This window comes from Emys orbicularis, chromosome 8, assembly GCF_028017835.1.
Source record: "Emys orbicularis isolate rEmyOrb1 chromosome 8, rEmyOrb1.hap1, whole genome shotgun sequence".
NCBI classification, from domain to species: domain Eukaryota; kingdom Metazoa; phylum Chordata; order Testudines; family Emydidae; genus Emys; species Emys orbicularis.
Window position 1 is genome coordinate 33507980 of NC_088690.1, and position 144179 is coordinate 33652158.

Genomic DNA, 144179 nt, shown 5'->3' on the forward strand with positions numbered 1-144179 from the left:
ACTCAAAAGCAAACTTCACCTGCCCCCACTAGAGGTGTCAGCAACACCTTATGGGAAAATAATGTTTGCAGCTGATGGGTTTAATTGGGAGCATTTGCCACTGAAAGAGGAAGAGTTCTGGCAGCCAGGCAAGGTGCTTGGCAATGGAGTATGGAATTTGGTAGGATTCTGCACACTGAAAAGTGATTGGGCTCTGGGAGTCTTATGGGGGGATATATGTGAGGGGCTTGTCACTGAGGTGAGGGCTTCTCAGAGAATTGCAGGAGAGGTGTCATTGAGGATGCACCTTCCAGTTTCTTCTCCTTTTCTCTCTGCCAAACACCACCTTTGACTGCAATGGGAGTTTTGCTTTAGTAATATTGCAGGATTAAGCCCTACATAGTCATAACCAATATATTTTAATCCTGAGATATGCTATATCACCTGTAAAATTTTAATAAATATGTACTATATAGGGTATATCAGATAAATCATATGCTGCATGGTAGGACTACATCAGTTCATAAACGAGTCTTTGCCACAGTATCTCAATAAAGCATTAAAAAGTAGGATGTCAATCCATGGAGTTCTAATCTTAATCTAAATACAACTGGTAAACTACATTTTAAAATTTTATTTCACAAATATCCACATTTTTAAATATTGGTAACTTAGCAATAATAATTATATTTTTATACCAGAAATGGCCTACACCATAGTGACAAATATTGGCCCCCACAATTGCAATTGGAGTGAAACCTCCCCCAACCCTTTTTTAGTGAAAGTGCACAAAACTGAACAAAATACTATTTACTTCTTCTGCAAATAAAAAGTAAATGATTTTATAAAAACGGTGTAAAATGCCTACAGCCAGAAGATTTGTAATTTGAGTTTCTGTTATTGCGGATATTATTTTTTGTATATAGCTACATAAAACTGATTGGTGCTTTACAGGCAAATAAAAACTGAAGTCCCTGCCCTGAAGATCTTACAATCTAGGTAAGGATCATCTCTTTTCAGCCTGACTTGTGTAATTGGAGAGGTATTTATGTACCTGGGCAATTGTTGTCACTTATTTACCTGACAGATGGTAAAAGCCCTTTTGAACCAGGTGTTAATACAAATAATGAAGTTAGTGCAGATTTTATCTGAGTAAGAAATTCAAGAGTGGACCATACTATGGATTGCTTCTGTGTGCCATGTCAGAGATCCTCCTATCTGTGCTTCCATTTATGTGCTGAGGATTGAGGGGAGATTCTGAGCACACTATGAACTCAATCCTGTAGTTTTCACTCAGGCAAAATTCTCACGATGGGAGGCAAACTCCCATTGGTGCAAAGACGGCAGGATCAGGCCCTTTGATCTTTGAAAGAGCTTTACTTAGAAGCAATTTTGAGGGAAGACGGAGGAGAGAAGAGTCTTTCAGCGCGCCCTTTTTCTTCTTCTTATTTTTTTTAATCAAATCATTTCATTAGGCCAGAGCAAACCGGGGAGAGAAATTCCCCTGCATCCTCACTGTGTATGAAACAGTCTCGTTCTAATATGTGGTCGAGCACGGAACATCGAATGTAACGTAATAAAGAAATGATGTATAAAATACAAATGGATAGACTTCAGCCTCTCTTACTGACAAGAGTCCCCACTTCACTCATGAGCCTGCCAGAACCGCTCAATTTCGCTCTTGATCAGCCCTGACCTGCTATAGTCTACCTCACCTATAGATGTAGGGGTACTTGAGGGGATTGAAAAGAGTAGGTGAATTCTGGTACCATAAATACTGCAATATGCAGATAGTGATTTACGAAGATAATTAAGAGATCTTGAATTTCTGGGCTACTATGGGTTTAACTCAGATTATTCACGGATTTTAGTGAAGTATTTTGTCTATTACCAGTTAGTTTATAGCATGTTTTCTGCAACCCATAATTTATTAAAGGGCAAAAACTACAGAGAATAAAGGATACATATACATGTAATGATACAAATAGTATCTGTAAGCATTTCCTGTGGGTATTTGATCGTGAATTTCAATACTTTAGTCCCTTCTTTTTTCCTTATTAGTTTCCCTGCATTTGTGGTAATTTGAATCTTTGGTTTTAGGTCATAAACTGATTAGTGTATCTTTTATTAATTTACAGCGGGGAGGGAGAGAAAAGACTGGAAGGGAAGAAATAAAACCAGTTTTTATCGAATAGTTTACGGTAGCCCAATGATAAGATCCACACACCCACTCTTTTGATCAGACAATAAAGCTGTAATTCATAATGGGAGGGGAAAATCATGATCGTTCTCAAAAGTCTATGGCAAATATGCGTCCCTTTTAACTCTCGCTAACCTGGATGGTAGTAAAGGATATTCGGTACTTACTCTCTTGTAAATCCAACTGGCCTTCTCCAAATGATTCAAAGCCTTTTAATTGTGAGGTTTCTGATTCAAACCTTCTTACTCTTTGGCTGGGGTAGGCAGACCACGCGCCTAATCGTGGTAGAAGTATGCAAATAGAGCGGCCTCTAGTGTTCATTCTCAGATTTGCATTTCTGACATGGAAACAGCTAGTAATAACAAAACAACAACACATGGGGTAATGCAGCTATTGGGCAAAAGACGAACAAGAAGTGACACAGAAACCATTCTACCAAAATGAACTGTGATATCCTTTTGATGGCTATAATTTATTCCGCATAGTCCCTGGACTGAAACGATCAATTAGCAGCCTGAAATGCACTGTGAAGTAAATTGTCACACTCCCTATTACAGGGTGGTTATCATATATTTATAAGGTGGGTTTTCTGCAATCAGAGCCAACAAGGTGTTGAGTGATCAGTCATAAACGTAATTCTTCAAAAAAAGAAAAGCCCAAGTATTGTGTACTGAAAAGAGAAATCTTTGTGACGGATATTACACCTTTCCTCCAGGAGTGTTAGATTTTATCTGGGGAATGCAACAATGCACTAAAAATGGGAACCGTGCTATTGCTAAAGAGGGAGAGATTTCTATACATTTATTTAAAGGGCAGCCTACTCTGGCCGCTAGTCGGGAAAATCCGCTGTCTTCTCTAGGTTCATGCGAAGGAACACCGAAATGGAGAGTTTAATCTGCTGACGTGCCTCTAGCTCGCCCAAACCGGGTGTGACAGCTCTCTCTCTCCCATGACATGTTCTGTGCTCGCCTTCTCCACTGGCTCCCCTTTCCAAGCAACTCCTTGGTAATTTGTGCTTTTAATGAATTAGGCCACAGATTTTGCTCCTATTGTTTGTTTCCCAGTAGCATGATATTCATTTGAAAATAAATAAGCTTTTAATTGGAGTTGACATCTCACATTGTGAGAGCCAGGGGCAGGAGTGAATGAGCTACCACTGCCATTTAGGGACATTTTTCTTATTTGAAATAAGCTTCATAGAAACCAAAGGGACCACTCTGAACCAGGCGCTGGGTGTCCTTTGGAGCTACCCTCCCAGGAGATGGAATGCAGGCCTCTTTGCAGGGGGTTCTCTGGGCCGGGCCTCACCGGTGTGACGGGTTCAGTATAGCAGGAGTCAGTCATTCGAATCTGGGATATAGCCTGGCTACAGCGTCCCCTTCTCTCCTGAGAGCTACAGGCCGGGTTCTTTCCCCCCTCCACTTCCCCATAATGCACCTTTCCTGGTGCTGCTGACCGCCCTGCGGTGCAGGAGGGCCTGAGAAAGGAGGTCAGATTGCGCCTGGAGGGATGAGGGGCAGATGCTTGGTGACCAGCTCTCTGTCACACCTAGAGCTTTTTTTCTGAAGACGTTCTTAAGCGAGTAATCAGTGGGAAATAATGGCCTAGCCAGAGGAGCCGCGAGCAGCCTCACCCAGTGCTCTCCGACTGGAGACCTGCCCCTCATTAGCATATGTATACTTTTAAATAGCACTTCAGCCAGGGGACGTGGCTGCCGCCCACACCAGCGCCGGCTCCCAGGCTGAGGGGGCAGGTGGCTGGGACCACTGGAGGGCAGAAGCAGTGGATACAGGAGGGGCTGGGTGGCAAAGGAGGAGGCCGCCCTCAAAAACGGCAGGCACGTGGGAAAGCAGCTTCCCATGTTCAGTACAGCCCCACTCCCTTGCCGTGCCTCCCTGGTGCAGAGCTGGAGAATAGGGCACATCCCGCGGATCTCCCAAGTCTAAGCCAGGCGGCGGCGGTGCAGACACGGAGGCAGAGGCCGTCTCAGCCCAGTGTGGCTCACCGGAGGTGGAATTTAGCTTCTTAATGGACTTCAAATTACCAGCATCGCTAAACTCTCCCCTAATAGACTCGTAAAGATCCTCGCGCTACCTTTTCCCCTTGTATCTGGAATTCGTAATCAAGAGCCCAATTTTGTCATTTGGAAATACTAATTATCTAATCACGCCACGCGACAGAACGCACTTGTCTGCCCAATTAGCTAGGACAATTATTAAAATTCGGAGGCCTAATTATGTCTCAATTTAATGCTGGCAAACTCGTGTATGGAGCAGTAATTAAAATCCGCTCTTTGCCTCTGCCTTTAGGGCAGTGGCTGATTAGGACCTGTCAGAGGCTGTACTGAACCAAACCAGTCAAGCGTATTGTGCAACATGACCCTGCATTGTTAAGTGTGTCAACATATTAACCTGAATTCCCTTCAGCCCCCATAATCACATTTGGTAAGAGGAAGAAAGGAGGCTACAACATGAAGCATTTTATTAAAAACACAGACATTCTTTTTAATTAATGCTACAAGAGATCTGACGCGTTTTGAGCTACCAAGTGCTGCAAGTCATAAGACCGGTTCTTCTAATTACCGGTAAAGGAGGGTTTATTCTTTTCCCTTCCAAACCCTCCCTTCTGGTCTCGTTTAAAGAAAATGATCCGTCTGGTGGATAGTGTATTTTTTTAAACCCAGCTAGTTGGCTCGCAGTGATAAAGTTGATTGCCAGTTTTTCTGTTTGATGAGGGGAACGTAAGTGACTCTGGGCTTCTGCGCGAATCAAACGGAGGGCTGGAGGCACAAAGAAAGAGGCCAGCGTTTAAGACTTGAAAGTAGTTAATGGAGGTTGGAAATTAAAAATCCTAATATTGGGTTAATTGCTAGCTATTGATTTTCGTTCCGCTTCCCAGTTCGGTGTCTGACCGGAATTCCGCCGGAACCCACCCCGAGACCGGCAAGAGCTGGGCTGAGCCCAGAGGCAGGCCAGGGACTCGCTCCGCTGGCGCGGCTGGGGTTACACTGCGGCCGCGCTCCGGCAGGGAATCCGCATAGACAGGTTGGGAGCGCGGCTGCGCTCCACGGAGCCAGTGGCGGGGGAAGGCCCTGCAATAGCGAGGCACCCTCTGATCCAGGAAGTTGTCCTTCATCTCCGGGCTGTGTCTGTGCGCACAGGGCCCTGAACGTCCAAGGCCGCCCAGCTGAGGGAGCGGGGGCAGGGCCCAGCCCTGCTTTGCCATGGCGTTTGCCCTACATCTGGGAACAGGCCTTCCTTCGAGCCTCTCTGGACGGCAAGCCGAAGTGCAAAGCTGTGTTTCGACTTGTTCTAGTGGCTGTCAGCATGTTTGCCTCTTGTCAGCAGCAATTGACTGGTCAGGTTCACCCTTGCACAGCAATTGTCACAGCTCATTGACAGACCAGTGACCCAGCCGCACCCGATAATGGAAAACTATTGATTTTTGTGGGCTCCGCAAATCTAAAGCGAACAAGCCCTGTAAACTCATCAATTGCCTTGGATCCTGGTAAAGAGACAAAGTTCCAAAGATCTGCTGCACATCCTGACAATTCGCTTGTAAAAATCAGTGAATACAACAATGAAGTGGACCTTTATCAGCTTGTTTCCCAAATAAACAATGATCAATCAATCCCTCTTTAAACCCTAAGGCTGCACTAGTACATGTGCCTGTAGGCCAGCTGCAGTGGGGATTCCAGCTACCTTTTAACTGAAGAGATCTGTGTCTGTCTCTTCTGCTGTTAACACTTGCAAAGGAAGAACAAGCATAAGGAGAATGATAATAAAAACCGCACCAACCCACTCTAGAACAGAGACCAAGCAATGCCAGGGGAATGAACAAAGACAGCACAGTATCACCTCTGTAGCCAATACTATCAACTTATAGTTGAAATCAAGCAGAAAGCTAGAATAACCAGACCCAGCTGTGCAGACCACATCTAGCTACGGAGTCTGGTAAGGCAATGTGAAACTTTTACTAATTAGGGAATTGATTCAAATGTGACCCACCTCAATTGCCCCCAGCCAGGTAAGACTTGGTTTTCAGAAGAGATGAGCACCCACAAGTGCACCTGAAGTCAATGGGATATGTCTACACAGGGATAAAAGACCCTGACAAAGCCGCTGGCCGGAGTTTGCCTTGGGAGTGTTTTCTGACAATTAGGCCCTCGCTGTCCATCTGCTCTTTAATGAATTCTTGCTCTCACTCCCTACTGGACAAATACAGACAATACAAAACCCAGGAGCAGAGCTGACAGAAGTGAACAGTCAGGAACAAATTGCGGGGGTCTGGCAAAATTGTGCTAGCACATAGAACATGGCGTGATTACATTATATCCTGCAGAGGTGGGGAAGTGGAAGACATAGATCTATGAAAAGTCTGGGGGGAAGGCAACTGCACCCCCATCCCATAACAAATGGCATCCCTGCTTGTAGCCAGTCTCAGCAGAGAAGTCAAGGATTGACCTGGCATGGCAAATGAGCTAGTCTCTCACTTGTTCAGGGGTCCATCCCTCTTCCAGGTGACAGGGGAGACACCAGTAGGGAAGCTCACACTGCTGTGGGACTGGAGCTTTGCTTTGACTGCTAGGTTCCATCCTGTAAGGCATTGACTAAATCAGTGGTCTCCAAACTTTTTTGATCGCGCACCCCTATCAGTAAAAATATTTTGAGCACGCACCCCCTGCCGCGCCGCAGAGCCGGCTCTACCATTTCTGCTGCCCCAAGCAAAAATAAATAAATAAATAAAGCGGCGCTGCTCCGGCGGCACTCCTCCTGCCATGCACCCCGAAGGATCCTCTTGCGCATCCCACTGTGGAGACCACTGGACTAAATGACAGTTAAGGGTACTCAGCAGCTCGCAGAATTAAGCCATTAGGATCTGATCCTGCAAAACCGTACTCATGTGAGTGCTCCTCCCTCAGAGGCAGGGAATATGTCTCAGTCCTGCAAGCACTTAAGAACAGGTGTAACTTTACTCAGGTGAGTAGCCCTATTGAATAAATTAAGTGCTTCCTTAAGGGAATAGTGTCATATATAGCTATTAATAACAAAGGATTTCATTCATCAGTATTGTCCATCTAGCATCTTTCTTAAGAAATCATTATTTGGGGAAAAACTGATAGTTAAACAATTATCTGGTTTAAGCTTACCTTATTTTAAAATCACAGAAATCATAGTCTATTCCTTTATAAACGTTGAGTAAATCATTCCTTTTATGAAGAAATATAGAGTAATGAATCACCTTTAGTTTCTTGTAGGCAATTGGCTGAACACAGATCTTGCATACACTTGCATAAATCAGGAGTAAGTTAGTGGAGTTACAACAGTGTAATACATAGGGGAGATCGGAATCAGGCAGGTTCTGGCTGGGGGCTACCAAGTACATTTTTGCAGAAAGTGTTTAAAAGGCCCTTGAAAGGGCCATGGAGATAGCCAGAACTTTACTTGTTTCTGCTAAATGAAGCTTCCTTTAAAGAGCGAGAGAAGGAAACAAATATTTATCTTGCAGATGACATGATAAACTTAATTCAACACCTAATAACAGTTGAGACTTAAATAGCTTTGTAATCCTGGTAAAATGTTAAATTATCTTTGCAGGAAGGAAGTTTATTTTACATCTTAACCATTGACCAGCCCCTATCAACAAAACACAAATCCATTCTGCAATAATTTTTCACTCATCTACTGTAATTTCTCCTTGCTGGCCTCTCACTCTCCTGCCTTTTTTCCATCCATGCAAAGGCTGCTCCCAATGTCACCTTTATCTCCCACCTTTGTGACAATGGGCCTAACCCAGCAATCTTCTAAGGACTGTCAGTCAAGCAGAGTAATTCAGCATCTTGCAGGAAGCACTCAGCCCCTCACAAGATAATGACTGTCTTGCCCCACTTTTGAATTCTTTCTTATCTTCTTTATATATTATTAAAACTTCTTCTCACCTTCAGGCAACTCCATAACACCGGTTCTGACAACACCTGAGCCCTGACTTCCCCCTTCATCTCCATCCTCTCCCTACATTCCTCTCAACCCTCTCTCCTTAGTGTTCCCTTTTGGGCCTGATACTGTGAGGTTAGGTATGCAGCACCTGAGAACTGCCAAGTGCCATCAACTCCCAATAAAGTCATTGAGAGTAGAGGGCATCCAGCCCCGCACATAACGGTGCTCAGGACCACACCTTTTGTCATAGTCTCTTACTATGAATTCTGTCATACTGGCCCCCTAATCTTGCAACACCTCCCAATTAAATATTCAATGCCTCTTCCTTCTCCTCACTTCTATTAAGCCAACCAGGGATCACATCTATTCACTGCTCTCTGTTTGACTGCAGTGTACCCACACAGGCCTTTAGATAGTAAGCTTGCGGGCCATGAATATTGCTCATTATTACTGTTGTCATATTTTCCCTGCTGTAATGTTTAATGTACAATTATGATATCTCAAAAATATAATAGACATGTTGGAACACACATGGAAGCAGAAGAGAAAAATAAAAGCGGAGCAACCATCTAGGTTTGTTATCTAAAACTATGAGGGCTCTGATGACATGTTGCCAACCACCAGATCTGAAAAAGAAATGAACTACAATTCTGAACATTTTAAAATACAGCAAACTACAAGGAGCCCAGGCCATGATTCACCTTCACTTAAATGGTGCATTCATTATGGTCTTCAGTAGTTCTTTGTCCCCTGGCTTTGATCATCTCCTTCCTCAAAACACTTTTTCCTCATTCAAATGATTCAGTTTAATTTAGGCAGTAGTTTTACTGCCACGTGACAAATCCAGCAACAATGAAAGCAACTAACCACAGTAATTATAAGAAGGAAAACATTGTTTATTCCTGTGTCCCTTGTGTGTTCTTGTAGCATTTGACTTTTCCACGATGAAGCAAATCTTAACTCAAACAGTAATCTTTTTTCTAGTCACCTCACACACACTTCGGAGATAGAGAGAGGGAATTTAAAACGGCTCAGTTCAGAAACTGGCTGTAGCTGTCCCTCTGCAAACACATGCTAAAATTAACCAGTAAAAGGTTTGCTTCAAATCACCAGAACTTCTAAAGGCAAATCTGACTTGCAACTAAATCCCTCTCTGCAAAAGTTTTCAGTATGAAATCAGTCACCTCCATCTTTTCCATAAGAAAGAAATTAATATAATACAGTCATTCATTTGGTTTTAAATGAGTTTAAATAGATATCATACAGAATCCAGTGTCTTGGGCAGTGGCTTGTCAAATCCAACATGACCTACACATTTAATAGACGTAGGTCCCCATCCTGCAACTTCTCCCACACAGGAAGACTCCTGCGCCCATGGAGAGCCCTACTGGAGTCAATGGGGATCCTTCCATTGGATGCAATTGCAGGACTGAGGCCTAATTTGGGCTGTGATTTTTGTAGGGCTCTTACAAAGCCTAGAATTTTTCTTTGCAAGTGGCTACGAATACTACAAACCCAAATCCCACTCTATCTTTATAAGCACATTTTGCTGTTAATCTCAATTACTCCTCTGGCTAGTTGTTGTCTGTCTAAACTTCCCAGAACTTTTAGTAGAATTTCCTAATGCTTAATAATTACTTTATCTTTTCTATAACTTTTAACTATGATATGCTACAAAAGACTAATTTACTTCATGACCAATTTATGTTAGATTTGGGAATAGCCTATTAATCTTAAATTATACAGTGTTAAATACTAAGCTAATATGATCTAATTCTATACTTTCTTTTTCAGTGGAAGGTAAACATGGTTTTCATTCCTGAATAGTAGAAGATCCAGAGGAAGGCCAGCTCATGTTGTTTTGACTTCATAAATAGCTCTCTGTGCCTATAAAAGCTCATAAGTGTAAACACAGATTTAACAAAATCAGGTTTATTCAGGTTCCTGTGAATCCAAATGCACAGGTTTAGTTTACACAAAGGCACAGTGGCTCAGAGGGGTTACGTGATTTATACACAGTCATCACAACTCAGTGGAACAGCAAGAACCAAACCTAGAGAGACCCAAACCTCCCAACACTATGGCTTTTTTTGCGCTACTTAGGCTGTGCAAAGCCCTATGAAGCTGGCTAAATCAGCCCCTTCAAGATTCCTCTTGAGCAAGGAGAAAACCCACATGATGAACAATCACTGTAGCAGCTCTGTACCAACACCCTTCTCAGTCCCTGGCATAGGTAGCATGGCTGGTGTGCCCCTGTCCTTTGGTAATTTCCAATTGCACAGCCCTTTGGTGCTGTTGGGCTCTGGACATAATTTAAAATAGCCTTGAGGCTGCTTTAAGTTGCACCAGAGAACAAGCCTGGATGAGAAGGAAAGAGAAGGGTGTAAAACTGACTTATTTTCCCCACCCAGAAATGTTCTGAATGCAGCTCTGGCATGGCTCAGGATCAGGGTCTAGGAGTCTAACTTCAAAACGTGCCACAATGAGTTAGTGTGATCCGACTGGCATCCTTCCTTGAAGTGAAGTATAAAATATAAAAGCTTTCATTGGTTAGTTCAAATCCCTGCTAAGAACTCTCCTATTTCTGACCCCATATGGAGCACTCTTAATTTAGTCTCACTGGGAGCACCAGATGCTCTAATTACATCATCCTTGTCTTTTATAAGTTCTATTAGACAACAAATGGGAACATTTTAAATTTAACATTGACAAATATTTTTTAATCAGATCAGCAACATTTTTTATATCACAGCTCAAGAATCCTCTTCAGCGGGACTATTTTATGTTTTAACACTACCCAAGAGCGTTAGTGAGGTATTCTTAGGATGCACACGCTTGTATCTGTATTGAAAAGACTCAGGCACATAAGGCCATGAATATATCTTGCCCATCTGCTCCATAAATTTTTCTGTAAGGCTTATTTGTAGAACATGGTAAATGAGTTATACTTGGTCAGCTGTTGCTTTCCATTTTTGTTGCAGTCACTTAATATGTTGCAGATAAAGCCCATTTCTGCATCAGCCTGTTTGATTTCATTTAAATCTAAATTAAATGGTTAGATGGGGCATCTGAAGTACTGTTATCTGTATCATCTCTTAATTAGTCATTTATTTTAGTAATATTAACAGCTGCATGGAAAGGACCCATGAAGCCTTTACATGTTATTTTCTTATAACATTATACGAAAGTGAAGTTTTCCCCCAATCAGTCTCAAATACAGTATGGCAAACTTAAAAATCACAAGCAGTGTAGAATGATCATTGCATTCTTAGCCAGAGTTTTCATCACTTATTGAAGCTGCCCTTCTTTTGTCTTCATGATTGAAAGATGTTCCTTTTCTATTCCCTTCTACACCCTCTGAAGGTATGTGAGCAACTTTTGAAAGTTAGTCTTAAATAAGAATTTGGAGTAAGTGCCATCAGGAATAGCAGACAACAGGGTGCATGGCTGTTGTGATATAAGCATACATCTCAGGTGTGTGCTGAAGTGTAAGACTGAATGCCATGTGCCTTCAGCATCTGAGAAGTGCAGTTTTCTCACAACCATTGCAAATCCTGGAATGTGTTTTTTAGGTATGTAAAGGAATAAGTGTGTGTGTGTGGGGGGGGGGGGGAAGTGCTAAGCCCTAGTTCCAAGAAGTGTGGCTGTTGTCCCATATCATGTGGGCTAAGAGCTTAACTAGCCAACCTAATCTCTCTCTTGCTCCTGCCCATTTTATAGTGTTCATTATGCAGGGGAAGGGAATGAAAAACAATGAAATACGCTGGGAGAACGGTGATAGTATAACCTAAAGTCCAGGGAGCTAACTCGGGTTTCAGAGTGGAGTCACCACTTCCAGCCATCCACTCACCATCATACACGCAGACCCCTACCCTGAACAAAACATTTTATAAACTGGATTTGGGCAAATAAAAGGAAGAAGAAGAAGGTTGTATGCCTTCTGCTCTACAAACATTGCCAGCCTCTGAGGACTAGGCCGTGCTTTGAGTGCTAAGTTAGAACACCCTTCCTATTATAGCATGGTAAGGATAGAAGAGGATCCCCTAGTACTCTCTTCCCCCACTAATTCATTTGCACAGCAGAAGCTCTAGCTCTTACTGTATTTCTCTCAGACTTTCTGCTAGGGATTTTTTTTTTGTTAATTTAAATGATTAATTTACTCTGAGTATCTTGCTCTGACCATCACTTGTAACCAACGCTCACCATTGTCATCAGGAAATTCATATGGTAAATCCTTTGCCCAACTGGGATCAGAAACATCTCTTTGTGCTAGGAGTAAGTGAAGGAAAACTCGTATGTTAAAAAATACTTGGCTTGTGCAAGCACTCTGAATTTTGGCTAGTATACGGGGGAAGGATCATGTAAGTCTACTCTGTTGTCATGTTTTGGCATTTATCTTTCTGTTTAATTATTTCTGAAATGTTAATTTTCTATAACTCACTTGTTTTACTCTTCGTAAATTCTCCTTTCACTTCACTCCTGCAACAATGGTCAATCAGTGCGATCTTCCTTATTGAAAACAAGGCTGCCAGAATCTAGCTATTTCTTTAATAATTTTCAAAAAATATGTAGGGTTAAAGGGTCCAATTATTCACAGAATGGCTTTGTTTACGGCATTTTGCAACTACTAAAAACGGTATGACAAAATGAGTAATGAAAAGAAGTCCAGATCTTGGGAGACTGGAGTTCAAGTCCCGGTTTTGCCACAGATATTCTACGTCAATGATTCTCAATCAGTATGTGTACCCCTAGGGGTATACAGAGGTCTTCCAGGGGGTACATCAACTCATCTAGATATTTGCCTAGTTTTACAACAGGCGACAGAAAGAGCACTAGCAAAGTCAGTGCGAACTAAAATTTCATACAATGACTTGTTTAGACTGGTCTATATACTATACACTGAAATATAAGTACAATATTTATATTCCAATTGGTTTATTTTATAATTATATGGTAAATATGAGAAAGTAAAGCAATTTTTCAGTACTATTGTGCTGTGACACTTTTGTATTTTTATGTCTGATTTTGTAAGCAAGTTTTTAAGTGATGTGAAACTTGGGGGTACGCAAGACAAATCAGACTCCTGAAAGAGTTACCATAGTCCGGAAAGGTTGAGTCACTGTCCTATGTTACCTTGAATAAGTCATTTAGTCTCTCTATGCCTTAGTTCCCCAGCTGTAAAATGGGGATGTTTCCTTACCTCACAGGGGTGATGTGAGGATAAATACATTAAAGATTGTGAAGCACTCAGATACTACAGTAATGGGGCCAGATTAGGATCTTAGAAAGATACCAAGAAAAGAATGTGTCAATTACAGGCTTGATCCAGACAACTGTGGCACACTCACTTTCTTGGAATTAAGCATTGGTAGTTGGGGTGAGATTTCTGAGAGAGGACATTGCTGTTTGGGACCATCTCTGTTCAAGTACCAGTGTATAGTATGTAAATAAACCCATTGTACACACACACACAAAATACCCAGACTCCGCATTTGAAAGGCATTCAGATGGATGGTGGGTGAGGTTAAGATTGAACATAACTAAAACACCTCTGCAATCCATTAATTAATTAATAGTTTGGGTAGTGGGGATGGTCAGAACCTGAGGAATTATCCTTAATTTGATTTTATTCAAGATGTGGAGTACAGGGAAATCTTGAGTTTATGAAGCTATTGATATCTTTTAAAAAACCTAGACTGGAAGTTACCTTTCTAAAAGAAATCAGTGCAGAAATAGAACATTTGATCTATGCACTCTTTTTGTGTTTAAGCCCTATGAAGCCTGAATTCATAACATACCTTTACCAACTTCCTCATAAGGGTGAAACCCTTTTATGCAATCTACATAATCTAGTAAATGTGATGTTCTCAATTATACCTGTAAACAAGTGAGTGCAATGAACGGAAGTTTTAAAAAGCATGCATCCAAGATACTTTCTGACTTTTGTTTTTATTATTTTTTTCTTGACGTGCTCCCACATAATATAAAATTAGGGCCATATTCAAGCTTTTGTTATGAGAAGATGATGAGCCTATGTTTAAGCAAATTTGGTACGTCCCCTTGGGTTATGTGTCATTCACCGAGCTGTGCTTACAGTCTGAGCCAGATGGCTGATGCAGAAGTCTTTTGGAAGAACACATCTCTACAGCGGATGATGTCGCACTGTACGTGGTGGCCAGGCTGTCACTGAATGCAACTCCGTCACGGTATTTAAATCACATTAAAGCTTTCTTTTATTTATGTACCCCCTTGTGATTTTGTCTGGCTACATTCTAATTGCTAGCCTGACTGCAGTGCACTGATGAGCCACAACTAGCTCTCTCTTTTTATTCTAGGGACTATGACCTCCAGCTCCTGCATAGAGTGTTCACAATCCTGTTGAAAATACTGTGATGAAGTAACTCACTCTTTTCTTATTTTACATTTTCCATTCCACAGCACAAGTTTTATTATGAGACCTGCCTTGATATTTACTCTGCATTTTTTAGGTGCTGTAGATAGACCTGCTAAAGTTGGGGCAGGTTTCAAAAAGTACTATTTTATTACTTTGTTGTGTTTCAAATTTATTGATAGATAAAAATAATTCAGTAACTGAGGTTCTGTAGAGAGGTCAAGGAAGTCAGTTTCCATTGCTTTCAAAAACATATGCATATTTCTATTATGTTTTAAATTATCTATTCCCCCTCAGCAATGGAAAATATAATGTATTAACTAGAAGAATTGTTGAAAATAAGATGTGTTTCACTGACTTCTGATGACTGATTTTATAAGAAAAAAAGTCCAGCAAAAGTTAAAGGTGATAAGTAGCATAGTGCTATTCCATCTATTACCCACTCGCCTGCAGTCTGGATAGGGAAGGGCTCACTGGAGTTTAAAAGAAAAGTGGAGAATGTAATGATCATGAAAGCAAAGGATGTGAATCAGTAGTCCAGTCCTTCATACATCTCTGCCATTGGTCTTCAATCATAGCCTGGAACAACTCTTGCCATTCCAGTCTCAGCTCTCTCTTGAGTAATACGTCAACCATACTAAACTGTGTGTCAGTTCCATAATCTGTCCACCATTCCATAGCTGCCTATTCGAATGATACCAAACTCATTTGGACTGGTAACCAAAGCAAAACTCCAGTGTGGTGAAAGGTCAAGTGTGTACTTACTTTCTCCCGGGTTTTCCCCCTAAGAATCAAATTGTGGACAATGAGAATGAACCACAGCATGGGGCAATTTCAGTCTAGAAAGTGAAAAGTTCAGACCTACTTAGAGAAAAAGAGGAGCACGTGTAGAGATCTCAGCTACACAGTTATATCTGCACCAAACCTAGACCTTTCATGAGAACCATCTTCATTAAAATCCACACAACTAATAGTTTCATAGTGGTGGCAAATTGAGATCTTTGTGAGATCGTAATCAATACAAGGCATTGACTGTATACAGACAGCACATGCCAATGTTCCCAGGCAGCTGCCATATGGAACAGTTGAAGCTCTGAATACACCTGCTTTAATGTTCACTAAGTACACAATTTCATTTTGATTCTGGGGAGCTCAAACTATTCGATCTATGCATAGTAATAACAGTAACATCACTGGAGGTTTGTAAAATTAGGCCAAATTATTCAGAGGTTGGGAGTCTGAAATGAGACACCTAAATAAGTTGCCTGATTTTCAGAGATGCTGAGCCCTCACAGGCCATTAACGGGTTTCTGAGAAATCAGGACACTTTTGAGGTGGCTAACATTAGACATCCAAGTTTGAAAATTTTGGTCCAAGAATTTGTGTAGAAGTAAAATAAGTTGTAGATAAACTTGTGAAATCTGAGACAGCAATGTAAGAAAACTTACTGCTTCAAATTGAAACAAGTAAAGAATCTGCCTGTTGTAGGCATAGCTGCTGTGGCAGTAGATACTCTGTACATTTATCTAGAGATATAAATACCCTTCCTTCACAATATGCTAACTACTTTACATTTCTAAGGCAACACAAAGTGCATTTCCTTCACATCTTATCTCACCATTCATAAACCAATCCAATGCCCAACACATGTTACAGCAAGTGTAGACTTCAAGCCAGTGCCCCCCCACACCCTTTATTAAATTATGTGCCAGCTGTTATGTACTGCAAAGAAATTATGTTAAACTGCAGGTTGCTGATTTTGTTTGCTGCTAGCAGTGGGGAGTTCGGGTACTTCTGGCATATTTCCAGATAAAATCTGAAATCACAGTTTAATTTTGTATGGAGATTTTCATGACATCTATTGTATTCATTTTTAATAGGTATACGTGCCATGATTCAGGCTCTTCAATATATTTGTACACAACATATTTTCATTTAAATCTCCCTGTGAAGTTATCAGTACTACCTTGCTTAAAAAGCTAGCCAGCTGCTTGCTCACAAAAAATCATTCAAGTCAAATACTTCATTTCCCAGTTTTCCCCATTTTAAATTCAACTTGTCAGCAAAGCATTTTGCTGTTACATTAGGAAACCAGAAACATGGCACAGGGAAAAGAGAGTATTCCATTCATGTGGACTCAGCTCATTCTATGTAACATAATTCAGCAGAAAAGATATTTCAATCACGAAACCAAATAGAAACACAAGTGCATTTTGACCATCAAGATTTGGGAGGAATTGTTACAGCTCTGGCCTTACTATTCCTAGTTTCTCTCATCTGCTCAAAAACATATTTAAACATTAGCAAAGATACCTAGGGTCTATTTATAAGGGAGACACCAACAAAAGACAGTTACCTTTTCCGTAACCGGTGTTCTTCGAGATGTGTTGCTCATGTCTATTCCACAATAGGTGTGCATGCTCGCCATGTGCACCAGTGCCGGAAGTTTTTCCCCTAGCGGAGGGGTTCTCAAACTGGGGGTCGGGACCCCTCAGTGGGTCACAAGGTTATTACATAGGGGGTTGCGAGCTGTCAACCTCCACCCCAAATCCTGCTTTGCCTCCAGCATTTATAATGGTGTTAAATATATTAAAAAATGTTTTTAATTTATAAGGGGGGGTGCACTCAGAGGCTTGCTATGTGAAAGGGGTCACCAGTAAAAAAGTTTGAGAGCCACTGCCCTAGCAGTACCCATGGGGGGAGCGCCCCCCGCAACCCCTGGAGTGGCGACTCCATGGCGCAGTATAAGGGGAGCTACGGCGCTCCCCCCACTCTCAGTTCCTTCTTGCCAGACAACTCCGACAGAGGGGAAGGAGGGTGGGATATGGAATAGACATGAGCAACACATCTCGAAAAACACCAGTTATGGAAAAGGTAACTGTCTTTTCTTCTTCGAGTGATTGCTCATGTGTATTCCACAGTAGGTGATTCCAAACTATATCTGCTGGAGGTGGGAAAGAGTTCACAAACTCTCAGGACGGAGAATGGCCCTGCCGAACCCGGCGTCTTCCCTGGTCTGAGAGACAATCGCATAATGCATGGTGAACGTGTGAACTGAAGACCACGTGGCAGCCCTACAAATGTCCTGAATGGGGACATGGGCCAAAAAGGCAGCCGACGAGGCCTGCGCCCTAGTCGAGTGCGCCTTCACAATAGGTGGCGGAGGGATTCCCGCCAGGTCATAACAGGTACGGATGCACAAGGTGATCCAGTTGGAGAGCTGCTGAGTGGAGATTGGCTGACCTTTCACGCGCTCGGCCGAGGCAATGAACAGTTGCGAGGACTTTCTGAATGGCTTAGTCCGCTCCAGGTAAAAAGCCAGAGCCCGTCTCACATCCTGCTCCTCACTGGACGCATGGGGCTTGGGGCAGAGGACCGGCAGAAAAATGTCCTGACCCATGTGATAGGCGGAGACCACCTTCGGGAGGAACAAAGGGAGTGGGCGGAGCTGGACCTTATCTTTAAGAAACACCGTGTACGGGGGCTCGGAGGTTAGGGCCCTGAGTTCCGAGACCCACCTAGCTGACATGATCGCAACCAGGAAGGCCACCTTCCACGAGAGGTGTGACCAGGAGCACGTGGCTAGCGGCTCAAACGGGGGCCCCGTGAGATGGGTCAACACCAGGTTTAGGTCCCACTGCGGGACTGGGGGCCTAACATACGGGAAGAGACGATCCAACCCCTTAAGGAATCAGCCAGTCATAGCATGGGAGAATATCGTGTGGCCCTGCACTAGCAGATGGAAGGCTGATATGGCTGCCAGGTGCACCTTGACTGAAAAGGGCACCAGGCCCTGGGCTCTAAGGTGAAGAAGGTAGTCCCGAATGAACTGGATCGGGGCGGAAACACCCCGCTCGTCCGCCCATCTGGAAAACCGAGACCACTTTGCCAAGTAGGCTCAGTGTGTGGAGGGCCATCTGCTTTCTAAGAGGATGCGCTGAACCCCCTCCGAGCACGTCCTTTCCTCCCTACCTAACCATTGAGCAGCCACGCCGTGAGGTGGAGTGCCGCTAGGTTGGGGTGGAGAAGGTGGCCCTGGTCCTGGGAAAGCAGGTCTGGGCGGGACGGCAACGGCCATGGCAGGGCGACCACCAGGCCTGTGAGGGTCCTGTACCAATGCTGCCAGGGCCATGCCGGGGCAATCAGAAGGACCCGGGCTTTGTCCGTCTTTATCTTTTCCAGGACCTTGCCGATCAGCAGGAACGGGGGAAAGGCATAGATAAACTGGCTTGCCCAGGATAGGAGGAAGGCATCGGAGATAGCGCCCCGTCCCAGCCCCCTCGGAGCAGAACTGGGGACAGCGACGGTCCTGCTGAGTCGCAAACAGGTCCACCTGGGGAGTTCCCCACACTTGGAAAAGTCTGTGCACCACCTCTGGGTGGAGAGACCACTCGTGCTGAGAGGAGAAGTCCCTGCTCAAGCGATCCGCCCGCGTGTTCCGGGCGCCCGGCAGATGGAAGGCCTGTAGGCAGATGTCATGGGCTATACAAAAGTCCCACAGCCTGAAGGTTTTGTGGCAGAGGATTGGGCCCCGCCTTGCCTGTTGATGTAGAACATCGAGGCCATGTTGTCCGTGAGGACCCTGATCATCCAGCCCCCCAGCTGCGAGTGGAAGGCCATGCACGCCAACTGTACCACCCTGAGCTCCTTGACGTTTATGTGGAGGGTCAGATCCTTGGGTCTGAACGTTTCCCACATGGGCCCCCCATCCCAGGTCTGACGCGTCAGACACCAGTTCCAGTGATGGGGCCCTGCCCCTGAACGGGACCCCTTGGAGCATGTTTCTCGGGGAGGACCATCACCATAGGGAGGTGATCACTGGCTCGGGCACTGTGAGGGCTTTGTCCATCCTGTCCCTGGCCTGGGAGAACTCTGAGGCCAACCAGAGCTGGAGGGGCCTCATTCTGAGTCTGGTGTGATGGACCACATACGTGCACACCGACATGTGACCCAAGAGCTGGAGGCACACTCTGGCTGTTGTCACCGGAAACCTTGTGACTGTCGATGAGTCCCTTCAGGGTCTCGAACCTGTCCAGTGGGAGGGAGGCTCTGGCTGATGAGGCGTCCAGGACCACCCCGATAAACTCTATGCGTTGTACCGGGACTAACGTGGACTTGGTGTTGTTTACCAACAGGCCCAAAGTGGTGCACGTGGACAGAAGGAGTGCCACATGATCCTGCACCTGCGACCAGGAGCTGCCCTTGACCAACCAGTCATCCAGATAGGGGAAGATCTGGACCCCACGGCGCCTGAGGTAGGCCGCCACCACTGACATACATTTCGTGAATACCCTGGGGGTAGTGGACAGGCCAAACGGGAGGACCGTAAATTGGTAGAGTTCCTGCCCCACCGTGAAATGGAGGAAGCGTCTGTGCCCCTCGAATATATGAATGTGGAAGTACGCATCCTGCAGATCGAGGGCGGCATACCAGTCCCCGGGATCCAGGGAGGGGATGATGGAGACCAGGGAGACCATGCGGAACTTGAGCTTCACCATGTACTGGTTCAGGCCTCGCAGGTCCAAGATGGGCCTGAGCCCCCCTTTGGCCTTCGGGATAAGGAAATAGCAGGAGTAGTACCCCTTGCCTTTGAACTCCCCCGGTACCGCTTCCACCACTCCTAGGCCCAGGAGCCATCCCACCTCCTGCTCGAGCAGAGCCTCGTGCGAGGGGTCCCCCAGGAGGTACAGGGCCGGGGGGTGGTTGGGCGGGGAGGAAGTAAACTGGAGGGTGTAGCCCCGGGAGATCAGTCTGAGGTCAGCCGCGACCACTCTGGGAGGAAAGCACACAACCAATTGGAGAAGGGAAGCTTTATTGAGGGTGGATCCCTGATGAGAACTGGCAGGGCGCCCCCGGGCGTCCCGTCAAAACCGCCTTCTCCCCGCTTGCTTGCCCTTGGAGGACCCAGGCTGGGGAGCAGGCCGAGACTGCCTCTGTGGGTGCCTCTTACAGTCCCGCAACTTCTTATAAGCGGTCTCATATTTTGAATGGGTGGCCTGAGCGGGAGTCTGCTGCGGCTTGAACTTAGGTTTAGCCAGAGCCGGAACATAGAGACCCAGAGTCTGGAGAGTCATGCAGGAGACTTTCAGGCCATGCATCTTTGTATCCATTTGTTCCGCAAACAGAGCTTTGCCATCAAATGAGAGGTCCTGCAGGGAGGTCTTAGAGGAGGGGGCCAATGAGGCCAGGGTTTGCCACAGGGCATTTGAAATTTTCGCCACCATTTCGTGGAGAGGCAAGGCCACCCTGCCCGGTGCCAAGGAGGACAGTACATTAAACAGGGAGTCCGAGGGCTCCTCCATCTCCTCTGCTTGGCGGTGGAGGCTTGATGCCCCCTTTATAAAAGAGTTCTTGGTGGGCCCTAAAGTCCTCCTGCGGGATGGAGGGAGGAGGGGTTGTAATTGCCTCATCCGGGGAGGGTGTGGAGGCCGGTGCAGTACTTTGTATGTCCACCGGCACCAGAGGGTCCACCACCTGGTTGGTTTCCGGGCACGGTGCCGAGGATGCATGTCCGACCGACTCCTTCCTTGGAGGTCTGGAGAGAGAGGCTGATGGTCCTTCTGAGGCTCTGGCCACCGAGCAAGCCCCCACTGGGGGCTGCATCACGGGCCTCAGTGCCCACTGGTACCATTGGGCCGGCCACGGGGCCCGGTGCCACTGCACCTGCTGTGGCACTGGCAGAGCCGGCTGTTCAGCCTGGCTGGCCTTGCCCATTGATAGATGACTACGAAGGGAGGCCGGGCTGACATACAACCTGCTGCTGTCCTTGGACCGGGAGGAGCGGCAGCACCAGGCGCAATGCCGACATGGAGGACTGGTACCATCGGTAACAGCTGCTCTGTGATCGGCTCCGGCAGGCGGACCCACGGCAGTGATGATGCCCGGGGCTGCAGAGGCGGTGCCGTGGCAGGATCCTGGAGCGGGACGACGAACGGGGACGACGTCGATGTTCATGCCGTGACCAGCTGCGATAGCCCTGCCAAGTCGAGGACCTTTTATGTCGACTGCCTCGGTCCCGTCGGTGTTCGCTCCTCGAGGCAGAGTGGTGCTGAGAGTCTTGTTCAGACAGAACCCAACCAGACAGCCTGGTGGGCGTCGAGGGCAATCCACGTGGACTTTGCCCTGAACTGTCTCTGGGTGGCGAACAGCGTCAGGAACGTTCCCTCAACTGAGACTGGTACTGAGCCAGGGGTGACTGCGGAGATCCCACCGGTGGCTTGCCTCTGGAGTGCGGGGCCGACATCGACGGTGCTCCTGGTACCGGCATGGACATAACATCCCGGGCTGCCTGCAGGGCCTCTGGTGTGGAGGGCACCCGGACATCCAGGGAGGCCTGCTCCGAATGGGCCGGGCTACTCTGCTCGACTTGAGTCGGAGGCCTAGCAGCTGGTGGGGATCGAGGACTGCCCAACATGGGTCTAGCCTCTGTCCCGGGTTTACTCCGGTGCCGCGGCGAAGAAGGCCTCTTCCTAGTCTTCTTGGAGTGCTCTGTGGATGGGGAGCTGTGCCAAGTAGTCAATGGTGCCGAAGGGTCGCCGCGCACCGACACTGCGGTGCCAACTCAGAGCAGCGCGCCGGAGCCGGGGTCAGCGCCGACTCCATCAGAATAGCTCGGAGCCTAATGTCCCTTTCTCTCTTGGTCCGAGGTTTAAACAACTTGTAAATCTTGCAGCGATCGCTGAGATGGGTTTCCCCTAAACAGTCTGCATGCGAATCACTCACTGGCATAAATCGTCTACAAGTGTCGCATGACTTAAAACCCAGGGCACGGGGCATGCCCCGGCCTGGGCGTTCTAGCTAAACTAAACTAACTAACTACAGGTACCATACAAAACGAACAAGCAGTTTTGGGGATGAGCTACAGCAAAGCTGGAGCAGAGCAGTTCCGAAGCACCTTCACTGGCGGCAAGAAGGAATGAAGGTGGGGGGTGCGCGCAGCGCCCCTTATACCGTGCCATGGAGGCGCCACTCCAGGGGTCGCTAGGAGCGCTCCCCTACGGGTACTGCTAGGGGGAATACTTCCGGCACCGGTGCACGTGGCGAGCATGCACACCTACTGTGGAATACACATGAGCAAGCACTCGAAGAACTTTGGCTTTTAGCAACAAAGCACAGACCATGAGATAGTGAAAATAGGTACTTACTATTAAGTTACAGGTGTTCACAGTACATATATCCTGTCAGCCCTTTTCAATACAATTAGGAAGCAAACCTTTAGCTCTGAGGTGGCAGAGGCAAAACAAGACACAACAGGACAGGAAGAGAAGAGCACCAGGCCCCCCACTAACCCCCCAGGCCTCTCTGGACCCAGAGCCATCCCATCGGGGCAACCGCCCCAGGCCCCATGCTTTGTGGGTCCCCACGCTTCAGGGGGATGTGGGGTCCAGGGCAGCCTGGGGGAGTAGCAGGGGGGCCTGGCACTGGCAGCAGCAAGGGACCTGGCCCCCAGTGTGCCCCTGCTCCGCCCCCTCCCTGCCCCCATTCCACCCCTTCCCCCAAGCCCCTGCCCCGCCTCTTTCTGGCTTCCGGTCCCTCCACCAAGCGACGCCGGGGCAGGGCAAAGAGGGGCAGGCTGGGGCCGGGTCGCTCGCTGCTGCTGCTGGCACCAGACCCCCCTCTAGCTCCCTAGGCCACCCGGGACCCTATGTCCCCCCGAAGCACAAGAAGCTGAAACATTGGTAGAACCAGGCCCACGTTCCTAAATATTGGTGGAGCACGGGCATCATGGGCCCATATAACTTGCCGCCTATACCACCTTGCCTTTTGTAGAGAGGACTGCTTCCTACCGTTTCAGTTGGAGAAAAAGACACAAAATGGCAGATGTGTAAGAGAGAGACCTTTAAGAAGGAAAAAATACACCCAATAGGAAGAGGAGTTGGAAAGTTATCAGTAACAGGTTTGTGATTTAGGCTAAATACTGTGAAGAGCTCACGTTAATTTGTTATGTGACTAATCATTCATGTCTGCAGATTGAACCATCATTTTAAAAATTTACAGTAAAATTAATTCAGGTGGCAAAATGGAACAATAGCTTTTCATCTATGGTAATTTGGATTCAAAGCCCGTATTTGTTCCTGGCACAAGCCTATTTCCTTTATATATTTTAAGTGGACAATCAGACAGGGGCCACATTAGTGATCCTTGCCCTGTAAAGGCACTTGGAGAAGAATTGAAGAGTCTGGGAAATTCAGCAATCAGATTTCATGGAACACAACAAAATAAGCAGCAACTTTAGGCTAACTTTATCTTCTGCGGTTTCTCTCTCAGAAGCTGGGGAAAACCTAACAAAAATTGTCTATGTCCAAATAAGGACATTAAGTTATTTTACATTCTGTAATTGGCTTTTTTAGAAAAGAGGTAGATGAAAGTCTTATTTCTAGTAAGCAGGGTTTATACATGGTTGACATGCACTTCCTCATTCAGTTAAAATGTAGCTTAATCTTGTTAACTCGCACTCTCTTTGTCAGTCATATCTCTTACACTGAACAAGTGCAAGAAATCATGACTTCGGCATTCATTACTGCAGTGACTTAAGTTATTAAGTTGAATTTGAATATGTTTCATAAAGACATACATGAACATGATTTGTATTTGTAGCTGTCTAAAGGATCCATCATCAATACTACCTTGTGTAGATAACCCAAACATCTGAAGAACAATCACACTGGCAATGAAATTCCAAAAAGCACAGATCATTACAATAATATACAAGTACAAAGATCAGTATACAGCACTTTCCCTAAAAAGTCATTGGGCGGGGGGGAGGGGGAGAGAGGATGTTGCAGGTCTCTCCAATACAAAATGCTGCATTCAATAAGTAAAGATACAATTGTCAGTTAACTTTTGTTAAAAGACCCAGTTTTGAGAGGTTAAAAACTTAGCTTTTTACTGGGATACAGGATGCTAAAATACACAATGCTACACATGCTATGGGATTGGTTCAAACATTTTTGGAAGTGTAAGGGAGGGGGTCCAGCATTTTGCTATCCCTTCAAGTCTCACTCACAACAAAGCTGTTCATATAGGGGCAATTCCAAGGTGGGTCAATCTCATAACTACCAGGAATACTTGTTTCTGTGACGTCGTATATATTAGGGAAATTTACCATGACCCTGTGTGTGGGTCTCCCTAGCACACCTGCACCCTTGCCTCCATACTAGCGCTCCCAGTGATGTGTATCCATACCAAACATCTTTTGAATTGGACACGTTTCCAGCCAGGTTAACCACTGTGTCAGTCTCCACTGCCACTGTGGACACAGTCTGCTGCTGTAACACCTCAAATGGTGCAAATAGTCCTCTTCCATCCCAGAGCATTTTGGTGGCCTGTCTGGTCTAGATTCTGTGCTCCACTGACTAGAAGTCAAGATGGTCAGACACCACTTACCTGTACAAAGTTGCACACACATGGGCTGCAGATGCAAACTACTAAGACTGCAAGTATCTTCTGCTTCAAGCACTTGAATATTACCTGCATGTCATAGAGGAAGCCTTCTCATAAATGGGCTGCCAGCTGGCAGGCCCTGGTCTCAAGTCTGGGGAAAGGTGGAGATGCAAGGTAAGCTAGGCAACATAATTAGAAATAATCTGTTTTATGGCCAGGTGGTGGCAGAGTTTAGGATAACCAAGACTAGCAACCAATGCCAGGGGATTAAGGGCCTTAAACTACAATATAACAAGGCCAAGAGAAAATAGCAGTTAGTGAAAAACATGCTCATTTTATGATGAACTTGATTGGCTCCTGGGCATTTGCTCCCCCAGTGAGCCTTAAGTGCTGTGAGTCCACAATGAATCACTTTGTGGTGTGGTTGTGAGGGCTCAGGACTGCCAGCAGGGAGGATCAGGAGGCTAAGGAGATGCACTGAGAGATACCTGATATACTGCTAGGATCACAGGATCTTTTTGAGGTGGACTCAGGATCCAAACGTGACTGGTGACCCAATGGGCAAGCCAGTTCTGTGGAGGAGGATCTGGGGGATCTGGGACCCTTTACGGGAGATAGGTAGCTCCTTATGATAAAGGTACCAATGAGGGTGGATTTGGCAGGCACAGTGGAAAAGTTCTCCAGATTCTTATGAATAGTGCCATTATTATTTGTGAAAGGATGGATATAGCCTCATACCAGGGCAGAAGCGTCCACACTCTCTCTCTGCTCCACCAGTCTCCATTCTCCACCTGCACCACTGTAGCACAAGTAACAGCTGGCTAGACCCTTCCTAGCTCCCCCAATTCAAGCCCCTCAGAATTTCCTAGGTCTTGTAATTCTCTTGGCCCCCATTTTAGCTGCATAGAGCATTATTCCAGATGGAAGCAGAAGGGCCTGGTTTGGCATATATGGCAGCTCACTGAACCAAGTCAGGTGGCTGAACTTGGAAAGAAGGACCAGTTGGGAAAAAAATTCAAGAAGTCACACAAACTGCAGTGTTTAAAAGGCAAAACATAGGAACATTTTATTGCAAGAAGTTACATATTGGGCACTATGGCCAAAATGTTTCCATTACATTGACTCTGCTAGCCCACGTGCCAGGCAATGGCATCCACATCGCATGCTGAGCTTATACACCTGAAAGCACATGAAATTAGTCTGACTTTCTATGAAACACTTTCCTAAGCAGATTTTTTCTAGCTGTTTAGGTAATACCTTTAAAACTGTATAAAGCACAATTCTGGAATGTAACCAATGTGCAAGTAACAGTCCACTGACTAGTGGGGTACAAACTACAGTCTAGTAGAGAGTTCTGTTAACTATAGCCCTTATTTCATCCCAATCCCTAATTACTGTTTCCAAAAACCATTCATAAGAGCAAACACTTGCTATTCATCACCATTCTGCTCAGTGTATAGCTGAATTTTCTTCTATATATGTTTGCATACTCAGGAAAAGGCTTAATCTATGAACAAGCCTTGGAAGATAACACCATTAATGTCAAAATAGTTTGGTGGATTCCACACTGCTCACTCTTCTGAAGTTCTAAGTTTTGAAAATCCTGGAATTATGCATGTTTCAAGGCTCCAAAGGCTTCATGAACTTTTCATAAAGATCCAAGAAGGCCTGCACCACCATGGAGAAGCAGCCCTTCCAGTTAAATGTATTCCTGAGCTTGTTTGGGAAGATGGTGGGACACAGAATGGATATATGGATTCTTCCATCAACAACTCACAAAACCCAACTGTTTAAATACCTTGATAAACTTAGGCACATTAGCAGCTTGATCACACACTCCTGCAATACACTAGGTTTTGTCGTGCACACTTTCACCAGAACAGCAACTACCATGGACTTCCTGATTCCAGACTGACTCTCTCCAGATGACTGGTAATGAATCTGGGGTGGCCAAATTCAACAGGATGACGACTACTCTTTTCCACAGAAGTCTAGCACTGCAGTATTGGGCCCTGGTTAGCATAAGAGTTCCAGAACAGTTTCTTTTTTCATCCCAGGGTTCTGTAGGTAGAGCTGGCCATCCCAAGTCACCAGAACAACTCTATCCCACAAGCTTGTAGTCGTGCTTCACCAGGTGCAATTCATTCAAGAGTTAAAACACACAGCTATGCATGTGTCAAGCAGCAGTAAGTGCCTGATGTGTGTTTGTGTCTCTAGCTCTCTGCAGGTATTGTCTGAACCATTTCGCCACTCTGCAGCAGCTCACTCAGATGCCTCCTAACGGCTTGTCAAAAATTTGACTTTTCCCTTAATTCTCCTGTGCTTCCCAGGATATTCTAGAAGTCCTTCCACAATCTGCCAGAAGCAACAGCTTGCGAGAGCTGTACCAGAAACTAGGATAGTTATTGGGAGGTCAGTGCAACTACACTGCTGTAGAAGAGCATAATATAAGGAGACAGAGCAAAACTGCAACAGTCTTTAGCCTGAAACATGGCTAGTGTGGACACACTGTACCACTGGTGCTTACATGAGTGCAATTCGAATGGTTCAACTCCCTAGTGAAGACTCTGCCTAAAGCCTCCTAAGCACAGCAAACATGCAAAGATTCAACATCCCTATGCTTAGAGGACTGGACTTATGAATTTTGTCATTTGGCAGGGTGGGTGGCTAACAAAAGACTGAAACATTTTGGAAAATGCGTGTGGCCTGATTTTCAGAGGTTTTGAGTACCTGTAACTCCCATGGAAGTCCATGAAATCTAAAAGGTGGCACCTCTGAAAAATCAGACCAATCATCCTTATTGCTTGACATCCATGCTAAAATGATCCACTGTAAAACTGTCTTGCACTTCACCAAACACCCTATGCATCACCCCTCCCTTTGCTTTTCCTGTCAGTTCTTTCCAACTTTTTGGAAAGCTGTAATCCCTCTTCTACGAATTATATATTTTACCTAAGAAATCTAATAAATGCTTTTAACTGAAAAAAAAATCAGCCTTATCAGTTCAGGCTGAACATGGTCATTTGAACTGGCCACAAAGCAACATGTATAAACTAGTCAGAATGATTTATGTTAATTCAGTCGTCATCTCCATTCAGTTCCTAGTGGAAAAGTGTCTGCAGCACAAAAACAATCCATCACAATTGGCACCCTTTCTGGTGATCTCATCGGAGAGACAAGGCATGGGAACTCAGCTGGTTACCAATAAATATATTAAAGTACAATAACCAGTAATTGCTATAAACAAAAGAAAAGGCCAAACACTAGACCAAATTTTTCAAATTGGATGCCCAGCACGAAGTGTGAAAATCCATATTCTGAAACCTACATAATGTGGGCTGAGATGTACTGAGCAACTTACTGAGTCAATGGAAGCACTGAAGTCAGTGGGAGCTAAATGGGCTGTGAATGCTAAGCACTTCTGAAAGTCAGACCACTTATTCAGATGCCTAAATATGGAATTAGGTGCACAAGTTTGAAAATTTTAGACTTCTCTGTGAAATGAAAAAGGATGAGCGATTTAACTAAACCTGTTCTATCAGATTTTTCATTACCTCCATAGTACCGGAAATTGGGATTTATGGAATCTGACAGCAAATACTGATGGGGATCAAGACTCCCAGCAACAGTTACACTTGGAGAGTAGAGAAATCCTAACATCTTGGGTCAACAGGGTTATTTGAAAAAGACCTACGGATAATTTAATAAGCCGCTTTTATATAATTCATTTCAAATCCAATGTAGGTCCCAAGGGCAATGAATTTAACTATTCAGAGTGCTAAGATTTGCCTATATTTAAAAAAAAAATATTGGTAGGAGTCCAAGACAAGCACAGCAGGATGCCGCATTTTGAGACAGATCTGGATTAGCAGTGAGGGTATATCTGAAGAATTGTGCAGCTCTGGCTCACACTACGCAAAATTCTAGCCATTACAAACAGACCATTTTCTCAAAATTTAAGGGTCTGATCCTGGAAGTTGCAGAGCTCCTCATTCAAGGATTATAGGACTAGACCCATATGCTTTTCAAACTTAACTTTAAAAGTGAAGATGTTACATAAAATGATTCACTCAGTGGTATTAAACACTGCCTGGTTTGAATGAACTAAATAAAATTCAAGTTATTTATCTTGTTGAAAACCTAGTTAGATTTTCTACTACTGCTAAATTGTGCATGGTACGGTTTTACTCTATCAGCATATTTAGCAATGTTAGATAATGATCAGTGTAGCTTCACCGAATTTTTCATAAGTTAACCAGCCACAGAATATGCTTAACATCTTTTTGTGAAAAGAATAAACAAATATTCTAATAAAACATTCTGAACTTTCAAGGCAATTTCATTGTTCTTATCTAATTTACATCCATTTCTTATGAATATTTTTTCTAATCCTCCACCTTCACCTTACAAAGCAAATTTTCCACCACAAGAGCTCAAAATCCCACAGGTTGCTTGCAAACACCTACTTATTTTTCAGTATCCACAACTAAAGCAGCTCCCATGCAGACAGAGAATAAGGCTGTTCCCTGATCCCACATTGTCTAGTGTGTGGGTGTACTGCTGCACTCAAGCAAAGCCCAACTGATGTAGATGGAGCTTTGCATGGGCACAGCAGTCCACCTGTGCGCTACACAATGTAGGATCGGTTCCTAAATGATAACAGACACTCAGTTTTACGATCAGATATTAAAAAAAAATCAAGATTAAATGCAGTTTTAGTATATCAAACCAACCACATGTAAGGAAATGCTCAGGAGTATTGCTATGAGATTCTCCTCTCATCCTAAAAATATCAGGAGGCAGCACTCTTTTTAAATAACAAGAGAAGCCCTACAACATTATAGTAGGGTGTTTTTGTACTATACATCGACATATTTCAGTTATCCTATTTTTAAAATTTTTCCCACAGCCAAAAACCCTTTGAATATTTTGAGGTATATTTTTGATTCAGAAAGGTAACAATATAATGGACATGTTAAAGCTTCAAGTTATCCACAGGGAGTTACACTAAGACAGTGGCTCTCAAACTTTTTTACTGGTGACTCCTTTCACATAGGAAGCCTCTGAGTGCGACCCCCCGCCCCTTATAAATTAAAAACACTTTTTAATATATTTAACACCATTATAAATGCTGGAGGCAAAGCGGGATTTGGGGTGGAGGTTGACAGCTCGCAACCCTCTATGTAATAACCTTGTGACCCCCTGAGGGGTCCCGACCCCCAGTTTGAGAACCCCTGCACTAAGAATACCTTACAATACCACTCTAATGACATTAGCCTAGACATATAGAGAGCTTCTTTTGCAAGATATTAGCAAGTCCTAGTAGGGAGATTATTTCAACTTTATACAAAAAAACCATCATCCTGACATTTACACCAATCAAATATAATGCATCTGTGAACGGATCATATTATGTTGTGAGTAAATGTATTCTACTCTGGATCACTAATGAGGAGATTCTAATCTCAAGCAAGACAAATCAATTTCTCATGAACTGTTATTTCATACATAACACAAATAAGAAATGCTTCACATTATAGACATTTAGATTTTGTTTAAACCTTTTTATTTAGAGATTTTTCTGGTAAGGAGATATACCATAGGAAAGCAATTTCACTGGCAGTGAGGTATGTATATACTCTACCAAAATACTCCTTGTTTTAACTGCTTTTAACTTTATTTACATATAAAGAAAATATCAATGCATATTCTTGATTTAACTACAGTTTTAGTTACCCTACATGAATAAAATGAAATGTTACTTGCATACAAAACTGATTTGTAGAGGAATCTGATTTACTGATTAAAAAATTAAATCACGTTTTGATGACAATTTAAATGAACAAACACAATTTATCATGACCAAGACACCTGCACCATATTGTCCATCCTCACAGCACATTTATTTCAGTAATTCCGTAAGTAGGTCCTTAGCATGAGCATAGTGTTACACAGTTTTCATACATAGAATCACATCCAAAACAAGTTCTAAAATTTAAATTGTAAACATTCTCTTCATATGTAGAAACATTTCAATGTGTTCAAATTTGTTAAAATGATCAAAAAAATTTAAACAGAATTATAAATGAAAAGTCTAGTCCTAAACCGTGTAGTGAGCAGTTCTCATTAGTACATTTCTACAGTGTTAAATAAAGTAGTAGAGAGGCAAACTGTTCTGTAAGCAAGTCAGACTTTAAGTAAAACATCATAAGGAAACAAACTTTAACAAAAAAAATGCTTTGCAATAAAGAAAGTTAGATTTGAATCTACTATGATACAAAAATGTAAAGGGTAAATAACATCTTTGTTGACAAAGTAGGAGGTAGCATGGATGCACCACTTTATTGTCAGTGAGAAATGCAACTGAAGTAAAGAATACTTCCTTACCACAAATAATTTCCAGTACTATGTACATATTTCTCTTAGAAATATTTGTTTAAACAAGTTTCCCTCCACTTTTTAGTACAAAAAAGCCTCATATGATTTTAAAAAAACACTTACACACCTAGATAGAATAGTACTAATTGCCCTATTTGAATGAAACAGTCTCTTGAACTATGAAGTACATGATATTTAATGCCCTAAGTTGAGTAAGTTGTATTAGCGGTTCTTGGTATTATACAAAACACTACATACATACAAACAAAATATAATATCTTATTTTACTATGCAAGTGGGTGTGTGTGTGTGTGTGTGTGTGTGTGTGTGTGTGTGTGTGTGTGTGTGTGTGTGTGTGTGTGTGTGTGTGTGTTGAATAAACAGAGCCTTGATTCTGGTAACACTGCAGAGGGCATGGTTTGTTTTTAATAAAATCTGTCTATAAGTACCCATGTGCAACAATTTAAAAATGGCTGCTTACATGTAATGATCTTGTATTGATAGTGAACACAGTAACTGACAAAAACATAGTAAACCTTAAAAACACATCTGCCACCCTATATAAAATATAAAGACTACTTACTGTAACTGTTAAGTACTCAATTTGTTTTGATGTTACTGTAATTCACTTTCCCTACTTCTCTGGCTTTAGGATTTATAAACATAATTTAGTGTAGCAATATTTTTTAAAAAATGACAAAGTATTTCAAATTTACATCCAATTCAAATTTAAAAGGTTTCCTTGTTCTATGATGCTGCTTCTGCCATCAGTAAAGAAAACGAAGTTTCAGTAATTGAAGCAGGCTTTTTAAGTAGCGATGTGACCTCAACCATGCCAGCCCCAGTCCGTGGAAGATTTGCATTGACGATGTGTCTCTGCAAGTGCTTTATCCAGTCTTCCTGAACAGACAATGGTCCTCGAAAGACCAGACCACAAAACCTGTGCAAATTTTAAAATCATTCCATCAAGAAGATATATTAGCATTAAACAAAGTACAGGTCAGCAGACATTGCTAAGGATTAAGAATTATACAGAAAGTAAACTTTTCTCCTAAAAGCTCATTTTAATATATTTTTTAGATGAAAACCCTAATGGTTTCATGGTTAATTCAACAATACTTGATAATTGTTTCAAATGACTACGAAGATATAAACACAAGATTGAAGTTTATACTACAAATTATACCTTCACATTTGTAATGCTATAGTTAATGGCCCATTTCCATTAATAGGCTTTTTGTTTGTTTTGTGCAGGGGAAGAACACTGCCCAAATATGAAATATGGAAAACACATTTTCAGCCAGGAGAGGGGAAAAAATCTATTCCAAAATGTAAGACTGTTTCAGGTTCTTTTTTGTTTAGGTTACTGTAATATTAAACTTAGTTGTTTGTTTTGCTCAATATTGACTTTTTAAATCAAATGCAGTTACAATAGATACTTCTGAATATTCTTATGTAAAAGCAACAATATATAACCTCTTTTTTTTAAAAAAAAACCCAGATACTGTAATTTCAGTTAACCAATTATAAAAATCCTGCATATACCTGCATCGGAGTATGTAAACTTCATCAGCACTATGAGGTAATGGCAGCATTTTTTTCTTGCTTCCAGATCTTGATCTTGACTTTTTTTGCTTACAATCTAAGGCTAAGAAGGAAGGAGAACATTTTCCATATATAAAAGTGAACAATTAAAAAGTTAGTCCTAAACCAAATAGAAATATTCAACAAACCTTCATTTATAACCATGCTGAAAAACTCATTTATTTTCTCTTACTGTGCCATGTTAAATTACCATCTAAATTCCAAAACTTTCAATTACCTTTCAAACTCTAAAGAATGATTCACAAAGAAGCAAAGATAGTCTTTTCCTATCTTTGTTTATCATAGAGTTTGTTCTCCTCTAAAAACCATCGGACAATCATTAAGCTAGATACATTTTAGTTCCAGCAAGCACTAGTAACTGTTATTGTGGAATTACCCAATGACAGTTTGAAATTCCCTTTCATTCTTAAAACTTTTTCGGTCTTGGAAGATCTGTTGATAACTATAGTTCAAATTATGTCATAAAAATACAGTTACAGCTTCAAAATGTTGACGCATTCAAGCTAATTTGATTTAAATCCAAAACATGAATGAGAACTATCTGCAAGGAAGTCTTGTCTACATCTGCTACAACAGTGAGGAATGCACAATCATCTGCTCACATCATACAAGCCGCAAACAGAAGCAAAAGTTTTGGTCCTGTCCTGTCTCTGGGACTCTTAGCTGAAGCTTTCTTACCATTTGTCTATTCGATGGTTAAAAGGAATAATAAGAAAACAATGATTATGAACCTCTTGTAATAGGTTGACAGACTTTTTGACAATGCATAGAGATGCAGAGCCACTTGCTGAATCACTGTCTTATCAGGTGTTTGAACTATGCATGAAAGTACAGCGCAATTACTGCTGAAGCATACTAGCATGTGGATTTAGGATTAAGAGGGGCTGAGCCCTCTAGGGGCAGAGGAAATTGAAGTTTGCAACAGAGGCCTTGCAGGGAAAAACTCTACATCAGCCATGGTTGGGAAATAACTTTAAACTGTACTTTACATTGTGTAATGATTTACACTTACCATGAAGCTAAACTCGAGGGAGAGTCTGGAGGCATGTGGAAACTTTACCTATTCCTAAACATGAACACGAAACACTAATGACATAGAACTATCAAAGTAACAATAATGGAAAGGGCATCAGCAGCACCAGGGAGGGTCACTCTAGGCCAGAGGTTCTCAAACAATGAGGCACAGGCACCAGTTGCCTGCCTTTTGGCCAGCGGTTAAGTGCTCCCAGAGTAGACCCAGAGCTCTGTCCTGCCTGGGGGCAGGGCAGAAGGAGCCACAGCTCTGTCCAGAGGACAGTGCTGGGACAGGGGCCAGCCAGGGGTCTGTGGGGGAAGCAGCTTGCAGGGGCTCCCCTGCTCTAGCCCCCAACTTATCTCTGCCTACAGCAGCACAGGGATTCTCCTGATTCCCCATCTTTTCTCCAGTAACACAAGGCCTCCCATCCCTGCCATCTTCCTCCTGTGCTCTGCTCACCAGCTCAGCTGGGGCTCCTCCATCTCCTGGGGTTCTCCTCTTTGGCTGAAGCACCCCCGCAATATCCCAGGGGCTCCCTTCCATCCAGCCCAGCCACATAAGTGGGGCTCCCCTCCACTCCTGTCTCAGCCCTGCCCTGCAATATCCCCTCCATTTGCTACTGAGCTGCTGTTCATCCCTGGGCTGCAGGGCTGGATGAATTGGGCTTAGCAGAAGGATTCTGCTGCAGCTGTTCATTTCCAGCTGGTGCCCCTATCATGGCAGCAGCCCTTATGCAAAGCCGGCACTTAGCTCTGCAGAATCTATTGGCACTGCCTTCCTCTCCATCCCTGGTGCTGGAGCTTGGCTGCTTGCGACAGGGAGAAGCCACCATGGGGGTCCCTGTGGCAGTGGGGAGCCATGAACCCTGCATGGTTCCTGCTCAGCCTGACCCACCATCTCCCCTATGGCACCAGTACAGCTAGACAGTAACCAGCTGGTCCTGGCCAGCAGCAGCCCAGCTCAGTCCCGGATACCAGCTTAGTACCCTGATGGACTTCCTGCTGCACCAGACCTATGCGGAACTCAAAGTGCTGGCGAACCTCCGACTGCCATGCTCTGACCTGCCCCGCCCCCACCTGCCGGGCCATCTGCACTAAATGGGGGGCCCTGTTCCCTGCCCGTAAGCCCAGGACAGCTGGGGCGGTGTCACACAGTCAATGGTGTTATGATTTCCTAAAATGTTTGTGCAGTTTTATTTTAGTTGCTACAGTTTGTATTTTTTGGAACACAACTGTGAGATAGCATGAAAAATAATTTATGCAATAAAATTAGTACTTTTGATACTCATACCCTTATTTTAATTATATTGATCATACACTGCTACATTATTATTTGTATTCTTGCAAAGTATAGGATTTTCAGTTTTGTGTTGTCACTGTAAACAATGGGGGGCTGGGAGGTGCAATTTTTTCTCTCTCTAAGCTTAGAGAAGCTCATTGTGACAAAGTTTGAGAATCCCTGTTTTACGCTGGTGTTTCTCAGCTGCAGAAACATTAAGATGTAAAATCCTAATGTTTGCGTTCTCTGATATACCAGTCAAGGATCTGTCTACTCTAACACAAGGATAATGACACAAAGATAATTGCTCTCAACACTCAACGCCTCCTCTGCTTATGCATTTATACCAATTAAGAGAAAAGAGAGAGCATCGCACTGCACCTTTGCATTTTTTTTCTACCGTGGGTGAATATTCTGGGGAGCAGGGGATCCCTTTAGATGAACACTTGATCTAGAGGTTTTAATCCAGTGGGCCAAACTTATTTTTAGAGGCCTTGTCTTCATCCCTGATTCTGTCCAATAGAATAACTATTTAAAGATTTCTGTTCCTCTAATTCTTTCCAGATAGAACCTCAAGGCCATAGTGTTCAGAGGCTGCCACAGAAACTAACTTCTGACTGAGTACCAAGATGTTCCCTCTCCCTCTATCATCTTATTGTTGTGGAAAGAGAGTAAGGGAGAGGAGATAAAGAGACAGCTGCCAACTTGCTGATCCCTTTTCTGGAAACAATATTATCTAGAAAAATGACTAAAAAGCCAATAGAAAACTCACGGACACTTCCGAGTCTTGAAGGTAGGAGAGAACTAAATTCAGACTCCAAATGAGTCCAAAACAGGTATCCAGATAGGCTTATTTACACAAAGTTGAAGGAAGCCTTCTATTAGCAGATGAGGCCCAATGGTGTTCTCTTTGACAGCAGCGAGCGAAGGGATCTGGACACAAAAGGTGCTGACAGCAAGGACTTTGTCAAGACCCTCTTGGAGAAAGTGATGGATGTGATCAGGGGAACAGGAATTGGCCCTAATGCTTTATGGCAACATACAAAGAACATGTTCCATTTTCTATAATGGAGAGAAGACCATATCTTCCAAGCTTTAGGAAAGTATGAATTACACAGGAGTAGAAACCATTAAATTGGCCTTTCCCACACCACTGGCACCTTATCTTTGGGGAGGATCATAGGACTGGAAGGGACCTTGTGGGTCATTAAGTACAGTCCTTGGCTATTGCAGGCAACCCCATTATGTAATCCCATTCACAAATTTAAAACTAGTTGGGATGTTCATCCTCACTGCTCCGCTAAGGAGTATTGAGATCCTCAAGTGAAAGGTGCTTTAAGTACAAGGTACTAATTTTAATCACTTTGTGTCCTCTCATAGGTATCAAAGATCCTTTTCAGCCTCATCTATATACACATAGGTTTTTATGTAACCCTCATAAATGCAGCATCTGAGCACCTTCCACAAGAGATATAATCACCTGCACAGAGATATAATCTCTCCTCCCAGTCAGGAGGAACTGGGCTTAATTCATTTTGTATTTTTCCACCTTTTAAATCTAGTATTACTAATGGATATCTTGCTCAAAAAAGCGGGGTTTGCATTTTGCCTGGAAGGTACTGAAATGTATGGCCATCCTTCTCTCTGAGAGAGGAGACAGGGTACCTGAAGCCTGGATACCAGTGTGCCAGTGGAGAACTATTAGCATAAAAGGAGATCCATCTGGCCAGGTGGAAATGATTCTACAACAATGGCTTTGCCTCTGTGGATTTTGCAGAACACCCCATAGAGGAAAATTGGAGGAAACAGAGACCACAGCTCCATTAGATTGCCAAGGCATTGATGTGAGATCCTTCTGAGGTCAGTTAGCAGTTACAAAATCAATGACATTAAAGAACGTGAAAAAGGTCTACAAAGTGGCAGCCCTATATGTGTAGCAGGCTCCAAAAACCAGAAGGATGTCACTCTTGTGAGATAAATGCTTTGTGGCTCAGAGTCTCTTAGATCGGATTTCTCTGGATACAGATGGACTTCAAGGCTAGATTCCCCTCATCCCCATCAAAAAATTGGACTCTTCTCACTCAGGCAATACTCCAGTGTTTCAGGGAGGCTATACCATCACTTATGTCCTAACCCTAGCTTTTCTAACAAAGGGTTCCTGAAGGCTAGCAATTCTAGGACATGGATGTGCAATCTTCTGAGAAATAAACCTCCCTGACCATCCCACACTTAATTGGGCCCTAACACAGGAAAATGGAGTCTGGCATAATGCACCAAGAGAGGTGGCTTTGCAATAGCCAGACAGGGATTTTACAGAGTGTAGAGGGAAGGAAGGAGAGAATGGGCAAGTAATTTTCTGCTGTGTCTAGTACACAGGCTCTAGACAGAACAACTGTAAAACACAGGACTGAAGAACTCAGCGAAGACTTCCAGCCCCTCTCACATAGGGTAACAGGACTAAGGCTGGAACACAAGGATCAGTCCACATGAAGCAATAGTAACAATAGACTCAGAAAACAAATTTGCAAGCAATTCAAATGTTAAAACTGGCCATGAGTTGAAGTAGCATTCCACACAACACATTTGTCCCCATTTCTTGTGGTTTTTGACTTTCTGAGTACATTTCTTTACTTTTAAAGACACAAACCAGCATGAATGTGCTTTCGGGTCACTGTAGGAGAGAAGGTAAGACCAAAACTTTTGGTAAAATTTGACTGATGCTTCTGATCAACATTCAGATGATTCATTCACCAAACAGACTGGTATATGAGTAACTGCAAAACTGTCATCAAATTGCTAAAACTCAGGAGTAGTAAACTCACTTAAATTAAAGCCATGTGTGCACAAACACTTTTGATGCTCACATACTGTTCTGATAGGATACTAAAACAAGCAGCACCAACTTAAGAATAACACAGTCTCACCCCTAGGTCACCTGTTCCAACCCAGCCCATGTTATGACCAAAACCGGTTATTTAACAACATCTGTCTGGTGGTTTCAATCCTAGTTCCTAGTGGACAGTTTCCACATGACAAAGTAAAACTCCCACAAACAGCAGGCTCACTAACACTCAGCAAAGAGATCAAGAAAACTGAACCCCAACCAGCCTCATGGAAATTCCTTAAGATTAGGGTGAGGCACATTGTCAAAGTGTATAGAAGCTCCGACTGCCACTACCTATGCCCATGTTGTGGATCGAGGGTATCAGTCTCCACAGCTGTCAACTACCACCTTTCATGAGCACTATATTCAGTACAAAAGTCTCTCTGAAAGAAGGCTTTTCCCTTCAACTTTGACTACCCGCTGTCTGCTTAGTTGCTGCTTCTGAAAGCTATGTGTGACTGACTGGATTCACTGCTCATCAAAAGCTCTGATTCAGCATGGCAGAGTAGAGGAACAACCAATTTAAAATAGAAGATAACTGAAAATCTTTGGAAAGATCACTTGGAGGAGCTCAAGTTCCGTTGAGAACACACTATTTAAAAAAGCATACACACATTAGGTAAACAGGCTGCATATACTCAATTCCACAGCACAGTGTCAGCATGGCAGGAAAGACCCCAGTCTCACGGAGGGGGCAAATTAAAATGTATGCCCAATATGAGTGGGCCGCAGCATGGATTATGTTGGAAATTGTAACTAGTGGTTCTTTGTTGCACATCTTTAGGTCCAATGAAATTCTCAGGCTGTGAAATAAGTGTGCAACTACACAACGACTTAAATTTGTGCTTTCTACTAATCCACAGTCCCCAAAACGGGAACACTCTTTACTTCAAGTGCTGAAGCAAGGTCTGTTCTTACTAGGACTTCATTATTTTTGCTACAGAACATTTACTAGTATACTAAACACAGGCAACACTACAATTAAGTGATATATGTTATCATTTAATTGTATTTGTTTGCTTACTTGCTAATTGGCCACATTCAAATCATTTGCGATGTCTCTCCCAGTCATTAGGGCAAATTTGTAGGGTTTAACTATACAACAAAATATTTTTATCTACAGTAATTTTTATGCCAGGGAACTTTATTGTGAATTCCTGAAGATATTAATACATTTTCTTAAGTACTGCTTGATCAATTATGGATGTAAGACTGCAGAATAAAGACTTCCAGGCTATATTTCTTGCTCCTCCTCCTAGCTCCAAGGCCACTTCCCTTGTTATGTGCCTCACTGCAGCAGCACAGCCGGGAGCAGTAGCAGAGGAAAGCATACGTTATTTTCAGGGGAGCCAAAGGAAGGGTAGGACGGTAAAGACAAAAGAAGGGTGGAAATGCCAGGGTGCAAGAGAGATCAAAGAATCTTAGGGGACAAAGAGAAAGTTGGGGAGGTCAAGGAGAGAGAAATGGGGGACTCTGGAATACAAGACCTTAATAGGGAAAAACCAAGTGGAGAAAGATGTATTTTGAAGATGGTGAAGAGGTCTGTCCTTAAAGTGACAGGGTGAAAGAGAAAACCTCTCAGCTGCTCTGCAAAACATCAGAAGTGGACAGCAGTCCACTAACCCTTTCACCAAAATAGGTAGGAGGAAGAAAACTTGCATCTGTTGGGCATGGGGGATTAAACCAATCGTGCAAACCTGTGTTGTACAGCCTGAAAACTTGCACTAACTTCTGGAACCCAGACTTCCAAAGTTAGATGTGGAATTTCACAAGCAAATTGGGTAACTGGGCAAACAAATGCACCTAGGTCATTTATGCATATAATTACAGTGAACAGTGGACCCATATTGCATAAATTAAGTTTGCAATTACACACTAAACTTAGCATAGCCAATGGTCTAACAAATCTTGGCCTTGCTTGAAGATTTGTTCCTTGAACTATTTTTCAAATATTGGCAGCTATATTTCATTTTTTTCTTGTTAAATCATAACATGTGGCGGCATAATACTCCTGTATTTTCTCAGCATGCAAAATTTGGTTACGTACCCTGTAAGTTACTGGTTGTGAAACAGCATGGAATCTACTAGAAAAGTGATGTTGTAATAGTTAATATTGAAAATACTCATAGTCAATGTAGTGGGAAAAACATTAATTGCCTAAAAGAAGGGTACTTAAGCTAATGCAGCCCTGGGAAAGCTTTCATTTCTGCTTCAATGACTTGCAAAGATGACTCTATTTCTTTTATTGAATAGCAAAGTATAAACAGTTCCCATAATAATTGCCACATCACATAAGAATTACAGCAATCATGTATGCATACAATTATGTAATTAGAGCAAGGACCTGGGACAAGTACTGAACTAATAAAGAATTTCTCTGACTAATATTTCTTTACAAAGATGTAAGGAAGTAAAAGAGTAAGTTCAGGGCTTTTTTTAAATAGGAAAAATTACTAGATACTCAATGCCTCTACACAGTTTAGAAGCTGAGGTCAATGAATTTCAGGGCTGAAGACCCCATATAATAATTTCTCTAAAACACAGTCATCTTCATCTAACAAGACAAGAAGAACTGGGATCTTCCCAATATAGGAGATGCTCAGTAATACCTGCACTCACACAGAGCCATCTCTTCTCACTTCTCAGAAAAATAGAGCACAGTGCTTGTAGTGTGGTATTATATCACTAAGACCTCATCCTACACAATGTACAACAGTGTAGTAGATTTACTGGTACACTATGAATTATCAAATAATTAAAACCACAATTTTCAAAGTACATTTTGTGATCCATTATCCTTGCTTTGTTTATTTGCTTGCCAATTGACAAAACTCCCTAATTTCCAAAGAGTCTCCCAGTCACTAGTGATAACTAATAGCATTTTAGTATCAGTTACTGGGGATAAATGAATTCTAACATAATTTAATCTTCTATACATCATTTTTGAGACACCCAACCCATGGATTTCCTCTAGCTGGTTTAATGTATTTATCTCCTCTCTGTGACCAGATTCAAATTCTGCAGTTAAAAATTAAGTTTCTAGCTCTTCCAGATGAGAAGAAAAACTTCCAAATGGGCAAATATAAATGAAGAACTACTCATACAGAATTATCACTATAAGTTTGCAGACAGCCTGAAACTGCTCTAAAAAACATGAACTGCCCTCAATCTCAGAGGTGTGTTATATAATAAATAATAAGATTAATACCACCTAGCTTTTATATAGCACTTTTCATAAGTAATCTCAAAGGACTTTATTAAGTTAGTATCATCTCTGTTTTATAGATTGGGAAACTGAGGCACAGAATGACCTGCTCAGTGTTACCAAATTTAGGTCTCCTGAGCCGCAGACCAGTGCTCTATACACTAGGTCACAGTGCCTCCTCTGTTAACTTTTAAGTCTAATGAAAATATTTTAAAAGCAATAATTTCCAATAACTTACATATGCAATTGTGCACCTATCTTGCACAATTATCATAACTGTGTGCATAAACTGAATAAAAGCACTAGCAAAGAGTCCAAAACCTCAAAAACAGCAGTGATGGTAACAAAGCCCTGTGCATCATCTTTTCCCCACTGAGTGACACTGCAAACAGTAACCTTAACAACAAAATTAATTACACCTCTACCTCGATATAACGCTGTCCTCGGGAGCCAAAAAATCTTACTGCGTTATACGTGAAACCGCGTTATATTGAACTTGCTTTGATCCACCGGAGTACGCAGCCCCGCCCCCCCCGGAGCACTGCTTTACCGCATTATATTCGAATTCATGTTATATCGGATCGCGTTATATCGAGGTAGCGGTGTATTATGTAAGGGCCAGATTCTATCATGCAGTCTTTGTTCAAACCTCCCATTGTTATCAGTGGGAGAGCCACTGTGAATCAAGGGTAGCACACAACCCAACCTTCATAGACTCTGCCTACAGACTAGAAATAAAAACATATCTTGGCCCTCTTCATAGAAAGTTTGACATCCCTGCTTTACATATGACTTGTACTTCATATAACTAGCAAGATCTATGGCTAAGAAAATGGAACACTACTTTTACCAAAGTTTACTTTTCCCTGTGCTTGTTTCTTCTTTATGGAGTGACAGACAGCTGCCTTCCCCAGTTACCTAGTATTTCTATTTCAGGCTCTCCACCTCCCTATTTCCTTGATATCTTCCCCTGCTGCTGACCTCAGTGATACTTCTTGTGGCCACAAGGGGTTGCCTGCAGAGAGCCAGCTGCAGAATCAGGCCCTCAGATATTATTCCAGATCACAACATAAAATGGTAAGGGACACCAACCTGAAATCTAGTTTATTTTAATATGAATGAGTTAAAAGTAGTGTCAGGACAGTACTACATTCACCTCATAGTACCACTACCAAATTATTTTCGCTTTGTGAACCACCAACACGAACAGAGAAAACCGTGAAACTGACTATACACAAAGTGCTGTCAGATGCATAGACTGAAAAATTAGTTATTTTTCGCTCATCTATTTCAACTGTAGTACTCTTAAGGGCTATTTGTAATAGTAAGTAGGTAAAAAGTGTTTGGACAGGCATGATTTTTTAAAGCTGTCATATCCCTTTCATAAAAAACAAATAGCTATTTTGATTTTGGGGTGAAGAATGAAAGTTGCTCAGCTTGCAGCTTTGTTTACATACCTGAAATGCTGGACCAAAATGAGTGAGTAAGAATGAAAAACAAACATGAAAAATGGACAACAGCAACACCTATATGTTTACAAGTTGCTGAAGTTCAATCTCTTAATTCAACTTGTTTACCAGAGAAAGCGTCAAAATTCATTTGGATTAACATATAAGTTTGTGCAGTCTGATGAGGAAAATGCATCATACACAAACTTGCTTTTACATCTGTAACAAAACATACCTGTCCCAGTCAAAAGTCCAGCACTCTTCTTTCGTGCATAAGCGCGTAAGTGGTTGGACAGACTAACAGCACTTGTAAACGTCGTATTGCAATGCACACACGTTCTAAGCTTCACAGGCATACCTATCATTCAAAAGAAAACTATAATCCAGTTCTCTCTTCAAAAAATGAAATTCTCAAAGCGTTGTAAAAAGTTTTCTGTAATAAAGATGTTTAAAATATATTCACTGCATTGATGCAATCGTTTAGTATATTAGAAGGATCCAAATTAACCATTATTAGTTTTGCATGTAGCGTTTAGAGCCAAACCATGTTATTTTGAAAGAAAAGGGGGGTAAACCTTGAACCCCCAAGCTTCTCTGGATTTAACACCTATTATCACTTTCCTGCAAATCTCCACAGTATGCAGATCATTTCCTAACCCCAAAATACAATCCTGTGATTTGAATAGCACAATTCTGTTGAGAAGTTTCAAAGCCTGCAACATTCCCAATAAAGAGAATTAAAAAGTCTAGTTGACGAAGTGGTAATTAAAGTGTTTTACCCACAAGACTGTAAAAGGCTCACTACTAAATTAGGCTGCTGATGAAGGCTGGGAGAAAAGGTGGTAAAACACACCACTGAACAGCTGTTAGACAAAACATTTTATTCAGTGCATTTTATGTTCATTACTTTGGATGCGCAATCAATAATGAAAGTTAATGATTTGAAGTTTTTTGCTAAAATCTTTGTGCTAAATAAATGATCAACAAACTAACATCTTATTTATCACAGGAAAGAAAACATAGTGAAACAATACTAAACTCCTCACTTACCAGACAAAGAAACCATTATAATTGGTTTCTTCTCAAATTTACTGTGATACCACATCAAAGTGCTTCCCTTCCCTTTGTCAAAAATACATTATCTTGGTCAATGATGTCAACTAATATTATAGAAAACTTAAAATATGTTAGTTTAAAAATGTCTAGAGCTATTATGTTGGAAAACTTCTGTTTGCAGGATAGAAAGAATCCTATAATCCAGCAGCCCAAAGAAGAAAGACTGCTTTTCAGGCAAATTACAGAACGAGAATACCTGGTTGGTAGACAATTTTTTAAATTTAAATTGTATTAAAGATATTTGGAATAACTTAATTTTTGCATGATAAGCAATTTATGGTTACAGAGATTTTATTTTAACTCAACAGTCGTAGTGAGTTAGTTGTCAAATTCTATTATCTTAGCCACAGCTAGCTTTAGGGCTTTGTTTATAACTATTAGTATTATGCAAGTGTATATTCATTTTCACTTAATTTTTCAGTACAGCCAAATAGATACCATCTAACATTCAGAAGTAAATGTATTAAATTTGGCAAGCTATACTTCAGTATGTTTTTCTAAATATAGTGAAATCTGTCGAAGAGACAATTCCCTTATTAGGCAACATCCTGTTTGAAGGGACCACCAAAAATACCCAAATGTACTGAATATAATTCTGTTCCACCTTTGTTAGGCCAAATTAGAAAGTCACCTTTGTTAAGAAACTGATTTTTGTCAGACAATTGTGTGGTCACTTAAGACAGATTTTACTGCACAGGCAAGTTATTTTTTAAAAAGGCAAACATTCAGGTGAACAAGCATTGAGCACTGCCAGATATGCTATACTGCACTGGAATATTGGCAAGAGAACCAGCAAAATAAAAAACTGTTAAGGGAATAAAATAAGAACCTATACTTCAGTATCTAGGATACTGCAGTACCAGAAAGCGGTGTCCAAACTAGGAGCAGAAACATACTAGCTATAAATTCTGTTTACACAAAGGTGTTATCAAAGGATACTAGTAGAGTTTCCCTAACCAATGGAAACAGATTTTATTGCAAGAGCTGCGTTAAGAACATCGTTCTAAAACGGGGCTAGAGACTATCTAGCAAGTAGTCAAAAATTACAGAATTGTTTTATTAGCACAGTTCTCAGGGAAAAAAAATCTTTGCCCGCAAAAGTCAGGGATTGTGCGTTAGAACCCTGCTGGCAACCACTGTGTTCAAACAGAGCTGTAACTAGCACAGTTCTTCTCCCAGGGTAGACAGGGCTAAAAGGAGAACAGCAGTTTCCCACATCAGCCACAATTATACAACAAACATGCATTAATTTATGCTGAAGAAGCATGTTTGCCTAAAATGTTGAAATTATTCAATAGTTGTTCATAGTTTTGAAATATTCTGCCTTTGTAACATTGAGAATAGTTCTGTCAGCTTGGGTAAATGCTGCTTCTGCACAAGTTAGATTACTCTCTGGGAGGTCTAAGGGTTGCACTCAGCTACTTCAACTATTTTTGTTGAGGAGCAGCATATTTTGCTACCAAAGGTTTGTCTAACCTTTTGCTTATTTTCTGGCTCCTTTTAAATCACACCCCAACCACATGCCGAAAAAGAACTATTTTTTGTGCAAGAAAATTCACTAATGTTGGGCAAGTTACACTAGAAGTTTATTGCACTCTCTTTCCCCACTCAGTACTTTGTAAAGGAAACAAGAGTTAAATGAACTGTGTTCTAGGAAAAATATTCTACACTGCAATACCTTTTCTAATAAATAAAAGAACTCTTTGGAAGCATAGTTAGACAGCTATAAACAGCCTCTTACCTGACTGCATTGTCAAGTCCATTCTTTGCGGCTGATACATCAATGGACTGTCTTCATTTAATGGAAGAACACATTTCTGAACAAACCTCTTCCTTGCAGTTTGATTATGGATCTTTTGAGGAGAGATATCAGGATTCCTTTCTTCTCCTAACCTTTTATTTTTCAGAAGTTCTATCAGTGTAAGTGACTGATTTTTTTTTTCATCATGTAGTACTGTTTTTGTTTCATCACATTCATTTAGGAAACTCAGACCTTCTTCCTCGGATGCAGACACTGAAATATCTTCAGTCTTTAGGCCATTACGGTATGCTTCAAGAGGTATAACATTTTGAGATAAAAAGTCATCATTTGAAGCAAGTTTCTGAGCGACAAATGGTCTGGGAATAATACGGCGACTGTTCAATGCCTTTAGGATTTTTTCATATTTTTCTTCATTTTGCATCATCTCATTTAGAACGCAGATTGGAGACTTGTGTGCATCCCACTTGGTTTTGCCAAGCCTTTTCAGGTGTCCTCGCACATGATTAGACAATCCAATTTTCGTATCAAACCAACCTCCACAGAGCTGGCATGTGTGTTCAGAAGAAGTTTCAGATTTCTCAATAGCTAAAAAGAAAAAATAATGATTTATCAATTTTTCCAAACATTTTTGAACAACTTAACTGTACTTAACACTATAAACTTTTAATCATGAGTACAAAAAACCACCTTTTTTAAAGGAAAGAAAACATAATTCATCCTCTTTTATGATTAACAGACCATTATATCCTCCTCTACCCCCCGCTGCACACCCAAATTAAAAAATCGTACCTTTTCTAACTCGTTTAACAGGGGTTCCTGTTCCAGTTCTTTTGAAATGCTGCATTTTGTCACTTGTCGCTATCTGCTCCGGTGAAACAACATGGCGGGCTTCATAGCTTAATCCAGCTCTGTGAAGATGCCCACGGACATGATTAGACAATCCAACTCCTGTTTCAAATGTTGCTGGACAGTATGGACAGGACTTCTTCTCAAGTGATAAATCAGTCCAATGGAAAACTGAGTTATGCTTTGGCAATGCTGTTCCTACGTTTTCTAAATTTTGAGGATCATGTAATTCATGCAGAAAGTTACTACTCTCTGCATCTTCATAATACTCAAAATAAAAACCATCATTCTGCTCATAATGAAGAGAGGATTTATCACCAGCTTCTTGATCCTCCATTTTACCTTTGAATAAAGGGAATAGGTTTACATGATCCTGATTAATATCACTGTAAGATTCATCCTCCATAGACTGTGCAGTGTAATCACATAGTTCAACATTATCCCATGAACTTTCATCCTCCGTTTCATAGCTGTCTTTTTTTTCAGCAGAGTTAAGTTTCTGTAAAACAACAACAGTCATTTTATGTAGAAAATCTGGATAGCAATCCAAATCATCTCCTGTAACAGAGCCTTCCCTCTTAGACTCTTTAACCACTCTTTTTACAGCTACACGCCTACGGTCTTTATAGCCTTCTGGGCTTTTGGAATCAAGATTATGAGAATCCATCATAAAACAATTATTATGGGGACTATTTGATGATGAAAATAAATGTAAAGAACTAACAGAGCTGGACTCTTCCTTTTTAAAATGTAAAGGATAAGGATCACTAGATTTTTTAATCATCCTGTAGTTTTCATATTTGTGCCTATATAAATAATTACTGCTTGTTTTGACACTAGCTTTTTGTTTTGCTGCTTGATGGAAATATTTAGGTTTTTGGTCAATGCTATTTTTAATCAAAATAGTCTTGTTTGTAGAGTTTTGATTGCACACACTTACAGCTGACTGTGAAACGCTTTTCCGAGCCTTCTGTATCCTGCGGGGTCTCTTGTGAAGTTTCGCAAAGTTACTGGATTGTGAAGCTGAGCCAAATGATCTTTTTACATCTTGCTTTAGAACAGAATTCTTTGGAAATGTAGATGATTGTTTGATCAATTGTTTAGTTCTGCTACCAAAATCTAAAGGTTCTTCAATTATGCTACTTTTCCTTTTTTCTAATCTAAGATGGCTACCAAATGGATCAATGCACGATGTTGGATGCAAGTATTCCATGTGTTTTTTTAAAATGCTTCTGGCTGATGTAGTAAATGGACACATTTTGCACATATATGTGGTTGACTTTTTTGATGAGCCTATATATGGATCTTTCACTGAAGTCTTTTTCTGTGTTTTTCTCTGGGACATATCACTACTGATAATTGAACACTTCACTACTGCTCCATGAGCAATCCCTCTATGGCATTCCAGTTCATTTTCTGTCACAGCCATGAAATTGCATTCTTCACAACAGTAATATCTTTTATCCTTTTCATGGGTTTTAGCATGTTGCACAAATGTTTTGGGACAATTGGTACCAAATACACATTGTGGACACTGTAATCGTGCACTTCTACCCTCATCCTGAAGTTCTTTCAACTCCCGGATTTCTTCCATCAGTTTCTGCCTTCTTTCCTGGTGAATTATCATGTGCTTAAGAAGTGAATTACGATCTCGAAATGTCCGTCCACATTCCCTACATGCATAGGGCCTTGGAACATTGAGATGACGGAAGTGACTGTTCCCATCCAAATGATACATCATATGCCTATGCAGGTGTTTCTTCTCCCTAAAATTCACATTGCACTTTGTACAAGGATAAAATGATGGCTCATCAGTACTAAAAGTAGATGGTGATTCTGAATCATTCTGTTCACATTTGTTTTTTAAAGTACTAGAAAGAAAAGTGCTAGTGTGAACTGGAGAAGTATCTTCTGCACATTTGTTAGTAGGACTATAAATCAATTGTTGGATAGCATCAACAGCTTCTAACTCCTCATCTGTTGATTCAGGCTTCACTTTTGTTAATGCATATTTCTGTGGTTCTACTACTTCTAGATCCTCACTCTGCTCTAAATAGTCAACATTTAGTAATTTTGATTTACTGGGAATATAATCTGTATCATTAAAACAGTCCTCCGTATAACGTGTTATCTTGCTAACATCCATTTTTCTTTTTCTCTTTTTCTCTAGACCTACTTTACAGTGAACTGGAGACTTCTCTATTGTTTCTTCATTTGTCATAAGAAACTGTATAAACTCTTTTTGTGGATCCCAGTTTGTATCATTTCCTGATCTGAAACCACCTGTACCTGAGGAAATTCCTGTTAATGTATTGACACAATCATCGTCTACTAGTAAACTTTTGCTATCCTCACACACTTCTACTTGGCTTATTAAAGTGCTATCTGATTTCACACTATTTCCTATTGATTTCTGTATATCACAACCAACTGAAGCAGAGGTAGGTAGATTTTTAATGGAATGAGTCAGGTTCTTAGCCTGTGCTACATCAGGTAACAAAAATAACACTTGGTGTTGACTTGATTTCTGTATTGTACTCTTTGCAGGCAGCTGGAGATCATGTACCGCTGGCAAAGTTGAGCAGGAATCTGTATGACCCACAGGTTGTCCAGTGGTTAATGAAACATTACCTTTATTCATAATGGAAGTTTTAGTTAAGGTGGAGTGTGAAACTGGTCCATTAACAGCAGTTCCTTTAGGCAAGATAAAGTTTTCGGTAGAAACAGTAGGAGCACCAGTATGTATAAATAGAGACTTCTGGCCTCCACTTAAGGCTTTTTCGGATCTGTCCCTTGACAGCTCTTCCGGCAGAGTCAATATATTGTTTTTCTGAAATGATGTTTCACTCTCTTGTGGTTTAGGAATGCCACTTTTTCCCTCGGAGATGAAATTGCTGTCATCTAGGAGTCCTTCTTTAGCACCAGTAATCTCAGTATTTATCTTTGAATCATCCATATTGCTGGTCTGTCTATTAAGCACATTTATACTAAAAATAAAAAAAAATACAGTAGTTAGACATGCACAGAAATAGCTGATAAAAGCAGTTTTAAATTGATGTTATTTCTGCAGCAATGTACTGTATTATGATTGGCTGTTTAAAGCTGAAAAATCATTTTGACTGTGTTAAAACAATTCAGTCTTTTCATTTAGGAGATTCAGGGCAGACTGTTTTCTATATTAACTTGAAAAATAAAGTGAATGCAATGCACCTCTTCCCCTAATTTGTGCAACGTTAAGGTTGCAAGATAAAGCATTAAAAACAAACTGAAAGTTCAAAAAGTTAAGTTTGAGATAACAATATTAACTTAGCCACATTACACAGCCAGTATACTTTATGATATACCTTAACATTAACATTTTGCAAGGAAAAGAAATAGTATTTCCTATGTATTTGCAATGGGCAGACAGTAACCTTAACTTGTAGAATTTCCAAAAGTGCTTACAACCTGATCTTGCAGCCTTAACACCATTTCCCCCTTCTAATGTCCTACAGTTTGTATTTGTTTAAAAGGGAAAATATGGTGGAAACTGGAAGTAATTGGCTTGTGCAGCTTAACACCAGCAGAACTTTTAAGTCCCCCAATCCTGCAAACACACATTCTTAACTTTACTATGGGGAGTAGTTCCAGTGATTCCAGTGGAACTACTCACAGTAGTAAAGTGGTTGCAGAATCAGGGCCTAAATACCTTGCTCCATATCTGTTGGGTTTGCTCACCTTACAAACTTCACTGGCTTTGCACTTGTCAATTTACAGAAATTTTCTATTATATTCAGTGTGTAGTTTTCAATGGTTAGATCTTAATTACCGTATATACTCATTCATAAGCCGAAGATTTTTGGTAAAATAGTGATGCATCAAAGAGCGGGGGTCGGCTTACAAATGGGTCTACACCAAAATTTGATGATTTTAAACTCTATGGAATCATTGAATTGAATATCTAATACATTGTCGTTTTGTTTACCTGGAGCGTCTGCAGGCATGGAGCCCCTCAGCTCCCTGTGGCAGGGCTCCATGCCTGCAGACGCTCCAGGTAAACAAAATGTCCCGACCCACCGGCGGCTTACCCTGATGGGCCGGGAGCCAAAGTTTTCCAACCCCTGAAATATAGGGTCGGCTTATGAAAGGGTCATACAGTTTTTGCTATTTTTACCTATCCATTTTGGGGGGTCGGCTTATAAACGAACGGGCTAATGAATGAGTATATACGGTAAATCAAACCAACTTTATAACAAAGTAAAAGCAACAGTGCTTAATGAGGATACTAGTTTGATGTCTCCCTCTCCCCCAAATTGTCCGCCAGTCATCTCTTTATACAACATTTAATCTCCCGATTAAAAAATGAATTAGTACATGCATGTAAAAAGGGCAGGAAAGTATTATTAACAAAAAATACTGAAAATACAATTTATAAGTACATTAATGTGGATTACAAAGCCAACGGAGAGTTCATTTTTAGCTGTTTATTATAAACGTTCTAATCTACACATTAGTGGTTACAGACATAAAACTACAGTTGGAAAAGAATAAAGGCTTCCAAGATCACTATGTTAGAATCATTTCAATGAACTTGCATCATCGGAAAAGTCAAAAGCTCCCTTTAGCATCTGCAGAGTTAACCAAGAGAACTTGCTCTGTATCTGAAAGCATCACCCACTTCAAGGTGTTTGCCACAACAGACCTGACACTTACTATGGAACAATTTATTAAAACCTTTGTTCTAGTGGTCAAGGAACTCCCCAGTACCAGAAAGAAGAAAACAAAAACCTAATTCTAGTCTATGAGCATTGATATAAACATGGCAAAGCACACTGAGTATATAGACAGACCTGGGTTATTTGAATCAGTTAATGAATTTAAATGTGTCTTGCAAAAAAGAGGAGAAGTTGGGTGTCTGTCTTTCACTACTTCCTTATGCTACATAAAGTTCACCTGAAAGATTTTTCCCTCCTTCCTCCGCACCCTTCCTCCTCAACTCCAAAAATATTTTTTCTTTTACTTGGTTAGGATTTCCAACCCCATTTAGAATGGAACACTATGGCAACTGGAGCGCAAGTGTAATATGACATCTCAAGGGTACAAAAAGTGAAAGTTAAGCAACGGAAAGGGAGAGAGACTTTTAAAGGTGTATCAAACAGGGCACCCAAAACTTGAGGCAGCCCAAATCACTAAGCACTTCTGAAATTTTTGATCTTTGTTATCTGTTTGTTGTTAACACCTATTTAACTTCAATTACTAATTAACATTTTGAATAAAGAAAGCCTCTGTTAAAGTCATCACCTACACTCCTTCAATTAAAGCGTCATAACAAACATCTCTGACTCCTCCCAATGGTCCTTCAACAAAACCAAGGAGGACCACACTAGACATCCCTTTTTCCTAAAATTAAAATTAAAAATAGAAATCAAGCAGTAAGTTAAAGAAAGCACACTTTCATCTTATTAACAAATCAAAAAGTAGTAAAATGGACCCACAGTGTCTTTTTAAAAAAAAAATCCTTCATAGTTCACCCTAAAGACAATCTCCTCCTTCTAACACAAAACCAGCAAATGCCAGTCCTCATGGAAATGCAGCTGCTATACTGTTTATATTGGAGCCAATTTACAGAGAAGGAAAAGCACAGATTTACCAAGCCACATTTAATTTTCTCCCTCTCCCCCCAACAACAATTTTTTACTATCTTATTTTCCTGGCATGGTTATTCTGTACCACCTTATAAAAACTAAACTGGGCTAAAGAGTGTGAAGAAGAAATGATAATACAAGTACTGTTGTATAATGAAAATAGCTTTCCATTACAAGCAATATATATAAAAAACTTGTCTTCATTGTATCAATACTCAGAACAATTCCATTAAAGTAATATAGTATTACTCATATCAGTGTGCAGTCACAAATACATGAAGTATACATTAATGACAGATTCTTTAAACTAGATTTGTCTTACATTGTTTAAACGGATTTATGCCATATCCTTAAGTAAACCTAACTAGACAAAACATCAATTTTTAATCCTTCCATTTCTCCAATTTTCAAAATTCTATTAAATGTTGAGATTAGCAAATTTCCACAGTAATTAAAAGACTTATAATAAGATCATATTCAATGTTATCACCCTAAAATGGCGATAATGCAGCACCCAGCAGGAGTCTTTACATCACATACACAAGTTAAAAATGGGTAGCACAAACATGCACTAAAAAGCAGTAGTGCAAATGTCAGTTAAAAGAAAAGCAAACTCTAAGGATGCTCCACAGTTTCCCTGTCAAATTTCTCATGGAATAAGTATAAAATATTGAACTCTGAATCATATCAGGTTATTCAATCATTCTGAAATAGAGTTTAGAGATTTCATCTTTTTAAGTTATTTATTCTAAAAAGATTTGTATTTTTTTCATCTTATTATATTCACAGAGGTAGACAAACGTATGCTCAGTCAATTTGAGAGCCTATATTAGTTTTTCTCAACAGGAAGCAATGTTGCTAACGAAGTGGTAAATTCAGTGTTAATGAGTGGCTTCACTGTTACCACCTCTTGAAGTAAAACCTTCCATGTTCCACGTTCTACCCATCTGTTCTGGTGTTAGGGGTTCAGAGAAAGAACAGACGCTTCCCATTTAAAGCAACTTCATTGGTACCCCCTGAACAGCAGGGTGGCAAACTGAGAATATCATGTCTGCTTGGAGATTGCAATCCTCATTATCAAAATGGCTTCATGAAAACTTTCCACAAGTTCAGATGAAGACACAAAACCATACTGTTGCACACATGAAATTGTAAATGCATAAAGACTTTAGTAATCCATAGAGAGTATTTAATTTTATTAAAATTATGGAACATGGAAATATTACAATCCAACCACCTCCAGCTAGAAATTTATTTTAATGATATGATGAACAACAGTTTAATTATATGAGATATTTTTATTTTTCATAAATTACTTCAGGTGTTATGTTTATGAAGATTGACAATGAGTCAGAGAGGGCTCGATCAATACTACCGAAATTGAGAAAAGTCTTTCCACAGACTTCAGCAGGCTTTGGATCAGGCCCCCAATGCATACTACTCCAACACTAAGATGTATCAGATCATTTTAAGCTAGTTGTAGCATTCTCCCACCTATGAACAAAGTGTTGGTGCCAATTAGCTGGCACCAAGGACGAAGTAACTTTATGTTTGCAATGATTTTAAATGTCTTTTTGTGAGTGTATTGGGAGGCGGAGATTTGAGGCTGAAATTCAATACTTAAACCTATTGGATTGTACTTGAATACTACAACATACAATCGCCCACTCTGATATCCTGAAACGGATGCAATAAAACAATATGCAGGGCTAGATGGTTTTAATAGTGTTCTATCCTGAGCTTTGAATGTCCTTATTTTTAAGAGAATGTTTATGTTTGAACCTCAAGAATAGTGACCTACTGAAGTGTAATCTGATCCAAGGCACTTTCTAAATTAGATGCATCAATAGAGCAATTAAGATTTAGCCAAGATTGTATATTATTCTTAACATGCAGTCATAGCACACATCTTAAAAAACTTCATGCTATACACTGTACCATGAAAGCATATAACAATACAAACTGATCCAAATGCACAGTAGTAACTTTTAAATATTACTTACTGTACTTGCACAGTACTAGCCACTTTAATGTGTCAGGATTTAAATCACCTATTTCTTTGTAAATGCTGAATGTATACAGTATTCCCCCTCTCCCCCCCATATTAAGCATTGTCTCTCTTTTTCTAAGATAGAGAGCTGAGCTAATTTCAATTTTTTTTTTTAAAAAGGTACGACTTCTGGCTAAAATCTTGTATAACAAGTCATTTAGATTGCAGCAATGCCTAAAATATGCTATTATTTTACAAACACAGAATGACACTGTCCCTGCCTTGAAGAGCTTACACAATATATACCTACAATATCTGGCTAATAAATATTGATAAATTACTACAGTAGTGCTATCATCCAACTGTATATAAGTACCAGGCCAAATTCAGTTACATCAGCAGAAGTCTGGAATAACTCTGCTGCTACTAGCAATCTTACCCCAGATTTACACCAGCACAACTATTTATTTTATTGAGTTACTCAAGATTTGTACTAGTGTGGCCAAGAGTAGAATATGACCCATTGCTTAGCTAACCGAAACAGTTTGTCCCACCTACTTTATTTGTAAATGGACATTTAAAAAAATAAAACCACTAACTCTTCTTAAATACCTTGTATGCAATATTTAACATAAAACATCTCATTTTCTGAAAAATCCTAATGGGTTCTGCAGCTATAACTGCCTGTAGCTAGATATACTATACGCCTTTTTTTAAAAAGTGCAAAGGTCAGATCTGTCTTCAAGATGACAGATCATCACTTAAATGCCTCAAGCTAATCTTATTGTCTCAGAAATCTCAAACATCAGTATTTTTGCAAACTATCAGCACTTGCTATAACACCCTTACTACACTACATCTTGAGGTTACTACAGAAGAAATGAGGTGATAATTGCATATTAACATAATTATTCTGTAATCCCTCTGAGCAAGCTTCCTAGGTCACTCAGTAATTCAGATTAGATGCAACCTTCTTGTCATCAAATCTATGCTGTCCACTTTCTGTTCATTAATAATTCTTTTTGATAGAAAATGTACTTAATTCCATTCTTTTATGTACATTATTAATTGTATTTATTACAAGTAGGTTAATATTTCTTGAGTACTTATTTCATAATGACAACCTTTGCCATGTAATACTGTCACACACCAAATTATAATATTGCTCTCATTCAAGGCTAGTTCACTACAGAGCTAAATATATTATACTGTTGCCTGCTAGCACCGTTATAGTTAGAGGCTTGTCGATTTCTGTTATAACCCCTCTATTTTACAGGCATTTGCAGCATACTCAAAAAAACACTGGAGCTGAAAGTCAGAACAACAAGATTTAACCAAATTTGTAAAGAACATAAAATGCTTTCCCACAGCTAATATAAATTTTCATGCAAAAGCTACAAGTACAAACGTAAATGAGCTAAAACCATGGATCTTAAAGTGACATTAATATTAGACATTTTTAATAAGGCCATAGGGTTTGTTTATTATTTTCTGAAACCCTGATTGAAAGGGACACTGGAAAGTAGGTGGCCCCAAAAACTGAGCCAATTTAAAGGTGAGCTAATTTTATTCATCCTGTTTATACAGTATCAAAGAGAGAAAACAAGCCTTTCAGCATAGTTTTAACCCTATATAAACCCAGCACACTGTTTTTTTAAACAGACACATGCACAATCTTTTCACAGGAAATATGGATCCAACAGCAACAGGAAAAGCATTTAAAATTCTGCACCAAGTTTTCACTTGTGCCTCTTTTGTCACCCAAGAGTGAAGCCTTGAAGAGAGAAGACTGCTGCCTAATATGTATATCAACTATTTTGGATGTACTTACTAAAATGCATAATTTTACATACAGAAGCTTTCATAGAGTAATGGCCTCTAACACACACAACCCCTATATGACTGGGAGACAAGATGGTAGAGCCAAAGCACAGCTTTTCAAGAAATGAAGGGCAGAAACAGAAAATTTAGTCTGCTGACTCTTTGGTTCTGGGATCAGACAGGACCGCAGTCAGGCTAGTGGATTGGTCCAGTAGCCATGCTGAAGAGGGGCCATTTGCAGCCAGAAAGCATAAGCCTGAAGACGATCAGTGAAGACAGAAAAGTAAAGATAATGGGTGAGAAAAGAGAAAGAATGACCAAGAGACGAGGAGACACTGTTCTAGTCTGGAAGCTATTTTTGCCTAAAGAAAAAAGCATACAGGACAACTAGGGAGGAGGGAAGAGTCACAGCAGGCAAGAACTCATTACTCAGAGAATGATATTAAAAAGATAGATAGGAAAAACGAAAAAAATACATGAGAGAAGAGAAGAAGAAAAGATGCACAATTTTTGGGTTGATTTTTTGGGTTTTATATTTTCTCTCTCTCTGGCCAATATACCATCTCGATCAAAGTAAAATTTGAGATGACAGGGAAAAAGAATGTTAACCTTATGCGAACAGGAGTCATTACTTCATATTGTTATAGCTGAGCATGTAAGAACTCCTATTGTTTGGGGGGGGGGGGGGGGGTTGTTTCAATGAAGCTAATTGCCACTTCATGTTCAAGCACTGGTTTGGAACAAGACTGAAAGTTTAAGACCTTTTAAAAAATGAAAGGGCACAGAAAGAAACAGAGATGATGAGAAATTGGTATTAACTTGTCAACAGTCAGCCTGGAGGGAGACAGCCTGCTCCACCAGTCACCAACAATGCTAGCAGAAGCCAGCCAGTCACCCAGCAAAACACCCAAATGGTGTAAAGTAAGAACAAAATCACTTGACTTTAAGTGGATTTTTTGGATGCTAGCAATTCTGGGTATTCATATTGTTGGATATATAATTGACTTGTGCTTTTGGAGGAACAGTTTAGCAGTTCTGGTTCTCTGCCTTTTAGAGCAATTCTGACCGCTTCCTGAGAGAAATTTACTGTTCCTTATGTAAGGCTTCACAGTGCTTTCCCCCCTTTTCTGCTTGTACTTGCAAAGCAGATTGTTGAGAGTGTGCTCCCATACTCATGGCATAGCACTATGGATCATACCATCTCCACTGTTTGTGGGCTTGCCTTGTTTAGAAACCCACAATTTACAGAATTCCAGTAAATGCAGATGTGACTTTGTTTAGCACATGGTCTGACCTTCTTCTCCCTTGGCTACTCATGTTGAATTTAATTAAACACACACAGAGCATTCTAGAACATTTACTAAAAGAGTAATGGAGGAAGGCTCCTTTAAGCCCTTAACAAAAAGCTCTCTTTTTAAAAGGAAAGAAAAAATGGAGTGCCAATGGTTCTTCCTGATATTTACATGGATTGACTGTTTTGAGTATACTTACTAAAATGCATCATCAGTAGGGTGACCAGATAGCAACTGTGAAAAAATGGGACAGGGGGTGGGGGGTAATAGGCGCCTACATAAGAAATAGTCCCAAAAAATGGGACTGTCCCTATAAAAACGGGACATCTGGTCACCCTAATCATCTGACACACAGATGTGTTCCTAAAGATCATTCAGGCCTTCTCTAGGTGTTTTTCATTTGTTTTTATAAATTCACATGTGTAGAGTTTTGAAACAAGTATGATTACTGGTTTGGAAACAATTCCAACCTAACTACCACTATAATGAAGTGCTAAAATTAAGTTTTCCAGGTAGTCTGGTGTGGCACTACTCAAGTCAGAGAGCAGAATCCAAATCCTTGTATCTGGCTCCTTGAGTCAGCAAGGGTTGAAAGTGCTCAAGAAGCAACATAGTTGCAGAAAGAAGGAAAATGGATAATTTTCCAAGTCATTCAACTGGGACAATAGATCTGTTAACACCGAGTGACTCTGAAATCTTGTAGTATAGTGGTTGTAACTTGGGTCCTTAAGACATATTCTGGCTTGCTGGAGGCAAAGTGTCCGCCGAGAGAAGGCTGTAGTGACGCAAAGTGTTCACACTATTCCTTATGTTGAAGATATGCTGGGGGTGATCACAACCCACAAAGTGGGTAGTACAGTCATTGCAGGGGTTTTGGCATGGCAGCCAGGAAATGTGTCAATTCAGTACACTACCAGGACTGCCTCAATTAGCAGAGCATGTGAGATTAGACACCAAGCACAAAATAAAACTGGCCCTGGTCAAACCATGACCAAAATTCAAACTGCTCCTGACCACTGGACTCCTCCCAAGGTCCAAGGTGGAAATAATGTTTATCCTTACTAGGTGTTAATCCTCGCTGAAGTGCAGTGGGCCTTGCTAGTGTGGAGAAGTGCAATTTACACCTCCATCCAACAATCAGAATATATCCAGCCCACTTTTGGATGTGTGATCTGAGATTCAGATAAGCATCCCAAATGCATTTACTTGAATATGCACTCTTTCGTACCTGGTGACATACAAACTATCACATTACATTTAAGTACACCAGAGTCTTCAGAGTAATTAAAGTTAAAGATGACCAATCAGGCAAATTACTTTACACCATATCTGACTGCACGACGATACACATTTCTACCAAAACTATTTCTAGAGTATGTCACCTTCGCATCTAATTCTGCAACAAAAGCATCACATCTTAATGTATTAAGTTAATAGAAAATGATCATCTCAAAGCATTTTTCAGATAGACAATGCCTTAAGACAACACTCTTGTTGTCAAATATCATCCCATCTTACAGAAAAGGAAACAGATGTTGCCTTGGCCAAAGAAGGCGGATTGAGGAAGGAGAGGAGACTGCAATTAGCTGTGATTTGGTAACCAAAATCCTTTGAACAAGACAGAAGGCATTAAAAGTCAGACAGTTTAAGAAACACACAAAAAGTGATAGAGTGCAAACCCCCAAAGTTTCTGAATTGGTAAAACACACCATATCCTCAGGCTCAGATCTTTCAGGAATGGCTTTTTACTAACCAATCAAACAACAAAAGAAATTCACCTTTCACTGAGGATATACATGTACAAATAAAAAGACCATGAATTTTTCTCTGTGCATCATTTTAAAATTAAAATATTTAAATAAGATAAACTAGTAATGAAAATGAAATCCCAATTTCAAAAGTAGCACATCTATGCATATGGCAAAAATGTACTGTTAAAATACTGTTTCATGTATTATTATTTGTATTACCATAGCATGTAGGAGTAGTCATGGATCAGGAACCCATTGGGCTATTAAAAGAATCGTATGATTTCATTCTTAACGGTAAGACTTTTATAGTGAATTTAGTTAGTACCTATGAAAGATGCCTGATTGACAACACTGTAATCTGAATTCCTATTTTACTACAGCTTGGCTGGCAACAGCGCAAGCTTCCCCAAGCCCCCAGAGTGTTCAGTTCTGTTCTATGAGGGACCATCAGGTCTCCACATGTATTCAGTGCTTGATGACTCTACTGAGATTGCCAACGAGTGTATCAATTGCAGCGGAACTTCACTAAAGCTACGGCTGCACTAGAGAGTTTACAGCAGCGTAGCTATACCGATACAGCTGTGCTGCAGTAAGTTCTCCAATGTAGCCACTCTAAGCCGACGGGAGAGAGCTCCCGTCAGCTTAACTACTCCAGCCCCTGTGAGCGGTGGTAGCTATGTCAGCAGGAGAAGCTCTCCAGCCAACATAGCGTTGTCCATACGGCGCTTATGTTGGTGTAACTTATGTCGCTCATGGGGGTGATTTATTCACACCCCTGAGTGACATAAATTATGCTGACATAAGCTACAGTGTAGACCCGGGGTCGGCAACCTTTCAGAAGTGGTGTGCCGAGTCTTCATTTATTCACTCTAATTTAAGGTTTTGCGTGCCAGTAATACATTTTAATGTTTTTAGAAGGTCTCTTTCTATAAGTCTATAATATATAACTAAACTATTGTTGTATGTAAAGTAAATAAGGTTTTAAAAATGTTTAAGAAGCTTCATTTAAAACTAAATGAAAATGCAGAGCCCTCTGGACCGGTGGCCAGGACCCAGGCAGTGTGAGTGCCACTGAAAATCAGCTCACGTGCCATAGGTTGCCTACCCCTGGTGTAGACATAGCCTAATTCTCACTAAGGACTGGAAGACCATATTTGAATCATTGAATTTTCTAAGCAGCCCACGCATACAGCAATCAATGCAAGAGGAATTAGTGCTTCTATAAACGGCAAGATAGATGTCTGGAAATACCATTTTTGAAAGCATTTTTAATTAAAACATATAAAAAGTGGTTTCTTTACAAAACTTGGAGTATTTTGTCCTACAAAGAAAAAATTGACTTTTGGTCCTTATTCATACATAAGTAGTAAGAGACAGTGTCGTAAACTCATGATTATACCACAAGTCTCAGTATTTGGTGATTTTCTTAAAGGCCCAGTAGTTGGACTGCATGAAAATCTTGATATTTGAATGCTTAGGATTGGTAATACTGAAGAACATATCAATGTTCCAGTTGGGACCATAAACTGGTAACCAAATTAGCTGTAACACAGAAAACTACTTCTAAAAGCCTGAAAAGAGAAAATCTAGCTGTTAAGTACACCTAAAGCAGCTTTTTCACAATAAGTACAATTGCTTTAAATTTTCTCCAGGAAACTCTCAACAAAGTCAGAGCCTTTAAAGTTTTACTGTAAAAAGAATGAATTCTTTTCAACTTAAGCATGTATTATGTATGCCCCATTAAGAAAATCAAATTATTTGTAAAGGTAAGAGAGCCTCAAGCTAATCAACACTATGGATTCAGTTTAGAATAGTGAAACTCCAGAAACAGGAAATTTGCTTGTCTGCACTGAAACTTGTTTAGTATGCACCTTTGTCACATGACTATCTTTAAAATGAATATATTTTTGCAGTGGCAAATAACCAGCAGTTTCCTCTAGCTGTGATTCAACACTCATTAAAGCTGTTAAGTTTTTTCTTATTACATACTCAGTTTTAGAGTTTCATTTACTATTGCGGAGACATCCGTTTAGTATAAATTTCAATAATTTAAAAGCCACATTAATAGATTACAGAACACGAAGCCCATATGTTATACAAAGCTTCCATTCCTCAGATAATTTTTTTTTTTTTAAATTACCGAGAGCTGGATTTTTGTGTGGTATTTGTCAGCAACTGATCACCACCACCAGCAAAAGAAATTAAGAACTCAACTTCTCTCAAGAAAGCAATATACCCCAAACAAGTATAATACAGTGTTCAAGACCATACAGACTATCTAAGGTCAGAGAGGTTATGTACATTTGGGGGAGAACTGGTAGAGAGGGGATACACATATTTTAGTTTGATTTTTTTGGTCCTAAAATAAAGTGTTATTTTCCAGGACACAGTCTATCCCAGCCATTCTTCCAGCTGCTCTGTGTCAGTGCTCTCTCCCTAATGTCTCTTCACTTAAACCATGTCCACACTACCTCTTATGTTGGCAAAACTTATGTCGCTCAGGGGTATGAAAAAAACCACCCTCCTGGGCAACATAAGTTTCACCAGCATAAGTGGTAATGTGCACAGTGCTATGCCGGCAGGAGAGTTTCTCCTGCCGACATAGCTACCGCTGCTCGTTGAGGTCTCTCCTGTTGGCATAGAGTGGCTACATGAGCCATCTTTGTAAGCTCGCTATTGTAGACCTGTTGGCCAACCTGGTACTCTGTTCTGGTCCATGTGCTCGTCAGATGTCAGGCCAAGCACAATAGAAAGCCTCAGTGGAAATCTCAGTCACCAAGAAAAGTTAAGTACCTATCCTAATCTTTCTTACTCTGCATCTTCTATTATATCATTGACTTACTACCTCATTTGACACTACACTGGAATCCTATCCACTGTAGACTTCTACCATCTCATAATTCTGATTCTTCCAGGTCTTACACTTAAAAAATGAGAGCATGCTACAGTGCAGAACCAAACAATATGGATATCAAAGTGTCAGGGTGGCTGATTCATGTATCTCCTGCTTCAGTCCTCTCTAGGGTGACCAGATGTCCCAATTTTATAAGGACAGTCCTGATTTGGGGATCTTTTTCTTATATTAGCTCCTATTACCCCCCACCCCCGTCCCGATTTTCACACTTGCTGTCTGGTCACCATAGTCCTCTCATTCTGGGTTTTTTTTGTTTGTTTGGGTTTTTTTTTTTTTTTTTTTAATTCCTTAATCTAAAAATAACATATTTGGGTTGACAGATGCAACGCCCAGGATATTTTTTCTAAAGTTAGAAAAAAAAAGACCTTATTAGTATGGAGTAACACTAATTAAGGTGAAAACAAGCTTTTTAAAGCATTTTCCTGTGTATTTCATTGCCACTGAATATCCTGCAGAACTCACTAGTTGACAAATTATGCTTCAAAATCTAAGTTTTCATCTAAAAGGAGTTTTGTTCCTAGCCTTTATGATAGCAAAGGTAGCCTTTCAAAAGTGAAATGAATATAAATTATGTAGTGTTGTTGCCTTCCTCAACTTGCAGGCAGTCTGAAGCAATGTCTTTAAGATAGATAAGACCTGCCCCCCATTCAGCATTATGGGATATTATATTATAATCATAGAAGTGTAGGGCTGGAAGGGACCTCAAGGAGCCATCAAGTCCAGCCTCCTGTGTTGTGGCAGGTCCAAGTAAACCTAGACCATCTCTGAAATGCTTCTCTCACCTGTTCTTAAAAACCTCCAATGATTAAACCTCCTCACTCGATTTCAGAATCAAAGGTCAACATTTTTTAACTGTCACTGCTGATCATTTCAGTAGAAACATCCAGTTAATATGTTTATCCCAGCAACTCAAATGACCCTGAGTGCTAAAAGCCCCAAATCTTCTCTATCCAGCTGCCAAAATGTCTAGTTTCCAATGATCCCTGATGAGATTACATGGAAACTCATGAATTTTCTTGTGTAGAGGATGTGTCATCCCACAGACAAATGAAGTGCTAATCATCAAATGGTTATCAGAGAAGCTGAAGGTTTTGAGAGGTATATTCTAATACTAAAATACCAAGACAGTAGAATTTCGCCCAATTAATCCTGTATTGAGCCCAATAACTTGTGGTTGAACTAGAGCATAAATCCTAGAATGTCTTATTCAGTTTTTATTTAAATATTCCAAGGGATGGAGAATTTATCACAACCCTTAAACTGCTGGTCAATAATCCTTATTTCAAATGTATATCTTCTTTCCGGTTGGAATTTGTCCGACTTCAACTTCGTGCCACTGGATCTTGTTATGTCTGTCTGCTAGAGCTCTCTCATATCAGAAATCTTCCCTCTTTTGATGTACTTAGCATGATCAAGTTGTCTCAAATATCTCTTCAATACCATACATAGACCAAGCTTCTTAAGTCTCCCATTGTAAGGTTTTCCAGACCATGAATCATTCTGGTCAATTTTGACTTCCATCCTTCATAACTCTTCTTTATTTGTACACTTGATTTCGCCTCCAAACCTTTCTCTTATGTTCCCCTCTGCCTAGATTAATTCCTTTCCTTCATGCTAATTTCAGATGCCTAAGCATCCTCTTTCTTTAAAAATCTAAAACCTTGATACCATATCGTCTAGGTTTTCCTTTCCTCATTATCACCTGGCTCCTTTCATTCAGACTTCAAATATTTTTTATTTCACTTATGTCTAGAGTAACCTGCAGACAGATCAGTATTTTGGCTACAAGTGACTTTTTATCATTAAAATTCCATTTTAATAAGTATTTGCATTTCAAACAAAAATGTTTGGTGTAGACTTTTTTTTTTTTTTGCTTTCCATTCTTCCCTTCCAGTAAAATTCCCAGCGTTTTCTTTCTTCCCTTTTTTTTTTCCAAATTAAAACTCCGCATTTTATCAGTCCCTAGAAAAATTCTAGGTTTTAACATACATATGTAAATATACAGGGGCTTCATTCTGATCTCCATTATAACTCTACTTCAACGGATGTGCCCTGCAGGCTCAGATTTCATCTACAACTTTCACCCATTCTCAAATCTGGAAATATGCAAATTAAGGAATTTTACCCAAAAAATGTCCACTGATGCTACCACCAGATGCAGCCGCAGTTAAGTCTCCTGAGCAGGTTAAACCCCCTTTACTGAACACAATATTATAGGTGCATTTAGAAGATAATTATTTTACACAATGTCACTATGAACATCATCACGCCTAAAATACTGCCCACCATCCCCTCTAGGTCTCTTTCACCATTAGAGTTTTCCAGGAGTGTCTCATTAAATTGCTCAGTTTGGGATTACTCCTCTGCCACTGTATTAATTTGCATTTTTCCAACTTCCAACTTGGTATTTTCTATTAATAATTCTAATATTCAAGGTATTTATTATTTCTCAATTTCATGCAATTTAAGATCTGTAAATTTCACTACTGTTCTGTGGATTATACCCTCCTCTAGGTCAGGACAGCTTACCTGGACTGCCTTCTTGATTTATCATGCTTCAAAGGAGCCTAAGGGAGTTAGGCACCCAACCTATATAGCTTCTGAGGTGATGCAAGAAAAGAATGCACTTTCTTCTGGCAGACTTATTTGTTTTTGTTTTTGGTTTGTGTATGGTTTTTTGGTGGGGCACACACAGCAATAGACAATTCTAGTTCCTGTTACAAGAGATGAGAATTGTCCCAACAGGAGGCACTTTTATAAGAGTGCCTGCTCGGGGTATTTCCTCCATCCCCTGCAGGGCCCGGCCCTGCAAACACATAGTCTTCATGAAACAAGCAATTCTGAAAGCAGTTTTACCTCCAAGCCAAAAAGTGCTGCAATCACAAAGGTATGAGAGGACATCATTAGGAAAAGAACAGGTGAAAGTAGTCCTTGTCCCACTGTCTGGAGCCATCATCTCCAAAATATTAAATAAGTTATGCTATTTCAATTGAAGTGACTGAATGAAAACTAAAAGAAATACTCTAGACGAACAAGTGATCACAAGACTAAAGATTCCTTAGATGGTTAGCTGTTAAACAGAGGAAAACACATTATCCATTTAGGGAAATGTCATCATGTTAGTAGCAAAATTACAGTAGGTTGGAATTCCTTTAAGTACACCGTCCCCAATAAAAGTAAAACACTAAGGTAATTGATAGGTTATTACACAATGAAGGGCACACCAGTTCTTTAGCTTTACAGTTAAACATTGCCCAAAGTTAACACTTAAAAAAAAAAAATCACATCCCTTTAATTATACATTTTAAACATTCTAACTAACTTCTCCATAAAACGGTCTTTGGGACAGAACAATTAAAAGCTTTTCTTTACGTTAAATAAAAGCCTCTTGCATTTCTGAACACATTGCCATTCTTTCCTATTTTAAAACAAAATTAATACAATTCCCGTATCCTCTAATCTGTAATTTTTAAGAGAATTAAGGCCATTTTCCTTTTGAAGCCAAGTACTGCCACCAAGTGGTGATCAAATTATTTAACCAACAATTGACGGAGTACACAAAAAACCAGAGAACCAAAAACACTTATTTTTTCAAAATGAGCACACAAAAATTATTAAAATCATGCAAGTAGCTCAGGTCAAAATGGATTTGAACATTTGTTTCATGTTCCAAAACTGAACTTGCCTTTCAGTCTGAATAACTAAAGCTTTTTTCTAATACTAAAGTAATCATTTACATATAGTATTGTTTACTGTAGCCTTTAACCATTACTCCCATAGCTATGAACAAAAATAATTTAAAATCTTATATTTATACTGAAAGTTACTATTGTATGATACAACAGTTATATCTTGCAGAGTTACAGTAAATTTAATTTTAGTAGTTTGTTAAATTTTGATTTCTATAAGAATTTAGATGTTAAGCTCCAGGGGACAGACAGTGTCTTCCTCTGATCTGCGCAGAGCAACAAGTATATTGTCAAAGTTTAAATGTCTATATCTTTCACTGGAATTAATGAAAGTCAAACAACTTTGAGAGGGGGATATTGCCTTTTTTTAATTATTATTTCTTACATTCCCTTACACACTTTCAAGAACACACTTTTCAAAGGACAATCCAGGCAGGGCTGGCTTATATGTAAGGCTAGCACTCACCCAACCATTACTGAAACTTTTTTAAAATAGTCTTGTATTTGTATATTATCCTCTTCTGCAACCTATACATCAAAGAAGAGTTTTATGGCTCTTTTCAGTAGATATTATTTCATGACTTCTCTTCAAGCTGTCTGATCATGCTGCTGCAACAACAGGCAGTCATATACAAGGCTTATTTTCACAGTAGTTACAGATTTTTATGGGTAGTGTGAAATTGAGTTCTCACAGTGGAAAACATTAATATTCAAAATTCCTAACAGCTTTTTGTTTACTGCAAAGTTGATTGAATAGAATCTACGTTATTTAATATTTATATTGTTATAGTGCCTAAAGGTCACAACCAGGTTGGTCAGGAAATGTAAGAAATCAGCTCAATTTGATTCTTGACAAGAACATTTCCCAGATTTGTCAAACTTTGCAGTCAGCTTGTGCATTAGTCCAAAAGTACAAGTTCTAAAAGATTTTCATATAATGCACAGAAAGATGATAAAATCAGGAGCACAAAGACAGAGAATTTGCATGTCAACAGCATGCTGCCACAGAATGAACTTAAAGTACAGCTTCCCTACAGCCAACTTAAGAATTTTTTAATTCAATTTTACTGAAGTTTGTCATGGTTTTATAACAACTTACACATCTTCTGATTTTTGGAATTTTTCAAAGTGAAGTTCCATCAAGCTAAAAAGTGAAAATTCTTTCTTCAATGAATACTGAAACATACCTAGCTACTTGTGATACTTTCTTTGGTTGATAGTGACCATTGCGATCACGAAAATTCATGACTAAATTTTGCCATTTTGCTCTTTGAAAGCAGATTTTTTCAAACTGAAAAAAATACAGCCCTAGTCATATGTTCTATTAAATATTTTATAGGTAACTGGATATTGTATTGGTATGATTGATAAACTTAAAAATACAATGAAGTATGATCTGAGGAAGCCATCCACCCTGCCTCATCAAGATCCATCTTCCCTAAATTAGGAATTCCTCAATGGGAGGTGGGAACAATCAGCACTTTTATTTTCTTCTCTGGCCCCTAGCACACTACCAGCATACTATCGTTTCCAATCTCATGATGTGCCTTTCAATAGGGAACCTTTTAAGGGCAAACCCTCCCTCCCAGGGCCGGCTCCAGGCACCAGCCCACCAAGCTTGTGCTTGGGGCGGCACCTGGAGGGGGGCGGCGCGGCGCTCCGGGTCCGGCCGCTGGGGAGAGCGGGGCCACGGCCGGGCTCGCCGCCCTCCTCCCAGGGCTCCGGCTGCCCTCCCCTGCCGCGCTGGGGGGGGGGGGGGGGGGGGGAGGGGCGGCTGGAGGCTTTTTTGCCTGGGGCGGCAAAAAAGCCAGAGCCGGCCCTGCTCCCTCCTCTATCCCACTCTACAGTACTGGACAATGACTGACATTTAGGGAAGTTCTTTGCATCTGTCCTGGGGCCAGCTTCTTATGTTCCTAGCTCAATAGCTGTGCTCTTCAATGATCACGTGTATTTTTAATTTATAAACAAATGCCAATTCAAGGCAAGGCCAAGAAAGTAAAGATTGGGAGCTAAGAATTTGGCAGTTGGGGGGTGGGGAGAGGGAGGGCTCCCTTTCAGTATTATCCAACATACTGAATGATTAGGAAAGGAACCAAATTTATTTTGGAAAAAAAATTGAGAACTATCAGATGTCCCATGTGCGAATTACAGTAAAAGAGGAACACCAGGTTGTAAAAGAGGAATAGGATACAAGACAAAGGGGACAGTGATACATAAGAGCACCCAATGTGTCTCTTCATTGCCCAATAGGCATTTGGTCTATATTTAGTCTAAGGTAAAATAATTGCATAAATCAGTTTGCTTGTAAAAATATTTTAAGCTTACTAGACCAGATACACACACAATCTAGTTGGAATCTTCCAGAGGAAATAAAAACACATGTATTACTTTAAAGTTTTTTTTTATTGCTCAAGTAAAAGAAAAGTTGGAAATTTGGAATTCTACAACTTCAAATTACAACGATCAAAACTTTAGGATAAATGAACGCACAGAACACTAATTGTTCACCAAGTCCATCCTCTGCTTTATAGTAAATATATCTTGCTATTTAACAAGTATACCAAGCTAAGTATTTTGATGTCATTACTGTACACTGTATTAGGTAAGCCAAATCTGAGAGACAGATCTAGGAAAGAACGGTTACTAATCTTCAGTAGCAGTGGTTCTTCAAGATGTGTTGTCCACATTAATTTCACCTCTGGTGCGCACACACCATGCGCACAAGAGTCAATTCTTTTTGGCTAGCAGTATCTGCTGGAGTCACACCAGTGTTATGGATGTCCTCGCACTCTCCCCTCACCTCCCTCCAGGGCATAAAGGACAGAGCTGGCCCAGCTATTTCTCATTTCCTATGAGGATACAGAATTCTGTAGCTATGAGACATGAAAGAAGCAGGGAAGGAGGGCAGGTGGTGGAGCTCTATGTAGAAACAGGGACTCAACAACAGGCTGTGAGCCACAGCCTGGCCCTTTACAACCAACAGGGACTGTAATTGGGGAGCTCTGTCTATAGCAAGGGATCCTTCCCAGACAGTAGAGACCCATGCCAGCCCAGGAACGTATCTTCAGATCTTGTGTGTTTGGTTTTGGGATTTTTGCAGTCTTGTTCATCTGCCACTCAACCATAGCCCGCACCACACCCCTCTTCTGCATGCTAGCACCCATCCTCATCCTCTCACCTCTTCCCTTTCCCTCCCACCGGCTGCATCTTCCTTTCCTGGTAACCTTCACCCCTCTACAATTCTTCCTACTCTTTTCCTCTCCATCCCAACCTGCCCCCTCCTCCTGCCAGCACAAATCTAGGTCCCACATCCAATTTGTCCCCCTCATCTTTGATGACATTTGCCACAACCCTGACCTTCCCTCCACCCCCACCCTCACCATCACCTCCACCCTTCTTGTACTACCATTCCTAACCTCACACCCATCCCTCTCCTCCCCTTTTCTTGCAGTCATTTCTAAAAAGATCAGTCATTCAGGACCTCTTCCTATCTCACTCTCTCCAGTTCCTGGCTCTCTCAGAAATCTGGATCTCTCTGTCTGACCCTGCTTCTGCAGTCACCCTCTTACGGAGCCCCCCCCTTCTCTCACGCTCTCTCAGACCATGGTGAGGGTGTTGAGATTCTCCTCTTCTGATCCTGCTGCCATTTTCAACAACCCTCCTCCTCCCTTACCAATCTCTTCTCTCTTTTGAATAAACCTGTATCCAACTCCTCTCCTCTCCCCCTCCAGATTGCTGTCAGCTGCCATCCATTCAACTCCTCCCCATCAGCCTTCCCCTCCCGGCTCTCTCGCTTCCTCTCTTCTCAGTCTCCCACACTCATCCGCAGCAACTTCAACTTTCGTGTTGATAACACATCCGACCCCTGAGCTGCTCATTTCCTTACCCTCACCTCTTCATTTGACCTGAAGCCCTGATTCAGTTCTCCCACTCACCAAAAGGGCCATTCACTTGACATGTCTCCAGGCAATGGCCTCTCTGTTGTTGAATTCTCCCTCCCTGACCATCACCTGCTCTCTTTCAGCACATCCAACAGCCCCCATGCCCTATCACCCTGCTTTTCCGTGACTTCTCTCCTCCTGCCACACCCTTCTGAATAACTGCATACACAAATTCAATTCTCTCTATGATGAGGTCTCACAGATCTACCTCTCCAGACCTGTCTCCTTCTGTCCAATCTAAAATCTTTGCCCATCTCTTTAGCATCTCTTCATGGCAGTCTAGCTTTCAACTCAAGCTCAACAGAGCTCTTAATCTTTCCCCCCAAAAGCCTCCCCTCCCACCTCTTTTCTCCCTCACTGGACTTTTTTAATAGTCAGCCCAATAATATATAGGTGAAATACAGGTGTGAAATTGATTTCAGCCCTGTAAAGTGGAAAAGGAAAGACAGTTACCTTTCCTGTAACTGGTGTTCTTCTTCGAGTGCTTGCTCATGTCCATACCATATTAGATGACTCCCAAGCAGTACCCCTGGAGGTGGGTAGGAGTTCATGGACATGTCGATTGCAACACAGCTCTGCCGAACCCAGCATTGTCCCTGGCCTGCTGAGTGATGGCATAATGAGCGGTAAACGTGTGAACAGAGGACCACGTTGCGGCTCTACAGGTGTCCTGGATAGGGATGTGCACCAGGAAGGCTGCAGAAGATGCCAGTGCTCTCGTCAAGTGGGCTCTGACAATTGGAAGCGGCGGAACCCCGCCAGGTTGTAACAGGTCCTTATGCACGAGGTAATCCAATTGGAAATCCTCTGCAAGGACACCAGGTGACCCTTCATCCTATCTGCTGTAGCGATGAAGAGTTGAGTCAATTTCAGAAAGGTTTGGTACGTTCTAAATAGAAAGCCAAGGCCCTCTGGATGTCCAGGGCATGAAGATGCCTCTCATCACTGATCTTGTGCGGTTTGGGACAGAACACCGGGAGGAAGATGTCCTGGTTCATATGGAAGGTGGAGACCACCATTGACAGGAAGGCCGGGTGGGGCCACAACTGAACCTTATCTTTGTAGAAGACCGTGTACAGAGGTTCTGAGGTCAAGGTTTTAATTTCAGAGACCCGTCTCGCTGACGTCACTACCACCAGGAACATGACCTTCCACGACAGGTGGGAAAGGGAGCAGGAACCCAGCAGCTCAAAGGGCGGGCTGGTGAGCCTAGAGAGGACCAAGTTAAGATCCCACTGTGGGACAGGGGCCCATACCTGTGGGAAGAGTCTCTCAAGCCCCCTCAGGAATCTGACCGTCATGTCATGGGAAAACACCATCTGTCCTTGGATCGGCGGGTGAAAAGCGGAGATGGCCGCTAGATGCACTCTAATGGAAGAGTGTGCTAGGCCCTGGTTCCTCAAATGGAGCAGGTACTCCAGGACAGCCTGTATGGAAGAACGCGAGGGAGAGATGCCACGCTCAGATGCCCAGCGGGAAAACCTCGTCCACTTGGCCAGGTAAATCAGTCTGGCTGAGGGCTTCCTACTCCCCAGGAGGACCTGTTGGACTCCTTCCGAACAGGTCTGCTTCTCCAGGTTCAGCCATGCAGCATCCACGCTGAGAGGTGGAGGGACTCGAGGGTGGGGTGTAGGAGCCGGCCATAGTCCTGTAACAGCAGGTCTGGATGGTTGGGCAGGGGCCAGGGAGGGGCCGCTGACAGACTCACGAGCGTGCTGAACCAATGTTGGCGAGGCCACACCGGGGCGATCACGACAGCCTGCGCTTTGTCTCTATAGATCAGAGGTGGGCAAACTACGGCCTGCGGGCCACATCCGGCCCACGGGACCATCCTGCCTGGCCCCTGAGCTCCCATCAGGAGAGGCTAGCCCCCGGCCCCTCCCCCACTGCCTCTGCCTCCCCCGCAGAGATGCGCTGCCACGCGGGCAGCGCTCTGGGCAGCAGAGCTGCGCGCTCCTGCCGAGCAGAGTGGCAGCGTGTCTGGCTCCGGCCGGTGTGGCAGCCAGACATGCTGCTCTGCATGCTCTGCTCGGGGTAGTAAGTGGGTCGGGGCCGGGGCGTTGTATAAGGGGCGGGGGATCTGGGGGGCAGTCAGGGGACAGGGGGTGGTTGAATGGGGCAGAGGTTTGGCGGGGGAGGGTGGTCAGGGGATGGGGAACGGGGTGGGGTTGGAAAGGCATGGGGTCCCAGGGGGCCTGTCAGGGGGCAGGGATGTGGATGGGGTTGGGGCAGTCAGGGGACTGGGAGCAGCGGGGTTGGATAGAGGGTGGGGTTCCAGGGGGTGTTTAGGGGTGGGGGGGTCCCGGGTGGGGGCAGTTAGGGGACAAGGAGCAGGGGGGGTTGGATGGGTCGGGGGTTCTGAAGGGGGCAGTCAGGGGGCAGGAAGTGGGAGGGGGCAGATAGGGGGTGGGGGCCAGGCTGTTTAGAGAGGCACAGCCTTCCCTACCCAGCCCTCCATCTAATCTTGCAACCCCAATATGGCCCCCAGGCCAAAAAGTCTGCCCACCCCAGCTCTAGATCTTTGCCAGGGCCCTGCTGATGAGCGGAATCGGAGGGAACGCGTACATCAGGCTCCCTGACCACAATAGGAGGAAGGCATCGGAGAGGGAGCCCTTGCTCAGAGCTTGCCGAGATCAAAACCGGTGGCATTTCCTGTTCTGTCTGATAGCGAATAGGTCCACTTGGGGAGTTCCCCACCTTTGAAAGATCATACAGGCTGCCTCTGGATGGAGCAACCACTTGTGGTGAGAGGAGAAGTCCCTGCTGAACTGGTCCGCCAGCGTATTCCTGACCCTGGGAAGGTGACAAGCTTCCAGGTGGATCTCGTGGCTGATGCAGAAGTCCCATAGGCGGAGTGCCTCCTGACAGAGAGCTGACGAGCGCGCTCCCCCTTGCCTGTTGATGTAGAACATTGAGGCTGGGCTGTTCATCAGGACTTGTACCACCTTGCCCGACAGGTGGGGCAGGAAGACTCTGCAGGCCAGCTGGACTGCTCAGAGCTCTTTGACATTTATGTGCAACTTCGTCTCCTCTGGGGACCACATCTCCTGTGTCTGGAGGTCACCGAGATGCGCACCCCAGCCGAGGTCCGAGGCGTCCGACACCAACTCGATGGAGTGAGGGGGGTTGTCAAACTGAACCTCTTCCAGGTCTGTTCTGAAGTCGGTCCACCATCGCAGCGAGGTAAGTAACACCTGGGGAATGGTAACTATCTTTTCCAGAGGGTCTCTGGACTGGGAATAGACCGTCCCCAGCCATTGTTGCAGGGGCCACAGAGCCTGGCATGGTGGACCACGTAAGTGCACGCTGCCAGGTGGTGCAGCAGGTGCAGAGAGACCCTGGCTGTAGTCAAAGGAAAAGTGGAGACTTCCACAATGAGGGTTGTCAACGTCTGGAGCCTTTCCAGTGGCAGGAACGCCCTGGCACAGGTTGAGTCGAGGACCGCCCCGATGAACTCTATCCTCTGCACTGGCACTAACATCAAATTTTTGTCGTTTACCAGTAGGCCCAGAGAGCGACACGTGTCCTGAAGCGCCGTAACATCCCTTTGGACTTGAGACCTGGAGCTGTCCTTGATGAGCCAGTCGTCGAGGTACGGGTAGATCTGAACACCTCGGCGCCTGAGGTAAGCTGCTACCACCAACATGCACTTGGTAAACACTCTCAGTGCTGTCGCCAGGCCAAACAGGAGGACCGCAAACTGGTAGTGGTGGGGCCCTACTGTAAACCAGAGGAAGCGTCTGTGTCCTTGAAAGATCACTATGTGGAAGTATGCGTCCTTCAAGTCGAGGGCGGCATACCAGTCTCCCGGATCCAGGGAAGGGATAATAAAAGCCAGAGAGACCATGCGGAACTTTAGCTTCTTTAGGTACTTGTTGAGGTCTCCCAGGTCCAGGAATAGAACCCCTTGTTCCTGTACTCGAGAGGAACTTCTTCCACCGCACCCAGCTTGTAGTAACCCCTTTACTTCCTGTGCGAAGAGACTCTCGTGAGAGGGGTCCCTGAAGAGGGACAAGAAAGACGGGTGGGGAAGGGGGGTAGAAAGGAACTGGAGGATATAACCCTGCTGCACTGTGCTGAGGACCCATCGGTCCGAGGTTACAGCCATCCAGGCAGGGAGGAAGAGGGAAAGGCAGTTGGAGAACACAGGGAAAGATGGATCCGGGAAGTAGTCTGGTAGATCGCTCTCAGGTGCACCCTCAAAACGACCGTTTGGCTGGGCAGAGGCAGGTGGCTCGGGCGGCGCTTGTAGCCCTTGGCTCGTTTATAGGGCTGAGACTGACTCCCCGGCCCTGCGGCTGCTTCGGTTTGAACCACTTATGCGCCAGGGCTGGGACGTGGAGACCCAGGGTTTTAGGGTGGTGCGGGAGTCCTTGAGGCCATGCAACTTGCCGTCTGTTTGCTCCACAGATAGGGCCCGGCCATCGAAGGGTAGGTCCTGCATTGACTGCTGAGCCTCGGTGGACAACCCAGAGAGGAGCAGCCAAGAGGCTTGCTGCATGGAGATAGCAGAAGCCAGGGTGCAGGCAGCAGCGTCTGACGCCGCCTGCAGGGCCACCCTGGCCACGGTCGTGCCCTCATCAAAGATCGCTCGGAACTCCTTTTTGGAAGCCTTGGGGAGCAACCCTTCGAACTTGGCCATGCCTTGCCAGATACTGAAGTCATATAAGCCAAGGAGGACTTGGTGGTTGGCCACTCTCAGCTGAAGGCTGGAAGACGAATAAACCTTTCGCCCAAAAAGATCCAGCCTCCTCGAGTCTTTATTTTTGGGGTTGTCCTTGCCTCTCCTTGTGGTTAACTGCCTCGACCACAAGGGAATTGCGGGCTGGGTGGGAGTATAAGTTCTTATGCCCTTTGGTTGGCATGCAGTATTTGCGTTTGGCCCTTTTAGAGATAGGGATCAGTGAAGAGCGGGTCTGCCACAGGGCATTAGAGATCTTTGAAACCCCTTCATGAAGGGGTAGAGCCACCCTGGCAGGAGCCGAGGACCAGAGGACGTCAAACAGAGAGAGTCCGAGGGCTCTTCCAATTCCTCTGCCTGAAGCCCGAGGTTAGAAGCGACCCTCTTCAAAAGTTCCTGGTGCGCCTTGGCGTCATCCTGAGGAACTGGATGAGGGGGACCCGCAATAGCCTCATCTGGCGACGACGAGGACGATGCCAGTGCCACGGGAACCTCCATGTCCATTGGTGGTCCAGCAGCTTCCTCCCCTGGTTCCTCCTGGGCCTGCGGGGTCCTAACCCCTGAAGTCTCCAGCACCAAAGGGGGACGGGATACCAAGGCAGCTGACCTTGCCGAGGTTCCCGACACAAAGATACAACCTTTTTTGTCCATCCAAACAGCTAGAACTCTTGTTCAAGCTCTTGTAATCTCAATTACTACATATTTTCTGAGGCCTTGAAAAATACAATCTTGCCCTGCTTAGATCAATTCAGAATGCTACTACAAAGATCATTCTCTAACCCCATCACTTTGAACGTCACCCCCCCCCTTTGAATCCCTCCACTGGTTCCCCCTTTTATATCGTATCAAACATAGGCTGCTTGTCTTCACTTTCTAGGCTCTTTACCACCCACCCTTACACAGCCTATTATCTTATTCATTATCACATCATCAACCCCCGCCTCTAATGCTACCCTCCACAGCCCACTTATTGCATTTTCAAACAAGCACCTTTGCGTTTTCTCCCATGCTGCCCCGTCACACTTTGAAAGAGCTCTCCGTAAACATCCAGAAAACGACCTCATTATCCTTCTCCAAATCCCTCCTTTTGCCACAAGGCCTACAAAATACTTGACAATGGTTAGGCCACCAGTATGCTGAAATCACTGGCTATCACACTGACCAATATTGTCTCATTGTTTCCTTGTACTCCCCTGTCTGTCTATATCTATCTTGTCTTATGCTTGAATAGTAACCTCTTTGGGGCAGGGACTATTTGTTCTGTGTTTGTACAGCACCTAGAACAATGGAGTCCTGCTCCATGACTGGGGCTCCTAAATACAATGGTAATACAAATTAATAATAATCTCACAGAACCGCAGTTACTGAAGGCAAGCAACCATTCTTTCATCTTCGGGTGATTGTCCACATGGATTCCATTTCTGGTAGTTAAAGCAGTGATCTCATAGTTACAGTTGGGTGCTAGACATCCTACTTCAAAAAGGACTGTAACATAGCTCTACCAACATGGGCATCGGATCCTGAAGCCTCAGCTAAGGAGTAGTGCTGGTAAAAGTGTGGACTGATCCCCACACAGCCACCTTACACATTTCTGAAATAGGGATTCTGCTTAGAGAAGTCACAGAAGCTGTGTGAGACTGTAGCAGGGTGGACACCTGCTCCTGCCTGGAAGGGCTTGAGATAGCCCAGGAAGCAGGCAGCATGAAGGCTGAGCTGATCAGGGGAAGTGGCTGCAGCTGGGGCCACGCCCCAAACAGCCTCAGCAGGCCCTATATAAGAGGCTGGGAGCCAGGAGCTCGGTAGTCTCTCTCTGCGTTCAGGGAGCGAAGGGCCTGGCTGCAGGGAGCTAGACACAGGGTACCTGTAGTGGAGCAGGGCTGGGGAAAGGCGGAGGAGCTGAGAAGCTCCAGCCTGGAAAGCCCCAGGCTGCGGCCTAGTATTAGGCCAAAGGGTACTGGGGGTTGCAGAGGGCAGCCCAGGGCTAGGCCAAGGCAGCAGGTCCAAACCCCCCTTGCCAGTGATGAGTGGCCTATACTGCAGTCTGCCCCAGGGAGTGGGGGCTAGTTGCTGACTGGCAGTGGCCTAGTACTGAGGCAAGGTGGGGATAGTGGGTGGGGGTTCCCCAGGGAGGGGAGACCCAGATCTGTGGGGTACTGCCAGGGGGCAGCATCCCAGTAATAGGGGCACTGGGTCCTGGGAGGGACACAGGGGCCAGAAGTAGGGACAAGGCGGATCACCGGCCTGCAGAGGGCGCTCCAGATGCTGGACAAGCTGATTCCCCGAAGCAACCAGTAGGGGATGCCGCAGGGGTGAGTCCACGCCTGTTACAGAGCCCAGATGGAATGGGTTCTAATCTGCATGAGTGGATTTAATTTAGCTATCTCGTAACAGGATTTAATTCAGTTGGATGCTCATACAGACAACCTTTGATTGGATATGGCCTGACACGTAACCTTATCTGCAGAGGCTACAAACAAATCTGGGAGAGCTCTTGAATGTTTTTTTCCTGTTCAGGGAGTACGACAGAGTCCCAGGGTATGTGGGTTGGCTTTCCCCTAGATAGGCCAGGTCTACACTAACCCCCTAATTCGAACTAAGGTACGCAACTTCAGCTACGTGAATAACGTAGCTGAAGTTCGAAGTACCTTAGTTCGAACTTACCTCGGTCCACACGCGGCAGGCAGGCTCCCCCGTCGACTCCCCGGTACTCCTCTCATCTAGCTGGAGTACCGCAGTCGATGGCGAGCACTTCCTGGTTCGACTTATCGCATCCAGACAAGACGCGATAAGTCGAACCCAGAAGTTCGATCGCTCGCCGCCGAACTACCGGGTAAGTGTAGACCTACCCTTAGAGGGGAGCTCAAGGAAGAAAACCAGGAAGTGAAACAACTGATTTAGATGATGCCTAAGAGTCTCTTTGTCTTTATGGAACACCTATAAATTATAATTAACTAGCCTAACAAATAATTACACAGTATGTATAGTAAGAGGACACTGCAGGGGTTCCTCTTACTGCAACGGGCAGTAAGACAGAACCAAGGGATGGCTGCACCTGCTCTGCCTTTTATGCCATTAGGTGGGTGGACACAAGGACATCCAGGGTGCAGGCACAGACCCAACAGACACTGCTGGCCAAAAAGACTATAGTCTCCTACACATTGGATGTACACGCATCAGAAGTAGAATCAATGTGGACAATCACTCAAAGAGCTACTGCTTAATTCTGCTTTTGACTAGCTACGTAGCCTTGGGCACAGCCTCCCTACATATGAAATAACAGACATAGTTACCTCACAGGGTGTTGTGAAAATACTTTGTGGAGTGTTTTGATGATGTTGGGAGACATAGGTACTATGTGCAATATAGGTCACCATGCTACAGGAAAGGTATTGTTGCCTTGGAGAGGGAGCACAATAGAGAAAATGAAGCTGATAACAGCTGTCAAAAATATAAGTCTGAAGAAAAATTAAAGCGTTTGGACTTATTTTTAATTAAAAAAACATCTGGAGGTGATCCAGTAGGTTTTCAAATATATGAAACTGAGTAGTAAAGTTGAAAGGGAACATTTTTCACAATGGTATAGAGATCAAAGCCTTAGAGACAATCTATAATAGTTTGGATACTAGGAAAAGAAGGCTCCAAAATCCCTATTTCAGATTAAAAAAGCAAACACACAGGGAAATATTAAGTACCTAAGTGATTCTAATACAGAAAAGAGGGGGATTTGAGAAGTATTGTGAAAAAAGTAGAGTGAAATTAAAATAAGCCAAACAAAGCAGACAAGCATCTGGGACAGATGTTTTTTGCCAGCTGCTAACATTTCTTACGTAATTTCCTAATGTATGTCATTCCTTCTCCCCGGACCACGTGAGGTGTCCCACAATCACAGCTGATTAATGCAGTTAAGTGTGTTCAAATAAAATTCTGATATTATTCAACCATATAGCTTTCTGAAGCCAAATGATATCATCACTCAGATGACCTTGGGGGGAAAAAAAAAAAAAAAAAAAAAGGCACTGGAATCTAGATGCCTTCCTTCTCTAAGATTACAGGCCTGCAGGAAGCTTTCATCCAGAAAGCATAACTTTGTATAGTGCAGGTGAATGTCAGAGCTCACTACTTCAGACTTTTCAACAAATTTGCTAGAAGTCAGAGAGGATTCTGAGTGCTTTGATTGATTGATTTATTGTGCTCTCTGCCCTGGCAATATCGCTGCACCAGTCTATCCAAAAAGAAAAGAAAAATCTCCCCCCACATTTAAGCTATTAATACACTGTATCTACCCTGTAAATCAGGAAAAAAGCAGTTAAGATAATCATTATCAGGCATGAAAATTACAGGTAACAAGGGGCCCAAAAGACTTAAATACACACTATACGTGGCCCAACAAACATCGTCTCCCCATTCATGGTTCTTCTATTATAAACTCAATCTGGGGGGTAAAGATTAAAATCGTTGTGGGCATAGTTTTGCAGAGTTCCAGTTGTTCCACTTTTTAAAGTCCAGCTTGAAATTGTCATCAGTTCCAGTGTTAAACATATACATGCCACTAAGGTACTGGAAACGTTCTTCTCTAGCTAAATATCAACATGATACAATAACCTGTCTGTTTATACTGTTTCCTCCAAACAACGGAAGATCACACTATTCAGAGTTACCTACTCCAGTACACAAACCTACACCAGTAGACAAATTGACATTTCAAATTCCCAGGAAGTCTTCTCCTACAATCAGTGCTGTTAGGTCCATACCTGTGGCTCTTTCAGAATCCTAGGACAAAAGAGGTGAAGACACAAAGCAGCTCAAGCCTATTTTAAAATGTACATTTCAATTTATTTTTAAAGCAATTTTAACTCATTTTAGGTCTACATATTAATCACAGATCAGAGAAACAAAGCAAGTTCAATATGTGTAAACCCATCCCATCCAAAATAGCAAGCTACCCATTATTTGGTTCAAAGATTACATGTTAGTTGAACAGCGAGCAGAAAAAGGAATGTAGAGCCTAAATAGTCAGATAAGTGAGGAAGTTTCTGTACATACAATGCCATCATGACCAGGTTTCAAGCACAGAAAGTTCCTTGAGAAATGGGTCCTTAACTAAAGCTGCCATGCTTTAGTAGGCCAAGTAGTAATGCAAAAAGTAGGCCAAGTACACCTCTACCTCGATATAACGCTGTCCTCGGGAGCCAAAAAATCTTACCGCGTTATAGGTGAAACCGCATTATACTGAACTTGCTTTGATCCACTGGAGTGCGCAGCCCCCCCCCCCCCCCCCCCCGGAGCACTGCTTTACCACGTTATATCGGGTCAGCGGTGTAGTAATGCAGAGAGCTTAAAATTATAGAGGCTCAAATTTAATTTAATTACCACAGAGAACATTTTCTATAATCTTGACTTTATAAATCTGTTTGTAACAAATTGATCTCTATAGACTGTAGGTATATTTAGGTCTAAAATGGAGTGATGTCCCTAATAATGAGGGACAGCTGAGTGCATGGCTAATTTTTGGTAATGGAACCTAGCTATTATTGACCAGTGACCCATGTTTCTTAAGTCACCGATATATGCAGATATCTTTTGAACAGCATAGATATCTACAAACATTATTCTTGATACAACCCAAACTTTTTTGTACTCTGTCTTCTGTGGTGTTATCTACACCTGTCTCCCCTGTCTTTTTTAAGTTCTCGGTCTCCCCAATTCCTCTCAAGCCACATCAATTTGTTCAAAATCATGCAGCACACTTGACTCTTGTTTGGCCCAGGATTTATCTTTAGTTTAAAAAAAAAAAAAAAAATCAACCTGTTTGCATGCTTTATTTTACCATGGGATTTCCCACTTGCTGCATAGTCAGAAAGGGTTTGCTCTGAAGCAGCATTTCATTCCAGCACGTTTCAGAATACAAATGGCCCTGGTCATGCCCTAGGAAAAAAAGCTTCTCTAACACAAGTCTTGGCCAAACTCCTAATACTCAACCCCGCTGCCTTAGACACTCACCTGTTTGGTCCCTTAATTCCCCCCCAGCACCCTAGCAAGAAGGTGAGGACACCTTTGATTGCAAATTCCTATATACCTAAAAATGTCAAAAGGAATGCCAACTGATCATCAAAAGAGGTTTTAAAAAGATCTGACTGTGAATCATTTGTTCTTCAAAGTTCAATTTGCTTAAACATTAGTGGGGGAATAGAAGAGAAGGAGAAACAGAATGTCAAGCAATAAAGAGAGGCCTAGAATCCAGCTTTAGATACATATTTTCAGATCAAAGACATTTTATTGTGAATTGTTCCTTTTTGGCAATGCTGCAGTGAAAAAAAAATTCTCCTCGAGAACATATATTTTGCAGTTACCTGAGAATGCCCATGTAATACTCTGAAGAATATCAATGCTTTATAGTAAAGTCTTTACTAGCTTGTCAGTCAGTCTCATGCCATCTGATACAGTTCCTGAGGACAGGAAAACCAAAGAATATAGGTAAACCTGATGTCCTCTGGTATTTCATTTTGTAAAACGTTAGAAAATTTGAGTGGCCACCAGAACATTTATGTACCAGTTAAGAGAGCTATGAACTGAATTAAATCTGAAATACAAATCTAAACAATACTTCTGTAGCACAGCAAACTACATTGTCAGCTTTTCATAATCATGTGGACAATTTGCGGATAGAAATTCACATGAATGAAGTCTTCACTGGTTTTGGTTCTCCACGGCTAGCACAGTGCAGGTTACTTTCTCGGCTATGGATCATTTGATAGATTTGTCATCATAATGTTAAATACACAGTCAACACAAAACAGCACAAGAATTTCATTTTTTTGATCTCAGAAGAGGAAAAATAAGCTATTACAAACAAGTAAACATTCACTTTAACTTATTAATTTATTCCAATTTCCGTAAACCAGTGTTTCTGGCTATTTATAAGTAGGTATTAACAGATAAAAGATTTGCTATATACCATTTTTATAAGCTGATTTTCTACTTACCTTTGTCTGTTTTATTTGTATCAAGCTGCGAGGTCTGATTTAAAACAAACCTGCAAAATAATAAATAAAAAAATGAAAATCTTAGAGCCATCATCCTGCTTAGGATCCTATAAGCATTTGATGACATATCAGCAGAGCATCAAGTGAGGAGTTTTTACACATGGAAGTATTTTATCTTACCCCAAGTTGTAAGGATCAAAATCCAAAAAGTCACTTTCCCTCTCACATGCACAGATATCAAAATAACTGGATAACTATTATAATTAAAAAGGTGAAGAGAGACCCTGAATATCTACAGACCTGACACTTGATACAGTAACAAAAATGTACACAAGATATTTCTTGGGTAAACTGTGTGAGCAGAGCAGGAAAATCACATAAAAAGTCAGGGAAAACCCCTTGTCAACATCTTCAACGTCTGCTAAGCTATTTCCCTGGACTGCACCAAGCAGCTAACTGAAAGAATAAGTTCAATACCTGGATGTAAATGGGATGAAATGCAACATGGGTTTACCAAAGGTAGATCATGCCAAACTAACTTGATATCTTTCTTTGAAAAGACCTGATTTTTTAGACAGAAATGCAGTAGATCTAATCTATCTGGACTTCAGTAAAGCTTTTGATACAGTCCCACATGGGATATAATTAGTTAAATTGGAGCAGATGAGGATTAGTACAAGAATTGTAAAAGACAAGTTGTGCCTAAAGGAGAACTATTGGGCTGGAGGGTGGTTACTAGTGGAGTTCCTCAAGGGCCAGTTTTGGGACTGATCTTATTTAACAGTTTTATTAATGAGGTTATTACAAATAGTGGGAGCCTGTTAATGAAATTTGCTGATGACACAAAGTTGGGAGGCACTGTCAATACAGGAGGATCAGAATATTGTACAAGAACAATTTGGATGACCTAGAATATTGGTGGGATTCTATAACAGAGTTGCCTATGATGGTGGGGGACCAGACTCAGTGGTCAAGGGAGTTCCAGTCCTGAGTCTTATATCCCTAAATCTCATGTTTAGAGCTTTAGCCAGTTACTTGCAAGGTCAGGAAAGAATCTGTCCCACGCAAATGCATTCTAGGGGGATTGTTTCCCCCCCCTTCCTTTAAAACATCAGAGATGGTCACATCTGGAGATGGGACAACAGACAGGATGAGCTTGTGCTCTGAGACGGAAAAGAGAATTCTCTTTCAGAGGCTCAGTCAAACTGATTGCCATATTCGGGATCAGAAAGAAATTTTTCATAAGGTCATATTGGCAGGGATCTTGGAGGATTTTTCACTTTCCTCTGCAGCATGGTCAGCTGGGTACTTGCTAGGATCACCTCGGCATATCTCAACAAATCAATTCTGTCATTGCCGGGGCTTTAGTGCACTCAGTCCCTCCTGTTCTCTGCCTGTGGCACACAGTATTTTAGTCTATACTACTTTATTCTAATCCAGGTTATTGTGCTCAATATAGGCATAACTGGGTGGGGTTTAGTAATATACAGGAGGTAAGATTAGATGATCTGGTGGTCCCTTCTGGGACTCTATGACTCAGACTCTATTAGAGAAGACAAGGAAGCAAGTGGGGAAAGTGAGAACAATTTTTCTAAACCACTTCAGAAGAATCACCAACCTTTTTGAGACCAAGTGCTGAAGGACATCAGAGCTGGGCCAAACTAAGGCCTTGTCTTCACTAGGAAAAGTGTGTTTTTAAGGTGTTGGCTAACACCCCTTAGAGTTTTATTCTTGACCAGCTAACCCGTTAAAATCCTAGCATAGACCAGGCAAATTGTAGTCTTAACATGTGTTAGTTAACATGTTTTAGCTAACACATTAAAAATACACCTTCCCCCAAGTGTAGACATGGCTTCAAAGGGCTTTGGCTTGGCTGTTTTAGTTAAAGTGCTTTAGATAAGTCACCTCTCTTCCCTGTTCATCCCCTCCAACCAGACTCGTCCCAAACTACCAAGTATAATTTTATGAACCCCTGTGATTTGAAACTGGGTCACATCCCCTTTAATCCCATTTTGGACTACACAGATGAAACAATTCTAACAAAAGAGATATAGATAGGGTTACCATACATCCGGGTTTTCCTGGACATTTCCTCTTTTTTGATCCTCCGCCCTCTGTCTGGACAGATTTTTCAAATAAGAGGAAATGTCCGGGATTTTTGCAGAGCAGACATTGCAGCTCAGAAAGAGCTGGCTCCACATCCGGATTGGTCCCTGCACTGCAGCTGCCTGCTCCCGCTCCCACCCACCGAAGCCCTGGCTCCCAGCCCTGGAAAGGGGAAGAGGCAAGGAGGCAAGGAGGCACTGATGGACAACTGGAGGCAAGGAGGCACTGATGGACAACTGGAGCTGTGTCCCAGGCCTGCGCCAGTCGTCCTGCCTCTGTGACAGGGAGCGCCACTGCCCCCCACATCGAGAGTGAGGCTGCAAGTACCCCTCCCAGTACACATCCCCTCCTGCATCCCCAATGCCCCCCCAAATACTCCCTCCCAGTACCCATACCCTCCCACATCCCAAATACCCACTCCTGTACCCTCCAAACCCCCTTCCAATACACAGACCCCTCCAGCACCCCCAAATACCCCCTCCAGTACACACACCCCTCCAGCACCCCCCAAATCAGGGATGGTCTAGACAGTATTTGGTCCTGCCATGCGGGCAGGGGACTGGACTCGATGACCTCTCGAGGTCCCTTCCAGTCCTAGAATCTATGAATAAATGCCCCTCCCAATACAAACACCCTTCCCCCCTCTCTCTGGCAGTGTCCTCTTTTTGGGAACCTGAAAGATGGTAACCCTAGATGTAGAGTAAATCAAGACAGTAATGAACACGAAACATTCCATCCCTTCAACTCCTATGGCTTGACACTGTTACGGCCTGTCTTCCCTAAGAAGACAACTGAGTTTAAAGGTGACGAGCAATATTGTTAAAAATTGAACTTATAAATTTTGCTTCTTTTATGCTATATGGAGAAAGTCCAGAAGGCTGTTCTCTGCCTTTTCCCCTGCTTTATATTCTACCTTTGAAATGCTGATGGTTTCGCTAGTGGGCCTCTGAGAAGACTCAAGGATATATGTGTGAGCTCTCACATCTTGACTGGAGAGCAAAGGTGTGGAATATTTAGCGAAGACTTACCCAAAATTATAAAGTAAGTCACTGAAATTAAATAAAAACACAAAGCCAGAGTTTTAAGGATATGTCTTTACTGCACAGTTAACTTTGGTTCTTCCTTGGGTGTTGCCCTTAACCTCCCTCCCAGCCACACAACTCTCTCACCTGAATTTAGTGATGCTTTAAACCCAGGCTAGCTGGCCTGACTGGTGAGGAAATAAGCTACAGCTCAGGTGCTCCTTTCACTCAGGCTGGTAGCCCAGCCACTTTGCAGTGAGAACACAGGCTAAATCTCTCAATTGCTGAGAGTCCTCTAATGTCTTCCCCCAGTTCCCCCGGTATGCCCAGAAGGACAGAAAAGTTCTCCCACAATTCACTGGGAAAAGAATCAAAAAGACAGGTTCAATTTACTGTAGCACAAAAAAAACATAGGATGTGCCCCCAGAAGTCCTAGCAACACACACTGTTGAGGACACATTCACTTGGGTACGGCTTTGCAGTGTGGCTGCTCACACCAGGCTATGTTTACCTGAGTCCTCATACACAGGTGCTGATCACCTCAGCTAACTCTGCAGTGAAGACATCCCTTTAGGATATGTCTACACAGCAACTAGACACCCATGGCTGGCCCGTGCCCGCTGACTTGGGCTCATGGGGCTTAGGCTGCAGGATTGTTTCATTGCTGTGTAGACTTCTGTACTCCAACACCCCCCTTACCTCTCAGTTTTAGAGCCCGGGCTCCAGACCAAACCCGGACATCTACACAGCAGTGAAGCAGCCCCAGAGCCCAAGCCCCACGAGCCTGAGTTGACTGGCATGGGCCGGCCATGGGTTTTCTTTGCAGTGTAGACACACTCTTAGACAACCTAAGTAAAAGTCCCTTTCCCCTCAGATCCTTCATGCTCTTGGTTCTTGTGATGTCACCACTTTGAGTTCTCCAATTATGTCATTGTAATTCCCTCAAGGCTGAACAGAATTTTATTCCTAATGATAAAAAAGGAGAGGAGTGGGGGAAGTGGTTTTTTGTTGTTATTAAATTAAAAACTTTTCAGGCCTTGATTATCCATCATAAAGTAGCAAGAAAAGGCACCAGCCTCCCCGCCTTGCAGGTTATTTATAACAACTCTTATGCTCAACTGTGGCCGAAACATGTTATTAGCAAGTATGATCCAGCCTGTGTGGACAGTGAAACTAAGTTATAATCAGATTTTTAAAATGCTTAAGTCCAAGTCTCTTGCTTTCATAACATAAATGTATCTTACACATACAGAAGCTCAACAACTGGCATCAAAATAAGTAGACACTAAAGTAAAACTTTGCACTTTGGCCATGTCCTCAAAGAACCACAGCAGCTCCAACCTTGTTTCCCTGACCAGTGCAAACAGGAATTTTTATTGCCAAGAACCATACAATAGAATACTGCCCCCTTGTAGTCAACAGCATGGATTTACCATTCTCACAATCTTCAAATCTTTTGACCACACTACTTAGGGAAACATGAGCAATAACTGTACTTAAAATGTATCTGTAAGTAGCAGGTTTCTGATCTAAATGTGGACAGAACATAGTCTTCTGAAGAAGCAGAATATAGTTTAGTTCTCAAATTAGCCCCTATAAAATAGCAAAATAAGGCATGTAAAATTAAACTGTATATATTTCTCTTGGGGATTTCCATTTTCCTTATAAGATAGAACAGCTTTTGCAGTCCCCAAATCAGCAGCACATTAGAAGCCTTTCAGGAACAAAATGAAGTATTATAATCTGTAATATATTGGTATAATACTACAGTAGGAATATTCAACTAGGAAACAAGGAAGGGGTCTGCAGAGAAATAATAGTAATAAAAAAACAACAGCAGCAAACACACCCCTACAAGCTGGAGAAAACAAAAAAAACAACAAAAAATGCAGGATTCCCAACAAACAAAGATGGATGTTTTAAGCCAAAAATAAAATCTGTAGTTTACCAAAAAAACTAAAAGATCATTCATTATGCTATTTGTTCACAAACTGCAGTCCACAAAGTGGTGTCTAGTCAGACAGCAGTTACCAAAAAACCCTTTCCCAATATAATGATCCCAAATAAGGAACTGCTGTGATTGTCACAGGGATGTTTAGAGATTTAAGGCCACTGCAATTATCTTCTAGCCTGACCTCTTATATAAAAGGTCCAATAATTTTCTCCAGTAATTCCTGAATCAAGCCCACATCCTGTGGTTCAGCTTCAGTATATTTTATAGACAGATATCTAATCCCAATGTAAAGATTTCAAATAATGGAGAATTCACAACAGGTCTTGGTAAATTGTTCCAAAAGTTAATTTCCCTAATTTAAAAAAATCTGCATCTTGTCTCTAATCTGAATTTCTCTTCTTTCACTTTCCAGTCACTGACTCTTATTATGCCTCTGTCTCAGATATCTCCCTGTCTACTTACTTACAGGCTGTGATCAAGTCACCTCTTAACCTTCTCTTTGATAAGCTGGCAGTTGTGAGTGGAAAGAGAAGTGATCCCTGCAACCGTGAATGGGAGGGATGGTAATTCACAAATCTCTCTCTACTAAAATCTGTTTCATGCTATGAATTTTTGAGAAGCATTGGACTATGCTATTGTGGCCTGTGTAAAGGCTACGATGAATCTGCGTTGATTAAATAGAAGCCTGCAATGCTCCTGTCAACACTTTATATTTTTTCTGAGGGAATCATCTATCTTCATTTCTGTTTATTCCATTAGGAAGGAGCCCTTTCCCAAATGAATTCTTGTCATTTGCTAAGGAATCTACTGCTGCATCCGCCTTGGATATTTGCAACTGCTGATCCTAGGTATACACTACAAACTTTTTCTGAATTATATTGATCAGGGATGTGATGAGGTGTGATTTTGACTGAGACAGCTGAGCTGGCAAAAACCCTGAGCATAGAGACAGCTATACCAGCAAAACTGCACTTTTGCCGGTATAACTTATTTCACTTGGAAGGAGGGAGTGGCCCAGAATAAGCAATAATAGGAAAAGCAGTTTTATCAGTATAAACTACATCCACACTATCTGTTAGGTATGACATTTACACTTAGTAGGATGCTCCCACTCCAAAATTATAATTTGAGAAATTCAAGTTAAAAAACTTTTTATCAGAAGGAAAAGATTTCACCATGTTCACGTTCTGGCTTCCTCTTGTTGCAGGCCTGAAGTATTAGAGTCTTACCATCATCTTAAAGAAATCTGAAGACCTTAAGAACTAAGGTCAGAAGGATTGGGGGAAAGAACAGAGTGTGTACACGCTAGGAAAGTACTAGCTAAATCCCAGCTTCCCCACCTAGGGAAGTATGAAGTATATAACCGTCTCATGAGGCACTCCTCTTCACACTTACGTAATTCTCTTTGAAAGGGATTGAAAAAAGTAGCATTTATCTTAAACCAGTCATTTCTGAGTCAGTTACTACAGCGGACTCAGCTGTTGGACTGAGTATGTGTACTCATCAGATTGCAATCACCCACATAGGCAATCAGCAAGGCTAACTAGCTCTATATGAGGTACACAGCTTCCTGCTCCTTTTAAATGCTTGCGTAGGGAGGGACCCTGGATGATCTTTATGGCTCCAGTTATGAGTCTGAAATTACTTTATCCACATCCGATTCCTAAGAGTAAAACTAGCACCCAGGGTGGAGCAATTTAGATCATTGGTTTACATCATGATTTGAACACATGATTTTTTAAAAACTGATTTAAATCAGGTTGAGGCTTTGTAAAACTAACGTGATAACCTGAGCTACTGAAATGTAAAATTTATAAAGAGCTAAATTAAAAATGCTTTTTTAGGGCTGTCAAGCGATTAAAAAAATTTATCGCGATTAATCACACTGTTAAACAATAATAGAATATCATTTATTTAAATATTTTTGGATGTTTTCTACCTTTTCAAATATATTGATTTCAATTACAACACAGAATACAAAGTGTACAGTGCTCACTTATTTTTATTTTCGATTACAAGTATCTGCACTGTAAAAAACAAAAGAAATTGTATTTTTCAATTCACCTCATACAAGTACTGTAATGCAATCTCCTTATCATGAAAGCTGAACTTACAAATATAGACTTATGTACAAAAAAACTGCATTCAAAAATAAAACAAAGTCCACTCAGTCCTACTTCTTGTTCAGCCAATCGCTAAGACAAACAAGTTTGTTTACATTTGCAGGAGATAATGCTGCCCACTTCTTGTTTACAATGTCACCTGAAAGTGAGAACAGACGTTCTCATGGCACTGTTGTAGCTGGCATCACAAGATATTTACGTGCCAGATGAACTAAAAATTCATATGTCCCTTCATGCTTCAACCACCATTCCAGGGGACATGCATCCATGCCGATGATGGGTTCTACTCTATAACAATCCAAAGCAGTGTGGACCGATGCATGTTCATTTTCATTATCTGAGTCAGATACCACCAGCAGAAGGTTGATTTTCTTTTTTAGTGGTTCGGGTTCTATAGTTTCCGCATCAGAGTGTTGCTCTTTTAAGACTTCTGAGAGCATGCTCCACACCTCGTCCCTCTCAGATTTTGGAAGGCACTTCAGATTCTTAAACCTTGGGTCGAGTGCCGTAGCTATCTTTAGAAATTCTCACATTGGTACCTTTTTTGCGTTTTGTCAAATCTACAGTGAAAGTGTTCTTAAAACAAACAACATGTGCTGGGTCATCATCCAAGACTGCTATAACATGAAATATATGGCAGAATGTGGGCAAATCAGAACAGGAGACAAACAATTCTCCCCAAGGGAGTTCAGTCACAAATTTCACTAACGCATTTTTTTTTTAAATGAGCATCATCGGCATGAAAGCATGACCTCGGAAATGGTGGCTGAACCATGAAGGGGCATACGAATGTTTAGCATATCTGTCATGTAAATACCTTGCAATGCCAGATACAAAAGTGCCACGCAAATGCCTGTTCTCACTTTCAGGTGACACTGTAAATAAGAAAAGGGCAGCATTATCTCCTGTAAATGTAAACAACCTTGTTTGTCTTAGCGATTGGCTGAACAAGAAGTAGGACTGAGTGGACCTGTAGGCTCTAAAGCAGGGGTCGGCAACCTTTCAGAAGTGGTGTTCCGAGTCTTCATTTATTCACTCTAATTTAAGGTTTCGTGTGCCAGTAATACATTTTAACATTTTTAGAAGGTCTCTTTCTATAAGTCTATAATATATAACTAAACTATTGTTGTATGTAAAGTAAATAAGGTTTTTAAAATGTTTAAGAAGCTTCATTTAAAATTAAATTAAAATGCAGAGCGCCCCGGACTGGTGGCCAGGACCTGGGCAGTGAGAGTGCCACTGAAAATCAGCTCGCGTGCTGCCTTCAGCACACGTGCCATAGGTTGCCTACCCCTGCTCTAAAGTTTTCCATTCTTTTGTTTTTGAGTGCAGTTATGTAACAAACAAACAAAATCTACATTTGTAAGTTGCACTTCCATGACAAAGAGTTTGCACTACAGTACTTCTATGAGGTGAATTGAAAAATACTATTTCTTTTGTTTATAATTTTTACAATGCAAATATTTGTAATAAAAAATAATACACACACTGATTTCAATTACAACACAGAATACAATATATATGAAAATGTAGAAAAACATCCAAAATATTTAATAAATTTCAATTGGTATTCTATTGTTTAACAGTGCGATTAATCACAATACATTTTTTTAACCGTGATTAATTTTTTTGAGTTAATCACATGAGTTAACTGCGATTAAATCGACAGCCCTAGCTTTTTTATTTAAATGCCAGGAGTAAGCTATCTTATTTAAATTTTACAAAACTGCTAGAGGCAAAACAAAATATTGAAAATTAAAACACTGATCCTGCAAGCACTAAAGGGGGTATGTAACTTTATGAATTAACCCATTGACTTCAACTGGACTACTTGAGCTTAAAGTTAAGCATGTGCACAAAAGTGTTTGCAGTATAAAGAGCTAAAACTTTATTTCTCCTAGAGGCTTTTGGCCTCTACATTTGCTCAAGAAACCTTCCCTTACACTAAGGAGAAGAAAAACAGACTTAGACCAGGTCTACACTATAATCTTACACTGGTATAACAATGTCACTCAGCCTACGTCTACACTACCCGCCTGAATCAGCGGGTAGAAATCGATCTCTCGGGGATCGAATTATCGCGTCTCGTCGGGACGCGACAATCGATCCCCGAATCGACGCTTGTACTCCACCAGCAGAGGTAGGAGTAAGCGCCGTCGACGGTGGAGCTGCGGAGGTCGATTTGCCGCCGTCCTCACAGCGGGGTAAGTCGGCTCCGATACGTCGAATTCAGCTACGCTATTCACGTAGCTGAATTTGCGTATCTTAAATCGACCACCCCCCCCGTAGTGAGGACGTAGCCTCAGTGTGAAAAATGAGTGAGCGACATAGTTATCCAGATCTATCCCCCTGTGTAGAGAGCACAATGGCAGCTATGTCAATGGGAGAAGCCCTCCCGTCAGATAGGTGTAGATCTGCCCTTAGCTTCCTGAATCTGCTGCTAGATTTTGCCAGTCATATGAGCTTTTGAGTCTAGAAGAAAACTAATCTCAGAGAAGTTGCATTTATTCCTTTGTCCAATCACCCTATTCGAAGAACCTATAATACACATGCAGAGCTCCCCAAAACCGTGGTGAGGCTTGCAATCTCTCGATTTTCTGGTCTTTTTTTTTTTTATTTACTGACAGTCCTAATCATAGATGGTGAAGCAGTTCAAAAAGATGCCTGACAAGAACAGGAAACAAAATAAAACTGATAGTAACCAGACAAATCGATTACAAGTCCCCACATGCCAAAAAAGAAAACAAACAAAGCAGTGAAGAATTGTGTCACTCAGTGAGAGGGGGAAAAAGTAATTAAAGGAGCTAAAATGAGGAGTGAATGAAAAGATACAGAACAAGAACATGTGCTTCATCAATTAAGATACTTACAGGTATGGATATTTATTCCAAACTTATACAATGCTAGTAAAATGACTAAAAGAGCCCTCCCTCATGTCAGAAAGAAAGAAATCCCCAGTAGACTGTAGTCTCTTGGATGGACACACAGAATTTACTATTAAAAATATAAATGGTTATTTTTTCCCCTCCGCATTCCTAAACAAAAATATTCAATTTTAAGACATTTCTGTTGGAGAGAGTGGGGGAGGAAAGAGAAAAGAATTCAAATACTATTCTTATAAAAAACTATTTGGGCAGTATTCAGTCAAAGCAATGAACAAGTAGATGACTGAACTGTACGTGTACATATGAAAATGGCAAAGTTTTGAAAACATTTTATTGCCTCAAACCCTTAACAGATTACATATGTGTATTTGTTACTTGAAAGTTTACTTACTCTGCAAAAGGAAAATTGCAATGATTGGTGGTAATACTCCACAGACTTAACACAGTACTTATTAAATAAAAATGTGTTTGCCACCTCTCGCTATATCAGCGTCTGGTGTCTCTTACAATAAGAACTACCATGTAGTAGGATTACATCAAAGATACAAGAAGCAATGCAATTCAATTCTTTACATCTACCTTCACCCCTGCCATCTTAAGTTACAAGTTAGAGATATCACACTGATACTCCATTGTACATCTTTCAGCACCACCTTCACCTTAGTTATCTTGACCAAGTAAACTAGCTGTCTCAATTTCCTTCATCTATATATCTCAAAGCCAACAGCTTCTCTTGAACAAGGAAAGCTAACTCAAACATAATGCAAGTCTCTCTCCCCATTTCACTCTGATCCACAAGTTGCTTCCACTATACATAAGCTTGGCATCATCCTTCGCCCTAAACTTCTTTTAGGTCTATATGTCAGCAAAATCTCTCCAACACATTCGCAGTATATGATACTGGCGACATGTCACCTGCTGAAATTTTCTCTCCTGTTTGAATTATAGAAAATTCCTTTTTCTATAGTATCACCAAGTCAAAGCTCTATAATCTCCAGTATGCACAAACTACAGCTGTCCACCATCTCACATTTACAAAGCTGCATGAACATACAAACTCAACACAGAGGAAGACTTGGGCTATAGAGATCCTATTTTATTTCTTGGACTTTGTTCCATAGCAACAGCTATTATTAGGGTGCCCTAAGTGTTTCCATTCCAAACCACCATTTTCAGTTGCTCGTGTCTTCAAACTCCTTATAGGCTGAGAAGTTTTAGACTTGATCTCTGCCCCAAGGTGAATATTTCTGAAGGTTTTAGCAAGAATAGTTCAGCCATTTTTGAGGAAGAGACATTTTTCCCATTACAAATAATAACATTGCAAGAACTTCTCTTAGATATTTAAAATCTGAAAATAAAACTTTCTTAAGTAAGAAGTGCTTGAATGTTTGTGAAACAGTGCATGAGAAAAAGAGTACTATCCAAGAGACAGGCTGGTACCTACAAACTGCTGCTCATGTGGCTTCCACTACCCTCACTTTTGTTCTGCTTCCTGGTTTATATAACTGAGCTGCTAGGGCAGGGAAGAGTCTTGTTGATTATCCCCAGGCTGCAGGTGGTAGGCTACAGACAGCCACTTAAAGGGATAGTAGCCTTTTCTCATGCACTCTTTCCCAGTGTTCCAGTGAAAAAGTTTTTGTTTGAAAAATTGCATTTCATGCTTTGTTTTTTAAAAACAAAAGTGCATAAGTCAAGCTTATATATTCAAGCTTAACTTTTCCATTTCCTGACTTGCAGGCTTCACAGTTCAACTTTAAAAATATAAACTCTCCCCCCAGAAAAGGGAAAATGCATTTTACTTATAATTGTTTGAGATCTTAAAACAGTTATTTCTTCATCAGGAACAATACTTTCACCAGGTGCTTACCCTATACATTTCAATCCATTCTGTCTCAACTATGCAATAAGATACAGTCAGGTATAACCTTTCATGTTTCAGTTGCAGGATCTGGCTTAAAAAAAAATCCACTAGACATTTTTAGATTATTTTAATATCAACAATGAAGGCTGTGTTGGACTAAAACCCACTGAAGGCTCATTCTTTGAAAAGTGGGATTATATTCTAGGTACCAAATACATTCTGGAAGGATACTGAATTTTTTTCAATATTACTGAAGAGACAAGACTTTTCTTTTGGGATGTTGTTTTCATCTGTCATTTTACAATGTGGAACTAGAAATAAATGCTTTTCTACAAAGAATGAATGATTGATTTACTAAAATTATATTTAGAACAAATATTATTAAAAGATTCTAAGAATTCAAACTCTGAAAGAGCAATCCACTTACAGAAATGTGATAAAATAAAATTCTACTGACAAAAATCAAAGTTTATAAATAACTATATGGGAACATATATTCCCATTAAGCATCTCTTTTCCTGAAAGGCAGGCCTTACAAAACATTTCAAATGATATATGAAAACAGTACATTAGAAGTCAAGCCATGTTGTTGCTGTAGCAGCAATGATTTCTAGTGGCCATTTTCTTTTCAGTTCTAATACTGTGCCAATTCCAACACTTCTTGCTGCAATCTCTGTTTAAACCCAAAGATGGCAATTGCTTTAATGCATGGTCTCTCTAGCTACATATACTCAGATCTCTTCTTCTACATTACCTTCTTAAACCTAATGTACATTCTTAATAGTATTTCCTAATCACATATTGCATATCTGTATTTCATATGTAAAAATTATTTGGGTCAATAAAAGTCTAACTTACTACATTTTGTGGACTAGTTTGCATCATACCAGTCAAAACTGCAAGAGAATTAGAGCAGTATGATGGTTATCTTAAATCTGTGGCCTACAAAAATACAGTAAAAAAAAAAAAAAAAAAGCCTATTGAAAATGTGAACTAGACAGAGCTGAAATTTCAAGTCAAAGGCATTGCTACAACATAAACAGAATTGAGTACTACTATAATGTAAACTGTATTATCTTTCCACCTATTTAGGTCCTTATATAACTGCACTTCTGTTCCCCGAACATCAGAGTACCTGAAGGACAGCAAAGGCAGGGAAAAGAAAGCTACTAAGGATGTTTAATTAAATGTTTATTGCACTTGTTTCTATTAGGAAAGATTTTTAGCCACCAATTTATATATGTGCATCATAGCACCACTACAGTAAGAAGTGATTATTAGATAAAATACATCCACACCAATCCAAAGTACTGCCCATAGAACTGGGCATAGTAGATTGCAAACGACTGAGATTGAAGCTATTGCAGTTTAGTAATCCAGTATATATGTACACTACTACAAAGGAGACAATAGACAGAGGCTGGAGAAGAAATAGGAAGGCTTAAGTAACCATTCACTTAAGAGAACATAATGGCATCTTCAGCAAGGTAAATGTGTTTTAATTACAAAAATGCATGTAGTGTTTGTCTCTCATTTTACCTTTTAAGGAAAATTTGTAAATAAGGGGCAGGAAATTAAAAACTGCAACTACAGCCATGTCTATATGTACACACTGCAGCGGTACAGCTGTACCGGTACAACTGTGCCACTGCAGCGTATCTGGTGAAGACGCTCTATGCTGACAGGAGAGAGCTCTCCCATCGGCATAAAAAAACCCACCTCCGCTAGCAGTATAAGCTGTCGATGGGAGAAGCTCACATAAGCGCTTATGCTGATGTAATGTATGTCGCTCATGGACGTGGAATATTCACACCCCTGACAACATTAAGTTTTGCCAACATAGGCTGTAGTGTAGACATAGCCTAAGACTCCATATCTAACTCGTGCAGACTTGACTTCTCAATATGGTGATTTAGAAAGACAAAGTCTATTGTCAGTTTCTCACCATCTTATCTTTTAAGGATTTTTAAAGTGTATTAGCTGTGCATGTGAAAATGTTGGTTTAAAAATTAATTTATTTTAAAATTCTACAAATTGAATAGAAAAATGTGACCTAACAAACTTAAATACAAGAAAGATTACTATAATTCACACCTTCAGTCAATTTGGATTAACTTTCCTGAGTGTCCCCCTCTAGACAAGACTTCAATTTTCACTCATTTCCTTTACAGAAATTACTCCTGCAAAAACCAGTACAAATTCAGTTTTACTACATCTACAAAGTAGTTACAAAGCTTGTTACTGTAAATAATGTTCCAGAATTCCAAAAGATAATGCATAATTTCAAGAATCAACTATTAGATAATTCTTGACCGAGAAAAGTATTATTACAACTGTTTTGTCCAAATATAGAGAGCAAAGATCTCTAGGATTCAATCACTGTCTATCAACAGTTTTAAAGATAGCCTGCAAAAAGAATTTTTTTTAATTGGACTTGTATAAATTCTGCTTCTTTATAAATTATATCTAGTCTTCCCTAGTTTTACATGAGGAGATGGTCAGAATATGTTGAGAGTTCCATCATCTTAACTGAAAGGGCGCAAGTGTTAAATGTTTAAACAGACATCTTTTATCCAAAAGGTTAGTCACTGAGGTGAAACAGGTGTTGAGTTATTAAACAAGTCAAAATCCCTTCCTCTCCTCTCAGCTGCTCAACTTTCACCATTGTTTCTTGAAATATTATTTCACAAGTCCCCCAGGTGTCACAGTTTCTAAACCTGAGGTTAATATTGAATAAAAATACATTCATGACTTCTTTATATATCACAAAGTTGTAAAAAAGGTACAAGCCCATTTCTTCCCCTTTTGCAGATCACTTTTGAAATAAAGATGTTAGTTCCCAGCAAAGGTTTAAAAAAAAAAAAAAGTTGCAGAACACTAAATCAAAAGGATCAGCTTATACTGTTATAGCTTATTTCCATATGGGAAAGGGAATAAGTTATCCCAATATAAGGCATCTTTGTATCAGTATAACTGCATCCACACTGGGGGTTGTTACTGGTATAAAATTAAACCCTAACCAAAATAATTATACTTGTACAAAATCTGCACATAAACCAGTACAATAGCATCTGAACAAGATTTGTACTAGTTTAACTACTGTATATTGGTTTAAAAAACAATTTTTGTTAAACCAGTGCAACTTTCCCATGTAAACAAGAACTACATGATTATATTGTCTCAAAGTCTAAAAAGAAATGTCAAATAAAGACAAGATCTCAGATTCAAGCTTCTGATCTAGTCATTAACAAGGAATAACAAACAGGATGAAGTATTATAGAATTTAGACATGCAAGAGACCATAGAGTCACAGAGAAGTGATGGTCATAAGATCCTGGATCCTTTTGTTCCCCATTAACTTGCATCAAGATAAACTAAAGATATATTTAAAACTTTCCGACTACTACTTTTCTATATAAGTCATTGCTGTACTCACTATGTGGGATTGCAAATAGATTCACTGCTCTACAGCCAAAATGCTTCTGAAATAAATGTAGTCAAACTTTACTAATTCTGGGTCACTGAGAACGAAAATGATGCTTAAAATTGTTGATTGGCTCTAGTTTTCAAGATATGCTATTGGGTCAGTATATACGACCCTTGACTTGGGAATGGCGGAGGATAAGTGAGTTATAAAGGGAAGGGATCTCAATTTAAACCAGAAATGACTAAAATACATCTTTGACTGGATCTATGAATAAATCTATGACTGGGTTTGGACAGTACTTGCTTTTTAGGCAAAACAATGAATGATGCAATCTGAAGCTGGTATTGCGTCATACATGATATGAATTGCATCATGTTATTCCTAGAAGTCATGGATGATGCAATCATAACGAAGCTTACATCACTCTGCTGAACAAATTGCCCTATATCAGCTCTAGAAATCATACAGTGTCGTGCTCTCTTATTTGTCAGTGTTTGATTTTGCAAAGGGACACATTTCTGTTTAGCCAAAGTGAGCAGAGATGCCTCGTACTTGTGTGAACAGTGCACATAACTTCTGCTATGTTTGTGGTGAAGTGACCTTTGCATCACAAAAGCGCAGTATAACCACTATGGTTAAGAAAGCCTATCACCTTTATTTTGGCTGCAAAATTGGAGATCAGGACAAGAGGTGGGCTCCACACATATGCTGCAACACTTGTGCAACAAATCTTCGCCAGTGGTTGAACAGGAAAAGGAAATCTATGCCTTTTGCAGTGCCAATGATTTGGAGAGAGCCAAGAGATCATACCAGCAATTGTTACTTCTGCATGGTGCCTCCAGTTGGGAAAGGTGTGTCAAAGAAGAAAAAGTGGACTGTGCATTATCCAAACATTCCATCAGCTATACGCCCAGTACCCCACGGAGAAGGACTGCCGGTTCCTGATGCACCAGAATCATTCTCACTTGAGTCAGACGAGGAAGAGGATGAAACTTCTGGTCCTGAACCATCAATGTCACAGGACCCACATTTTCTCCCATCCTCCTCCTCTGAACCACACCTCATAACACAAGGTGAACTGAATGACCTTGTCAGGGATTTGGAACTACCCAAGAGTAAAGCAGAGCTGTTGGGCTCCAGACTACAGCAATGGAATCTCCTGGCAGGTGATGTTAGGGTTTCCATGTTCCGTGACCGTCAAAAGGATCTTGTCCCATTCTTCTTCATGGAAGGTGATCTTGTAGCCTGCAACAACATCAATGGTGTGATGGCAGCCCTCAACATCGTTCACGATCCAGATGAGTGGAGACTGTTCATTGATTCATCGAAGACGAGTCTTAAATCTGTTTTACTGTATAATGGCAATGTTTTGCCATCAATTCCAGTTGGTCATGCAGTCCATATGAAGGAAACCTATGACAACATGAAACAACTTTTGAGGTGCATAAACTATGACCAACATCAGTGGCAGCTGTGTGGCGATTTGAAGGTTGTTGCTCTCTTGCTTGGTCTGCAGACTGGATACACAAAGTACTGCTGTTTTCTCTGCAAATGGGATAGTCGTGCAAGAGATTCCCACTACATCAAGAAAGATTGGCCACTCCGACAGTCATTGGGAGCCTGGGAGGAAAAGTGTTCAGCATCCACCACTTGTTGAATCAAGGAAGATTTTGTTACCACCCTTACATATCAAGCTGGGTCTGATGAAGAACACTGTCAAGGCCATTGACAAAACACAAGCAGCTTTCAAGTACCTCCGTGGAAAATTTCCAAGGTTAAGTGAAGCTAAGAGAAAGGAAGGTGTCTTTGTTGGTCCTCAGATTCGTGAACTTCTTCGAGATGATGCATTTGACCATGCACTGCATGGCAAGGAAAAGACGGCATGGAAAGCCTTCCAGTTAGTGGCAATAAATTTTCTCGGAAACAACAAGGCAGACAACTACAGGTTGTTGGTGGAAAACCTCCTCAAGGCATACAAAAGCCTTGGTTGCAACATGTCACTAAAGATACATTTTTTGCACTCTCATCTAGATTTTTTTCCACCGAACTGTGGAGCAGTGAGCAACGAGCACGGCGAGCGATTTCACCAGGACATTGCAACAATGGAGAAACGCTATCAGGGCAAATGGAGCCCATCAATGCTTGCAGACTATTGCTGGACAGTGACAAGAGATGCTCCATTTAATGAATACAAGAGACAAGCCAAGAAGCGCCGAGTAGACACTGAATAGGACTAAACTGTACATAATAGTTTTTTGCCTTTTGTTTCATAATAAATTTTATTTATATAACCCTTTTGCTGATTTTTAAAGTGTTACATAAACAGGACAGGTGAAATATTACCATGTTAAGCAACCAAACACATGAAAAGACCTAGGTTTACAATTTATGATTAAAACTCTACTATCTACACAATATACATAGACATAAAATGTAAAAACTTAAATATCTTAGAAACAGTAGCCAATCAGTTGTTTTAATTGTCATATTTGAATTCAGCACATCAAAATACATAATAAATAGCACATTTTATCTCTGAAGCAGACGACGTCTCAAAAAATTGTAGACCAGTGTTATCCATGAGACAACTGTTCTATTAAAATGTGGACCTTCTGTAAACATTTGGGAACCCTTACACTAGGATCAGGGGTCAACAACGTTCGGCACGCGGCTCGCCAGGGTAAGCACCCTGGTGGGTCGGGCCAGTTTTATTTACCTGCTGACGCGGCAGGTTCGGCCGATCGCGGCGCCCACTCGCCGCGGTTTGCCGTCCAGGGCCAATGGGGGCGTCGAGAAGCGGCGCGGGCGAGCGATGTGCTGGCCGCGGCTTCTCGCTGCCCCCATTGGCCCGGGACGGCGAACCGCGGCCAGTGGGGGCCGCGATCGGCCGAACCTGCCATGTCAGCAGGTAAATAAAACTGGCCCGGTCCGCCAGGGTGCTTACCCTGGCGAGCCGCGTGCCAAACGTTGCCGACCCCTGCACTAGATCATTTTGTCCATCTCCTTGTAAATACAGGATTGTTTTATATAGTACATTTTCTAGTGTTTTGTCCAGAATAGTTTTAGAAGTGCTGAAGAAAGGAAGCTTCTACCACTTCCTTTGGAAATTTATTCGACTGCCTATACATTTCACCATCAGGTAGATTCTCATTTTCTTAATTTCCTCCTAATTCATAGTTATATTGCACACAATTACATAATAGTGAAAGTTTCTCACTCCTGCAGTGAGCTTCACAGAGGCAGATCCCTCTGCCCATACAGCGTCTCTTTGACTTCAGTGGTGCTCCCCATAGGGCAGAGGTCTTTCTGGGGAGAGTTCATTGGAAGATTGCAGCCTAAATAATTCTTCTCCCTCTTTAGTGTTTACACCTTTCAAGTATTTGTAGGCACTGAACCCTTCACATCCCCTTTTGCGAAGTCATCACTTAAACAAGCTATACATATTTAGCTCTTTTAATTTTTATTCAAATTAATCCCTCCAGTCACATGATAATAGATGAACAACAAATTAACTCTCTCAACCTTGCCAATATGATGTTTAGTTCTGGATGTCAAATTAACATAATATTCCAGGTATGATTGTGCGAGTTTCACAGAGTAACTTACCTCTCTGCTCCATGATTCCTTTTCATATGCAGCCAAAAATTGCACTGGCTTTTTTTTTTGCTGCCAGCTTGTACTGCAAGCTCATGCTGTCCAACTTGCTTTCCATACCATGGGTCTCTTTCAGAATTTCTGCTTCCCAGGTTTCTCCCCGCTATCAAGTATTTGTTTCTGATAATTTTTCCTTCCCCGTATATATAGCTTGCATTTTTTCCAAGTTACAGATATTTATATATTAGCTAGGTTTTGGTGAGGAAATTGATATCCCTCTTCCAATTTATACATGATAATATCCCATGATGTGAAATTTACACAGGATGTTTCAAAGAAAAACATCACTGAGATAGGATAGACAAGAGACAAACTTCCACATATTTCTGGCTAAGGGATATTACCAGAAGGCAATGGGAGGGAGGGGGGGGAAGAGTAAGTGGATAAACAAAGAGAAACTTGTCACCTATTGGATTAAGGGAGATAGCAACACACACCAAAAGAACTCTGCTAGAAGAACGTTTCAAATTTGCTTTAGCTAAGATTGACAAAAATCCAGAACAGATGGGGAAAATCATACATTTTGCACTTTATTTTAGCTGTTCCCAGAATAAACCAATTAACTTCAGAATACAGACCCTAATGCCAGGTTTTTAACTGGAGGGAAAGTGACTCCAGATGAAGAATTATTTAGGTAGAAAATATTCCACTGTCTGGTGGAGAGTACCTTGGCCTACCAGTATATAGCTTATGTAACCTGTGCCAAATGGCCCAGAACCAAGAATCCTCTTGAAACAAACCAAAATGAGCACTCAGATTAAGAGAATGGGCAACACTCACTTTGTCAGTGAGGCTTTTGACCACTATGGCTTTTTTAGTCAATTTTTAAACCTATCAGATGATGGTTCCAATTAATTTATGCAGAGACATTATCTGAAATCTCCACAGTCTGTACCCCTGAAGTGAACCCAATCTTTGCAGGACACACCAGGACCCATAAAACAGGGGAGTTCATGGGAGCACTAATGTAGCAAACACATTGACTGACAGAAAGAAGGGAAAGCATCCATCTTTTTAGTAAAAAATCTGAATGGCTTCCCTTTCGGGATAGGATCAGCAGAGCCAGCTCCTTTCCAACATCAGAGAGGAAACACCTCTCCTTGTTCAGACAGAATCCTGATGAGGAATGGGGTACAGGGTGGAGGAGTCAGAGGCAAATTGCCCAATGATTGATCAGAAGGCAAAACAGGAAAAGTTCTGAAGGGCAAAGATAATGAAAACAGCCTCAGAATGGCACGATGGCTGAAAACGCGTTTACGTCATCTGCTGGCCTTGAAGTTACCACCTCAGTATTTTCACCTGGGAATTTTGTAGCCCTAAGTTTGACTGTTAGTTTGTTAGTGTTATAGCACTACAAGTTAGGATTTTCAAGGGTAAACATAGCACTCCATATTAGTTTCTGGGTAGGGCCCAGAAGTATCATATCTGATACAGAATGCTCAGAGAATGCTTCAGCAAATTAATTCTTCCTATTTAAACACTTCAGGGATGTAAGGACTCCAAAAAAAAAATTCTAAGAGTATCTGGAATGTATCTTAAAGCGGGTTACTTTGTCAATCTGAAACCAGAAACAGGTCTGAATACTTTTACATTTCCCATTTATTTAACCTCAAAAACCTTCTGCAGAGCCAATGAGATCCTACAGTTGCTATCTATAAGTCTGGTGAAGGAAGAATACAGAAAAGCTTAAGGAATGTTTAGAGACTTGATAAGTCTGGCTTCTTCACTAAATTCATAAAACCAACTGAAACCAAATCTCCTTGAATAAGTCAAAAAAGTGACATTGGGAGGACAGGCCAGCTTCTTTCAATCTTTTTCTGATTTAGATTATTATAAACAAAGGTACAGCCAGGGAATTAGTATGCCACCTGAAAATTTCTTGAAGATTGACAATATTTAGAAAAGAAGCTGACATCAAAGTGTCTTTTTCAACTCTATTAGTTAGTACTGCTCCCAGGTGTGCATCCTTAAGTTTACCACCAGGCTTTGTGTCTGTGTCAGAGGATAAAGGACAAGACTCTAGAGAGAAAAAGAAGAGAGGTAAGTATCTTTGAATTAGTAGTGCTGTCCCCAGATGACATTCAAGTGAAGCTAAATTTGAGCAAAGAATGTCACTGACAAATGCTTGTGCTTCAGAGCACCACTTTGAATTCTCAATACCCTCCCAATTAAGCTGTTCCTTAACATCAAGCATTTTTCTTTAGTAGATTCCTTGGATGACACAATCTACTTTAAGACTAAGAATTAAGGCTAATGAAGCTGTATGAATTGAAAAACATGAAGATATGAGCATATGTTGTTTCAGTTTAATTTGCTTGTTCCTTGAATTTGTTGTAAGAAGAAACTCTGAAAATCTGACCTGGAACAATACTAAAAAACAAATGGGAAGAAGGAGAGACCCTCAACATAAAGAAAAGTTTGCTCAAATTTTCAAACACAGTCTGGTCTGAGGCAACAAGGAAATTTTTTTGAAACAGCTCCTCTCAAAGCTATTTTTTTCCCTCCTAGATTAGCCTAGAACCTCGTTCCATCACCGTCATTTTGAAAAAGCTCAACTTGAGGTGCCCACAACACTGACAGACTACTTTTAAAATTCTTCCAGGTCTATCTGCACTGGGTAAAACCAAGTTAATGTACAATGTATAAATAATGTTCCACTAGGTCAACTTTCCAACAGTTTGGCCATCCAATGTTAAAAACCATCTTAGAGCCCAGAACTATTTTTAAAACAAGGTTTTAACAGCTGAATTTTAACAGCTGAACTTACCAACTAAACCACATCAAAACCAATTTAGCTGAAACAATGTTTAAACAGTTTATCAATTCTTCAGTTGAGCTATACAGTGTCTTAATACTTCCTCACACATCAATCCTTCTAATCTCCTGGTCAACTTTGTTGCACTTGTCCAAATTCTCTCTAGTTTCTTTCTACTATGAAGTGCTCAGAAATGAACACATTAGACTATACCTAGAATAATCATTTCAGTTTTTATGGAGCTATACCTATCTCATAGAACTGGAAGGGACCCCGAAAGGTCATCGAGTCCAGCCCCCTGCCTTCACTAGGCAGGACCAAGTACTGATTTTTGCCCCAGATCCCTAAGTGGCCCCCTCAAGGATTGAACTCACAACCCTGGGTTTAGCAGGCCAATGCTCAAACCGCTGAGCTATCTCTCCCTATATTCAAGAGTTAAGACAAATTAACTAACAATGTGAAGTTAATACGCATAAGTTAAAGGATATTAGTTCACTGTGGCTTAATCTCAAGGAAGATTCATTGGTAACTTCCAATGCTACTTCCCCCAGGACCCGCAAACATTTAAAACCTTCTGATTCTAGGGCAGAGCTAAGGCAGCACACAAGTGGAATCAGCCTTCTCAATCTCCCCAACATCAGTTAGACCTAAAAAGAATCAACACTATGCAGCCACTTTCCTTCTTGGAGGATCAGGTTGAGATAATAACCTCTTTTGACTTGTAGGTTATTAGTCCATTAGGGGCCAATTAAATTTGAGCGCTGCCAACAAAGAAAGCACGCTGCAGGGCCCCTCCTTCTGGCTGCAGAGGGCTGAATATGGCTCCCTCCAGGCCCATTACTCAAGCTCCAGAGACTGACCATGCAGGATTTGGACTGCAAACCTCTTCTTGGTACTATACCCAGGTGACAGATCTAACAACAATAAATAAACCAAAGATTTGGGCTTTAAGCAGGAATCACTAGGTGAAATTTGGTAACCTATGTTATACAGGAGGCCAGATTATATGATTGTAATGGTCCCTTCTGGCCTTAAAATCTATGAATGTACTGAAGTACCTGTATGGTATTTTTGTAAATATTGTGACACTTTAATTCTACTAGAGCTCAGATGGTGTCTTCCAAGTTCTGTTTCCATTACTGATTCTGTTCCTTGTGCAGATCTGTGCGTGCATGTTGATGCACATTGCTACTGGTGCAATGGTGGAAAGTAGTGATAACCTTCCATACAACTACAGCTGAGTGGCTGTGCTAAGAAAGGCAAATTTTTATTTTATAGCTGAACACTATTTCGTTCACTGCATTTTCTTCCTAGGATTCACATGTTGGCACGTGTCCAGGATATAGTCCAGAAGGAATGGTTCTCTCTAGCCCAGCAAGTTTCTCCAAGTTGCCTGTGCCATCTCTGTAGCAGTGGAACCCACAGTGAATTTACCAGACAATCAAAGGAAAACCAACAGGTAAATATTATCTCCTGGAAAGTTTAAATGTAAGGCCCTTATGGAGGGGGGTGGCTAACTCCGCTTAGGTTGGTTGACATCCAAATTACAATATTACTTCTTTTCTCCTGCTGGGATCTGGCTCATAGGAACTACTGCTAAGGCAGCTCCCTGAGAAGTCTGCCAATTCCACCCCCCAGTATTTACACTGCTTTAGTGTCCAATACATCCTAGGCTTTGTACAGACATATAGGAAGACAATCCTGTCCCAAAGCATTTACAATCTAACAAATTAAAAAAAAAAATGAACAGACAGACGAAAGTTGTGGAAAGGATACTACACAGTCAAAACTGTCAGAATGATGATTGGCACTGTTATTTGATTATATACAGAAAAACATGGATCTATCACCAACTATCTTGCTACTTTGACACTGTTAGTTCTTATGTTTGATTTAATGTTTAAATATACAAAATATCCCCAACTGCTGTTATATCTATTTGTATGGAATATGGTCTAGATGAAGCTCTGTAAAGCGGGTGCATAACGCGCTGAAAGATTGTATTGAGTAGTTTTCACTGTCAAACTGGGAGGGCATATCAAGTGGGGTTAATTCTTAAGGGTTCCTCTGTCTTAGGTCTGGTACCAATTCAATATTTTCATTAATGACTTGGATGATGGAATGGAGAGTATGATTATAAAATTTTCAGATGACACCTAGCTGGGAGGGGTTGCAAGCACTCTGGAAGATGGGATTAGAATTTAGAATCTTGATAAATTGGAGAATTGCTCTGAAATTATAGTAACAGAGGGGTAGCCGTGTTAGCTCTGAAATTATAGTAATAAAGACAAGTGAAAAGTATTGCACTTACAAAGGAAAATTCCAATGCACAAATATAAAATGTTAAGTAAACTGGCTGGGAAGCAGTACTGCAGAAAAGGATCCAGGTTATAGTGGATCACAAGTTGAATGAATCAACACTGAGATGCTGTGACAAAAAAGGCAAATTTATTCTGGAATGTATTAACAGGAGTGCCAGATGTAAGGCATGGGAAATAATTGTTCTGCTCTGGTCAGCGCTGGTGATGCCTCAGCTGCAGTACTGTGTCTTATTTTTGGGCACCACACTTTAGGAAGGATGTGAACAACTTGGAGAGTCCAGAGGAGAGCAACAAAACTGGTAAGAGGTTTAGAAAAAATGACATATGAGGAAAGGTTGAAAGAACTGGGCATTTTTAGAGAACACTCAAGAAGGGACATGATAACAGTCTTTCAAATACATAAACAGTTATTATAAAGAGGACAGTGATCAACTCTTCTCTAGGTCCACCAAGGTTAGGACAAGAAGTAATTGGCTTAGTTTGCAGCAAGAAGATTCAGATTAGATATCAACAAGTTTTTCCTAACTATAAGAATAGTTAAGCACTACAACAGGTTATCTAGGGAGGTTGTGGAATCCCTGTCATTTGAGGTTTCTAAGAACAGGTTAGATGAACACCTTTCAGGGATGGTCTAAGTATACTTAATTCTGCCTCAGTGTAGGGGAGTGGTCTAGAGATGACCTCATCGGGTTCCTTCAGGCCAGATGAACACCTTTCAGGGATGGTCTAAGTATACTTAATTCTGCCTCAGTGTAGGGGAGTGGTCTAGAGATGACCTCATCGGGTTCCTTCAGGCCCTATATTTCTATGATTCTCCATCTTCAACCCACCCATTCTTTATAACTAACCTGGGTAATTCACCAATGCTTTCTTTCTTTTTTCTGCTTCAGGAAAGTTGTCACAGTACAATATCAATCTCTTGCCGACTGCTCTTTATAAAAATGCAGTCTATCTGGTTATTTGTTTTTCATTTCACAGAAGACAGGACAAAGTTTTCAAAACAAGTTTAGAATTTGTCAGCTTCAGTGCAATGTTCTTATAAAGAGTACTAAATCTGTCCTATTGGGTTCCTCAATTTTTCAAAGCTCTAACCAAGTACAGCAAAGATCAACTTAGTGCCTTGATTGAGGCCAACCTAATTAAACAAGAGTAAGGGAACCAGGAGTTGCTAAATGCAGGAGGACAAAGTACACACACAAATGTGGGATAGAACTGGGAAGAAATAAACTGCAATAACCATTGCTGCCATCCACAGATTCAGTGCACCAGGGTGCAGTGCATAAGCACAGAGGGGGACATGATCCCTCCCCCCCTTTCTTTCTTTTTTTTTTTTTTTTTGCTTTTGCACTCAGACCAGTACTGGCAATGTTTATACAATACTAGAAGCATTTTTGTGTGAGGACACAAACCTGGTCTACATTAGGAAAATTTTCTAAAAATTTCCCACTATGCCCAGAACTGGTCTTAGTAACATTAGGACAAAGTTTCATTGATATGGTGGTATAAAGCGGTCCAGCCGTAGGAACCGTGTCTATACAAGGGTTCCACTCATGCCAGTGGTAACACTGGACATACAATTTTTGGTAAAATTCCCCTAAAAGTATACAAAGCATAAAAACAGTGAATTCTAACAAGTGAGGCACTGTCCTGAAAAGTTTGAATAAGGTTAACTACATGCAACTGGTAAGTAGATAGCTTTTGCTAGTGAACATGAGTCAAGCCATCTCTCTTGCAGCTTTAAGATTTCACTTTAAGAAGTTTCTAACCCTTAAGGTTTGCAAAGAAACTTTCAAATATGAAATGAATGTACACCAATTCATTTTTGAGTCAGCATAGAACTCCAAATCTGCTGTCCATTGTGGCATTCTAAAATGCCACAAAGTACAATTAACAAGACCGGTCAGTTACCATTCCCTTCCAACAGCTACAGGAGACAGAACTTAAAATTTAACAGACACCCTCTATTCAGAAGCTAACACAAAAGATGGAGCCCCAAAGAGGGTCAGCCCAGCCTTCATGCTACCTCAAGTTGTTGGGTAGGAGCGCAGTCTGCTTTGGACAGCTCCTAGGTAAAAATCTCAGCATCCTCCTTTCCCAGGAGGTGGACAACAAAAAGTAGCTAAACTTTTCACCAGACAACATAAGGATCATCTTTTCAGTTTACCACAAAATTAATCATTTTAATGTTATACAGTTTGGCTTTGTTAAGGAATACCTAATTTTTCTTCCATTTTTAACATATACAAGTTTAATAATCCACATGTACAGCACAGGACATTACTTAAGAAACACCAACACATCCAATGAAAGCTACAGAATTTACACCTCGTTTTGCCCTGTGTTCAGTGAGCCATAGGTCTGTAAAGTGAGGTATTACCATGTAGAATTGCCAATTACTGATCCACAAAATGAGTGCCCCTACAGAAAAACTGGGATAATCCTGTCTTCTGTCATCAATGACTGTAAAACAGCTGAAGAGCAGCAATTCTAACTCCTCCTCCCACAAGGCTTTCTGATTAATATCTTATTTGCTTGATTTCTTTTGCATTTGGAAGTCCCATAACGTTATCCAATCGTGGCTTCATATAAATGAACTAAATAGTGGTAATTGAAATTATTTATAAAAATAACAGTACTTGTGGCACCTTAGAGACTAACAAATTTATTTGAGCATAAGCTTTCGTGGGCTACAGCCCACTTCATCGGATGCATGTAGTGGAAAATGCAGTAGGAAGATATATTTATACACAGAGAACATGAAACAATGGGTGTTACCATACACACTATAAGGAGAGTGATCAGTTAAGGTGAGCTTTTATCAGCAGGAGAGGAAAAAGAACTGTTTGTAGTGGTAATGAAAATGGCCCATTTCCAGCAATTGACAAGGAGATATGAGGAACTGTGTGTGTGTGGGGGGGGGGGGGGGGGGGGGGGGGGAATAAACATGGGGAAATAGTTTTACTTTGTGTAATGGCCCATCCACCTACTACATGACAGGCCCAACAAAGAAAACAACAGAACACCACTAGCCATCACCTTCAGCCCCCAACTAAACCTCTCCAGCGCATCATCAAGGATCTACAACCTATCCTGAAGGACGATCCATCACTCTCACAGATCTTGGGAGACAGGCCAGTCCTTGCTTACAGACAGCCCCCCCCAAACCTGAAGCAAATACTCACCAGCAACCACACACCACACAACAAAAACACTAACCCAGGAACCTATCCTTGCAACAAAGCCCGTTGCCAACTCTGTCCACATATCTATTCAGGGGATATCATCATAGGACCTAATCATATCAGCCACACTATCAGAGGCTCATTCACCTGCACATCTACCAATGTGATATATGCCATCATGTGCCAGCAATGCCCCTCTGCCATGTACATTGACCAAACCGGACAGTCTCTACGTAAAAGAATAAATGGACACAAATCAGACATCAAGAATTATAACATTCAAAAACCAGTTGGAGAACACTTCAATCTCCCTGGCCACTCGATTACAGACCTAAAAGTGGCAATATTACAACAAAAAAACTTCAAAAACAGACTCTTAACGAGAGACTGCTGAATTGGAATTAATTTGCAAATTGGACACCATTAAAATAGGCCTGAATAAAGACTGGGAGTGTATGGGCCATTACACAAAGTAAAACTATTTCCCCATGTTTATTTCCCCCCCCCTACAGTTCTTCATATCTCCTTGTCAATTGCTGGAAATGGGCCATTTTCATTACCACTACAAACAGTTCTTTTTCCTCTCCTGCTGATAAAAGCTCACCTTAACTGATCACTCTCCTTATAGTGTGTATGGTAACACCCACTGTTTCGTGTTCTCTGTGTATATATATATCTTCCTACTGCATTTTCCACTACATGCATCCGATGAAGTGGGCTGTAGCCCACGAAAGCTTATGCTCAAATAAATTTGTTAGTCTCTAAGGTGCCACAAGTACTACTGTTATTTTTGCGGATATAGACTAACATGGCTGCTACTCTGAAACCTGTCATTATAAAAATAACTTGCATCTGAAGAAGTGAGGTTCTTACCCACGAAAGCTTATGCTCCCAATACTTCTGTTTGTCTTAAAGGTGCCACAGGACCCTCTGTTGCTTTTTACAGATTCAGACTAACACGGCTACCCCTCTGATACTTGATTATAAAAATAAGTGTCCCTCAAAATAAGTTGACAATATATATTTGTTTATAAAGTCAATTTGCATCATTTTACTTCCCTTATTAAAACTGAGTAAGGGAAATTGCAAATTTGAACGGCAAGACTACATTTAAAGAATTGCAATTCCATTTTTAAAAAATTTAAACATTTACGTCATAGACATGTCACTAGTTAGTTATTTTAGGCACCTTGGAAGTAGTCACCCATACACTGACACTATACTAGAAGTTCTAGCAATCATAGAACTGGAAGGGATCTACTCCAGTCCCCTGCTCTCATGGCAGGACTAGGTATTATCTAGACCACCCCTGACAGGTGTTTGCCTAACCTGCTCTTAAAAATCTCCAATGATGGAGATTCCATAAGCAATTTATTCCAGTGCTTAACCACCCTGACAGTTAGGAAGTTTTTCCTAATGTCCAACCTAAACCTCCCTTGCTGCAATTTAAGCCCATTGCTTCTTGTCCTATCCTCAGAGGTTATGACAAACAATTTTTCTCCCTCCTCCTTGTGACAACCTTTTATATACTTGAAAACTGTTATGTCCCTTCTCAATCTCCTCTTTTCCAGACTAAACAAACCCAATTTTTTTCAATCTTCCTTCATAGATCATGTTTTCTAGACCTTTAATCCTTTTTGTTGCTCTTCTTTGGACTTTCTCCAATTTATCCACATCTTTCCTGAAATGTGGCACCCAGAACTGGATACTTTAGTTGAGGCCTAATCAGCGCGGAGTAGAGTGGAAGAATTACTTCTCGTGTCCTGCTTACAACACTCCTGCTAGTACATCCCAGAATGTTTTTTTTTTTTTTTTTTTTGCAACAGTGTTACACTGTTGACTCATATTTAGCTTGTGATCCATTATGACCCCCAGATCCCTTTCCACAGTACTCCTTCCGAGGGAGTCATTTCCCATTTTGTATGTGTGCAACTGCTTGTTCCTTCCTAAGTGGAGTACTTTGCATTTGTCCTTATTTAATTTCATCCTATTTACTTCAGACCATTTCTCCGGTTTGTCCAGATCATTTTGAATTATAATCCTATCCTTCAAAGCACTGACAACCCCTCCCAGCTTGGTATCATCTGCAAACTTCTCTATGCCATTATCTAAATCACTGATGAAGATATTGAACAGAACCGGACCCAGATCCCTGCAGGACCCCACTCATTATGCCCTTCCAGCATGACTGTGAACCACTAACTACTACTCTCTGGGAACAGTTTTCCAACCAATCTGAACTTCATACTGATTTAATCCTAATATTAACATTGCCTTGTCCTCCTATGAATTTCAAAAATAACAGGAGTACTTGTGGCACCTTAGAGACTAACAAATTTATTAGAGCATAAGCTTTCGTGGGCTACAACCCACTTCTTCGGATGCACGAAAGCTTATGCTCTAATAAATTTGTTAGTCTCTAAGGTGCCACAAGTACTCCTGTTATTTTTGAGGATACAGACTAACACGGCTGCTACTCTGAAACCTATGAATTTCAAGAAATGCTGAAAGACTAAATATTGTATCATCATTCATTTGGTCAATTACACATGAGTAATTGCTAAAACTGCTCAAAATCAAAAAGTATAAATAATTCTTAGAATTCTAATTCTAATTATTTACAGATGGAGCTGGTGAATTTAGTCATTTCTACAGTACTAACTCCCATTCCATAAATATTAGCATCATGCTTATGCTAGTTTGAAAGGGAGTTTTAAATATTATCAAGTTCACTAGAAACATTAAATAAACTAGTTAACATTGGGGGTAGACGAAAACAAAAATGCATACTCACTGTTAAGCCAGTTTCTTCCCCCTTGAACCTAAGTGGCAATAATAAACTGTGCTTATTCATCACAATAGCTGCTGTATACTGCTAAACAGCCAAAGTGCACACAACTACTCACTTATCTTACACTTCAAATAATACAAATCAAGGAATCAACATATAAGTGGATTGCTCTTATTCAAAGAACAACTATTTAAATTTGAGTATTGTCCAATTCTGAGCAAAACACAACTCATACCCAGATCTAGGATGACTGTTACAAACGGAATAACAAGGAACATTACTCTTCCTAAAGAATACATACTCATGTCAACGATCTGGAAATCTTATATTAAAGTCTATCCAAAGTCACTGATCAGTGCCTTTTATTGGCAGGCAGCAGGAGCAGATTTACCATGAAACAAACCATGCAGTGGCACAGGGCCCCCAGTAATGGGGGGCCCCCCAAAATGCAGGACAAATATCTGACAACCAGCCTGAGTCCCAGCCGGTGGCGCAGCAGGGCTCAGGCAGGCAGGCTGCCTGCGTGCTGTGGCCCCATGCCACTCCCAGAAGCGGCCGGCTGCTGGCACATCTCTGCATGCCCCTGCTCGGGAGGAGGGAGGCAGCTCCGCGCTGCCCCCTCCCCCCAAGGGGCGTGCAGAGAAGTGCTAGCAGCAGGGCTAAGGTGGCTCTCTGTCCGCTCCGCCTCCCTCCCTCCCTCCCTCCCTCCGCGCCACTTTGCTCCCGGAAGCAGCTGGCACGTCCCTGTGGCCCCGGGGGGGTGTCTCTCTCCACACGCAGCTCCCATTGTCCAGGAACTGTGGCCAACGGGAGCTGTGGGGGTGGCGCCTGCAGGCAGCACCACACAGAGACCCCCTTGCCTCCCCTGCCTAGGAGCCGCTGCCGGAGGGGTGTGTGTGCTGGTCACTTTGGGGTCCATGCCACCCTAGGTAAGCGCTGCCCCCCTCCCACACCCTAAACCCCTGCCCCAGCCCTGAGCCCGCACCCAAACTTCCTCCCAGAGCCCGCACCCCTTCCCCCTCTTCCCATACCCCAAACCACTGCCCCAGCCCAGAGCCCACACCCAGCACCCAAACTTCCTCCCAGAGCCTGCCCCCTGCAGCCCCTCCTGCACCCCAGACCCCACCCCAATCAAGGTACCTCACTTTATTTTCATTTACTTCCCATTACTTATAATATAGGAGGAGGAGGAAGAAAAAAAGAATGAAAAACGGGGGGGGGGACAGGAGAGAATGTTCTTTTTCTTGGCTGGGTCCCAAGGGGGAGCTCCCGAAAATGAAGCTATGCATAGGGCCCCACTAATTTTAAGTCCGCTACTGGCAGGCAGCTGTCATCTCAGAACCTAATCGTATCCTGCACAGAAAGTATTGCTGTATCTATGGTCTAATTCATGGAATTTTAAAGAAGTGAAGGAAACTATACTTTATGGCAGTGCACAGCAAAGACAGGAGGCATATTTCTATGGCCTCTGAATAATACAAGTGTGAAAGTACTGATGTAAGTAGTACACACACAAATGGAACAGCAAACATTCAGAAGTTTTGAATTTTAAGGGGAACAGCATGTTCGGGCAAAGAAGCGCATGAAAAAGGATGCTTTCTCTCTCCGCATCCCACCTTATTTTTATTTTTTTTTTTTTAAATGGGGAAAAGGCATTCCTCCAAGGATACTTCCCCCCACAATTTTAAACTCAAACAGCTTTTCAAGTCTATAAGTAAACCTGTCAGTGCTCAAAATTAAAAACCTATGGGTCAGTAACTGTATAATTAATACTGTCCATCACTTAGCATTTTTTCAAAGTGTGTGTTTTCTAGGGGTGATTTTGAGGAACTTGAAGCAAAAATGCATGTGCATTAGTACGTTCAGTTTATACATACAGCTATACGCACAAATCTTCTTGATGATAAAATGCAGTCATCCCTTAAATTCAAGAAATATCCATAAATAAATTCAGAATGCAGTTATTTCAAAATGGAAAATATTACTACCATTGTTCATTATACTGTTTATTCAACTGCTGACGCTAGCACTCTGACACATGTTCCAGTCAAGTGTTACATTGCTAGAGAAGACATGTAGGATGCTCAAAGTCATCATCATCTTCTCTTCTGACTACCCAGGTCAGCTAAATGGAAACAGCAGAGACAGGTTTCAAGATAACACTGCAAGAAAACATTTCTAACTCAAAAACTTTATAAATACTTTGTATTGTTTTGTAGCTAGCATCTAGCACTACAGAATCTAAAGATTTATAGATATTGCATATTCTGGAGAAAATTCAGAAAGTAGGAGAGGGGAAGGTGTTGCACTGAAATCAGAGGAAAAGCACTGAAACGCAGAGTTTTTATATTAAAATGTATGAAAGTCATACAAGGAGTATACAGACACAGTATTCTGGCTTTCCTTTAGTTATTTCCATTACACGAAAAAAAATTTAGTGAAATTAGTGACCAATTTATTTTTGCATCCCTTCTCTCATACATGTTTATTTGAGAAACAGAATGTCACTTTTTGACGCAAGACAAACATCCAGTTTTAAAAGCTTTACTGGGATGGCTGTGGAAGTAATACATAAATTAATATTCTGAAGCTGATTGCAAATTCTGGTTATAATTCATGAATATTTCTATACCACATCACTTTGCTATCTTATTGACAGGTTTGCAACAACAGCTCTGATTATAAGTCAGTGTAATAGGATTGTCACACTGCACTGCTCCTCCATGCACTCTGCTTAAACTCTTCTCCAGTAAGGGAATTGCTGCATTCTCTCTGCATCTAAGTGATCCGTTAGCAGCTTTTCAAGATTTATTTTCTCTGTCTAATCACTCCACTCCTGCAGTCTTCAAAATCAGCTGCATCATGTAATCCTGGTAGTGAAGAATTTTATGCAGAAGGGTTAAATTAAATTGTGGAAGTCTTGAAGCATCTTACTCATCTTAGTGTAGTAAGATTCTTCTGTTTAAAATTATTTCACATCTTGAACCAAACAAGTAATTTAGAACCTACTTTTAATGGAATAAATATTATGAAGAATTCCTGATATAAAGCTACATACAGCTATAATCCCATCATGGAGTTTGAGAAACACAACTATTCAAGGATTGCTCTCATGGTTTAGGTCCTCATTAAGCTACCCAAGATAAAATGGTTGCCTTGGTTGGGTGCATATGGTTTCTAATATGCTTCTAACTACTAAATTCCATGACATAGCCTTCATAATTAAATTAACTGCTAGAAAATCAGAATATCACTTTTCAATATTGCAAGTGAGATTTTGCTTAAAGTGTTATTTTTGTGCAACGCCAATGGGAACCTATTTGGGCACATTTTTATTAATGGCATGTCTTATCAGCTTACAGTCCACAGAGCCACAATGCATGCCTTTTCAACAGGCCTAAAATACATATAAGGCATTGAAAGAAGGAAAACTTATTTTGGGATTTTGAAGAAGTGGCACAATGGCAAAGGGGCTTCAACTTCAAAAAGAATCTGAGCCCACAGATACAATTTTAACACCTGAACTACTAACTTTTTCTTAGCTATTGTAAGTCATCTGCATATTGTGAAGCATGTGCCCAGAAGACAGTGACGATGCCACCATATTCATAGCACAGGCGTCTCAGACTCCACAATGGGCCACAGACTTACTAGCTTCAGTAACAATGACATACGTTTTGCTGACCTCCCGGCGTCATGCAAACGGGACAAATGTTGGAACAGACTTAGCACCACACCCAGGTGGGGACGCCACATTCTGCCACCATGACCACGCACCCAGCTGGGCACCGTGTGTGGCAAGCCCCACTACGCTGCTGTGCCTAGAGGTGGCACCATAGCTGGCAGAACCCACCACGCTCATTTCCACACCCAGGGACATCGGGCCTGCCAGACATCACCGGAGTGACCCCGGCTGCCCTGCAGCTTCTGCATCCTCCTATCCCAGTCTCCCTCTGGGCGCCCCAGCGGGCAGCAGCACAGCCGGCGGGGGCCCTGGCACCGCTGTATCAGGGCTTTACCTCTCCTCCCCGCGCCCCAGCTTCCTCTCGGCTCTGCCGCCCGGCCGGCAATCCTGCGCCCCTGAGGCGACGCCGGGCTCCCCCAGCTCCTCAGCGCCTGGCAATGGCGGCGGCCCCGCTCCCCCTCCCAGCTCCTCGCTCACTGGCTGCGCTGCTTCATGTGACCGAACAAAACCCTCTTCAGCGCAGCCCTTTGTGTCCGGCCCGGCCAGGGCAGCGGGGAAGCCGCCCGCTTGCCCGCGCGGGGCTCCGGGGGAGCCCGCTGAGCCCGGCCGCAGCGCCGCCTCCCCCGCTTCGCTTCCCCTCCCCACCACCTACCCTGCGAGGGCGGCCGGGGCCGAGTCCCTTTGCCGCACCAGCTCGGCGACGGCGGCGGCCATGTTCCCTGATGCGGCAGGATGGAGGGGACGCCCCCGAGTCGCTAGGGCAGCCGGCTCGCCCCCGCTCGGGTGTCCCCCCCTGCCCGCGACCGCGCGTTCCGCCCTTTCCCCGCGCGCCCCCTCCCGCATAGAACCACCTTCCCCTCCCCCACTGTCAGCGCCGGAAAAAAAAATCCATAACGGGAAACTCACGGGCTCGCCAGGGTGTGCGTCACACCGCGGTTACGTCCCACGCTCAGCGTCATGACGTCACCGCGCAACTTCCCCCCCACAGCAACCCACATTGCCCCCTCCCCTCCTTCAGTGAAGAAACACGCATGCGTTTAACTTTCCCGCTTCAGCACATCGTAGAGCCCCAGCCTCACCGAGCAGGGCTGGCTCTAAGCACCAGCAAAACAAGCTGGTGATTGGGGCGGCACATTTTTAGGGGCAGCATGGCCGGCGCCAGAATGCCGCCCCAGCTCACCTCGCTGCTGCTGCCCTCTTGCGCCAAACAGCTGATTTGTGCCCCGCTACTGGCTCTCCCTCCCAGGCTTGAGAGCCTGGGAGGGAGGGGGAGAAGCAGCGCGCAAATCAGCTGTTTCGCGCGCTGCGGCTGCTCCGGGTCTCCCCCTCCCTCCCAGGCTCTCAAACCGCTTCTCCCCCTCCCTCCCTCCCAGGCTTGAGAGCCTGGGGGGAGGAGGCAGGGCTGGGGATTTGGGGAAGGGGCGGAGTTGAGGCAGGGCCGGGGGTGGGGTAATTAAAAAACGGGGGGGGGCGGCCAAAATTGTTTTTGCTTTGGGCGGCAAAAATCCTAGAGCCTGCCCAGTCCCCGAGGCAGCAAGCGAAAGGCGCCCCTGTTTGCCTGAGGTGTCAGTGGAACGCACACACGTGCCCCTACTCGAAGTGGGTGGTTGAGCGCAACATGTACCTATAGGTGCTGGAACTAGGGGTGCTGCACTCAGGGCCCCTAGGCACTGTACACGCACCTCATAAGAGACAGTCCCTCCTCTGGAGGTCCCAGTCCTACTGACTCTGAGGGGCAGAGCCCTGTGTCTACGTAGATCCTCCCTGAAGTCAAAATGCAGAACCTGGGGCCTAAACAGACAAGGGGTGTGTGTGTGGGGGGGGGGGTTAGTAACTACACTTAGAATATCAGGGTTGGAAGGGACCTCAGGAGGTCATCTAGTCCAACCCCTGCTCAAAGCAGGACCAATCCCCAGACAGATTTTTGCCCCAAATCCCTAAATGGCCCCCTCAAGGATTGAACTCACAACCCTGGGTTTAGCAGGCTAATGCTCAAACCACTGAGCTATCCCTCCCCCCTACTTTACTGGTAGGGAACCAAGGCACATGGCTCAAGACTTTGTAGGTTGTCCTGCATGTCAACTGACTCTGGATATCTCACCCATCATACAGCCAGGTCAGCCAATGGACCACAAGGCAGAGCAAGAACTTGCCCTGGGGAAAGTGCCCTGAGCTGGGAGCTAGGAGAATGAGTTGTGGTCGCTCCTGTAACGGCTGCTGTTTATATTTCTCTGCACATCAGAACAGCTGTTGTGGAGTAAGACCTCGTACCTTACCCTAAAAGGCAGCTTCGTGTCATTCCACACCGAAGTGAACTGAGTGGTTGCACCAGGGCCCAGCTAGGAACAGAATCTGAGATTCTAACAGGGCAGCCCCAAGTCTTACCACTGTGTTACGTGGCCTTTCAGCTCTACGGAGTCAGCTCCCCTGTCTGTAACCACTCAGCCTCTCTCTGCTCCCAGAGCCAGGATATCCTGATTGGGATTCTGGAACTTGGGGTTCGGTAGCACCCCCCGGCTTAGAATGCATGGCTTCCATCACATGCAGGTTTTCGATAGCTGTCAGCATCCCCACTATAAAAATAGTTGCAGTCCTCTGGCAGAACCCTCCACCACAGCTCCCTTTAGTGGCTGGTCTACATAGAGGATCAATTACTCCTTTAGCTCAAGTAGTAGACATCTGCTGAAGGTACAGGTTCAAGGCCAGCCGATACTCCATGTGGGGTGACAGAAATTTATTTGTTTCCTTTAAAAAAAAAAAAAAACAGGTGTCCTTAATTCACCCAAGAAAGAAGCATCCTTAGCAACAGAGTTTATAGTTTAAAAACACTGTAATCTGTCATTGATGGCGTGACAAACAGCAAACCTCGCCGACATGCGTCACACGTTCAGTCGCTTGCATCATGCACTGGCAATGGTCGAAGGTTGAAGAGGAACCTGCAGGGCCGAATTAATCTTTTGTAAGCCCTGCGGTCCCTGCCCTGCTCCGCTCCAAGGCCCCGCCTCGGGGGGAAGAGGCCCACCCACTGCTCGCACAGGTAGGAGCAGTCAGAGAGGAGCACCCACCACCAAAACCAAAAGTCAGTGCCTGTGGTGCTGCTCCTGCAGTATCCCCTGGCTTGCAGTGGATTCCATTAGATACAGGGTTTACAGTTTGCTTCAATGACTTTCAGAACCTCCCGCCGTCCCTCCCTCCCCCAAAAAAAACATTGTTCCAAAACCCCTGCATGTTCCCCCTGCCCTATTAAAATAAAGCTGCCCCAGCCCTACACACAGCAAGAGAGAGGCATGGGCCAGGTCTGGAGAGTTGCAGCCCATAGGATAGGACTTGAGGCAGAGTTCACCCTAGGCATAGTTTGACTTCTATATTTGGGGGAAGGGGAGGAACTCCAGCCAGACTAAGGGGGCTGTGTGTGTGTGGGGGGGGTGGTGGTGTTTAAATTCCACAATGCCCCAGGCTTGCGGTGGGGGAGGGGCAACCCCACAGTAGAGTTACCAACTTTGGTTGGACAAATTCCTGGAGGTTTCATCACATGGCATTATCTTTAATTAAAGATTAGTCTTTAATTCCTGGAGGGTTGGCAACCCTACCCCACAGCCTGGGCAGCCCTTTCAAGAGTACTTCCTATACAGGGCTAGCGTCCCTTGGGAGCCGCAGTTACCTTCACTCCATCATCCCATGGCATCCTCTCACTTATACAAGTGAAAACTAGTTACATCAGCCATATAGGTTGAGACAGTGAGGTTGGAACGAGAGTTACCCACATGGCTGAGGCCCTCAGCAGTTTGTTTACTGCTTGAGTGATTTTTTGTGTCCTTCATTTTGGCTCTTTCTAGGGTGATCGAATGTCCCGTTTTGGCCAGGATAGAATAATAGAATATCGGGTTGGAAGGGACCTCAGGAGGTCATCTAGTCCAACCCCCTGCTCAAAGCAGAACCAACCCCCAACTAAATCATCCCAGCCAGGGCTTTGTCAAGCCGGGCCTTAAAAACCTCTAAGGAAGGAGATTCCACCTCCTCCCCTGGTAACCCATTCCAGTGCTTCACCACCCTCCTAGTGAAAAAGTTTTTCCTAATACCCAACCTAAACCTCCCCCACTGCAACTTGAGACCATTACTCCTTGTTCTGTCATCTGCTACCACTGAGAACAATCTAGATCCATCCTCTTTGGAACCCCCTTTTAGGTAGTTGAACGCAGCTATCAAATCCCCCCTCATTCTTCTCTTCTGCAGACTAAATAATCCCAGTTCCCTCAGCCTCTCCTCATAAATCATGTGCTCCAGCCCCCTAATCATTTTTGTTGCCCTCTGCTGGACTCTTTCCAATTTTTCCACATCCTTCTTGTAGTGTGGGGCCCAAAACTGGACACAGTACTCCAGATGAGGCCTCACCAATACCGAATAGAGGGGAATGATCATGTCCCTCAATCTGCTGGCAATGCTCCTACTTATACAGTCCAAAATGCCATTAGCCTTCTTGGCAACAAGGGCACACTGTTGACTCATATCCAGCTTCTCGTCCACCGTAACCCCTAGGTCCTTTTCTGCAGAACTGCTGCTTAGCCACTCGGTCCCCAGTCTGTAACAGTGCATGGGATTCTTCCGTCCTAAGTGCAGGACTCTGCACTTGTCCTTGTTGAACCTCATCAGATTACTTTTAGCCCAATCATCTAATTTGTCTAGGTCCCTCTGTAGCCTATCCCTACCTTCCAGCGTATCTACCACTCCTCCCAGTTTAGTGTCATCTGCAAACTTGCTGAGGGTGCAATCCACACCATCCTCCAGATCATTAATGAAGATATTGAACAAAACCAGCTCCAGGTCCGACCCTTGGGGCACTCCGCTTGATACCAGCTGCCAACTAGACATGGAGCCATTGATCACTACCTGTTGAGCCCGATGATCTAGCCAGCTTTCTATCCCACCTTATAGTCCATTCATCCAGCCCATGCTTCTTTAACTTACTGGCAAGAATACTGTGGGAGACCATATCAAAAGCTTTGTTAAAGTCAAGGAATAACACATCCACTGCTTTCCCCTCATCCACAGAGCCAATTATCTCCTCATAGAAGGCAATTAGGTTAGTCAGGCATGACTTGCCCTTGGTGAATCCATGCTGACTGTACCTGATCACTTTCCTCTCCTCAAAGTGCTTCAAAATTGATTCCTTGAGGACCTGCTCCATGATTTTTTCAGGGACTGAGGTGAGGCTGACTGGCCTGTAGTTCCCCCAATCCTCCTCCTCATGGGCAGCAAGTTATATACCCATGTGGTGCTCGGGCACCAGCAATATTCGGAGCCCAGGGGCCCAGCTCCAGCAATATTTGGGGCCATCCCCAAACTCCCTCCCAGAGCCTGCACCCTGCACCCCAGACCTCCTCCCCCACCCAAACTCCCTCCCAGAGCCTTGGGCAGGTGGGGGGCGGAGTTTTGGGAGGGTGGAGTTTGGGCGGGGGCGGGTTCTGGGCACCACCAAAATTTCTACAAACCTGCCACCCATGCTCCTTCTTCCCTTTTTTAAAGATTGGCACTACATTAGCCTTCTTCCAGTCTTCCGGGACCTCCCCTGATCGCCATGAGTTTTCAAAGATAATGGCCAATGGCTGTGCAATCACATCAGCCAACTCCTTTAGCACCCTCGGATGCAGTGCATCTGGCCCCATGGACTTGTGCTCGTCCAGCTTTTCTAAATAGTCCTGAACCACTTCTTTCTCCACAGAGGGCTGGTAACCTCCTCCCCATACTGTGCTGCTCAGTGCAGTAGTCTGGGAGCTGACCTTGTTCATGAAGACAGAGGCAAAAAAAAGCATTGAGTACATTAGCTTTTTCCACATCCTCTCTCACTAGGTTGCCTCCCTCATTCAGTAAGGGGCCCACGCTTTCCCTGACCTTCTTCTTGTTGCTAACATACCTGTAGAAACCCTTCTTGTTACTCTTAACATCCCTTGCTAGCTGCAACTCCAGTTGTGATTTGGCCTTCCTGATTTCACTCCTGCATGCCTGAGCAATATTTTTATACTCCTCCCTGGTCATTTGTCCAAGCTTCCACTTCTTGTAAGCTTCTTTTTTGTGTTTAAGATCAGCAAGGATTTCACTGTTAAGCCAAGGTGGTCGCCTGCCATATTTACTATTCTTTCTACACATCGGGATGGTTTGTTCCTGCAACCTCAATAAGGATTCTTTAAAATACAGCCAGCTCTCCTGGACTCCTTTCCCCCTCATGTTATTCTCCCAGGGGATCCTGCCCATCAGTTCCCTGAGGGAGTCAAAGTCTGCTTTTCTGAAGTCCAGGGTCCATATTCTGCTGCTCTCCTTTCTTCCTTTTGTCAGGATCCTGAACTCGACCATCTCATGGTCACTGCCTCCCAGGTTCCCATCCACTTTTGCTTCCCCTATTAATCCCCCTACTAATTCTTCCCTGTTTGTGAGCAGCAGGTCAAGAAGAGCTCTGCCCCTAGTTGGTTCCTCCAGCACTTGCACCAGGAAATTGTCCCCTATACTTTCCAAAAATTTCCTGGATTGTCTGTGCACCGCTGTATTGCTCTCCCAGCAGATATCGGGGTGATTGAAGTCCTCCATGAGAACCAGGGCCTGTGATCTAGTAACTTCTGTTAGTTGCCTGAAGAAAGCCTCGTCCACCTCATCCCCCTGGTCTGGTGGTCTATAGCAGACTCCTACCACAACATCACCCTTGTTGCTCACACTTAATCCAGAGACTCTCAGGTTTTTCTGCAGTTTCATACTGGAGCTCTGAGCAGTCATACTGCTCTCTTACATACAGTGCAACTCCCCCGCCTTTTCTGCCCTGCCTGTCCTTCCTGAACAGTTTATATCCATCCATGACAGTACTCCAGTCATGTGAATTATACCAGCAAGTTTCTGTTACTTCAATCACATCATAATTCCTTGACTGTGTCAGGACTTCCAGTTCTCCCTGCTTGTTTCCCAGGCTTCTTGCATTTGTGTATAGACACTTAAGATAACTTGCTGATTGTTCTGCTTTCTCAGTATGAGGCAGGAGTTCCCCCCTCTGCTCGTGCTTCCTCCTGGTATCCCACTTCCCCACTTACCTCAGGGCTTTGGTCTCCTTCCCCCAGTGAACCTAGTTTAAAGCCCTCCTCACTAGGTTAACCAGCCTGATTGCAAAGATGCTCTTCCCTCTCTTCATTAGGTGGAGCCCATCTCTGCCTAGCAATCCCATGGTCAAAGCAAACCTGCTGGCCTCCAGATAGGTAGCAGGAAAATAACAAATATAAGCTACGATTTCACAATCTAGGCTGTGTCGCTCGCTGAACGATGTCAGGAGCAACAGGAAAGTTTGAACAAGCTTTTAAAAATGTTCAGGAAAAGGTGCATACACCCTCAGTCGTAGCATGACTGAGCATAAGAGGAGAACTTATGGTTTCTCGCTCTGCCCCTGGAAAGGGTTTTTATATTTGGTGTATGAACCCACGGTGGTAGAAGCCCGAGCAATACAGAGGGAAGCTTAGCGTCTCTCCCTCTGGCCCAGAGTGGGTTAAACATTATATTTACAATAAATGTGGCATCTTTGCCTTATCCCTCTTAATAAGATCCTGCTGGTTTTTATTCTATTGGTATAACATTTTGGTGGAGAATTGCGAAAGGGGGAATATTGGTAAAAAAGCCTCAGGTATTGTAAACATTGGTGTACACACAGCCGGCTCTATAGAGAGCGGTTCTATTTTTGGTTAACCAAAGCCTACTGACCTCCGGAGGGTAGAGGCTTCATAAAAGAGCTCATAAAAACTTTAAGCTACAATTAATCTTATCCAAAGTGTTCACTGAGAAATCAGGGGTAACAAGAGCCTATAGGGCAAGGTAAAGCTGCTCGCTGAACGAGATCAGGGGTAGCAGGATAAGATAATTTAGGCTGTGTCACTCGCTGCAAGGGTTCAGGGGTGACAAAGGAAACTATAAAGAGCCTATAGGGCAAGGTAAGGCTGCTCGCTGAACGAGATCAGGGGTAGCAGGATAAGATAATTTAGGCTGTGTCACTCACTGCAAGGGTTCAGGAGTGACAAAGGAAACTATACACGTGTTCAAAATGTTTAAGAAAAGACAAGGGAAAAAAGTCTCAGAGGGAGGAATGGAGTTTGAAGGAGCTCCAACCTCACCTTTTGTAAAAGAAATAACACCCTTTAAACAAATCCTTCAGAGATATGGGCACAGTCCTTGGACTGAACAAGCCCTTGCAGATGTTTGCTCTATTTCGGATCTAGAGGATAGATTGGCCCAATATATCCTCATATGTAAACCCCCAAATGCAGCAAAAAGAGACGCTGCAGGGATCTGGCTGCTGTGGGAGGCTTGTAATGACAGCTACCTCCGCCTAACAGCCTGTAAAGAGGAGACAATATCTCTAAAAGAAAAACTATCCCAATTGGAAAAAGGGGTAGAAAATTGGAAAGTAATGGCAACAAATTCCCACAATCAAATGGAAATGATAAAACACGCCTTACAGGAAAGTAAAAGTAATGAGAGATTCCTGACGGACCAGGTGACAGCCTATAAAGACATAGAAAAAGAAAATCAGGCTTTAATCAAAGAAAACCAAATCCTGCAAGGCATGGTTAAGAAATTAACATTAGAACAGTGCAAAGCCCCAGAAAACCATAACCACTGTGATTCTATTATTAAACACTTGAAACAAAAATTAGGTTTTGCTACCCGCCAAGTAGCGGCTGTCAAATCAGGAGAATGGAACCCTGATGACTGTCAAATTCTAGCAGATCGGGAAGCAGAAATTTGGGACCCCCAAGAAGTCTGGGAGGGAGACATTTGGGATAACCCACAGAAGGGTCCTGTAGCCCCGGTGGCAGCTTTAGAGCGGCGCACTATAACTACCCCCAGAGAAGATGCTCAGGGTGGGGGTAACGAACAAATAACAACTATCCCGGTGTCAGCAGCCGACCTAAAGGCAATGGCTGATCACCTAGGTATATTGAACAGGGAATCCTTCTCCTGATGATGTACCGATGCCATCCTATTAACTGGGAGAGAGGCACTGACCACTACAGAACTCTACCGGCTTATGGGGATATGTGCGGCTCCAGACATAAGAGCTACCCTGGACCGCATTAGAATAACTGAGCCCGCCAACGAATTATCTCTAATGGCAATGTTCGGGGAACAAATAGGTAGGAGAAACTTCATAGCTCAAGCTGTAGCTTCCACCCAGGGCCCCAATGAGGACCCAGAAAACTACCTCACCCGGTGGGCATTAATGCAAGTAATGTCCGGTCTGGTAACAGTGACTGGCGTTAGCAATCTATACACACTACCTTTCTCAGTCTCGGCTCTGAGAGACTGTGCCGCATCACTATTACCATATTATTCAGGGAAACTTGCGGTTTGGCAGGACGGGCACCCCACAACGCTAGAAGAATTAAGGGGAATGGTACAACAAATTACCACACATGCAGGACCTAAACCCCAAATAAAAAAGGAAAGGGTTGCATATGTAGCGACAATGGAGCCGACAGTCACTTTCTCAAACGAAAGTGGAACCAAGGGATTTGCAGGATCCCGCGGAAGACACTCAAGGGGAAAATCCAGGGGTCGGCTATATCCAGACCTTCAAAAGTCTCAGTCAGCTGACGGGGCTAAACAGCTAGAAAGACCCACCTCTGATGTACGCCGCATGGCGTGGAAGTTATTATTACAGCTGGGAGGGGATAGAGAAAAATGGGATAGAGCCCCCATGTCTGATATTATGAAGGAAATTCTCAGACTGCAGGGCCAGAGAGGAAACGTTTCGGGGGTAACAACCCCAAGTGCTCCCCTGATGGACCTGCCACCTCCCCCTCCTTCAAATGATCAGGAATATTACTAGGGAAGCCCACTGGACGTAGAACCCCCACTTGGCATAGGAGCCCAACAGTGGAGGTTTATAGGGGAATTGACATGGGATCCAGGAGGAAGACCCTATATCTACGTCCAGCAGGGAAATCAAGCTCCTATGCTGGCTGTAATTGATACCGGAGCCTCGGTCTCTCTAATCAAAACCGCTCCATAGACAGGGACCAGAGGGCAAATCATTATGCTTCAGTCTTTTCAGGGAAAACCTAGCCCAGGACAAGAATGGGTGCAGGTACCATTCTCTGTTCAAGGATTCCACACCACCGGGAACCTGATTCAGACAAAGCATATGACCGATGCCGTGATTCTGGGCACAGACTGGCTGTTTAAAAATAACATTATTATTGATCTCCCCAGAAGCGCTCTATGGAGACTTGAAACCCTTCCACCGTATCTCCCTACAGCAAGCTGTGACAACGTTATCACTGCCAAAAGTGATAAGCTCGTCGCTGCCCTCACCGCAGAGCAGCAGGAGAAATGGCGTTCAAAGTTCCCCACGGTCTGGACGCATAAGAAAACAGATTGTGGTAGAATTAACGCTTGTGTTAAAATTGTAGGTGAACTGGTGTCCCCACAGAAGCAATATCGGTATCCCAGGGAAGCAGAGACACAGCTCGTCCAAATCATTCAGGACCTGGAAGAGCAGGGAGTAATTAGAAAAACTAACTCCCCTTTTAACTCCCCTGTCTGGCCAGTCATGAAGGCAGACGGGCAATCCTGGAGACTAACCATTGATTATAGGAGAATCAACAAAGGAAGTATACCCATGGCCCCCATCGTGGCAGATATGACACAAGTCATCCAAAAGGTACAAGCCACCTCCAGGTATTTTTCAGTTATAGATCTGGCTAACTGTTTCTTTGCCATCCCATTACATCCTGATTCACAGGACCGGTTTGCCTTCACCATCAGAGACCAGCAGTACACATTTCAGCGCCTACCCCAAGGATTTCAAGACTCTCCAGCTATCGCCCACAGACATGTGGTAGATATGCTGGACCAGTTAAGTCCCTCTGACCGACCACTCGTCTTTTCCTATGTGGATGATATTTTGGTTTTCGGCCAACTCGAGGCACAGGTGCAAAGACTTACAGAGGACGTCCTTGCATTGATCCAGGACACTGGCTTCAAGGTAAGCCTGGAAAAAGCACAATTGATGCAAACCCAGATCATCTACCTCGGTATTATCATTGGCCAGGAGGGAAGGCAGGTAGATCAAAGGAAGGTACGGGCTTTAATTGAAATGCCAGCCCCTACCGATGTGCACTCCTTAAGGGTTTTGCTGGGCGGATTTAACTTTCTACGACCCCATATCTATAAATATGCAGAGATCACGCTTCCTTTATGGAAACTGCTAAAAAAGAAGACGCATTGGGAATGGGGTCCAGAGCAGGAGAACGCTTTAAATATCCTGAAGCAAAAAGCCCTAGCAGCCCCTGCTTTACGCTTCCCGGATGAATCTAAACCATTTGTCATCCGGTTAGCAGCTAATGAGGTGGCCATGGCAGCTACTCTCTTGCAACAAAATGAAAACCAGACATTGGTACCTGTGGCTTATGAATCTAAAAAACTACAGGGAGCTGAACTAAATTTTGACGCCTGTGAATGTGAATGCCTGACAGCCGTATGGGCAGTTCAGTCTTTCGAGCCACTCACCGGCAGTGCCCCAATTACTATACAAAGCACACATACGCCTCTGAAATACATCCTATCTGGAAAACTAATAGGAGGCAGGGTGTCCAACACCCGAATGGCACAATGGACCCTTGTGACGGGTTGGATCACAGAAACCCCCTTGGGAGCTGCCACCCAATGTGCAAAGACTACCCCTGCTTCTGTTTTCCCTGCCAGCTCAGGATTCCAGCACCCTGTCTTGCTGAGCCAGACACTCCAGTCTGCTCTAACAAAGACTCAGGGTCTGAATTACTAGTCCCAAAGCTGCAAGTTTACCCGAAACCAGCTCACAGGAGTGTGCTTGTCTTTAGCACTCAGATGCCCAACTCCCAATGGGGTCTAAACCCAGATAAATCCGTTTTACCCTGCATAAAGTTTATGCAGGGCAAACTTATAAATTGTTCGCCCTCTATAACACTGATAGAGAGATATGCACAGTTGTTTGCTCCCCCAGGTATTAATACATACTCTGAGTAAATTACTAAATAAAAAGTGATTTTATTAAATACAAACAGTAGGATTTAAGTGGTTCAAAGTAGTAACAGACAGAACAAAGTAAGTCACAAGCAAAATAAAATAAAATGCGCAAATCTATGCCTAATCAAACTAAATACAGATAAGTTCCTCACCAGTTCCAGAATGCTCCCTTTTACAGGCTACTCTCCCTTTAGCCTGGGTCCAGCAATCTCTCACAACCCCTGTAGCCTCTGTTCATGTATCCTGGGGGGGTGGAGAGGCTCCTTCTTTAGCCAGCTGAAGACCAAAATGGAGGGGTCTCCCCCAGGTATAAATAGGCTCTCTCTTGTGGGAGGAGACCCCCCTCCTCCCTCCTATGCAAAGTCCAGCTCCAAGATGGAGTTTTGGAGACACCTGGGCAAGTCACATGCCCCTGCATGACTCAGTCTTTACAGGCCGACGCCATTGTCCACATGGTATCTTGCATGTCTCCAGGAAGACTTCTTATGTGGATTGGAGCATTCCAAGATGCATTGTTCCCCAAGTGTTTCCTGATCAGGTACTTAACCTGGCGAATTCCTTCCAAAGCTTACTTAGAAACCAAGCAGGCATACAGCCCATATTCTTAACCTCAAGTAGAAAATGATATATATATGTACAAATAGGATGAATAGATATAGTAGACCATAACCTTTACGGAGATATGTTACCTGGCACAGGCAGCACAAAACATATTCCAGTTATGTCATACATACATTTATAAGCACCCCCTCCCCATAAAGCCTTATGGGGTACACCGTCACACCCTCCCCCTGAACTTACTGCCAGAGACTTGGACACTGTCCATGGCGGAGGCAGTACCTGGAAAATCTCTGTTTGTTTTTGGTCACACTCCCTTTCAGTACCTTGAAACCATATGATGTCACTTCTAGGGGTTCTAGCCCGTTTTGGGGTCCCTGGTCCCCAGATGCTTGCAAACAGGTAGGGATGTAGTATTGCTAACAGAATGCAGGCAGCAATATCCGTTAAAGTGGGGGTGTCTTGGCATCTAGCCACCAATACCATGAGGCGGTGTGCCTCAGTTTCCCCTTCTACACAGCAGCATGGGCCTGTTATGCTTTTGCTGCTTTTTACAGGTATGGGCTGTAAAGTAACATGCTGGTGGGGCTGTCTTGTTACCATCCCCAGCATGTATAACAGCTTCTTCCACAAATTAGGTATGTTCCACATCTTTAAAGGGTTTACCACTAGTGTGAATTCTTTTATTTTATCCCATAGGTGAATTAGCAAAAGACACAAGGTTAACAGCAAATCTACGGTGGACAGGCTTCGTTCACTCAATTTGACTTGTTTAGCCCCTATTGCATTTTCCCAGTTCTCTGTGCCCTCTGGTAGACACTCTGATGCCGATTCTTTTGCCTCTTTGGGGAAGACTTCTAGTTCGGGCATGTGCTTGGGTCTTTGGCCAGGAAAGGGTGTACTACGCCCATGCTTGCCCTCGGCCCCTCCCTCTGGAGTTTCTCTGGGCTGGGCCCCACTCCCTTGTGAAGTTCCTCCCATGCAGAGATTCCGCCCCCCCTGTCTTGGAGAGAGAGTTTTATCTCTTGCAAGTGTACCAAGAACAACATTTTTCCCTGGGGTGCTCTGGACCCCTTTGGGCACCCCACTTTTTGGTTCCAATGGGTCAGCTGGATGGACCCCCTCATCCCGGAGACCTGACCCCCAGGTTTCCCTTAAAACCTGATCCACAGGAGAGGGGGCTGGCCTTTTGAATGCAGACTTTTCATCCTCCTCCTGGGAAAGCCCCTCCCTACAAAAGGTGGGTGGACTCTCTGGCCCCCCCTGACCTTCCATTTGGGCTTCCCTCTTTGGGCTCCCCTCTGGGTCCGACACTCTTGTGTTCCCCAAAAGGGAAGGTGATCCTGCCCCAGCTGTGGACTTACAGCTACCAGCTACGACAGACCTCTTACTGGCCAGCAAAATCCCCCCCCTTTCACTCGGGTTGGGCTGGCACCCAGCTACAGAGTCCTTGGGGCCTGTTCCCACCGCAGCGGTCCCCAGGACCCCAACTTCCACCTTTGGGACACACGCCTCTGTGCACCCCAGGGCAGGCCCGGCCCCCTGCTGACCTGCAACTTTCTGGCAGTCAGCAGCTGTGGTGGCCTCCTTGCTACAAGGTGGTACATCCCCCTCCCCTGGGGAGATGATTACGGGACAGGAGCTAGCTCTATCCAGCTCCTCCCTCTGGAACTGCCCTTGAGCCCCGGGGCTATAGGAACTGGCTACAACCAGCCCTGCCCCCGAAGCTGCATCCTTTACTGCTGCAGAGGAATCTAAGAGACACTCTCCTATTCCCCCAGCAGTTCGTGTGACTTCACCCCCCCCTCTGGGGCTTTTAGCACAAGATTCCTTCTCACTGCTAACTAACCCTGGGACAGATTCTGCCATACTAAAGAAATCATTCCCCAGTAGAAACGGTGCAAAATTGTGTGCCACCGTTGCAACAGTCAGCTCAGCCTGCAAACCCTGAGTTTGCATGTGTACTTTAGCTAAAGGTGCAAGGACTTTGTAACCCCCTACTAGCTCTAATTCTGCCATTTTACCTGGCAACAAGTCCTTTTCCTGGATCAGGTCCCTCCTGACCACAGAAATCTCAGCACCCGTGTCCCTTAATCCAAGAAGCATTTGACCATTTAATTTAACAGCATACATGTGCTCATTGCTTGGTTGTGCGGAAGCAAGCTTTACAAATCCTGTGTGGAAAGAGGCCACAGCCTGGCTCTGAGAAGCCACAGCTTCATGTGTTACTTGTTGCCTGTTTCCACTTAGCAAGGGACACTTATTCCTCAGGTGCTCAGTGGACTTACAATGATAGCACCTCTTGGGCTCCTCTCCTTGCACAGGAAATTTGGGACGAGTACCAGGGGAATGGGGAGGTGACCGCCCAGCCTCCTTTTTCCCAGACCCAGGGGTGAAACGGTGATTCTGCTTTCCCACAACCCTATACCCCTCCGCCAGTGGTCTATGTTTGATTGCAGCTTGTGCTTGCTCATAAGAGTCAGCATACTCAGCTAATTCACCCACTGCATTTACCTTTTTGTCCCACAAATACTGTTTTACCTCATCACTGCACATATTCAGGAAGTGTTCCTGAGTAACCAGATCACACATCCCTTCAAAGCTGGTAATGCCTCTCCCCCGCACCCATTTATCTACCAAATCTCTCATTTCATTGGCATAAGCCACATTACTTAATCCAGATCCCCTCTTAAGGCTCCTGAATTTAACCCTGTAGGTTTCAGGTGTAACCTGAAACTGTTTCAAAACCAGTTCCTTAAATTTACCATAGTTTGAAGCATCATCAATGGGCATCTTATTGAATATGTCCAGAGCTCTGCCAGACAATTTTGCTATCAATGTGGTCATCTTCTGATCTTCAGGGATGGCATGGAGGGTGCACAGTCTCTCAAAGGTGATGAAATATTCGGCGATATCGCTGGACTCGTCATACTGTGGACATAGTCGCTCCCATTTGTGGATTTTTGGGGAAGTGGAGCCAGCAGGGGGAGGGTTTTGTCTCCTCGACTCCATAACAGTCAGTTCATGTTTCTGGGCCTCCCTCTGGGCCTCCATAGCCCTCTCCTGGGCAGCTGCCTCTGCCTCCGCCCTCGCTCGCTCCCTCGCTGCCGCCGCTCGCTCCCTCGCTGCCTCCACCTCCATAGCTCTCTTGTGGGCAGCTGCCTCTGCCTCCATAGCTCTCTTGTGGGCAGCCTCTTCCCTTGCATGTTCTGCCTCCCTGGCACTAATTTCTAATTGTTTTAGTTCCAACTGTCTCTTATGTTCATTTTCTTTCTCTTTTGCTACCAGCCTGGCCAGCTTTAGTTTATTAGCAGCGTCACTAGAACTCATTGTCCTGCTTTCTTGTGCTGGGCTACAATCCCTCTGCAGTTCACTGAAACTGAGATCACTAGTACTCATTTTCCTGCTTTCTTGGGCTGGGCCACAACCCCTCTGCAGTTCACTGAAACTGAGATGCACTTAGCTCAGGGGATTCTTAGCTTACTTATTTTGCTTCCTTTTCTGTCCCTACTTCCCTTTCCCGAAATAAGCAAACAGAAAATAACAAACCAGTAACCACTTTGTCTGTTCTCCAGCCACCACACTTAAAACTCACTTAAAATCACTACCAGTATCTCAAAGCAATCAGCTGTGCACAGATCCTGCTCGACTACGCCACTGTGACGGGTTGGATCACAGAAACCCCCTTGGGAGCTGCCACCCAATGTGCAAAGACTACCCCTGCTTCTGTTTTCCCTGCCAGCTCAGGATTCCAGCACCCTGTCTCGCTGAGCCAGACACTCCAGTCTGCTCTAACAAAGACTCAGGGTCTGAATTACTAGTCCCAAAGCTGCAAGTTTACCCGAAACCAGCTCACAGGAGTGTGCTTGTCTTTAGCACTCAGATGCCCAACTCCCAATGGGGTCTAAACCCAGATAAATCCGTTTTACCCTGCATAAAGTTTATGCAGGGCAAACTTATAAATTGTTCGCCCTCTATAACACTGATAGAGAGATATGCACAGTTGTTTGCTCCCCCAGGTATTAATACATACTCTGAGTAAATTACTAAATAAAAAGTGATTTTATTAAATACAAACAGTAGGATTTAAGTGGTTCAAAGTAGTAACAGACAGAACAAAGTAAGTCACAAGCAAAATAAAATAAAATGCGCAAATCTATGCCTAATCAAACTAAATACAGATAAGTTCCTCACCAGTTCCAGAATGCTCCCTTTTACAGGCTACTCTCCCTTTAGCCTGGGTCCAGCAATCTCTCACAACCCCTGTAGCCTCTGTTCATGTATCCTGGGGGGGTGGAGAGGCTCCTTCTTTAGCCAGCTGAAGACCAAAATGGAGGGGTCTCCCCCAGGTATAAATAGGCTCTCTCTTGTGGGAGGAGACCCCCCTCCTCCCTCCTATGCAAAGTCCAGCTCCAAGATGGAGTTTTGGAGACACCTGGGCAAGTCACATGCCCCTGCATGACTCAGTCTTTACAGGCCGACGCCATTGTCCACATGGTATCTTGCATGTCTCCAGGAAGACTTCTTATGTGGATTGGAGCATTCCAAGATGCATTGTTCCCCAAGTGTTTCCTGATCAGGTACTTAACCTGGCGAATTCCTTCCAAAGCTTACTTAGAAACCAAGCAGGCATACAGCCCATATTCTTAACCTCAAGTAGAAAATGATATATATATGTACAAATAGGATGAATAGATATAGTAGACCATAACCTTTACGGAGATATGTTACCTGGCACAGGCAGCACAAAACATATTCCAGTTATGTCATACATACATTTATAAGCACCCCCTCCCCATAAAGCCTTATGGGGTACACCGTCACACTAATAGGAGGCAGGGTGTCCAACACCCGAATGGCACAATGGACCCTAACACTGGTAAACAGAGGAGTCCGGGCTGACACAGTATCCAAACCTGACATGCTGACACATGCTCTTATTGAAAAGGGGACTAAGCATGTATGTCCAGCAGTCACACTAGAACAGAGGATAGCACAAGCCCAAGCACCCCCCCTGGAAGAATTGGATACCGTGGGTCAGGAGAGACATATTTGGTTCACCGATGGCAGTTCCATGGTGGTGCACGGTAAAAAGAGAATCAGATATGCAGCCATCAATTTAGAAGAGGAGGTACTAAAGGGGTATTTGGATCATGGCTCAGCACAACATGCTGAACTCCATGCCATATACCAAGTCCTAAAACAATATGAAACAGAGAACTGCCCCAAGACTGTATACATCTATGCTGACAGCAATTACTGTGTAAATGGGGTGCAATATTGGATGTTTGATTGGCAGAGGAACAATTGGAAAGCCGCAGATGGGAAAGAGATAGCGTATATAGATGAATGGAGATGGATTTATGCCTGGGTTACCTCTCATCCCAACCAGCTTAAAATCAAACATGTCAAGGCACATGGAAAAGGCTCCGCAGCTGAAACAGTATGGAATAACCGTGCTGATGCCATAGCCAGAGATTATGAAGGGATAGCAGCGGTGACCCGAAGGCAGGAAAAGAAGGTATTAGAAGCAGTCCGCGTCCCAGGAAGAATTGAAAGACAGGAACTGGTGAACATAGCTCATCAGTTCATGCATGAAGGAGTGGAAGGGACGCTGGGAAGGTTAAAGCAAGTGGCAGAATGGAAGGGGATGAGAGATGATGTGGATACATGGGTCAGGAATTGTATACAGTGTGCCAAAGATAAAGCTCGTCCTCCTCACCAGCCTCAGTTGCTACATCAAAGAAGGCTGGGACCCTGGCATAGAATCCAAATTGACTTCATTGATAAATTGCCAAGGAGTAAAGAAGGATTTCGATATCTACTTGTAATCATAGATTCCTTTTCAGGTTGGGTAGAAGCTTTCCCTACTAGGAACAATAGCGCCCGCACAGCCGCTAAGAAACTATTCTCTGAAGTGGTTTGCAGATATGGGACTCCCGAGATTATCGACTCAGACAAGGGAGGATCCTTTGTGGGAGACATATTTACTCTACTGCTTAAAGCATTAGGGGTTTCACACAAACTCCATGTCCCATACAGACCGCAGTCTTCAGGACAAGTAGAGAGGATGAACCGCACTATTAAAGAAGCCCTTAGGAAAGTTGTAGACAACACTGGTAAAAACTGGCCGGAGAAACTGCCATTAGCCATATTAGCAGCCATTCACAGCAGTAACAGGCTGAGAACTAAGATCCAGCCATACCAGATCCTCTTCGGACAGGCAATGAGGTTGGTCATCAACCCAGAACAAGCGGCAGACACAGAGACGAACAATCCGCTTGCAACTCATGAGCACTGACAGTGGTTAAAACAGTTGCAGGAAGACAAAGCCACCCTGCAGCATAGGATAAGCCAAGCCATTGAGCTCATGAATACAAAAATGGATCAGAATAAGAATGGGGATTCCCTACTGTGGGAACCAGGGGATCAGGTAATGTATTTGAAGTTGGGCAAAAGGGATCACACACTGGAGTCAAAATGGACTGGTCCCTACTCCATAGTTGATCGCCTCAGCCCTCTCATTTACCGCATAGACAAAAATGGTAAATTAAAGTGGGTTCACGTTTCACAAATGAAGTTGTTTGCATAAACTAATTTTATTCTGTTGCAACTATATTTCCAGATACAACACCCCGATAGCATTCGCGAACCAGGACCCGTGGATACGGTGTATTTTTATCCCTGCAGAACTATCGGGCATGAAACACGGTTGCTGAGACCGCCGGTTCTAATCCTATCTCCGTTTTATTTATGTATTTATTTATTTTTAAGGGCGGTGGGAAACCAGACAAAATGATGACTCCAGCGAAATGGAACACAAAGCAGCAGCAGTTCTTGGTCTGGATCACAACATTTGCCCTAATCCCGATGATAAAGACGCTACCTATCTCCAAAGAACACACTCACCCGGGCACACCCACGCCAAACCCTAACAAAGCTATCCATGCTCCAGTATACCTGGGACAAGGTAAAACAATCCTCACCGCATTACTAATACACAACAACTCACACAGAGACAACATACCATGGACCCCAAAACACCCACAAGATATACGCCTAAAATATGTTGGGGAAGGGGAACTGGGACTACAAGCAAACATTTCAGTCCCCGTAGGACGGGAAAAACATTGGATGGTGGGGGTGCGAACAGAAGGGTATGCAGGTGATACTACGATGCTTTTAGACTACCCCTCGCTCCCCTATGTATGGGATGGGTTCGTGACATCAGGAACCCTTATAACAGTAATCATAGTCTACTGCCCAAACCACGCACATACTATACTATTCCCTGATGGGTGTGATTGGACATGGGAAAAAGAACATGTGTTTATAAGAAACACCCCGTTAAAAATGTCAAAACCAGCTTTATTTAAAATCCAGACTGCTCCGGTAAAAGTTTTAGTAAGCCCCCTGCTGGTAGAAGTGAAAATTGACATGGACTGGACAAGATTAAATGTCTCGAAAGTAGAACCAAAGTGCAAGCCTTTTCCCCTCCCTATACTGCAAGCCTGGATGAGGACACACAAACTGTCCCCCCCAGATACACCACATCCCAGAACTAAAAGAGATATTATGGATACTATGCTAGGTGGATTTGGAGCAGGAGCGGGACTTGCAAACTCAGTAGACTTGGAAACTATTAAGAATAAATTAAGCTCCCTGGCTCAACTGCAGGACAGCCTGATACAAAAACAAGTACACGCAAATGTAGACTTAGTCCAAATTGGCCTGGGTAACCTAAAAGCCAAATGGAATCTGTGGCAATGGCTGAATACTACCACCTGGTTACTTCATAAGAAAAATCTAGAAATTGGAAACCAAACGGCTATAGCTATGGGATGCACTGAAATGCAGATACTTGCCCTATCTACTTTGGAACATGAAATGTTTTGGGTAATTTCGGGTAATATTAAGGTTTTAATGCATTTGTTAAAACAAAGGAAAATATCTCTGTTTGATACTTACCAATATGACTGGATGCAGTATGTTTCCAGCACTGTGAAACCAGACTTGTTAATTGGGGAAATAATTGTAAAAATAGCACATCAACAGTCTCTGGAGGCAAAGGTATGGAAGGTTAGCCCACTCCCCATATTACACATGGGATCATTCTGGCTGCCTCGGACCTCGAGCCAGTGGGCTGGGGAGGGAGGAAAACTATTGGACACTAGAGGTTGTACCGAATGGACTCCTCAAAAGTGGGTATGCCTCACCTTACCTGTTGCCCCAGACCCTTGTAGCAAAGATGTTTCATTGGGATCATGTATGTGGGATGAATTGGATAATGACACCAAAGTATTGTACAATGGACAATGTGTATGTATCCACTCGTGGGAGGAAGTATTTTGGGAGGATGGGAGTGTTAGCAACCCCCCAGTAGATGAATGTAAATGCAATGTCAGTACTGTTTTTACTAGAAATCACACTTACTATTTACCGCGGCCAAAAAGGTCCCAGCTAACACTAACAGCTGAGCTGGCCAACTTCTCAATTGACCTTGGAATTAGATGGCAAGACCTTACTGATAGCCTCATTAAAAGCAAAGAAGTGACCAAATTTTTAGAACAGACAAATGACCAAGTAGGAAATCGGACTATTCATATTATACATGCCAATGGGGACATGTTACAAATTGCCACTGCAGAGAAACAAATTACAACCTACCACTGGTATGATATATTCTCTGGATGGTCCCCAACTACCACCGGCATCCTATCAGTAATGCTACACCCCTTGATAGTAGTCTTGATATTAAATTGTATTTGTATAATTGGTATGTGTGGCATGTGTTTTCAGATAAAAAGAATGTACGCTAAATTGGAATCACAAACACGTTGCCTCACAGTACCTTCTCTTAAACAGGTTAAAAAAAGTGACACTAACGATTATATAAATATCGTAGTGTCAAAAGGGGGATTATGTAGGGATATTAAAGAAGGTACTAACAGTGATTCCCCCAAGAGACAGTGACCCCCTCATAATTTGGCCCCCACACTTTAAAATCCAACAGTTTCACCAAGTACAAAAATCTCTTGGGTCTTCTGTTAAAACTTGTAAGCTACTGTCTGTAGAAACCATTGATTATATCTATCCTATGAAAGATACTTTACTACTATGTAAAACTTACAAACAAGTTAACTGACTTTGTTCTTGAAGTAATTGATACAATGCAAACAAACACTATAAGCCGTTAAGTGACTTTCACTTCATTCAACGGCTCCTAGGACAGACCCCCACCCTCTGTGATTAAAGGGCCGGGAGTCTCAAATGAATTAGCACACACTCTGAAAGTGGTGGAGACAGTAAATTAAAATATGGTTAAGGTATGGAATGTATGCTGATGAATGCTTGATATACATGGATGGTTAGGGAGGTGCCAGCCTAGAAAGGAAGTATCCATCGGCCGAAGAATGTGTCAAGTGGATGACCAGAAAACCCCTGGAGGGTAAACTGGGATCCACCCCATCACCTGGAAGGATGAGAAACACAAACTTTGGACAGTGTGGAGCCACCAGGAATGTGCCACTTTGGACAGGAATGTGCCATCTGCTGATTGAGTCAGCAACAGCAGGATGAAACAGCTCCCATAGACTAACATAGGAATTAAATCCTATAAGAATGGACTCTCAAGACTGAGGACTTTGAGTCTTTGGTTCTGCTGCCAACCTCCAGGAGCATCAGGTGCATCTGACACAGACTCGGCTCCATCCTCATGACCAAGATACCTGGCCAGTAACTTGGCATGAGCAACTTCTAGGCTGGTAACTATAACACCTATACAGAACTTGAATGAATAATTGTGTGAATGAATCTATCTATATCTATAGATATAGATATGTGTATAAGGAATAAGTAGTGATAGGAATAAGTAGTCAAACAACGTTGTTTACTTTTATCTTTTGCTTTATCATTATATTTACAATAAATGTGGCATCTTTGCCTTATCCCTCTTAATAAGATCCTGCTGGTTTTTATTCTATTGGTATAACAAAAGAATCCAAAGCCTTCTCTCCAATACCACCTGTGTAGCCATTCGTTGACTTCCACGATTCAACGGTCTCTACCTGGGTCTTTTCCTTCCACAGGGAGGATAGACGAGAACACCACTTGCGCCTCAAACTCCTTTATCCTTCTTCCCAGAACCACATGGTCTGCAGTGATCTGCTCAAGGTCATTCTTGGCAGTATCACTGGTGCGCACGTGGAGAAGCAGGAAGGGGTTTAGTAAGTTCTGTCCCGGCCATCCTGACTTTTATTGGCAAAAGTGGGCATTTGTCCTATTTACTCTTGCCAACTTCATCCGTTGGCAAGAGCAAATGGGACAGATGCCCATTTTTGTCAAAAAAGTGGGGTGCGGAGGAACATGTGGGGAGCAAGCAGAGATGCCAGCCCCATGCAGGGGGGAGAGTTCCAGCACGCAGGTGGCCATCAGGGTCCGAGCAACCAGTGACAGGCTCATGGGGGGGGGGGGGGCAGGTCTGGCAAGAGGCCAACCCCTCGGGGGGGGGCAGGGGAGGAAGAGGGCACTCAGGCCAGCCCTGCACTGTGTCCCATTTTCCCTTTGGGAAGTATGGTCCCCCTAGCTCTTTGTTAGAGCTGCCAAGTTTTGTACAGCTCCATGGGCAGTGGCATTGGAACAATTTGTATCGTGGGGTTGCTGAAAGCCATTGAGCAAAACTGTAAACTCTGTATATGATGATAACCACTTTAAGCCAGGGGGTGTTGCTGCACCCCCAGCACCCCTAGTTCCAGCACGCCTGTCCATGGATGACAATTTAGACAAATTATTGAATGAGCTAAATTGCATATAAGTAAACTCCAGCTTCAGCAAATACTGTGTTTACTTAGTGCTTGTGTAGCCCCAGTGAATTAAGCTCTGTGTTCATTTACAGGGTGGCAGCAGGTAAGCATAGCTCTGCCAGCCTGCCTCAGCCCAGCTCTGCGCAGAACTTCCTCTAAAAGGAGGACAGACAGTTCAGTCTCCGTAGCCCACCAAGCTCCTGACCTGCTAGGAGGAGGGGGATTTGTGAAATAGGCACTGGAACTGAGACTCAAACTCATTTCATATGGGGACAACTTTTAATCTCTACTGAGTTAGGCTGAATTCAAACTGGAGGCCTGCAGTCACCTAAGGCACCCAGCCCCCCGCTAAGTTCTGGCAGTTTTGGGTACTTACATAAAACAGCTGTTCCACTAGCTGCACACACAAGTAAGAAACATATCACACACACTACCCTCCATCTTCTTCAAATAATTCTTACAATGTGTGTTCCACCCTGTTCTTAGAGGTTCAGCCGGTTCGCCGCTCCAGGCCAATGGGGGCGGCGGCGGAAAGTGGTGGCCAGCACATCCCTCAGCCCACGCTGCTTCCCACAGCCCCCATTGGCCTGGAGTGGCGAACCGCAGCCAGTGGGAGCCGCGATCGGCCAAACCTGCGGACGCGGCAGGTAAACAAACCAGCCCGGCCCACCAGGGGCTTTCCCTGAACAAGCAGCAGACCGGCTTTGAGAACCACTGAGTTAGACAAGCATATAGCTGGAACTAGTTCATCAAAAGGCAATCTAGTAAATGATTGAGATGTGGGCCTGTCATATTAGAAATCTGGGTTCTCATGCCTAAAGGTGCTTACAGTGACAGTCCTATATCTCAGCAGAATGAGCAAATGATAATTGTCTTCATGAAGGTTGGGGGGGTGAGGCCTTGTTTAAGAAGGGTTAATAAATACACAGAAATATTAAGAACTGTTAATAAAAGAGCTAGGAATAGAGTGCATGGACTCTTGGCATGTAGTTCAATGAACCTTCCTGTAGGCTACAGGGTGTTGTCTGAGCGAGTTTCTCATCAAAAATACATGAGATATGTGACACTTGGCGGGGTCTGGTAGTTGTTGCAGATTTCATCCAACATTTTGGCCTTCACTGGTGGAGAGCTACGGGCAGGTTTGGGGATTGCTGCCCCCACAAACATTGAGGGAGACATTTAGCACTGTGGCTGGAGAGTTCCTCTCTTACCCTCAGGTCAACGGCCTTTTCTAAAACAAAACAGTCCATGAGGAAACTGTTTTTCCAAACAGATTCTATTAGCAGTTTAGGGTCATCCTTCCCACACATGCAACATCAGGCTACTCTCTTCTTTGGCATCGAGTTCTATCCCAAAAGGCTCTACCACACAGTTATATCAGATAAGAAAAGTGTGTTTGGAAGTAAAGGGTCATAAAGCATGACTCCTGGAAATAAGTTTTAAGCCATGCAGAATGGTTTTCCAAAATCTTAAAACAGGTGCAGAGAAGGGCTATTAGGATGAGCTGAGGAATGGAAAACCTATCTTATGAGAGGAGACTCAAAGGGTCTTGTTTAGCCTAACCCGGGGTCGGCAACGTTTGGCACGTGGCTCGTCAGGGTAAGCACCCTAGCGGGCCGGGCCAGTTTATTTACCTGCTGACGCGGCAGGTTCGGCCGATCGTGGCCCCCACTGGCCGCGGTTCGCCGTCCCGGGCCAATGGGGGTGGCGGGAAGCCGTGGCCAGCACATCCCTCGCCCACGCCGCTTCCCGCCACCCCCATTGGCCCGGGACGGCGAACCGCGGCCAGTGGGGGCCGCGATCGGCCAAACCTGCCACGTCAGCAGGTAAATAAACTGGCCCGGCCCGCTAGGGTGCTTACCCTGGTGAGCCGCATGCCAAATGTTGCCGACCCCTGGCCTAACCAAAAGAAGGCTGAGGGGAGATATGATTGCTCTCTATGAATACATCAGAGGGATTAATACCAGGGAGGGAGAAGAGTTATTTAATTAAGTGCCAATGTGGACACAAGAACAAATGGATATAAACTAGCCAGCAGTAAATTTAGGCTTGAAATTAGATGAAGGTTTCTAACTATCAGAAGAGCAAAGTTCTGTAACAGCCTTCCAACGGGGGGGTGGGAGAGAGAACCTAACAGGCTTTAAGACTGAGCTTGATAAGTTTATGGAGGGGGTGGTATGATGAGACTGCCTACAACAGCATGTAGGTTATCTGCGACTGCTAGCAGCAAATATCACCAATGACTGGTGATGGGACACTAGATGAGGAGGGTTCCCAGTTACTACAGAGATTTTTTCCCCAAGTGTCTGGCTGGTGGGTCTTGCCCACATGCTCAGGGTCTAACTGATTGCCATATTTGGAGTCAGGAAGGAATTTCCCCCCGGATCAGATTGGCAGAGTCCATGGGGTACGGGTCACTTGCAGGTTTAAACTAGCATAAATGGTAGATTCTCTGTAACTTGAAGTCTTTAAACCATGATTTGAGGACTTCAATAACTTAGCCAGAGGTTAAGGGTCTATTACAGGAGTGTGTGGGTGAGGTTCTGTGGCCTGCAATGTGCAGGCGGGTCAGAGTAGATGGATCATGATGGTCCCGTCTAACCTTAAAGTCTATGAGTCTAAAATATATTAAACTAATTCATAGTGGCAGAAAAATGTGATTAACAAACTAATTTTAAATTTTAATCCATTCATTTTTGTAGATGAAGCCACTGAGGGAAAGTTGGAACAGGTTTAAGCTGAAGCATTTTGAATGAAAGAAGATTGCAGTTGTATCCCTCTAAAACACACACACACACACACACACACACACAATATGACTAGAGGGAGAAATTTTATAATTATATTTTTTTACATTTATATAGCACCTTTCATTCCCATAGGATCTGAAACACTTCATTAACTATATGCAAACAGCTTCCCCCCTGTAATGCAGCTGCTCACTGCATCATTCTTTGAAAGTCTAGTTTGTAGTTAATACATTTCTTTCAATAACAAAATACTCCGCTGCTTCTGTATACATGGACATAGAGAAAAAGACAGATTAAAACTATAGTTTGTCAGATAGACAACAATTTAAGTGGATGTGACTTTCAAAATAGTGATGCATTCTTATAAAATGGACAACTTGTACAAATCTCTTCTACTTCCCCTCCCCATTCAATCCTTAGAGCTTATCCTTATGACAAGCTTGGTACATTAACTAACTTCTCCTGCCATACAATTTTCAAAACTGATCCTATCCCCATTTTGGATTAATACTTTGATGGTGAAAGCATAAATATGTATGCAGTGTCGTTGTAGCCATGATGCTCCCAGGATAGCAGAGACACAAGGGGGGAAGAATAACAGGAGTACTTGTGGCACCTTAGAGACTAACAAATTTATTAGAGCATAAGCTTTCGTGGGCTACAACCCACTTCTTCGGATGCATATAGAGTGAAACATATATTGAGGAGATATATATACACACATACAGAGAGCATGAACAGGTGGGAGTTGTCTTACCAAGTCTGAGAGGCCAATTAAGTAAGAGAGGAAAAAAAAAAAAAAACTTTTGAAGTGATAATCAAGATAGCCCAGTACAGACAGTTTGATAAGAAGCAAGTGTGAGAATACTTACAAGGGGAGATAGATTCAATGTTTGTAATGGCTCAGCCATTCCCAATCCCTATTTAGCCCTGAGTTGATTGTGTCTAGTTTGCATATCAATTCCAGCTCAGCAGTCTCTCGTTGGAGTCTGTTTTTGAAGTTTTTCTGTTTTAAGATAGCCACCCGCAGGTCTGTCAAAGAATGGCCAGACAGGTTAAAGTGTTCTCCCACTGGTTTTTGAGTATTATGATTCCTGATGTCAGATTTGTGTCCATTAATTCTTTTGCGTAGAGACTGTCCGGTTTGGCCAATGTACATGGCAGAGGGGCATTGCTGGCACATGATGGCATATATCACATTGGTAGATGTGCAGGTGAACGAGCCCCTGATGGTATAGCTGATGTGATTAGGCCCTATGATGGTGTCACTTGAATAGATATGTGGACAGAGTTGGCATCGGGCTTTGTTACAAGGATAGGTTCCTGGGTCAGTGTTTTTGTTCAGTGATGTGTGGTTGCTGGTGAGTATTTGCTTTAGGTTGGGGGGTTGTCTGTAAGCGAGGACAGGTCTGTCTCCCAAGATCTGTGAGAGTAAAGGATCATCTTTCAGGATAGGTTGTAGATCTCTGATGATGCGCTGGAGAGGTTTTAGTTGGGGGCTGAAGGTGACAGCTAGTGGTGTTCTGTTATTTTCTTTGTTGGCCCTGTCTTGTAGGAGGTGACTTCTGGGTACTCGTCTGGCTCTGTCACCAACTCCTGGTGAATACAGATCCAAACCCCCTTTGGATCTTACAACAAGGAGAAATCAATCAGGTTCTTAAAAAGAAGGCTTTTAATTAAAGCAAAAGGTAAAAATCATCTCTGCAAAATCAGTATGGAAAATAACTTTACAGGGTAATCAAACTTAAAGAGCTCAGAGGAATCCCCTCTGTCTTAGGTTCAAAGTATAGCAAACAAGATAAGCACTCTGGTAAAAGGTACATTTACAAGTTGAGAAAACAAAGTAAATCTAAGACGCCTTGCCTGGCTTTTACTTACAATTTTGAAATAAGAGAGACTTGTTTAGGGGGGAAGAGGTGAGGTAAGATCTTTTATTGGGTCAACTTCTGTTGGTGAGAGAGACAAGCTTTTGAGCTCTGTGTAAGCTTGAAAACTTCTCACCAACAGCAGTTGGCCCAATAAAAGATATTGCCTCATCCACCTTGTCTCTCTAAAGCATAAGAGGACATTCATCCAAGGCAGCTAAGAGGCACTGCAACTGTAGTGTGAAAGATGCCAGTGTCATTGGTTGAGGTTTGCCATAGAAATTTTCTTTGCAAATTTCAATGCAGGAAGGTCAGATGCATTTCTATGTTCTTATCTGTCCCTATATAGATAAATTACTAATTTTACCAGTTCCAATGCATTCAACAACTTCATGCAATGACCATTCTCCCCCTCCCCCTCCGCCACCTCCCCAACAGGAAATAAGAGGTTTCTACAGACAGACATTATGCAAGAACTTTAATTTTAGTTAACTGGGAGATTTCTATTTCACTTAAGAAACGTAAAATTTAAAGAAAAAAAAAAAGAGTGTCCTTTTCTGAGAATTTTTTTGAGCCATAGATCCCTCTGTTGTTGCCCTGTCTCCCTACTAAGTACCTTTTTAAGAAGTGTGTCAAACATTTCAAGCAGACAATGCTATTGTCTTTTTTTGTGAAGCAAACAAAAAGTTCTATTTTAACTTCAGTTTAGTCCCCATTTTCACAATTGGTCACTTATATTTAGTTGCCTGTGATAGGCATCTTTTGTCTTTATCAATTACACTTTTGCACGTTAGAGATGTAATGGTGCAGGTATAAGGTACAGTAGAAAATTATAGAGAAGATCAGATCAAATTCAAACCTATGACTTCCAATACTTGGAATCCCAGGGATTCTCAGGTTAGTCGTAAAATAAAGTGCTTCCCAGTAGCAGGATTTCTAAATATTATTTGCTTGCCATTGCAAGTTGCCTTTAAAATGGATGGTCTGACAAGGCATGTTGAAAAATAAAAGATTCCTAATATTAAACAGTAAAGATAATTGCCATTTTAATTTGCTGCTTCTAGGATTTTGTCCTCGAGTGCTAGGACAGTCTGACAATATCTCCTCCACATTGAATCCTTTCCCACTGTGACACTACACTAGTACATTGACAAAACACTATTTTGTAGCAAACGTTAAATGTGCAACTGGAGCTCCTATAATTCTGTGATGTTTTTGACCTCTTCAGAGGGGGCTATCATTATCTGCCACTGAGTGCAGAGGAATGGCTTCTGGACTTCCTGGAAGATCTCTTCT

At 42.7% G+C, this 144179-nt stretch overlaps 1 protein-coding gene across 1 annotated transcript; it reads right to left on the bottom strand.

The window, feature by feature from the left end:
• Window positions 1–32014: 32014 nt before the first annotated feature.
• Window positions 32015–78849, bottom strand: ZNF644 (zinc finger protein 644). The gene is made up of 6 exons (XM_065409128.1): window positions 78810–78849; window positions 47367–49413; window positions 46370–46925; window positions 45560–46165; window positions 32813–32915; window positions 32015–32207 (listed from the first exon to the last, which is right to left on the bottom strand). Exons 1-6 carry the CDS (start codon window positions 78827–78829, stop codon window positions 32015–32017), a joined length of 3525 nt encoding a protein of 1174 aa, XP_065265200.1. The 5' UTR covers window positions 78830–78849.
• Between the last annotated feature and the right edge of the window lie 65330 nt (window positions 78850–144179).

Excerpts from the sequence above, each read along its gene's own strand:
- ZNF644 (XM_065409128.1), bottom strand. The coding sequence starts at position 78,829 with ATGTCAATTTGTCTACTGGT. Across the intron at positions 32,916-45,559 it reads GGACTTGACAATGCAGTCAG|CCTTAGATTGTAAGCAAAAA; the intron begins GTAAGAGGCTGT and ends CTTCCTTCTTAG. Across the intron at positions 32,208-32,812 it reads GTTTACATACTCCGATGCAG|GTTTTGTGGTCTGGTCTTTC; the intron begins GTATATGCAGGA and ends AAATTTGCACAG.